Genomic DNA, 144179 nt, shown 5'->3' on the forward strand with positions numbered 1-144179 from the left:
TACTCACCTTATGTTTGACTAACCTTTTATACTATTCATTTTTTGTACTATTAATTTTTTTTTCTTTTCAAGATTACATCAACCTGCCATGGGACTACAGGTGGAAACTAGCCCTTGGGCTAAAACCTGGCATATTTACTGTACGGCTGTACTGTCCATTAATGTGCATTGTCCCATCTTCTAAATAAATGAATCTGAATCTGAATGTCTCGCCTATGGGCGTGCTCTGTACTTAGGGGGCGTACTCTGTACTTAGGGGGGGCGTGCTCTGTACTTAGGGGGCGTACTCTGTACTGTCCCCGAAGCTGGTCTGGAGCGTTAAGCTCTGGCTGAACGTAACTTGGCTTCGGGGCTTTTTAACATCCTTTATCTTGTCAACTGGACCAAAATTATTTGCCTGCAAACCTCGAAGTTTCAGTCCTGCTGGCAGCATTTGGAACTGTTTTGGGACCGACTGGCGATTTCACGATTCATGGTGAGTCACGACCATCGACATAAATAAATAGGGTCATGCACATTTCTGTTGTTGGGTACGTTCGGAAATTCAATCTGACGCTCTGCACGAAAATGAGAGTGCGGCTGTTCAAAGAGGCAGAGCGTGCTCTTTCTGTATTAAAACACATGCTACTGGCTAGCACTTAGCTATTGAAACCGCTACACATACAAACAGCTCCTCTCAGCTCCATTCCTCCGTTCTCTTCTCTTCCCCTGTGTTTTTACTACTTGCGCCAGCACATGGCCAACACACCGAGTCTGTCACTCAGCAGTCAGCAGTCATTATTGTCACGGAAAGGATGGTTATTTGGGGGGCGCTGGATGAGTTTCACTCTCGTTTCCTGAAGGGGCGGTGTGTTTCAATACGCTGGACACACACACACACACACACACACACACACTCTCCATGGCTGGCATGGAGAGGGAGAGAGAGACTAAAGCATTGTGCTGGCATGGAGAGAGAGCGACTAACTCGCCATTAGGGATGCATATTTTAAATAAATTTACTTAATTGATTAATTGGTCAGGTTAACGATTATATTAAAAACTGCTTTTGACATACAAAACAAATACAAAATGCAGGGTTTAACACCTGTCTGGCCGACCCAACAAGTTGATCAACCAACTAAATGTCCTGCATTAGCTGTCATTGTGCTTGTGGACGTGAGATATTTCAACATTGTATTATAATGTTTACAATGATTACTGTTGTCTTTTTGGGTGTAATTCTCCACCCTGGACTTTCTGTCTGCTAGCTTGGCTTTCTTCTTCCTCTGTATAAGCAGTGAAAGTTACATTTTGCCCTTGTGGTGTTAAATCATTTCAGCAAAGAAACGTCAAAGAGTTGACTCGTCAAACACAATCCAACCGTTCACTGCCAATGACGAGTTGACTCGTCAAATTTTTTTTTTTTTTTTTTTTGACGGTGCTACGTGGATCAATGCCCCCCACGTCTCCTATAAAAATATTGGAAGTATTGAATGTGTATAATCTATTTTACCGACCAACTAAGTGGCGACAGTGCTCTCCCGACAGAGAGAAAGCCAACCAAAAACAGCCGCGGGAGAAAGCCATTCTCAAGGAAATGGCTTGGCGATTTTACAGTCATCAGTCACCAGACTCGCCCGAGAGCGGCCGCGCCAGCAGCAGCACACCGAGAGCGGAGAGCGGTGCTGGCGTGGGGGATTGCAAATTTGCATAATAGATTAGGGTGAAACACACTTTGAAACACCCGCAGAAAGGCCAGAATCGCACGCATTCCGAAAACCCAGAAACGAACGAGCCTCATTCTCATACTGTAGGCGAAAACGCTTTCACGCTGCTGCACACGGGCGCACAACGGTGGGGGGTTCCAAAAATAGACTGGGTGGGCAGCATAAAGCCTAGAATCGCACAAAGCTTCATCAAAGCTCTCAACCGAAAATCCAAGAAACGATTGAGTCCCATCCACAGTCCACACTCGCCACACTCGCCGACGAGGGGCCGCCAGAGAGGGAGGCTGCTCACTGCTCAGACAGGCAGGAGAAACTGGCTTGTGACAAACGCCACCAGACACGCCCACGGAGGGAGGAGTTTGAAGGAGAGGGTGTTCAGAACTATATTGTTCAGATGTCTGATCTCTCACTGATGCCAAAAATAAATGGTTAAAGTGACTGTTCTGCCTGTTTGATTGAATTTCACAAAACTGCGATTATCTCAGCTTCCTGTCTCAGACGCTGAAACCATGCTGTACTCAACGGCTAATATCTACATAACTACTAACTCTACAAACTAACTCTTTTAGACAGAGAAAGCACACATTCTATTAGTACTTTTGTGAACTTCGTGTTCACAAAGTCCAAGCAGAAAATTATCCTCGGCTCTTGTAAAATGAGCCAGAATCCTCAAAAAACGGCTTGGCAGAAGCTACCTACAGTAAAAAAAAAAATGGCTGGCAGTGAATGTGTTAATGATCGATTCATCGATTGTCGATTAATCATTAACATCCCTAGTTCGATCCCCGGCTTCTCCAGTCCGCATGTCGAAGTGTCCTTGGGCAAGACGCTGAACCCCAAATTGCTCCCGACGGCTGTGCCAGCAGCACCCTGCGTGGCAGCTTGCCGCCTTCGGTGTGTGAATGTGTGTGAGGTGCGTCCTGGTGGCTCACCTGGTAGCACGCGTACCACGCGTACCACGGAGACTCAGTCCTTCGCGCGTCCCACGCAGGTTCGAATCCGACCCAAGGTCCTTTGCCACATGTCATCCCCTCTCTCTCCCCACCTTTCCTGTCTTCCTAGTACTGCCCTATCTAAATAAAGGCAAAAATGCCCAAAAAAGAATCTATCTTAAAAAAAAGATTGCTGTGAACTAACTGGGCATAGGGTGCACTTGTTTACACCGCCCGCGCGTCCCCCGCACATCACGGTTGAGTGGAGTTTGCCTTTTTTATTATTAAATCTGCAAACGTTTGATTGGAACAGGTAATTAATCACGATGGTCCAATAAGAAGGCTCAGAGGTCGATGGGGGTCGGCCCATCGCGATGGTCGATGCCATCGTGCCTTAATATACCTTAATACCCTAATATACTATATCCACATTATTGTGTTAAAAAGAGCAAAGGTGCCAGGCATCATGTTGTCTCCTAACTCCTTCCCTGACTTGTCTCCTAACCTGTCTCCTCTCTCCTCAGCACCATGGCGGACATCGCTGTGGAAAGTGGACCTGGTTGGGTTTGTGGTGCTGCAGAGCGCCGCCTCGCCGACATTCTGCATCCTGTTCACCTCACCGACGACAAAGACCTGAGTCTGATGGAGGGAGATGAGTCGGACTGGTACGACCACAAGTTACACTGTGTGTGTGTGTGTGTGTGTGTGTGTGTGTGTGTGTGTGTGTGTGTGTGTGTGTGTGTGTGTGTGTGTGTGTGTGTGTGTGTGTGTGTGTGTGTGTGTGTATTTATGTATGTGTATTTATGTACAGTATGCGTGTATATATATATAACACACACACACACTAAACAAACATGCAGGCAGAGAGACAGATAGGCAGATATAGTGGAACTCATGGCGCAAAGTGTCTGAATCTTATGGCTGCTTTTGAGGCCAATCCAGTCTTGATCTAAAGTGAAGGTTATTCACGAGTTTCCTGGTGAGACCGTGGGCGCTTCCATGACACCCTCCCTCCCTGTTTCCACCCAGGACCGTTCATAGCAAAAGAGACTGAAAATAATCATAATGATTGTTTCCACTGAGGAGAGGGTCTCCACTGAGGAGAGGGTTTCCAGTGAGGAGAGGGTCTCCAGTGAGGAGAGGGTCTCCACTGAGGAGAGAGTCTCTACTGAGGGGAGGGTCTCCACTGAGGAGAGTGTCTCCACTGAGGGGATGGTCTCCACTGAGGAGACGGTCTCCAGTGAGGAGAGGGTCTCCACTGAGGAGAGGGTCTCCACTGAGGAGTGGGACAAACATTGATTGTTGTTGAGGGGGTCCTACCGAATTGTACTGTTTTTCAACATTGTATTTCTATTTGTTGGTGATTTTATTGATAGTTTTTGTCTTTTCTTTTCTTTTCTTTTCTTTTCTTTTGTTCGTCTAACAATGTATTGTGTTTTAATGTTGTAGTGTTTATGTGTGATTAAATATTTTCATTTGTTTTACTAATTTATTTTATTATTTTCACAGTCTAGTTAATTTTTTTTTATTTAAATTTACATCAATGTTTGTTTGTTTTTTACACCTTTCGTCCTTTTTGGTTTTTGGTTTGAAATGTGTATTGAACCTGAAGCCTCGTACCTAAACGTCTCTGTATGAATATGAATACCGGTATTTGCATACAGTCGATAATGATTACCAAAGTGTGATTCTTGGCTGAACTGTCCCTTTAACAGTGATCTGGTCTGCAGTGCGGTGTTGTTGGAACAGACAGAGGAGGGTTCTCCCTGCATCCTGTTGCTCCGCTGTAGCCAAACCCCGCTCGCCATCAGCTGCCTGCTGGTGGTCAGCGAGGCGCGCACCATGGAGCTCTACAACCAGCAGGGGGAGTACTGTGCCACAGCCCGGGGGGAAAGGGACGACACTCACCCTGACAGGTACACACATACATACACACGTGTGCACTCACACACACACACACACACACACACACACATAATGCACGCTCTCTGTGACGTTTTAAACTCTTTTCCTGCTAACTATCACTTAGCATCCTGCAACTAAAAACACTCACTTCCTACTATGTCACCCACACAGGTTACCCATTAGGCCACATTCTTAAAGGGGCAAGGCCTGATAGAGCTATTAAAGTCATTTGGTGAAAATTCCTTTTTTTGTGATACATTTTTTTATTTACATTTTTAAGTAAAACAGAAAACAAACAAACAAAAACATGAAAACCACAAAATCATCTACAGAAAACAAAACAAACCCTAAGCATACACACGCACAAACAAACAAAATAAAATAACCCCCCTCCCCCCATCAACAAACACATTAAATCAGTGTTTCTCCTAGAAAACTTTTCAGGCCTGCAGGGATTTCGAAACATACCTCGTCCGCAACGGTGGGGGCCTTCGCTGGCGACGCTAAACTTTTAGCTAACCTGTTCACATCTATGTTCGCAATGGCATCCCAAGTATCATCATACTATTATGGGATGCGATGCGAACAGATGTATTATGGGATGTGCGTTTCCCAGGCAACGACACACGTTGACATGTTTTGGAACAGCGCCGCACGCTGGCACAATGCTCCTAAAAGCAAAATGCTTAATTGTTTTGAATGATTTGGCATCTTCTATTACTGTCAACACTGCCAACACCAGTATTACTGTATTCTAATAATATGCCATAAAGGTTTATTGAAAAAAAAAATCTTGCAATTATTTTTCTGGCCTGGCAGGGGCGGCATTGGCCTGGCGGGCCCGCCAGGCCTGTAGAATGGTAGGGGAAACACTGAAGATATATTATTAACAGTGTTGGGGGTAACGCGTTACTGTAATCACATTACTTTTGTCGGTAACGAGTAGTGTAAGGCACTACTGGGGGATAGATTTTAAAATGTTGCTGATTGCTTTTAAGTGCCTTAATGGCTTGGCCCCCATTTACCTCTCCAACCTGCTGGAACCCTATGCTCCTTCAAGGTCCCTCAGGTCCTCCGGTCAGCTTCTCCTGGCAGTCCCCAAATCCAGGCTGATTTGTCTCTGCATATTTGTCTCTGCTCACAGGGCAGACAGGGGGCCGTTCTACAGGAAGCAGCTGTTCCTGGATCCTCCCTCCTCCGGCTGTGAGCTGAAGGTCAGTTCAGGGTCACATCTTTTTCTTCCCTTTTTACCGAATAGTAAAGACATCAAAACTACAAAATAACACAAAAATAATGGAATTATGCTGTGACCAAAATAATCAAACAAATCAACGCGATCTTATATTTTACATGATTTAAAGTAGCCCTTTGCCCTGATGGAAAGTTAAATAAAGGCTTTGGAAAGAAATTCATAGGCAACAACTTCACTATTTATATTTGTCTAATTTCAAGTATTTAAGCATAAGCCCAGCATGTGTAGGCTTAGGGTTAGCTCCAGCATGGAGCCCTGAGGTCAAAATGGCTTTGAGAGAATGAAAAACAAAGTACATTCAAACAGTTCTGTCCAAACCTTTGAGTGGTAACGTCTCTCTCTCTACCCTCCTCTCCCTCTCGCTCGCCCAGCTCCTGTCCCTGTGTGGTAGAAGCAGTGTGTTGGTGTGTCGTGTGGTCCTGGGACTCCGCCCTCCGGGCCCTGCCCCCGCCCCCAGCCTGGGCGGAGGCGTGGACCTGATGCGGGTGCAGAGCCTGGTGGAGGTGGTGGGCTCCAGCCTCTCCCCCGGGGCCCAGAGCCTCATGGACATGCTGCAGGGCCCAAAGCAGGTAGGAGCCCAGAGTGAGAGGGCTGCATAAAGTACCGCAGGGATGACCTGTTTTTGTAGGCTTACTCGGAAGACCCTGCACTTCCTGGTTCGTAGGTGTAAAAGGCAATGGGATTTTTCTACGGGAATTTCGGTTAATTGCATGAAATAAGGTCTGTGGTTAACGAAAGTTTATGAAACAGTCAAGTTTGTGTTCAGCGGGATAATCCTCACAAATGAGGAACACATTTATGGCTTTTGAAGCGTAAATGCATTTTTTTAAACAAGATTTTCAGAAAATAAAGTCGATCGGTTCTCCAGATAAACCGCATTTTTTGTTCCTAGTGGGTGGGGCTATGCCGAATTGCACAAAAACAGGGCACTGCACTCGGTCAGGTCCCCCTTCGCGCACTCCCCAAGTTTGAAGTCGATCCAACCAACGGTTCTCGAGATACGCGAAGGACAGAGAGACAGACACTGCCGGCATTATAGTGTCGATTTCTTCTTTTTTCAATAGCTTCCATGTACAATGAATGTGACGCTGGACAAATAGGACACACCTGTTTTTATTTGATTTGAGTGCTTCTTGTATTTCATATTAATATTTTACAGAAAATGTATGTTTACTACAATAGATTCCATGTAATGTGATGGAGTGACTCTAAAGCAAGGGTCCCCAACCTTTTTTGCACCGCGGACCGGTTTAATACTGAGAATCTTGCTGCGGAATGCGGCCCGGTGGTTGGGGACCGCTGTTCTAAAGCACTAAAATCCAAAATAAAGAGCTGTCCTATTCATGATAATCTGTGGTATTGATTCAGAGTCACATGGAAATGCTCTTATGGATCGTTGAAAACTCCTGTGAAAGTTTTGAAATGTTATCCATGAAAAGGTGTGGGACCCCTAGGTAACAGATAGATGACATCATCAGGTCAGGTTTGTAACTGTCTTCTCTCCTCCAGCCTCCAGCCGGCTCCGGACCCAAACCCACCGGGTCAGACACCCAGAACACAGGTGAGGATCCTCTGCTCCCTCAGGTCCAGGAATGGTCTGGAAACTAAACTTGACTCTCACAGGTTTCCAGCTTATAGGTTTCCACCAGGTTTGGTTTCCTGGTTTCCCGAGTATGTTTGAAACCGATCCCTGTAATTTTTAGTTAAATCTTTGTAGAATATTGTATCTTATTTTGCATATTAACTGGATGCGGTGTTCTCCCATGTGTGATAGTTATATTTCTCTGTTTGTATCGCTTGTGTTTTGTTGTAACAAGGGAAACCCATTTCAAAGGGGTCCCTTGACCTCAGCTCAGTTTATCTGAATGAAAATGGGTTCAATGGTCGCATGCTATGGATATCGCTCAGCAAGTTAAAAGAATTAACCCTAAATTGAGACCCGCATTTATTTACAAAATATGTTCCAGACCCCGCGTCTATATTGACTCTGCTTTTAATTGAAGTTTTATGGTATTTTTCAATGAGTCAGGTCAGAGACCTTTAATATAGATAGAGGCAGTGAGGCACCCCAACGTCCAGTCACTTCCTGTATCTGTGCCATGGAGGTTTCACCACTGCCACGCCCCCTTAGGAGACTGGTCAGCCAATAAAGTTTCGTACCAATGGCAGACAGCCAATCACAAGCTGATGATGACCACGCCCATTTAGGAGACCGGAAGAATACCATTTCTTACAACTGGCGGAGCCTGGAGTGGGTTGTCTCTATCTAATATTAAAGATCTGTGGTCAGATATATGATGTGTTTGTGTCATGTGACAGTAAAAACCTCTCTCTCTCTGCCCCTAGTGAACAGCGAGCTGGCACAGATGATGTCACACTTACTGAAGGGACAGGGACATGGCCAGGCATTAAGCCCCGCCCCCCATCTTCTGCCCATGCTGCAGAGCCTCTGCGGTCAGGTGACGCAGCTGAGGCTCGACCACGCCGATGAGAGGAGGCGGAGCGACGGAGCGTGGTGAGTTGAGCTCAGAGCGTCCACCCACTTTTAGGGCTGTATGAAATCTGTTTTTTCCTTCTTTTTTTCTGATTTCCCCCCATTTTCTCCCCAATTGTACTTGGCCAATTTCCCCCTGCTCCACCCTCTGCTGATCTGGGGAGAGCCAGAGACTAGCACCTTGCTTCCTCCGACACATGCGCAGTTGCCAGCCGCTTCTTTTCACCCGACAGGGGGAGCTTTACCGGCAGGACGTAGCACGGGGGAGGATCACGCTATGCCCACCAGTTCCCTTCCGCCCCGAACAGGCGCCCTAACCAACCAGAGGAGGCGCTAGTGCAGCGACCAGGACACATACCCTTAATGCTTCCCACCCGCAGACACAGCCAATCGTGCCTGTATGGAGGCCTGACCAAGCCGGAGGTAATGGGTGTGCGAACCTGCGACCCTCGTGTTGGTAGGCAGGCAATCTACCGCTACACTACCCGGACCCCCCTTTTCCATTTTAACTTTAATCTACAGGTTGGGATATTTTTTATGCCTCCCCCGGCGATAGCCAGGCCGGAGGCATTGTGGATTCATGTTGTCCATACGTACGTCCGTCCGATGTTCGTTAACGCGTGATCTGAGGAACACCTTGACGGAGTTTCATCAAATTTGCCTCAAACGTCCACTTGGACTCAAGGATGAACAGATTAGATTTCGGTGGTCAAAGTTCAAGGTCACTGTGACTGCTCGTTTCATGCTTGTTAACGCGATATCTCAGGAACGCCTTGACGAAATGTCTTCCAATTTGGCTCAAACATCGACTTGGACTCAAGGATGAACTAATTACATTTTGGTGGTCAAACGACAAAGGTTAAAGTCAAACTGAACCCGTTCGTCGCATGTGTCGGAGTCCGTTTCAGACTGAAAGATGATGTCTGAGATGACAGGTTGAGATGCCGGTCATAGTATCGTGTCGATGATTTTATTTGTATCATTTCTCTAGGCCTATTTTGCAATTATGACATAATTTATGTTACTACAATAATTAGGTCGAGTTTTGATTTTGATCATTTGGTCCACTTTTCAATTTCAGCCAAATTATGGAAAATTCTGCAATATTCCATGTTTTACAGTTGATTCCATGTTTATTACCAAATTCCCTGATTTTGTCAATTTTTTCTGCATTGCGCAAATTATATGGCCCTCAAACCCCACACACACAAGCCGACAGTCGGTCTTCGGCCATGTCTGGGTGTCTGCCGCCTTAGTATTTGCGGGGTGTCCCGCACGGGCTGCACCGTTGGCTGGAGTCTGATTTGTTGCCGGCTTTTCTGGTCGATTCAACATGCGATTCAACGTGCACAAAACGCTCTGCTCATTTTCCAACTTCATCTCATCTGATAATTCCAAAACATGGATATTTTCCCGACGATGTTTCTTTGGGAAAGTCCCTTGTATTGAGCCTGTCGCTGCATGATATCACCCATTTAGTGCGGTTTCTCCAGATGTTTTCACCTCCCCTTCTTCCTTTCTTCTTCCACAAGCAAAAGACCAGACACGGGTTGACAACGGCAGCGCCATTTGCAACTTTTCATCAGACATATTCTCCATTAGATTAGAAGCAGCTAAATCACAAAAACGTTTCAGTGAGTGAAATGGCTGCTTTGTTTCATGAATCAGGTCTCACACAGGCGTGTTTGCGATGTGTTCAAGTGTGTTCAAGTGGCCCCGACACAAGAGACGAGAGACAAGAGAGTTTGCCACTTAGGCCTTTCTAGTCAATCAATCAATCAATCAATCAATCAATCAATCAATCATTTTGAATACATGTCCCAGAAGGGCACTTTGGTTTACATCAGGCAGTAGTGGTTATTAAAACATTATTACTAGTTTGAAAGTAATAAATGCAGTCCTCCCGGTTTGTCTGGAGCTTAAGACTGCGAGTGACAACTACAGTGAGCATGTTGACCATGGTCACATGGTGCAGGGTCACATGGTGCAGGGTCACATGGTGCAGGGTCACATGGTGCAGGGTCACATGGTGCATGGTCACATGGTGCGGACTGCGGAGCAGAGTGGAGCCAACAGAGACGTCTTTTGACTGCATGGGACAATAGAGGAGTGTGTCTCTCACACCAGAGCCACTCTCTCAAACGGTCATGTCATCGGATGCCCAAACAGCTCCCACGGCTTCACTGGGCTGCAGCTGCTCAAAATATAATAAACAATTACATGCAAATTACATACAAATTACATAAAAATTTGATCATTTAGAGTTACAATCCATTTACTGCTGGCTACATCTGGTGTGCATTTGCCCAGATCATTTAGCAATTAAAACCCTGCCAGGGTGGGTCGGACTGCTTCGTCACTGAGGCTCTCTGTCCAAACAGAGTTGAGCGCAGCAGTCTGGAGTCAGGACCGCAGCAGACTGGTACGTCTAAGTGAATTTTTGAAAAGTCGACATTCTTAAAACAGGGTTCCTACGCAGGTCTGGAAAGTCTGGAAAAGTATTGAAAATGAATTTGCTCATTTCCAGGCCTTGAATAGTTTGGATAGTTGAAAAGAAGTCTGGAAAATGTTGCGCTTTGATGTTGTTTTTGAACCACTTTGAGTCCACAGTTTGTGTTGATCATAATAATTAATGGCTGGTTAGCAGATGGCAACGGGACACATCTTTAATGGGCGGGTCCATTGGTGGGATGTTTGATGAAGCCAGCTGTTGGCGGATGGTTGTGATTTTGGTGGTGAAGAATTGCAGGAAGGCAGTGCAGTTATCAGAGGAGGTGTTTGGAGGGAGGGCTCTGTGGGGCTGGAGTTAGGTGGCTGACTGTGGAGAAAAGGGCTCTGCTGTTGCCTTTGCCAGTGTTGATGGGGTTGTTGGAGTAATGGGAGGATTTGGCAGTGGAGAGGGCATTCTTATAGTGGCGTAGGTGATCTGCGTAGATTTGGGTGTGGATTGACATTCCGGACATTGCAGGATAAATAAATTAAAATGATCTCCTTGGGGTTAGTCAGCAGGGGGCGCCCTTCTTCCATTTGATGGAGAGGATTGACCTGGAGGCCTGGGCACCCTTAATAAGCTGCCGTGCCAGAAGCCCCTCAGGCTTATCTCCCAATTCAAATGGCTTCTTTTTGTTTTTAGACAATACTTTTTTTTATTTTTCAAAATATAAGACATACACAACCATACAGAACTTTTCACAATACAAGACAAACTAGAAACAAATAAAAAGCAAAAATACATGTAAATACATTAAGAGATATAGTGAGGTATAGGATCATCTTCATAGTGCTAGAGTGGAGCGAGTAGAGAGATCATTCAAATCATAGTCATTCAATCAAATGAGATGGAAGGTCCTCCATATAATTAAGATGAATTAAGCTGCCAGCTTTGATAGAAAAGATTGATCTTCCTTAATGAGTAGGTGATCTTTTCCAAAGGTAAGCAGCTCTTCACTTCTGAGAGCCACATTCCAATTGGCACTGGGAGATCTGACTTCCATTTCATTGCAATACATTTTTTGGCAATGACCAGGAGGATTTCTGTAAGCTTGATAGAATGACTATGTGTAAGGTTAGAGTTTGAGAAATTGCCCAAAAGGCATATCTCAGGATCTATTGGAAAAGTTACATTATGAATTGTTGATATGACATCACAGACCCCCTGCCAAAAACCTCGTAACTTAATACAATGCCAGGTGGAATGAAGAAAAGTGCCCTCTTCTAGACCACATCTAAAACAGGGGTGGGAGATTAGAGTTGAACCCATGTAGTTTAGAGGGGGTGAAGAGAAAGATTTAAGGTCATTGTCAAGGGGGCATGATCAGAAATCAATATGTTGTGATATTTCATATTCGTGACATGGGAGATTAATTGAGAGTCTATTAGAAAGTAAACTATTCTGCTATAGGATTTGTGGACATGGGAGTAGAACGAGTAATCTTTGTCAGTGGGGTGTTGAACCCTCCAAATATCTACTATATTCCTAGATTTAATCAAATTGTTCAGGACAATGACAGAATGTATGACTATTTTGGTAATGGGTTTCAAACACTTTCTGCAATAAAACATCTAAAAACAAAGATGGGGTCCCTGTGACAAAATCTTATCAATTGGGGGTCCGTGGTCTAATTTGTGTTAGTTTAGGGGTCCTTGACGTGAGCAAGTTTGAGAACCACTGAATTTGATGTTAAGGTGTGGTCTAGGGGTGGGACAAAATATCGATACTCACGGTATCACGATATTTCCACTTGCGATACGTTATCGATACACTGGCACCAAGTATCGATATGTTTATTTATTATTATTATTATTTTTTAATAAACAGGCTAAAATATTATGCTGTGTGTGGTAGTTGAAACATAGTTTCAAGTTGACGTTTATTTATGTTTGTAGTGTAACAAAAACATAAATACTGTAGGCTACATGAATGGAAATGTTTGATCATTAATATCTACTTTTAGAAATTATATAGGTAGGTAGGTTATATAGGTTTTCTTGTTTTAATAATAATAATAAAAAGACTTAATGTGTAACTTTTCCTCCATGGTATCGAATATGGTATGAGTGAGTGAGTGAACTCTGAGAGAGTCAATTCTGCTAATAAATACATAATACCTGCTTCTTGCCTTTTAGGGGTATTTTTTTCTCTTCAGTTACACAGATATCGTAGGTTAAATTTCTTCCAATATATCGATTATTGCAGAATCGCTGTATCGTGATAATATCGTTATCGAGGGCCAAGTATCGTGACCGTATCGTGAGTTAATCCACGATTCCCACCCCTAGTGTGGTCGTATTTCTGATGAGCGGGATGTGGGTGGGTCAGGGTTAGGGATGTGGGTGGGTCAGGGTTAGGGATGTGGGTGGGTCAGGGTTAGGGTTCTGAAGATGTGGGTGGGTCAGGGTTAGGATGTGGGTGGGTCAGGGTTAGGGTTCTGAAGATGTGGGTGGGTCAGGGTTAGGATGTGGGTGGGTCAGGGTTAGGGTTCTGAAGATGTGGGTGGGTCAGGGTTAGGGTTCTGAACCCGACTCCCAAAATGTACATATCATAGCAGAATGGACTTGGCGGAGGTCTGCAATTTTAATTTCCAGTGTCCCCCACAGGGAGTTGGACTCTGCTATGGAGCGTCGTCTGGAGCAGATGGAGCAGAGACTGAAGGAGCACCTGGACCGCCGTCTGGACGCTCTGGAGGCGACCCTACTGAGCGCGCTCAGTCACGAAGCAGTGCCCGGCCCACTGAGCACGCTCAGTCAGGGAGCCACCGCTCCCGGCTCAAAGGTGGGCAGACTAGGGATGTTAATAATTAATCAACAATCGATTAATTGCTGTTAAGAATTTGACCGATCAAACTGGTCATAGGCTATGTGCTATTTTCTCATTTTTTGACGAGATGATTTAACACCACAAGGGCGATTTTTACTTTCACCGCTTATACAGAGGAAGAAGAAAACAAAGCAAGCAGGCAAAAAGTCCAGTGTGGGAGAATTGATTGATGATGTCGTCATCCTGCAATGAAATATGTTGGAAAAGTCTTATAGCATTTAGGTGATTGATCTAATTATCTATTAGAAAACATTCAGTTTAGTAAACGTAAACACACCTACAACTCGGCCTGCAGAGCCATAGCGAGTCCCCCGAACACCCCCCCCCCCCCCCCCCCCCCCCCCCCCCCCCCCCCGGAGTCCAGACTGCTTGGCTTTCTTCAGTGGCGCAAGGCACTCTGGGTATTATGGTGACATAGTTAGATTTAGTAGCTCCCAAGCTAACTCGCTAATGTTGCTAACGTTAGGGTAACATAGGCCAGTCAATCGGTAACATTACATTTAACGTGCAAAAATGGCCAACCTCCACTCAGCGTTCATCCTCAGACATCTGCAGTTATTCTTCTTTCTTTTGAATGGTGAATTAAACAGTCAATGTTTGCACCCAACATTTGCAGTTTGTTTTGCGTTTGTTATGTTAGCCTAGCCTGTAGCCTCAGTCTGAGAAGCCTGAGGCGCAGAGCTCCTATGTCATATCCCTCCCAGACGGAGATAGACAAATGGTTCGTCCAATCACCTGTCTAGTAGTTTGTTTTTTTACGTGACATTGCGTCCACGGAAGCATACCCAGATTGAGTGTGGTGTTGTGAAAACAATACCGCCCCTATCTGGCAGCGTCAGGTTAGGAAGTTTGGTTGGCTGATTACCTTGTTGAGTAGGCCTAAAGACAGGTGTAAAAACCCACATTTTGTATTTGCTATTTTCTATGCCAAAAGCTGTTTTTTATATAATGATTAATCGATGAATTGATTGTTAACATCACCCATCAATCGATTAAGGAGATTGATTAAAATTTGCATCCGCAGGGCGGAGCCTCAGAGGAGCCGGCACCCGCCGCCGAGACGCCCGTCCCACAGTGACATCATGAACCAGAAGGATCCAGAAAACTAAAAAGACTCAAACGTAACGTGTTTAACCCTCGCCCTGCTGGGACGCTGCAGACGGGCCGCTGACGGAGGAACAGCAGAAGAAGAGGCGGGACTAACATCACGGAAATGCTGCTAACTATGTCTGCTAACACGCTAAGTCACGTTAAACCAGACGTCTGTCAGCAGAGCCAAACCTCCAGCAGCTCGGAACATGGGATATGAGCTATATTCTACAGGAGGAACAATTCCTCCAACCCAACCCATAGATCCGTTTGTTCCTACCCTTCTACCACCTACAAGAGCGTTTCCAACGTTAATTTGAAAACATTGCGTAAATAAAACAACTTGGTTGAGGTTAGGTTTATGCGTTGGGTTAGCGTTGGGTTAGGGTTAGGTAACATAAATGTTAAATGTGACTTAGGGTTGAATTGTAGACTTTGTTAGATGCTGGGGATCAAACTCTGGTGTCTAAGGCAAGTGTTTACGCCCTCCTTCACTCCGACCACTGTCATTATTTACACGACCGCTAAGAGGTTGCTAAATTTATACAAAACAACCCCCGAAAACAACCCCTTTTCTGAGGGCAGGCTCTATGTTTTTCATCTTTTGATTTCCTGGTTTGATTTTCCAACTAAATCACATGTGAAAGCAACGCCGTTTAGCAGCCGCCTTGGAAGTCCCGGATGCCGGACTTTCCCTGCAGCACCTGAACGCAGCACGATAGTTGAGGCTAACGGTGGAAATCCCAGATCAAGATCAGCAGCGAAATCTGATCTACTGATCCTCACGCCGAAGAGAGAGACCTGTCCACCAGAACAGCATCTACACCAGAACAGCATCTAACAGTTAAGACTGTGGCTGTGTATGAAGAGAGAGACCTGTCCACCAGAACAACGTCTAACAGTTAAGACTGTGGCTGTGTATGAAGAGAGAGACCTGTCCACCAGAACAACGTCTAACAGTTAAGACTGTGGCTGTGTATGAAGAGAGAGACCTGTCCACCAGAACAACGTCCCCCCCCCCCCCATTATCCCATTTTTATCCCCATTAGTGCTAATTTTAATGTATTTATCCTGGTTGCTGCTCCACCCTCTGCCGATCTGGGGAGAGCCGAAACTGGCTCCATGCTTCCTCCGAGACATGGGCAGTTAGCCAGCCGCTTCTTTTCACCTGACAGAGGAAGCTTCACCGGTAGGACATAGCACGCGGGAGGTTCACGCTATTCCAACTAGTTCCCCTCCCTCTGAACAGGCGCCCTTAACGACCAGAGGAGGAACCACATCAGCAACCAGGATATTGCATGTTTTGGTGAAGGGGGTTCCTGCTATATGAAGGAAACCCCCGGGAGGCACGGAGAGAACATGCAAACTCCACACAGAAAGGCCCTTTTGACGACCCCACCCGGGCGGTGGGCACTCGAGGACATGCGGACGGGCACGCATTCCTTCAGCGTTCACAGCGTCCCAGGTGGGAATCGAACCCAGGACCTTCGAGCTGTGAGGCGACAGCGCTTACCACTGCACCACCGTACCCCCCTGATTGAAACACTGGACAATTTTATCCCCAAGTCATCTTTTAAGAACTTGATTGTGGACATTCTCGCTGATACACGCAGCTGTTTCTCGACCCACTGATATTCCTGATCCTTGGTTGTTTGTTTACTGTTTGTCACATGATTTGTTCTTGCCTCTCTTGCTGTGGTTGTCTTGCTTTTGCCTGTTTGTCTTGCTGCTTGTGTTGCTACTTTGCTGTCACACACAATACCTGTAAAGTAATGGATGTGTTGGATATGTTTAGATATGTGCTGTTGTCATTTAAAATAATTTATTTTAGTCCCTTCACCTTCAAGAGGCCTTGCCTTTTGCCATGTGCCATTGTAAATAATAATTTGTTCTTAATGACTGGTTAAAATAAAGGTAAAAAAAAATTAAGTTTGACAATTGGTGCGACAAATTAACCGGTTTGCTCTCCAATGTCACACAACTGCAAAGATAAAGTTTTCTTTTCACGTGAGGTAGGCTGCTCATCCCAGACACAGAAACGCCCAGCGTCTCTGCTGCCCTCTGTCATGTCGTGCCAAAAGGTGATTGCTGCTGTATTGCCAGGTTATGTAACGTTACATCTAATGTTACATCTAACATTACATCTGCTTTTATCTGCTTTTATTATCTGCTTTTATCTGCTAACAATCATAACGTGCAAACGCGCATCACTTTATGTCCGTGTTCATAGCAAAGGCATGTTCTGAGACTAGCATCTCTTGTATTATTAACTGAATAAGTTGTGGGCAATGAAGTGTTTGCAGTTATAGGCGTAATCGGCATTAACATTACATTTACATGATTACAGGCAATACTATACTATTGTTTCCTATGTTTATATGTGTTAGGTATGTCTAATATCCTTGTGTAGGCCTGTATTAGGAAGCTAGACTATAATAAACATCTGGGCTTTTATATAAAACTAGGGTGGCCTCACCTGCCCTATTGGCGCGCGTGGGTGTGTGTTGCTCACTACAATTGCATCAGTGATGTCACAATGCCTCCGTGTGTGTGTGTGTGCCCCATTATGATTATCACTGATGACATCATCAGTGTGTGTGTGTGTGTGTGTGTGCCCCCCTATGACATCACTGATCAGTCTTGTCAAATGCCTCCTTGTGTGTGTGACATCACTGATCAGTCTTGTCACAATGCCTCTGTGTGTGTGCGTGCCCTTATGACATCACATCATTAGCTAATTAGCCTAATTAAAAAATCCATCTCCATCAGGTCACCCGCATGGGTGCCCTTTACACACCCTGAAGCTTTCAGCCGGATCACACGTAAAACGGCATAGCTGTGGCTGAACACAGAACTTGAAACAGACAGAGCCCACATACCCAACTTTATATGCATACCATAGCTCACTTGGTCTTATGACATCACTGATCGTGACATCGTAATTAGGGCAATCACCGAATTAAGAAACCCGGCTCCGTCAGGTCACCCATAGCCTACAGCCCAGGGACGGAAGCCAGTCTCCGTCTGGCTCCTCCCGATTCTACCTACTTATACTCCCATCAATTATATAGCCTCACACACTGATGACATCATCACTGAACTATAGCCTCAGCATTGGGGCAAATAATCTGCCCTCATTACAAAATCCGGCTCCATCAGGTCACCCGCATGGGTGCCCTTGTCGCCGCCTAGCGGCCGACTCCAGAACATCACCCAACACATCACGTGTCAGTGAATGAAACAGTCCAAGACGTTCTGGGTTTTACTCATAACTTTTAGTGAGGTAATTAGGGTGCAGCAGCTCATCTTTTTCACCTAGCTCCACCAGGCTCCACCTCGCCCTCCTTCTCTCCTCACAACACCACTCTCCAACTCTCCTGCTATCTCCGCAGCGCCGTCTAGCGGCCGACTTCAGAACATCACCCAAACATAGAATCAGAATCAGAATCACTTTTATTGCCACAGTATGCAAGTTACATACGAGGAATTTGTCTTAGTGTTTGTATGCAGCGTAGCGGTCACATCAATATACAGAGATAAGAAGTAGGAAGATAACTAAAGACAATCGCAAAGTTGCAAGTGCAATCAAATCAAATATATAGCCTACAATATGTACATGAGTGGTGAAGTGTTCTGTGGATGATAAATATGAATTTACGTTGGATTTACATGAATTTACAGTCGGAGTTAAATAAGAGTTTACATTGAATGTACATGAAATTTACAGGCTAAGTTAACGCTAAATAGGCTGTGCCCTATGAACAGATGACCGTGTAATCGACGCTTGTGTGTGTGTCAGTGTGTGTGTGTGTGTGTGTGCGTGTGCGTGCGTGTGTGTGCAGTAGGTGGCGGTAATGCACAAATACGTTTGCCAACCGCCATAAACACGAAGAAGAAGAAGAAGTCTCGCGAGATTGACTCCAGTGACGAAGGGCGAGATTTGAGCGCTCTATGGTTTTCAGCTGTGTGATTGGTTCTCTGGTTCTGGTTTCAAAACTAGACCGCGGCGGAGGAAAGACTAGAGAGAAGACTAGTCTGCCGAAATCAAAAGAAGAAGAAAGAAGAGGCTGCTGGATGTTTTCCGTGTCACATGCATCTCTGCTGAATAAACACACAGTGAGTCAATAAACACGTCCGAAGCGTCCCTAAGCTGATTTAATTAGTTAGATCATTTTTATGTGGCTTATTTTTTTGTATATAAACGCTAAAACAAATCCGTGCGTCTGCAGCGCGCATAGCTCAGTGGTGGGGCAGCGCGCAGCAGGACAGTGAGCTTTAGCTGTTAGCTTATTTTGGCTAATACTAATGCTAACCAACAGTTTACAGTCGACTCAAACACATGTTTAGTTAGACCATTGAATTCAGTGGTAATGCGTGGTGTTATTAGTTAACGTCAGTTGCTTTCTGTGTGTGTGAATATGAAGAACAACATAATGGCGAAGCACGTCATAAGCCTGTTTACAGCTAACTTATCGTTAACACACACACACACACACACACACACACACACACACACACACACACACACACACACACACACACACACACACACACACACACACACACACACACACACACACACACACACACACACACACACACACACACAGATAGATCGATCGATCGATGGTGCAGAGAGACTAGTTTACTAGTTTACTCCACTGCCGAACGTTAACCACAGCAAAAATGGAGAAAGAATCACTTTTTGGGTGGCAATCGCTCCATGGCGATCACTATAAGTAGCTAACGTTAATCACTTGTTTGCAGTTAGTTAGCTGTTTTCACTTTGTGGCAGAACACCAGACGTCGTAATCAGTCGATTTGCGTTACTGTAACAGTAGGCATGTTTACATGGACCATAGTAATCGGCTTGAAATAGGTGTAAAAGCTCAAACCGATTAAAAATGCACCATATAAACTCCTCAATCGGCTTAAACCAGCCCAAACGGATTGAAATGTCAATCTTGCAGAGGGGTTAGTTAAGTTATCTTTTATTTATCCCCATGGGGAAATTCATCCTCTGCATTTGACCCATCTAGGAGCAGTGGGCAGCCACAGTGCAGCGCCCGGTGACCAACTCCAGTTATTTTGCCATTGCCTTGGTCAGGGGCACTGACATGAGTCTTCTTAACCTTTAACATACATGTCTTTTGGTGGTCGGAGGAAAGGAAACCCACACGAACACGGGGATAACATTACATGCCCATTGTGTGTGTGTGCGTGTGCGTGTGTGTGTGTGTGTGTGTGTGTGCGTGTGTGTGTGTGTGTGTGTGTGTGCGTGCGTGTGTGTGTAGATGATGGAGTCTTGTCTAGCCGGGGGGAAAGCGGAGAGAGTTGGGCCGGTGACTGTGGATGACATCAGGAGAGATCTGTTCTGTGACTTCTCGGCTCTCCCAACACAGGTCGGTCTGTCTGTCTATCAGCAGTCTTGTGCTAAGTGAGACTGCAGTTGGAAGCTTACGATGGTACATGATAATAATGGCAAATGGTGTTGTTTTTCTCATCGATTTTGTGACACAATCCCGATTTAGAAAAATAGTGATTTGGAGGAAATAATACTGTTGTCGTTTTCTCATCAGGAGAGCATTCAGGTGCAGACAGAGAACCTGCAGGTCTACCTGAGGATCCGACCATTTACGGCGAGCGAGCGCGACAGTGGAGAGCCACAGGTAACACACACACACCCCTGAGTTTGACCATTATAATCAATCAAAGTCTGACAAATTCAAATCTGCCGGTCACCAAGTCCGGTGAAAATAATCTCCTCTCCTCAGCACAATTTGAATTGTATTAAACTTGTCTCAAATTACATTTCCACGCAGCTCCTCCCATTAAATAGCATAAAGGATTATTTGTATGTGTAGGTTATAGGTTATACGCGCAGTCCGTGTGCCTGGGTCAGCGGCTCTCAACAGGTGGAGATTGTGGCAGAATCATGAATCAAACCTTACATTCTTTCTGAAACCAAGCGGGTCTGACGTCGATGACAACGATAATGTTCTTAAAAGCAAACTACAGTGCCGAGCTAAACTTAACAAGCACAGCTGAGAATATTTGCATAACTTTAAACGGGAAGAAAAGGTAAGAATACGTTATTGTTAACGCTAATTATCTGTAGCCTTCATCTGAGAAATGAATAATAGGTTACGTCGTGTTGAGCACTGCCACGTTTTCTTTTTCTTTTTCAGGCGGCGACTCTTTAGTTTTTCCTCACTCCTCGTCTCAAACAACACCCTGCACTGCGGGCTCTGGGGAATTTGGGGGCCATTTCTGAGACTCAGCATGCAAGGCAGCATGTATCAAAGCCAACGCTGCACACGGCACAGAGAAATTAATTAAAGATGCAATATGTAACCTTTAGTATTATTATTATATTATTATAGCATTACAATGTCTAAAAGTGAGTAGACCTGTGTTATATTTTCTTTAGTTATGCACTTACATGATCCCAAATGTTTTCAAAAGTGCTCAAAATCCATAAGTTTATTATATTATATCAATGACCCGGAGCGTTTGAGCGACTCGCTTTTTGTCGATGATGTCATCACAGAGCGCCAGCTGTTACTTGGGATGTCCGGTGAATTCTGGACTATTTTCTTACTTTTTCAAGACACATCACTATCATTTTTTAGATATTGGTCATTTTTAATTATATCTTTTGACTGGATGAAAGATTTTAGTCATCGGCGGTCTGGATCTTATCAGTTAACGTTAGTTACGTTAGAAGAACCAAGTAAACAGCTCGCCTTGCGAGTAAGGGCGGCGTTATCGAAGAACTCCACTCTGGGACCTGTTTTCGCCTTTCCCGTGTAAAACGAAGGCACGGACGCTAAAAAAGTTTGCCGTTTTATGCAGTGAGCGTTGCCGTGTAAACACGGCCTCAGTCATAAAAGAAACGCCCAGTATAGCGTTAGTTACACATTGTTACCTTACAGATGTGGCGACATAGCCCATGTTAAATAATCCAAAATAAAAATGAAAAAGTAGATGTGTTCTTCTGTAGGCTGTATTCAATAATATTATGATCAATTATTTTTGAAATTTTTAATTGCCATTAGATAGAATAGGCTGTCTTATTATCATAAAAAATGAAACGTTCAAATTATGGCTAATAAATAGATTATGACCCCTGGCGATTAGATCGGCTATCGGCGATCTTGAGTAGCCACGATTGGATGATATGAAAAGAGAAAAGATTGCCCAACTCAAGCTCATTAACTGACGCCTGGCGTAAGCTCTGATAGGCTGCACCAGCCTGGCGTAAGCTCTGATAGGCTGCACCAGAGTCATGTAGATAGAAGAGTTCCGACATCTCCATTCACTCCAATGGACCAGTTTTTTACTCTCAAGAGTTCCAGGAAGTAAGGTCCTGGATTAAGCAGCACTGTCGAGTTGCAGCAAAATAGACAGTTTGTGTTGTACTCTGAAAGGGTTTTTTCCCCCTTGAATCAAATTGTACATTATCAGCTTTATTTTAGCATGCAAAAGTAGCGCGAGACCCATTCCTGGCTGTTCATTGGCTAATGAGTCTCGCATTTTGGTCCTCCGCTCACGCCACTCTCTCTCTAGAGGACACTAGGCTGCACCAGCTTGGCGTAAGCTCTGATAGGCTGCACCAGCCTGGCGTAAACTCTGATAGGCTGCACCAGCCTGGCATAAGCTCTGATAGGCTGCATCGTAACACTGCTCACATGGAAAATGCAGATTATCCTACTGTAAACACACACACAATGACAGTGTGCGTGTCTCTGCAGGACTGTGTGACCATGGAGGGATCAGACACTGTAGTCCTGAAGGCTCCCAGGAGCTGTCAATCAAACCGACAGAGCGACAAGCCCCTCCCACAAACCGCACAGAAGTTCACCTTCACCCAGGTAACTGTCTGTCTGTCTGTCTGTCTCAGGGATGCAAACAAGTATTGTTGGCAAATGTCTTTTTCACATCAATTTTGTAGAGCCATATGAAATCCATTCTATTTCTTTCCAAATTCCATTTTATTTTTTCACAAATTATTATTTTTTCTGTTTCAATTGGTCTGAATTCTATGTTTTGCTTTTTACGCTAATTTTACCATCAGAAATAGTGTCTAATAAATGGGAATGAATAAATGCCTGGCTGGATTATAATGAAACGATGTAAAGATACAGGTGAAACTGGTAGCACAGACAGATTCAGAGGGGCAGAAAGACAGACTTCTCATAAAAAAAGAGCCTAATTTGTATTCTTCACCTTGCAGACAAAAGCAACAAACAGAACAGTATAGCACTGTCTGTTTATATTTGTAAGTTATGTAAGTTAAGTTATTTGTTTGACAAATGGAACTATTTAAAAGAGTGTAGATACTTTTTCAGCCATCCAGGTAATGTGATCCTTTCTGGATACTTGCTATTGCTGCCCGAGACGTTGAGTCTATCTTCAGAAAATGAATTGATTCTAGTTTTGGTTTGATTGTTTCAGTCATTTATACGTCAAATACCCAGCATGTCCCGCCTGCAGTCTTTCTCTTTCATCTCTGTTCAGTGACTGAATGACTGCTCACAGGAAGAGACCTGAACAATCACTTTCAACATCTGTCTTTATTTGAGACATTTGATAGAAGAACTCGTTGATAGTCATTGATGCTCAAAGTCATGTATTATTGAACTGTGGCAGGTGTTCGGTCCAGACTCCAGTCAGAGGAAGGTGTTTGAGGGCTCGGTGCGTGGTTTGGTCCGCAACGTTCTGGAAGGAGCAAACTGCCTGCTGTTTACATACGGAGTCACCAACGCCGGCAAGACCTTCACCTTCCTGGGTGAGAACCTGTCTGTCTGCTTCTAACCTAGTTGTTGTTGTTGTTATTAGGGGTTGGAAGGGGCTGGAAACCCGTAATTGCTACGTTTAATATTATTATTCCGTAAAACGGTAATATGCACGTCGGAAACCATAAGGCCCACAGCAGCCAAACTTTGCACATAGGTTGGAAATGCCATGCCTAATGTGAACTGGCATTTCTGACAGGCTATTATGCAATTTGACCAAAAGGGGGCGTGGCGGAGGCCCAAAGTGAACGTGGCCTAACACAATAACAGCCATAACTCAGCAGATCTTTTTAAAGGTATACATTGGGTCCGTTTCCTCACAACCACTGACACTTTTGGCCAAAGGTCAAATCCATTTGGGCAAGGCTTGAACCCCTGCTATTGCTGCTTGCGGCTATATTTATGCTTGTTGTTATTATTCCTATTGTTGTTATTGTTCGTGTTATTATTATTATTATTATTATCATTATTTTACATACCACACAAAATGTCAAATGTCCGAAGAGGATTAGGACCACCTGTGAAAAATGTATTTGAGTTCTGACAGGGTTCCCATTAAATCAGGGTTCCTTGAAATCCTTGAAAGTTTATAAAATGGAGAGAGAAAAATCCAAGGCCTTGAAAGTTTTTGAAAATAGACGTAATTGAAAGTGCTTGAATTTATATATTTTTTGCAAGAATCGAAATTGAAGCTATTTTGATTCCTTTGACACGAGTAAATTGGAAACGTACTGCCGAGAAATCAGCAGAGGTGTCGAGAGAGGGCAGAGCGAGCGTGCTATCATTTTGTTGTCACAGAAGTGACATTTGATCCGCGGCTCGTCTAACGCGTCCGGCCAGTCGTTTGAATGCATCAAAAGCAACGTTCCGCACCAACATAGATCGATTTGTGCAAACCAATACGGGATTATTCCTCCTTTTATAAATTAAAAATATGCGGGAATTCCCAATAAAGAATAAAGAAAAAAACATTGCATGGATGCATAACTGGGACGTATCCTCAGTGATGTACCCTGGGTCATAGGATGTTTCGGGTCTCGCAACATCATACACCCTCGCCCAGGTGACCCAGCCGGGGCTGGCCAAAAAACAAAGAATATCTGTGGTTCTGCTTTCTGCCAATCACCAGAAGTTTTCTTCGGTTTAATGCCACGTGTGATTCGCCCACTACCTCAGCAGCTCCAACCCATCACAGTCTGTGGTGGTGAAGGGGAGCGCGGTGTATGTGACGGAGGTGTATGTGACGGAGGTGTTGTGACGGAGGTGTATGTGACGGAGGTGTATGTGACGGAGGTGTATGTGATGGAGGTTTGTGTGACGGAGGTGTTGTGACGGAGGTGTATGTGACGGAGGTGTGTGTGACGGCGGTGTATGTGACGGAGGTGTATGTGACGGAGGTGTATGTGACGGAGGTGTATGTGACGGAGGTGTTGTGACGGAGGTGTTGTGACGGAGGTGTATGTGACGGAGGTGTGTGTGACGGAGGTGTGTGTGACGGAGGTGTATGTGACGGAGGTGTGTGTGACGGAGGTGTGTGTGACGGAGGTGTGTGTGACGGAGGTGTGTGTGACGGAGGTGTATGTGACGGAGGTGTATGTGACGGAGGTGTGTGTGACGGAGGTGTGTGTGACGGAGGTGTATGTGACGGAGGTGTGTGTGACGGAGGTGTATGTGACGGAGGTGTATGTGATGGAGGTGTGTGTGACGGAGGTGTTGTGACGGAGGTGTATGTGACGGAGGTGTATGTGACGGAGGTGTTGTGACGGAGGTGTATGTGACGGAGGTGTATGTGACGGAGGTGTATGTGATGGAGGTTTGTGTGACGGAGGTGTTGTGACGGAGGTGTATGTGACGGAGGTGTGTGTGACGGCGGTGTATGTGACGGAGGTGTATGTGACGGAGGTGTATGTGACGGAGGTGTATGTGACGGAGGTGTTGTGACGGAGGTGTTGTGACGGAGGTGTATGTGACGGAGGTGTGTGTGACGGAGGTGTGTGTGACGGAGGTGTATGTGACGGAGGTGTGTGTGACGGAGGTGTGTGTGACGGAGGTGTGTGTGACGGAGGTGTGTGTGACGGAGGTGTATGTGACGGAGGTGTATGTGACGGAGGTGTGTGTGACGGAGGTGTGTGTGACGGAGGTGTATGTGACGGAGGTGTGTGTGACGGAGGTGTATGTGACGGAGGTGTATGTGATGGAGGTGTGTGTGACGGAGGTGTTGTGACGGAGGTGTATGTGACGGAGGTGTGTGTGACGGAGGTGTATGTGACGGAGGTGTGTGTGACGGAGGTGTATGTGACGGAGGTGTATGTGACGGAGGTGTGTGTGACGGAGGTGTATGTGACGGAGGTGTATGTGACGGAGGTGTGTGTGACGGAGGTGTGTGTGACGGAGGTGTATGTGACGGAGGTGTATGTGACGGAGGTGTGTGTGACGGAGGTGTATGTGACGGAGGTGTGTGTGACGGAGGTGTATGTGACGGAGGTGTATGTGATGGAGGTGTGTGTGACGGAGGTGTTGTGACGGAGTTGGCAGCTCATGATGAATCACACGATGGGTTTGTGTCTCTCTCTCTCTCAGGTCCGGAGCACGACTCAGGTCTGTTGCCCAGGTCTCTGTCTGTGATCTTTAACAGTGTGGAGGGCCGTGTGTGCGGGGACGTGGCCCTGAAGCCCATGCGCTGCAGAGACTACAGCAGACTGACCCCAGAGCAGCAGAGAGAGGAGATCAGCAGCAAGAGCAAGCTGCTCCGGCTCCTCAAGGAGGTGAGAGGAGAGGAGAGGAGAGGAGAAAGAGACCTGTCTCCTGGGGCATCAGGACAGGTAGTGCAGCGGTACATTCCCTTTCTACAACACAAGGGTCGCAGGTTCGAGCCCCCATGTTACCTCCGGCTTGGGCAGGCGTCCCTACAATGTCTGCAGTTGGGAAGCCGTTTAGACCGAATCACAATGTTTGTTTACAATAACCTCCCGGTTAGGGATGTCAACGGTTAACCGCCAAGAACGTCTCTGACCGGTTAAGCATTTGTTTATTGATTGAAATTTTTCCAAAGCGATTTTTTCCTCCTTCGTGGGAAGCAATGTTAACCTAAGTATATTAAAACACGGCACAAGGGTTAAACTAGCATTATATAGGAATCAAAAGAAGCGACTAACTAACGTTAAGCAGGTATGCCATATTTATTGGTGTATAAACACACACTCCCTCCCTCTCTCTCTCCCTCTCTCTCCCCAGAGTGACAGTAGAGGTCTCTCTACCTGCAGATCAACATTGCTAGAAGGTTGGTGACTTGGTGATTTCATTCATCCTCAGCATCAGAGAAAAAACACCACATAACACATCTAATTCCCAACGTGTGTGTGTGCAGGCTCCTCCCTCAGCAGTGACAGCAGTGTGTGTGTGCAGGCTCCTCCCTCAGCAGTGACAGCAGTGTGTGTGTGTGTGCAGGCTCCTCCCTCAGCAGTGACAGCAGTGTGTGTGTGTGTGTGTGTGCAGGCTCCTCCCTCAGCAGTGACAGCAGTGGGTGTGTGTGTGTGCAGGCTCCTCCCTCAGCAGTGACAGCAGTGTGTCTGTGTGTGTGTGTGTGCAGGCTCCTCCCTCAGCAGTGACAGCAGTGTGTGTGTGTGTGTGCAGGCTCCTCCCTCAGCAGTGACAGCAGTGTGTGTGTGTGTGCGTGTGTGCAGGCTCCTCCCTCAGCAGTGACATCTGTGTGTGTGTGTGTGCAGGCTCCTCCCTCAGCAGTGACAGCAGTGTGGACAGTGTGTCAGATGATAGCTTCATTCTGGACGTGGACTCCACCACCCGCTTCTCCATCTGGGTCTCCTTCTGTGAGATCTACAACGACAACATCCATGACCTGCTGGAACAGGCCAGTACACACACATACATACACACACACGCACACACACAACTTGAGCTGACTTCGATATAGGCATGTTTTTTTTGTCCCCCCTCCCCCAAAGCCCCATCCCGTGTGTGTGTGTGTGGGCAAGTTTTTTTGTCTGGTAATAATCTTTTACATAGACCCCACTGTGATAATCCCACCCAAAAACATTCACTTTGGATTATATTTTGTGCAGAGATTGTGGAAATCTGAAAAAGCAGCAAGTGAAACTGTTTATAGTCAAGACAAACTGGCTTATAAAGGGTTACAATTCTGAAAATGAATAAATATTTTTGGTATGTATAGCTTCATCTGAAGGTATAATGTTTGAAAAAAAAAGAATAAATTTCACCATTTTTATCATTAGAAAAATAATTGACCAAAACTGGTCACAGGAAGGGGCGTAGACTTAGAGGAAGTAAGTATTAGTTAACATGTATAAGGGTTGTTTAATGATGCATGCGTGCAGGTTCCCAGTGGAAACCACAGGAGGACGGTGCTCAGGCTGTCACAGGACGTCAAGGGCAACTCCTTCATCAAAGGTAACGCTGTGTGTGTGTGTGTGTGTGTGTGTGTGAGTGTGAGTGAACATTATACAACAGTTGTTGGATATTGTTTGATATGGACAGAATGCACAAAAGTAGGTGTTCGTTTAGAAGGAATATTTGAACCTCATTTTAAACAGGTTTTACCTGTGTGTTTACCAGTGTGTGTGTTGTATTGCAGTGTGTATTGTATTGCAGTGTGTATTGTATTTCAGTGTGTGTTGTATTGCAGACCTGCGCTGGGTGCAAGTCAGCAGCTCAGAGGAGGCCTACAGGGTGATGAAGATCGGCAGGAAGAACCAGAGCTTCTGCTCCACCAGACTGAACCAGCTGTCCAGCAGGAGGTAAACTAACTCATAGATGAACTTCCTCTGTATAAAGCCCATGACACACCAATCAAACATTCTACAACAAACACAGATGTTTGTGACTGTCTGTCCTTGTTTGGAGATGTGGCCAGATTCCACATGTTCAATCCTAAGGAATCCTTGTGTAGGTGTGACATGTGGTGGTGTCTCTGTGTGGTGGTGTCTCTGTGTGGTGGTGTCTCTGTGTGACGTGTGGTGGTGTCTCTGTGTGACGTGTGGTGGTGTCTCTGTGTGACGTGTGGTGGTGTCTCTGTGTGACGTGTGGTGGTGTCTCTGTGTGACGTGTGGTGGTGTCTCTGTGTGATGTGTGGTGGTGTCTCTGTGTGGTGGTGTCTCTGTGTGGTGGTGTCTCTGTGTGGTGGTGTCTCTGTGGTGGTGTCTCTGTGTGATGTGTGGTGGTGTCTCTGTGTGACGTGTGGTGGTGTCTCTGTGTGACGTGTGGTGGTGTCTCTGTGTGATGTGTGGTGGTGTCTCTGTGTGGTGGTGTCTCTGTGTGGTGGTGTCTCTGTGTGGTGGTGTCTCTGTGTGATGTGTGGTGGTGTCTCTGTGTGATGTGTGCTGGTGTCTCTGTGTGACATGTGGTGGTGTCTCTGTGTGGTGGTGTCTCTGTGTGACGTGTGGTGGTGTCTCTGTGTGACATGTGGTGGTGTCTCTGTGTGGTGGTGTCTCTGTGTGGTGGTGTCTCTGTGTGGTGGTGTCTCTGTGTGACATGTGGTGGTGTCTCTGTGTGACGTGTGGTGGTGTCTCTGTGTGGTGGTGTCTCTGTGTGGTGGTGTCTCTGTGTGACGTGTGGTGGTGTCTCTGTGTGATGTGTGGTGGTGTCTCTGTGTGACGTGTGGTGGTGTCTCTGTGTGACGTGTGGTGGTGTCTCTGTGTGGTGGTGTCTCTGTGTGACGTGTGGTGGTGTCTCTGTGTGACGTGTGGTGGTGTCTCTGTGTGATGTGTGGTGGTGTCTCTGTGTGACGTGTGGTGGTGTCTCTGTGTGACGTGTGGTGGTGTCTCTGTGTGGTGGTGTCTCTGTGTGACGTGTGGTGGTGTCTCTGTGTGACATGTGGTGGTGTCTCTGTGTGGTGGTGTCTCTGTGTGGTGGTGTCTCTGTGTGGTGGTGTCTCTGTGTGGTGGTGTCTCTGTGTGACATGTGGTGGTGTCTCTGTGTGATGTGTGGTGGTGTCTCTGTGTGACATGTGGTGGTGTCTCTGTGTGGTGGTGTCTCTGTGTGGTGGTGTCTCTGTGTGATGTGTGGTGGTGTCTCTGTGTGATGTGTGGTGGTGTCTCTGTGTGGTGGTGTCTCTGTGTGATGTGTGGTGGTGTCTCTGTGTGATGTGTGGTGGTGTCTCTGTGTGGTGGTGTCTCTGTGTGATGTGTGGTGGTGTCTCTGTGATGTGTGCTGGTGTCTCTGTGTGATGTGTGGTGGTGTCTCTGTGTGATGTGTGGTGGTGTCTCTGTGTGATGTGTGGTGGTGTCTCTGTGTGATGTGTGGTGGTGTCTCTGTGTGACGTGTGGTGGTGTCTCTGTGATGTGTGCTGGTGTCTCTGTGTGGTGGTGTCTCTGTGTGACGTGTGGTGGTGTCTCTGTGTGACGTGTGGTGGTGTCTCTGTGTGGTGGTGTCTCTGTGACGTGTGGTGGTGTCTCTGTGTGACGTGTGGTGGTGTCTCTGTGTGGTGGTGTCTCTGTGATGTGTGCTGGTGTCTCTGTGTGATGTGTGCTGGTGTCTCTGTGTGGTGGTGTCTCTGTGTGGTGGTGTCTCTGTGTGATGTGTGGTGGTGTCTCTGTGTGACGTGTGGTGGTGTCTCTGTGATGTGTGCTGGTGTCTCTGTGTGATGTGTGCTGGTGTCTCTGTGTGGTGGTGTCTCTGTGTGGTGGTGTCTCTGTGTGGTGGTGTCTCTGTGTGATGTGTGCTGGTGTCTCTGTGTGATGTGTGGTGGTGTCTCTGTGTGGTGGTGTCTCTGTGTGGTGGTGTCTCTGTGTGACGTGTGCTGGTGTCTCTGTGTCTCTGCAGCCACAGCATCTTTTCCATCAGGATCCTGAGAGTGGAAGACGGACCCGTCCCCAAGGTCCTCGGCATCAGCGAGTAAGACATGCAGCTCAGACCCCGCCCACCACGCACCTGCAGCTCAGACCCCGCCCACCACGCACCTGCAGCTCAGACCCCGCCCACCACACACCTGCAGCTCAGACCCCGCCCACCACGCACCTGCAGCTCAGACCCCGCCCACCACACACCTGCAGCTCAGACCCCGCCCACCACGCACCTGCAGCTCAGACCCCGCCCACCACACACCTGTAGCTCAGACCCCGCCCACCACGCACCTGTAGCTCAGACCCCGCCCACCACGCACCTGCAGCTCAGACCCCGCCCACCACACACCTGCAGCTCAGACCCCGCCCACCACACACCTGCAGCTCAGACCCCGCCCACCACACACCTGCAGCTCAGACCCCGCCCACCACGCACCTGTTTCCAAGCTTTGTCTGAGGGGAGACCCACACTCTCAGACATTGAACAGCCCTATTCTAATGTTGTGTGTGCGTCTGTGTGCGTCTGTGTGTGTGTGTGTGTGTGTGTGTGTGTGTGTGTGTGTGTGTGCGTCTGTGTGTGTGTGTGTGTGTGTGTGTGTGTGTGTGTGTGTGTGTGTGCGTGTGTGTCTGTGTGTGTGTGTCTCAGGCTGGCCCTGTGTGACCTGGCTGGATCAGAACGTTGTTCGCGGACTCAGAACCGAGGCGAGCGTCTGAAGGAAGCAGGAAACATCAACAACTCCCTGCTGACGCTCGGAAAGTGCATCAACGCAATGAGACTCAAGCAGCACGCCAAGTACGTCCGACTGATGAAATGATAATAAAGGGGGGGCAGGTGCTTAAAGTGAAAAAAAGAGCACCTTTTGCGCCGCGTGTGACCGCCGGCCGCCTTATTCTAGTAGTGAGATTTAAAAATAAGTAACGTTACAATAGCACAGGTTCTCACGTGGTTTGTAGTGATGCATTTGGGTTCGCTTAGATTTTTCTCTGTGTGAAATGAAACCGAACCCAGGGGGAAAACTCTCACTTTTACAATCTCTCTCTCCCCCCTTTCTCTCTTTCTCTCTCTCTCTCTCTCCAGATTCCAGCACCATGTTCCCTTCAGGGAGTCCAAGCTGACTCACTTCCTGCAGTTCTTCTTTGGTGCTGGCCGGGTCTCCATGGTGGTCAACATCAACCAGAACTCCTCCTATTTCGACGAGACGCTCAACGTCCTGAAGTTCTCCGCCCTCGCTCAGAAGGTCCGCACGCGCACGCGCACACACACACACACACACACACACACACACACACACACACACACACACACACACACACACACACTAAACCAGCTATTCCCAAACTTAAGAATGCCAGGGCGCACTTTGAAATATGAAAATCTTCCGCCCAACCCTTTAATCACAACTCTGTTCAACACATGAGACTAAGATGATGTATTTCATAAACAGAACATGTGAACACAGCACGGCAGTGCAAATTAGTAGGCTAATCCATGCACATACAAAAATCTATATTATATAAGGGAGCACGTGGGCAATGTTGGTTTGTTCTCTGTTTAAATTGTTGTCCTACTGATGATGTCATAGGGGGCATTGTGTCATAAGACTGATGATGTCATAGGCACTGATGTAAACTTAAGGGAAACACACACACACAGCCGTGCGCATGTAAACTTTAAAGGGGCACTTACCCCCCCAGATTTCTGGCAAAACGGTATTCTACTTGATTTGAAAATTCTGCAGGCAAGATGGCCGCCTATAGTCCCTTGTACCCTGGCAGAATTCCTAGCCCATAAACTAATATTATTATAATTATATTATTAATATCAACTAACTACGGTAATAACTTGGCCAATAAGTATGTAACATACCAAATAAAACAAACTGCAATGTCTTAATTTGATGTAGAATGTAGAGGACAACTAGTTCGTTAAACTCGCATTCCAGGAATATTGTATTTACCGCACTGCTCCTAAAGTTAGCGTAACTGGCCTCAGTGAGACAGTTTTGTTAGAACTTCAATCTGGAGGTGGTTTTCCCTCAGTGCTGTCATTTCTTTAATTAATGAGCTGAGATTCCCGTCTTCCCTTTTAAACAGACGTTGATTCGGCGCTGATACTACCTCCATTGGCGGAGTGAAAGGCGTAACAAAATGACTCGCCATTCCGTCCCTGTGACGATCAGCGCTTTCGCAGGCTGTGTAAAAGAGTCCGAACAAATAAATGCCTTCAGTTCAGACAGACCTCTTTCATGCATTTGGTGTAGTCTGAAGTATGTTCTTCGCTTTCAGATGGTTTTCACTTTTGACCCTTTTCAAACTCTCCCTCTCACTCTCCCTCTCTCCCTCTCCCTCTCACTCTCCCTCTCCCTCACTCTCCCTCTCACTCTCCCTCACTCTCCCTCTCACTCTCCCTCTCACTCTCCCTCTCTCCTCTCACTCTCCCTCTCTCCTCTCCCTCTCTCCTCTCACTCTCCCTCTCCCTCTCCCTCTCTCCTCTCACTCTCCCTCTCTCTCTCTCTCTCTCACTCTCACTCTCCCTCTCCCCCTCTCCCTCTCCCTCCCTCTCTCTCTCTCTCTCCCTCTCCCTCTCCCTCTCCCCCTCTCCCTCTCACTCTCACTCTCACTCTCCCTCTCTCCCTCTCACTCTCACTCTCACTCTCCCTCTCCCCCTCTCCCTCTCACTCTCACTCTCCCTCTCCCTCTCTCTCTCCCTCCCTCTCCCCCTCTCTCCCTCTCTCTCTCCCTCTCTCTCTCTCTCTCCCTCTCCCTCTCTCTCCTCTCCCTCTCCCTCTCACTCTCCCTCTCTCCTCTCACTCTCCCTCTCTCCTCTCCCTCTCTCCTCTCACTCTCACTCTCCCTCTCTCCTCTCACTCTCCCTCTCCCTCTCCCTCTCTCCTCTCACTCTCCCTCTCTCTCTCTCTCTCTCCCTCTCACTCTCCCTCTCCCCCTCTCCCTCTCCCTCTCTCTCTCTCTCCCTCTCCCTCTCCCCCTCTCACTCTCACTCTCCCTCTCCCTCTCCCTCTCCCCCTCTCACTCTCACTCTCCCTCTCTCTCTCCCTCCCTCTCACTCTCCCTCTCCCTCTCCCCCTCTCTCCCTCTCACTCTCCCTCTCCCTCTCTCTCTCCCTCTCTCTCTCTCTCTCCCTCTCCCTCTCTCTCCTCTCCCTCTCACTCTCCCTCTCTCTCTCTCTCTCCCTCTCTCTCTCTCTCTCTCTCCCTCTCCCTCTCCCTCTCCCTCTCCCTCTCTCTCTCCCTCCTCTCCCTCTCTCTCTCTCCAGGTGGTCATATTGAACTCGAGGCCGGTCGTCCCCGCCGACGCCCACTGCAGGTCAGCCAGAGAAGTCTCCATGATCATCAACCAAGCAGAGCGGCGCCGCATGCTGGGTGAGCGGGGCCACAGGAGCTCACTGGTCGCCTGGGAAACCAGCCGGCTGGAGGACGTCCCCGAGGACGAGGACCCTGAGGAAGAGGAAGAGGAGGAGGACGAGGAGGAGGAGGAGGAGGAGAGTGTGATGGAGGGAACGGTGCTGGAAGCAGGAGGTGAAGAGGACAGGGAGAAGACAGCGATGGAGGAAGATCTGGAGAAGGTAGCTGTCTTTCTGTCTGTCTGTTGTCTCAATCTGTCTGTCATGTTATGTTTTGGCGATATCCAAAATTGAATGTTGTAGATTTTAAGGCTGGCTGGATTTTATTATGGAGTTACTTGGAACCCCCAACCCCCCGCTGTCCTCTATCTCTCTCCTGTAGTCCTGCAGGCAGGGCGGACGTATCTCCTGTCCTCTATCTCTCTCCTGTAGTCCTGCAGGCAGGGTGGACGTATCTCCTGTCCTCTATCTCTCTCCTGTAGTCCTGCAGGCAGGGCGGACGTATCTCCTGTCCTCTATCTCTCTCCTGTAGTCCTGCAGGCAGGGCGGACGTATCTCCTGTCCTCTATCTCTCTCCTGTAGTCCTGCAGGCAGGGCGGACGTATCTCCTGTCCTCTATCTCTCTCCTGTAGTCCTGCAGGCAGGGCGGACGTATCTCCTGTCCTCTATCTCTCTCCTGTAGTCCTGCAGGCAGGGCGGACGTATCTCCTGTCCTCTATCTCTCTCCTGTAGTCCTGCAGGCAGGGCGGACGTATCTCCTGTCCTCTATCTCTCTCCTGTAGTCCTGCAGGCAGGGCGGACGTATCTCCTGTCCTCTATCTCTCTCCTGTAGTCCTGCAGGCAGGGCGGACGTATCTCCTGTCCTCTATCTCTCTCCTGTAGTCCTGCAGGCAGGGCGGACGTATCTCCTGTCCTCTATCTCTCTCCTGTAGTCCTGCAGGCAGGGCAGACGTATCTCCTGTCCTCTATCTCTCTCCTGTAGTCCTGCAGGCAGGGCAGACGTATCTCCTGTCCTCTATCTCTCTCCTGTAGTCCTGCAGGCAGGGCGGACGTATCTCCACAACCGTAACTCACGAGTCATGGCAGCATTGGATTCGGGGTGAAAAAATACATTATAGTCCTTTAGAGGCATCGAGAGCTGACCTTCCGTTTCCCAGAAAATGTCAACATTTCTCTGATTGGATGAAAAGTAGGCATCGACCTCCCACTATCCAATCAATGTGTAGAAACATCTCAAATGTGAGGCACCCGAGCAAAATTTCAAGTGTCATAGTAAAGGATCTGATTCCTTTGTTAGTATCATATTTCAGTTCTTCTTCTTTTTAATAAATTAGCAAAATTTTTCTAAAGTTCAGTTTTTGCTTTGTCATTATGAGTGTAGAATGATGATGAGATTTTTTTCCTATTTTAGTATAAGGCTGCAACATAACAAAATGTACCAAAAGTAAAGGGGTCTGAATACTGTGTGTGTGTGTGTGTGTGTGTGTGTGTGTGTGTGTGTGTGTGTGTGTGTAGCGGTCAGACAGAGAGGCGGAGCTGCGCTTGCTGCTGGAGTCTCAGATCAGAGAGGAGGTCAGCGCTGAGTTCATGGAGCTCTTCACCCAGATGGAGAAAGACTACAGGTGACTCAGCAGTGTTTCCATTATCCGTTAATTGCCGGACTTTTAAAATGTCTCAGACACCAAGTCCGGTGAAATGATCTCGCTCTTCTACACACAATTTGAATTGTAATAGGCTCAAATTAAGGGTGCGTTTGGAAATAGCACTCCAAGCGCCCAGAGCGCACTCTGGTACAAACTGGACCGTTCGTAAATTGGTAGCGCTGTTGGAATAGCCCATTCTGTTGGAATAGCCCATTCTAGTCTGTTCTTAAATGAAAGCATGCCTTCTTTGTATGAATCAGCATGTTTCAACAACACGGTTCTGATTAGGGGTGGGAATCACCAGATGCCCACGATACGATACTAAAACGATACTTGAGTCATGATACGATAGTATTGCGTATTGCGATATATTGAATATTGCGATATTTCGATATATTGTCTAACTCCTTTTCCTACCTTTTCCTTGACCTCACCGGAAGTAAAACATGCAGTGTTTTTTTGTTTTGTTTTATTTTTGCCCCACATGTAGGCTACATTATTAAGCTTCTCTGGACTCAATACGCCACTGCAGGCGCGGACTGCAACATCGGGCACTTCGGGCAGATGCCCGGTGGCCTGGCATGGCATGGCCTGCAAAAATATATATATATATATATCAATACTTGGCGTCCAAATATCGATACAATATCGTCAGGCAAAATATCGCGATACTATGGTGTATCGATTCCCCCCCCACCCCTAGTTCTGATACATGACTGAAAGCGCTCAGGATGAAACGGTAAAATAGCAGATATCAAACCGAAACACAACGAAAAAAGTGAGAAACTAAACTAAAGCTACAAAAGAGCCTTCACAGCAGAAAGGAGGGTGAAGTGAGACCCTCCCACTCCGACGTACTACAGCCGCACTACACGCAGCGGCCACTGCGTGGCGCTGTGAGCTGCCTGAATGAGCCCAACTCTGTGTCTGTCTGCGATCAGTGATCGTCTGGAGAAGGAGAGAGAGCTCCTGGAGGAGAGGGCAGAGAAGAGACTGGAGATCCTGAAGAACCTGGTGAACAACCTGTCTATCATCAACACCGACGACAGAAAGGTCTGACTGTCTGCCTGCCGGCCTGTCTGTCTGACTCTCCATATGTCTGTCTGACTCTATCAGTCTGTCTGTCTCTGTCTGACTCTCCATATGTCTGACTGTCTGTCTGTGTGTGTGTGTGTGTGTGTGTGTGTGTGTGTGTTTTACAGGAACAGCGGTCGGCTCTTCTGGAGGGGATCCTCAGCTCCGTGACTGGTGACCTGCAGAAGATCAGAGAAGATGCTCAGACCGCACAGCACTATCTCACCGAACACACACACACACAAGGTACACACATTAGGGCTGTGAATCTTCACTGACCTCACGATTCGATTCGATTCGATTCGATTCGATTACGATTCATCTGTCTTCGATTCGATTCCACGATGCATCTCGATACAGCTCAAAGTATTGCAGTATCAAATCCTCAATTTTCTGTATTATTACTGCACATTGCTACCTTTTCATCAATTAATACAAGCAGTCAGATAAATATCAAGTCCCTTTTTTATTTAGAAAGTGCTTTAAAATCTGAATGTCAACAGAAATTTAAACAAACGATTCAACGATTCATCTGTCAACGATTCGATCCGATTCGATTCACACGTCCGCATCGCGATGCATCGATTATACGATTAATTCTGACACCCCTAACACACACGCTGCACAGCGCTGTCTCACCCAACACACACAGACACATGCAAGGTACACACACACCTAACACACACCCTGCACAGCGCTGTCTCACCCAACACACACAGACACATGCAAGGTACACACACACCTAACACACACCCTGCACAGCGCTGTCTCACCCAACACACACAGACACATGCAAGGTACACACACACCTAACACACACCCTGCACAGCGCTGTCTCACCCAACACACACAGACACATGCAAGGTACACACACACCTAACACACACCCTGCACAGCGCTGTCTCACCCAACACACACAGACACATGCAAGGTACACACACACCTAACACACACCCTGCACAGCGCTGTCTCACCCAACACACACAGACACATGCAAGGTACACACACACCTAACACACACCCTGCACAGCGCTGTCTCACCCAACACACACAGACACATGCAAGGTACACACACACCTAACACACACCCTGCACAGCGCTGTCTCACCCAACACACACAGACACATGCAAGGTACACACACACCTAACACACACCCTGCACAGCGCTGTCTCACCCAACACACACAGACACATGCAAGGTACACACACACCTAACACACACCCTGCACAGCGCTGTCTCACCCAACACACACAGACACATGCAAGGTACACACACACCGCACACTCCTAGACCTTATACAAATATGGACATGATGTCACGACCTGATAGACCAGACCGGCACATCCGGGTACTTCGCAAAACGTCAAGGCGCCGCCCCTTTTAGGGGGAAAACGCAAGACACTCGCTGTTGACTTCAATGTAAAATAACAGTACAAAAAAATCTATAGAAAAAGAACAGAATTCATTTAGTTTATAGATGACCCAAAGACACTATGACATGACGATTATATTTCAACTCGGCCGGCCATAGATACATCGACAATAGTACTTTATGTCTTATATGAACGCTGTATCCAGCCCACTGATGAGTTTCCACTAGGTTACATGCATCATCTATATTGACGGTGTCACCGCTACTCTGTAAAAGAAAATATATATATATATTTTTTTATCTGACGGACCGACTTCAAACTGCTGGGAGTGCACTGCTGGGAACCCGACAAAGTGCAGTGCCGAATTTCATGCAATTCAACATAGTGCCACCCACTGGTAACACAAAAAGCAGTTTATCTCGAGAACCATTCGTCCGATCGCCATCCTCGATCGATTAACTAGTCAACAATCTCCCCTCGCTCTACCCCTCCCGTACGTACCTGTTCCCCTCGCTCTACCCCTCCCGTACGTACCTGTTCCCCTCGCTCTACCCCTCCCGTACGTACCTGTTCCCCTCGCTCTACCCCTCCTGTACGTACCTGTTCCCCTCGCTCTACCCCTCCCGTACGTACCTGTTCCCCTCGCTCTACCCCTCCCGTACGTACCTGTTCCCCTCGCTCTACCCCTCCTGTACGTACCTGTTCCCCTCGCTCTACCCCTCCTGTACGTACCTGTTCCCCTCGCTCTACCCCTCCCGTACGTACCTGTTCCCCTCGCTCTACCCCTCCTGTACGTACCTGTTCCCCTCGCTCTACCCCTCCTGTACGTACCTGTTCCCCTCGCTCTACCCCTCCCGTACGTACCTGTTCCCCTCGCTCTACCCCTCCTGTACGTACCTGTTCCCCTCGCTCTACCCCTCCTGTACGTACCTGTTCCCCTCGCTCTACCCCTCCTGTACGTACCTGTTCCCCTCGCTCTACCCCTCCCGTACGTACCTGTTCCCCTCGCTCTACCCCTCCCGTACGTACCTGTTCCCCTCGCTCTACCCCTCCCGTACGTACCTGTTACCCTCGCTCTACCCCTCCCTCCCGTACGTACCTGTCTGTTCTGCTATCGGGAGAAGGGAGACACTTGACATTGTACTGGAGTTGACTATTGACCCTGTGCTGTGTCTCTTCCTGTGTCCAGAGCTGGAGGCGCTGCGATTGGAGAAGCAGCAGTCACATGACCAGCTGCAGGAAGCCAAGGAGGTACTGTATTATCAATATTTTCCTCTACTGGGACTAATAAGAGTACTGCAGGGCAGCGTTTCTGTTATTCGGTAATTGCCAGCGGTCCACTGGTGCACTCATCGATATGTATTTGGAATGGGTTGTTACAGTTTAAAGTTCTACATAGGTGCAAGCTGGCCAAGTTATACCCGGGTTTAGACCCAGAATGCATTCGGTGCAGTCGGGACCCAGCTAGCCTCAGTCATCCGTTTTGGCTGTGCCCCAAACTGAGTCCATTCTGGACAGATGCATTTAACACACGTTCATTAGGGCTGTGAATCTTCACTGGCCTCACGATTCGATTCGATTACGATTCATCTGTCAACGATTCGATTCGATTCGATTAAACGATGCATCACGATGCATCGCGATGCATTTTAAATCGATGCATCACTTTTTCCGCAATACATGATTTATTTTTTCTCACTTTCTTTTTTCTCACTGTGTGGCTACTTTTAAAATAAAAGTGCATTTGGAATTGCATTGTATTATGATCCATAATTAAAATAAACAACTGCATGTACTTACATTCTATTTTATTTGATTATAATTTTTTTTTTTTTTTTTTTTTTTTTTTTTTTATAATCAATTTTTGATATTTGTTAATCGATGCAGAATCGTGCACGTCCGCATCGCGATGCATCTTATAATCGATTATTTTTGACACCCCTAACGTTCATACATGTTATTGATACGGTTATTGATCCCCATCCATTGACCGCACTGTTTGGTGTAGTCCCACAGGAGACACCACTCTGCAAATAAGTTGAACAACAAAAGAAGCTAACCTCCACTCAAACACAGAGTCAACCACAACCACCCTACACACACCCTCATATCTGATAGTGTATAAAGCATCTTTGATTAAGTGCACACAGGCTAACAATAGCTTTAACTAGCTAACACACCATGCTAGACTTGATTGTGGTTTAGGAAAATGCCTTCTACTTAACAATCATTGTGTCATCGCGGTCACAGTTGGATTCCCTGTATTTGGGTGTTTTGAGCCTCTTTCTTGCTGAAACTGCTCCGCTTGACATCTATATTTAATTTACAACATTGAAAAAGAAACATTTAGCTTTGCAGTTGTCATAAACTCTGTCTAGTTTGGTCTGGTCATTTCCTTTGGCCTCGTTAGCCCTGCCCAAGTAGTAGAACCTCTACTTGATCACTACTTAAAATATGTGTAGTGTTGCTGTAGTGTTGTGACTACATATTCACTGTACGAGCAAGTAGTAGAACCTCTACGTGATTACTATTTAAATGCCTGTGTAGTGAAGCAGTAGTGTTTTAACGCCAAGTAGCAAAGTTCACTGCTTGATTACCACTGGAAACACTACTGTTTTGCTACAGAAGTCTACTGGTGTCATGAGTGGTGTATAAACTACACATTCACTTAGGGATGCACCGATGTGAAAATTTTGGCCGATACCGATAAACGATAACATTGGTGTTATGACCGATAACCGATATTTACCGATGTCGATATGATCTGTATAAAAACACATTTTTGTGATGATAAAATTGTGTACATACTGAAAAACACATGTAAACACTGAATTTGAAAGATTAATGTTTTTCTTTATTTCCAAAACATTTGGAAAAGCCCAGAAATCATAGATTTACTGCAATGTTTCCTCTCAATGTAAAAATTTTGGCTGATACCGACCGATAACCGATATTAACATTGCAACATTGGACTGATGCCGATATGTTAGAAAATGACTAACATCTGCCGATACCGATATGATTGCCGATATATCGTGCATCCCTACATTCACTGCACCATTCCTACATGTCACTACGTAGCCACTACTGCACAAATAGTTTTTTTTGTGTAGTGATTCAGTAGTACTTTTTCATGAGGGATGGTACTCTGTGTTCTGTTGCAGAGTATAGTGATTCAGTAGTACTTTTTCATGAGGGATGGTACTCTGTGTTCTGTTGCAGAGTATGTAGTGATTCAGTAGTACTTTTTCATGAGGGATGGTACTCTGTGTTCTGTTGCAGAGTATGTAGTGATTCAGTAGTACTTTTTCATGAGGGATGGTACTCTGTGTTCTGTTGCAGAGTATAGTGATTCAGTAGTACTTTTTCATGAGGGATGGTACTCTGTGTTCTGTTGCAGAGTATGTAGTGATTCAGTAGTACTTTTTCATGAGGGATGGTACTCTGTGTTCTGTTGCAGAGTATGGAGCAGCAGAGGCAGAAGCTGTCAGACCTGATGCACATCTGTCAGCAGAAAGATGACATCATCAGCAAACTGCAGTGTGCCATAGACAGAACTGTGGAGGATGCCACCAGAGACGTACGCTCACTGCACCACTTCAACCTTATTGATTAATTGAGTCTGCTGCTGTTTCTGTCCTGCTCAGTAATGGTAGCAGTTAACCTGACTCTACTGGCAGGTAGCAGTTAACCTGACTCTACTGGCAGTGTCAGGTTAGGTAGCAGTTAACCTGACTCTACTGGCAGTGTCAGGTTAGGTAGCAGTTAGCCTGACTCTACTGGCAGTGTCAGGTTAGGTAGAGGTTAACCTGACTCTACTGGCAGCGTCAGGTTAGCTAGCAGTTAACCTGACTCTACTGGCAGTGTCAGGTTAGGTAGCAGTTAACCTGACTCTACTGGCAGTGTCAGGTTAGGTAGCAGTTAACCTGACTCTACTGGCAGTGTCAGGTTAGGTAGCAGTTAACCTGACTCTACTGGCAGTGTCAGGTTAGGTAGCAGTTAACCTGACTCTACTGGCAGCGTCAGGTTAGGTAGCAGTTAACCTGACTCTACTGGCAGTGTCAGGTTAGGTAGAGGTTAACCTGACTCTACTGGCAGCGTCAGGTTAGCTAGCAGTTAACCTGACTCTACTGGCAGTGTCAGGTTAGGTAGCAGTTAACCTGACTCTACTGGCAGTGTCAGGTTAGGTAGCAGTTAACCTGACTCTACTGGCAGCGTCAGGTTAGGTAGCAGTTAACCTGACTCTACTGGCAGTGTCAGGTTAGGTAGCAGTTAACCTGACTCTACTGGCAGCGTCAGGTTAGGTAGCACTAGTGGTAGTAGAAATAATAATAAATATAGCTACAAGCGGCAATATTCGGGGTCCAAGCAGATTGTGAAGTCTCAAAATTTGACGTTTTAAAATTTAAACCATTGGAGCAAAGATGCAGATGAATTTAGAGATTAAAATGATCTCAGCCAAGCATTTTTTTTTTCTTTTTTTTTTAGAAAATTGCAAAAAATCAGTCTTGTGTGACCGGAACATTAACATAACAATGTTACACACCAATTTCACAAATGCAGACGTCTGCAACGTTACTTGCGGAATGCAGGGCAGCTCATTCACTGAATCACGTTAAACAACCCTGAAATACCCTGTTTGATAAGGCTGGCAATGCTATGTCATCAAAATAAAACGTCACCATGCCTGTGAATTACTGCTTGCACTAAGAGTGTATGTGTGACAGTGTTAGCATTACAATTATCTGTGTGCCTTGAAAATAAGGTGGTTCAAAATAAAGTGGTTAATTCCAAACTTTCTCTTCTTATGTTTTCTTTTATTAATAAAAACAGGTCATTAAAAAGTATCAATAATTATCGATATCGACTGATATGAAATATCTTTCGCCCAGCCCTAATCCGGGTTCAGCGCTGCTACGGCAGGCTTCAGCATATGTGAGAATCCTCGTATCGTAAAACCTGGGTTGTAGAACAACTCCAACCTTTAGTATTTGCAATACTATTACTGATAGTACTCTTGCTCTGTCTCTATCTCAGCGGGTTCTGGTGGAATCGATCAGGAAGGAGCTGGTGGAGCTGCAGCAGAGCTGTCGCTGCCTGCAGAGCAGAGGAGATCCGGTGGAGAAGGAGGGGAGGAAAAGACTGTGTGATGCTCTGGAGGATGAGGAGGGAGGACCGCCCAGGAAGAGAGGTGTGAAGAGGAGGGAGATTGAGACATTCAGAGCGAGAGAGAGAGACAGATGGAGAGATTCAGAGAGAGAGAGATGGAGAGAGAGATGATGGTAGGTTAATTTCTTCTGTTAAACCTCTGCTCCTCAGCGGTTCTGGAGGAGGAGATCTGGAGGCTGCAGGAGGAGAACGAGCGGAAGGAGGAGACCATCCTCCAGCTGAGGGCAGAGACTGAGAACAGTAGGAGCAGGCAGGAGGAGGTGGAGCAGCTGAAGAAGGAGCAGGTGGTGTTGGAGCAGAAGGTGGAGGAGCTGACAGGTAGCACCTGCTGCTCGCCACACACATCTCAACCCCTTGTCCTCTGTTGTGCAACGAGCCACAAAACAACATGGATTGTTCCTCTGAAGCCCCAATATGTCACTTCTTTACCTGAAAGGCCCCTCCAGTCAGTTTTTCTACCTGTGTAACATTTGTTGTTCCATGTCAACAACACATGAGCACACACTGTATAATCCCACATCATAATTTGCGCCAAAGAACTTAACATTGATAAGAACCGAATGCTAATAGCTTGTTCCACTGCAGCATAATGAGTGCAGCGTTGTTGGGGGTGGAGGGCGGTACTTTCCCCGACTTTAAATCTCCCTCTCTCTCCTGCAGCTGTCATGGCGGCTGCGTGTCCAGACTGACTTTAAATCTCCCTCTCTCTCCTGCAGCTGTCATGGCGGCTCCGTGTCCAGACTGTGAGTCTCTGGTGGGTTCATTGGAGTCGGAGCAGAGAGAGACAGCCAAACGGACCAAGGAGAACAAAGCTCTGATCAACGGAATGTTCCAGCTGCAGACCCAGGTCTTCTGCTACACCTCCACCATCTAAACATATTCTACACCTCCACCATCTAAACCTCTTCTCCTACACCTCCACCATCTAAACTTCTACACCTCCACCATCTAAACTTCTACACCTCCACCATCTAAACTTCTACACCTCCACCATCTAAACTTCTTCTTCTCCACCTCCACCATCTAAACATCTCCTACACCTCCACCATCTAAACATCTTCTTCTCCACCTCCACCATCTAAACATCTTCTTCTCCACCTCCACCATCTAAACTCCTACACCTCCACCATCTAAACTCCTACACCTCCACCATCTAAACTTCTACACCTCCACCATCTAAACTCCTACACCTCCACCATCTAAACTTATACACCTCCACCATCTAAACTTCTACACCTCCACCATCTAAACTTCTCCACCATCTAAACTTCTTCTTCTCCACCTCCACCATCTAAACATCTCCTACACCTCCACCATCTAAACATCTTCTTCTCCACCTCCACCATCTAAACATCTTCTTCTCCACCTCCACCATCTAAACTTCTACACCTCCACCATCTAAACATCTTCTCCTACACCTCCACCATCTAAACTTCTACACCTCCACCATCTAAACTTCTACACCTCCACCATCTAAACTTCTACACCTCCACCATCTAAACTTCTACACCTCCACCATCTAAACATCTTCTCCTACACCTCCACCATCTAAACTTCTACACCTCCACCATCTAAACTTCTACACCTCCACCATCTAAACTTCTACACCTCCACCATCTAAACTTCTACACCTCCACCATCTAAACATCTTCTCCTACATTTCCACCATCTAAACTTCTACACCTCCACCATCTAAACATCTTCTCCTACACCTCCACCATCTAAACTCTTTATTCTGCACATGTTTTAGGTGACCAGCCTGCAGCAGCAGCTCACAGAGCAGACTGACAGGGCTGATGGCCTATCACAGCAGCTGGACACCACCAAGTCCCGCCTCCAGAACCTGGAGAGTCAATCGGAGGAGAAGACCAAGGCCGTGGACAGTCTGACGCAGGAAGTGAAGCGTCTGATGCAGGAAGCCGATGGTCTAAGACAGGAAGTCAAGGTTCTGCTTTATTTATTGTATTCTCTTTACTGTTTCAGGAGGATCGATCAGTGTGTTGGTTGGTTGATTCATTCATTTGTGTATTTCAGGAGGATGAAGGTGTCGATTAGTTAAATGATTGATTGGTCGGTATGTTTCAGGAGGCAGGAGGGCACAGGAGCAATGTTTTGGTTAATGGATTGATTTGATTGGTCGTGTGTTTCAGAAGGAGGCGGGGCACAGCAACAGTGTTTTCCATGCTGCCATGGCGGAGCTGAGGAAGGAGAGCGAGGCGGCGCTGGAGAGATCGGCTCTGAAAACACAACAGATGGAGAACCTGCAGAGAGACAAAATCCAGCTGGAGAAAACACTGACAGACAGGTAGAGAGAGAGGGAGATTACAATAGTTCCAGTCGTACTATACAGAAAACAACTGTCTCAATAGTAATGATGTTGAGAATTATAATGATGTTAATAATAATGAGTCCTACAGTAACACCTGCCTAAGACCCGGTTGTTAGCACTTCCTGGTTCCCTCATCTCAAAGTCAATTGGATTTTTGTATGGGGATTTTCGTTAAAGGGTAACTAAAGCCTAAACTGCATTTTTTTCGGCTTTAAATCAATGATGGCTTCAGAGTTGTGTTGCTGAAGGATTCTGGGCAAAATCTCCACATTTGAGAGTAAAGTGTTATAATTCTGCACACACTTTATCATTTTCATGCAGCGAGAGTGCCCTCTAGGGGTTGAAACCTACTTTTGCAGGTAGGTCTTCCAATTAGCAGATCTTCAGTTCTGATGACATGACTAATCCCTGCTCCCCAGATGAATCTCAAGTTGAGACGACGTTTGGTCTGGTAGAATTCTGCGGGCTTAGTTCCCTTTTACATGCCTGAAATAGGTTCTGTGCTTCACAAACGTTTATGAAACTGTGACCTTTGTGTTCAGCAAAATAGTCTTCACTAGGGATGTCACAATATATCGTCCCACAATATATCGCGATATCAAAACGTGACAATATGTATCGTTGAGATGAAATCTCATATCGCGAGAAAAAGAAGCTGAACATGGTGGCACTGATCTGCATCTGATTGCATGCTCGCTCTCCTTTTCATTGCTTTGTTTGAACAGACGAGGGACGTTACAGACACGGAGGATGAAAATGGTGAAATTACTCAAATTAGCGTGGAGGATGCCCCCTCAACTTACAAATCGATCGCCAAAAATATTGTTCAAATATCGTATCGTTATCGTGAACCCAATATCGTGTATTGTATCGTATCGTGAACTGAGTGTATCGTGACACCCCTAGTCTTCACACATGACGACCACTTGTCTGACTTTTGAAGCATTTTGAGAAAAGGTGGTATTCTATACGTACAGAAGACTGACAAACTCCTCCTCTCCAGTGAGAGTGTGTGTTTACAGCTCAGAGAGGAGTTAGCCAATCAGAGAGCAGAGTTCTCCAGTCGGCTTCAGACCTGGCAGACGGACAGAGAGAGGCTGGAGGAGATGGAGAGAGCGGAGGAGGAGAAGAAGAGAGAGGCGGAGAGAGAGAAGGAGGGTAAGCATGTCAACAGGCTTTGGCCGATAATCAAATCGATAATATTGATTTGTGAAGTGTCAGTCAGCATTATCAAATGACCAGTGTTGTGCAAGTTCACACTTCCCAAGAGCTAGCTCAAAGTTCAGATCACACAGATTAAAATGAACTAGTTCATGTTCATAGTTCACAATTTAGAATTTGTAACTAAGTTCACAGTGCAAAAAAAAAGCAGTTCAGTTCATTCTCAGTTCATTTTATTTTTTTATTTTTTTCCTTGGCTCCTTTTTTCTGTCATTTAAAACATTCTGAGGAGACCAAATCCATTGAGTTTGCTTGTGTTGCAATAAGTGAGAAGTTGAACCCTATTTTTACTGGACTAGAATAGTTTTTGAGATATTAACGTTTGTTTGGCACAGCTTTTCAGCTGCATTTCATACTAGTAAAAAATGCAGAGATCTATAATATATGATGATTGGATTGGTGGATGGATATGGATTGGTGATATACTCTAGATCAGGGGTGGCCAAACTTTTTTGGTTGTGGGCCGCATACAGAAAAATATAAGGAGTCGTGGGCCAAACAATATTAAGCGTGGCAGTTTTCGCGGCAAAAAAAATTGGACCAGAAAACCCTTGTGCCATCAAAATCTTAATTCCTACCTAAATAAATATGACATAATGATGTGCTCACCTATTACAATGGGTATTTCTGTATGTTTTCAAATTTTCTTTTCCTGTGCCAACAGGTTAAGACAGAGATAATTGAACGTAACATTAGTATTAAACATTCATTCAGTATTAAAAATGTTTAAAAATAAATAGACCAGGTCAGGGTACTCAAGTATAACCCATTTTCAATGGTTTTAAATTGAAAAAACGATATGGGGAGTCAGTTTTTTTGTTTTCGTTCGTGTTTTCGTTTTCCGTTTTAAACTTTAAAACGGAAAAACGTTTTTAGCAAAAAAAAAAAAAAAAAAAAGTGGTGTTGCTAAATTCATGGCGGGCCAATTAAAAAAGGGCAGCGGGCCGCAGTTGGCCCGCGGGCCGTAGTTTGGCCAGCCCTGCTCTAGATTATTTCATACCAGTTTCTGCTGCAGTGGCACCCGGAAATACTTCTTTGTTGTTGTGATGTCCGGGACACCACATGAATGCAGGATTCTTTAGTTCAACTTCAGGCTGCGTTAAGTTAACCTGCAGCTTCCCTGACATTGTTCTCATTTTGACTTCACCTTCAAAATGTTTCCATCATTGCTTCCATGCGTCTGTCAGAGCTGGCGAGTCTGAAGGAGGCCGAGCTGCAGAGGAGCAGAGAGGAGGAGGAGCAGAGGAGGCTGGCTGTGGAGGAGGAGAAGGAGAAGAAGCTGCAGAGGAGCAGAGAGGAGGAGGAGCAGAGGAGGCTGGCTGTGGAGGAGGAGAAGGAGAAGAAGCTGCAGAGGAGCAGAGAGGAGGAGCAGAGGAGGGTGGCTGTGGAGGAGGAGAAGGAGATGCAGAGGAGCAGAGAGGAGGAGCAGAGGAGGGTGGCTGTGGAGGAGGAGAAGGAGCAGGAGATGCAGAGGAGCAGAGAGGAGGAGGAGCAGAGGAGGGTGGCTGTGGAGGAGGAGAAGGAGCAGGAGATGCAGAGGAGCAGAGAGGAGGAGGAGCAGAGGAGGGTGGCTGTGGTGGAGGAGCTGAAGCAGGAGATGCAGAGGCTGCAGGAGAGGAGAGAAAGGGAGGCCAGGAGCAGCCTGGGCAGCAGGCAGTACGAGGCTGTGAGGAGAGAGATGGACCGACTGAAAACACAACAAGAGCAACAGAACACACAGGTGAGTTCAACCTTCCCAGAACCCCCCCCCCCCCCAACTGTGTCTACTGGGAAAATTACCATTTCCCATAACTTTGGATTATTATTTCATCGTGTGGCGAGTACAGGAGTCACAACATGTACATGTGAGTGTTTCTGGTGCTGTTGGAATGTGTATTTTGGGTGACTGAATTGGGGTAGGCAGCTGTATCGTATACTGCCATTGTAGTGCTAAGCTAACTTGCAGTGAGGGGTGTACCGCACTTTGGACTGCACGCACAGTGAAGATAAAGGCATCTACATAATTCTACTTTTACTATCGGCGAACCTCCAAAAATGTTGGCGTATCCCGTTAACCGGCGAGAAAGTCTCTGACCGGTTAAGCATCTCGGTTAAACGCTTAATTTGCATGTTTACATAGAACAGTGTTGCCAATCTGGCGATTTTTTCCCGGCAGATGCTATTTGCACCCGGGTGTAAAATAGACAATGTGACTATTTGTACCCGGGTGTGACTAGGTTGTCAGTAAACAATGCCACAGCTTAACGTTAACACATCAAACTTGGCGACCGATACCACAGACTTTATAAGGGGTTTCGAGGGGGTTAGCCAAAAGCCCCTGTTTCAACATCACTGAAGCAGTTTTGCTGTTATTTTATTTTATTTTATTCGACAATAGAAAAAGCAACAGTACAATAAAATACGTCATAGCTTTAGCTAGCTAACGTTAGCATATCACGTAGTCAGCGGCTTGGCCAGATGCTGAAATGTGCGATTAAATCATTCTGTCTAAATCCAGCCCGGCTGACCAGATGAGGCGCTAGTGCAGCGACCCATACCCCCAATCCGGCTTCCCATCAGGCCAATTTGAAAAATATTTCTGGAGCTAGTAATAGTTACCAATATCTGTCATTGGGCCAAATATGATGTCTCTGTGATGGATCAACTCATTTTGATTTACCAGCTATTACTACATAGGCCTCACCCATTTTCACCAATTATGAGAAAACTTCAGATTTGGACTAGTACAGCCTCCTTGATACCAAGATCAGAGACAATGTGGAAATCACTGTCTAGTGTCTGAGCGAGAGGTGCTGCCTGGGCTGCTCCCGTCCATATACGGCAGTGATACTCAACTTGCTTTGCCCGGAGGCCACTTTTGTGAAATGATAGGAGGCCAGGGGCCAGTTAATAAACAAACAATATAAATCTTTCTGTAGCGGATTGTAGGTTTTTGGGGTGTCAGCCGGAGTTTAGTCTGACAATGTTGTGCACACCAGATAGTTTATTTAGTTTAGATTTGATTTGATTTCTTTTTTTTTGCTGATCCGAAAAATCCGTGATCCGTGGCTCAAAATCCGTCACGCGATCCGAACCGCGGGTTTTCTGATCCGTGCCAGCCCTATTGTACATGTAGTTATCTTTATAGGTATCTCTATAGTAGAGCCCGACCGATATATCGGTTCGCCGATATTGGCTGATCACCGATATATCGTATCGGCCGATATTGCCAAAAAAAAATAAAAACTTTTTTTTTAAGTTATAGACAGCATGTGTATATTTGATATTTCTTCTTAGCTATTTGTTCTATTTCTTGTGTTTTTGTATTTCTAGTTATTTATAATTATTAAATTCCCAGTTAAGTTTACTGTTTCATCATTTTGGAGAATAAAGTTTATTAATAAGCTGTAAAATATCCTGCCTACATTACATATTTCAATTCATGTCACCTCATATCTTTGTCAAGTGTTTGATATTTGAGGGATCATTGCAAAAAAATCGTGTAATATAATGTGTATATATAATGTAAGAATGTCGGCCGATGGAGGGTATGGTGGTGCAGTGGTAAGCGCTGTCGCCTCACAGCTCGAAGGTCCTGGGTTCGATTCCCACCTGGGACGCTGTGAACGCTGAAGGAATGCGTGCCCGTCCGCATGTCCTCGAGTGCCCACCGCACGGGTGGGGTCGTCAAAAGGGCCTTTCTGTGTGGAGTTTGCATGTTCTCCCCGTGCCTCCCGGGGGTTTCCTTCATATAGGAACTGTGATAGTAAATTAACATCCCCCAGACCTGTAGCTTTTAGCAGTAATTATCCTCTATGTTTTATCCCCAATTGTATAACATTATTCTAAATTTGACAGCTACTCAATTTGACATAAAATTGATCAACATTGCATTCAGTGTGTATTTGCCTCACCAGGTTCTGTAGATCACTGCGCTGGGCTACGTTCCTCCGCATGTTGCCCCTCCTCTCTTAGAACTAAGCGAGGTTTGGGGTCCCACTCTGGCAGGAGGTTATCACCAGTCGACATTTTACTATCACAGAACCCCTTCACCAAAACATGCAATATCCTGTTGTCCGGTTGCTGATGTGGTGCCTCCTCTGGTCGTTAAAGGCGCCTGTTCGGAGGGAGGGGAACTCGTTGGAATAGCGTGATCCTCCCACGTGCTATGTCCGACCGGTGAAGCTTCCCCTGTCAGGTGAAAAGAAGCGGCTGGCTAACTGCCCATGTCTCGGAGGAAGCATGGAGCCAGTTTTCGGCTCTCCCCAGATCGGCAGAGGGTGGAGCAGCAACCAGGATAAATAAATTAAAAATTAGCACTAATGGGGGATAAAAATTGGATAAAAAAGTCGAGGAAAAAAATAAATATCAGCCGATATATCGATATCGGAATTTTTTTACTCCCTAATATCGGTATCGGCATCCGCCTCAAAAATCCAGTATCGGTCGGGCTCTACTCTATAGTTATCTTTATAGTTCTGGTTCTAGATGGGAGCGGGTTTGGATAGCAGTCTGGAGTAGTAGAAGTAGGTAGGTCATAGTAGGTGATGTAGGAACTGAACCTTCTTCTTCTACTGTTGTAACGCAGGCTGCGTCCGGGCATGGTGGGCGTGTCCCTCATCCAGAACAGGAAGTGTCTGTCTCTCTGCAGTCAAACATGGCCGACCAGACCAGAATGACCAGGAGGAAGAGGAAGAGCAGCGATGTAGAGGTGTGTGTGTGTGTGTGTGTGTGTGTGTGTGTGTGTGTTGGGAAAGCATCTCTTGTTAACGGAAATGTCTGACAGGGGCTGGGCAATATGTAAGAAAAGAAAAAATATATACCTGAGCTACTCCTGCAACGTCGTTCACTGCGCCAGAAAATAGGACGAACCTTGGATACAAGTTAACAACCGGAGCTAATATAGAGTCTGTGCTCACCTTTTCTTTTATCTGCTGGTTTCAGTCTCTCAAGGTCAAACACAACAATGTACTAAGTAACAATGTACTAAGTAAGGTGATTCATGTCTGTAACAAAATGACTGGCACAACTCAGGTGTCACTGCAGGATCTTCACAACAAACAAACATGTAAGAAAGCTAAATCCATCCTGTCTGATTGTTCCCATCACTTAGACCAACACTTTCACTTCCTGCCATCTGGTTCCCTCCTCAGACTTCCACCAATCAAAACTAACAGATATGAGCACTCCTTTCCCTCTGCCGTCTGCCTCGCGTTATTATGGAACCACCTGGAGTTTTGGGCAGAACACGCCAACACTGTGCCCTGCGCCCGCCTACGCAGCAGGCGAGCGCTGGGATTGGCCAACACGGTGCCCTGCGCCCGCCTACGCAGCAGTCAAGCGCTGGGATTGGCCAACACGGTGCCCTGCGCCCGCCTACGCAGCAGTCAAGCGCTGGGATTGGCCAGGAGCGAGCCAATACGCTCCAGTCACATTTTCTGACCGCTCAGGCTCACACTAACCTCGCGTTACCAGACCCTCTCGAAGGAGAAGGTAGTGCAAAATAATCTCCCACACACTCTGCATCCACGCTTCATATAATCAATAAGTTATGGTCGCGTATGTTCCTTCGTGTAACATGCCAACGCTAACGTGGCTTCATTGGATCAATATCGCTCGACTGTAGCCCACCTGAAGCCACCTTTCCTTGGTTCAATAATGCAAACAAACCGAGTTCCTAAACCATGCGACCAATATTACAACACTTATGTTAAAGGGATACTTTAAGGGGGACTTTCGTCCATCTGCCATATCGCCCACACATAACCAAGATACTGTACACAATACCTTTACCGTCACTCTCCGTACAGTATACAGTTCCTCTGGTCGCTCGAGGCGCCTGGCCGCGGTGGAAGGGAACTGGTGGGAATAGTGTGATCCTCCCACGTGTTACGTCCTACTCCCCCTCCCTACTCTCTGAAGCTCCCCATGTCAGGTTAAAAGAAGCGACTGGCAACAACTGTGCATGTGTCGGAGGAAGCATGGTGCTAGTCTCGGCTCTCCCCAGATCGGCAGAGTGTGGAGCAGCGATCGGGGCAGCATGGGGATAAATTGGCCAAGTATAATTTGCGAGAAAATGGGGGAAAATCACAAACATAATAATAAATAAATAAATCTCATTGTGTGAAAATTTTGTGAAAGTACCAACAGATCGATATCGAGGTATTCGCTCAGAAATATTGTGATATTTGATTTTATCCATCGCCCAGCCCTACATCTCAGTTGACTTACATATTTAACATTTAGCCCACTTAGTAGAAAATACAGAGATATATCTCGTGTAACACCATACAGCCTAAAAATACAGAGATCTGATTTTTTGGTCCATAATGGTATTGCCCAGCCCAAGTTTGATGAGGCTAACCGCTGTGTGTGCGTGTGTGTGAGATAAACAACACCATCAGCTCATTTCATTTCACACGAGACCCATTGATTTTACATCAGAAAGTTGTTTTTTACACTTTTTTAATTAAATTAAAATTAAAATGTCAAACAAAGTAATTGATCAAGGATCAAGGATACTTTATTTGTCACTTGCACAGAAATACAGTGTAAAACATGCAGTGAAATGCAATGGGACTTAGTCTCTGCAATGTGCCAGAAAAGGTAGATATCAATAAAAACAGTAAAAACAATAAAAGACACAGAACATATAAGAGACATAAAGTGCTGATCGTAAAGTGCTATACAGTATCGTCATGTCCTGTCTTTAATTAAAATAGAAATAAAGTGCCATATTTTAAAAATTTAAAAATAAATATTGTGTGGTCCTAATGCTGCTAGTGGCTAGCATTGAGCATGCGAACAGCCTGGGGGAAGAAGCTTCTCTTGAGCCTTTCGGTTTTTGACTTCAGGCTACAAAGGCGTCTCCCTGACCTCAGCATGGTGAACAGGCCAAAGTTGGGATGTGTGGCGTCCTTCATTATTTTATGAGCTCTTGCTCTCACCCGCTTAGAATAGGTGTCATGCAGGGTGGGCAGAGACACTCTGGTGATACGCTCAGCTGAGCGCACCACCCTTTGTAGGGCTACCTGGTCCCTTTTAGTGCAGCTCCCATACCAGGCGGAGATGCACCCAGTGAGGACACTCTCGACGGCTGAGGAGTAGAAGGTCTTCAGGATGGATGGTGCGACCTTAAACTTCCTCAGCCGGCGGAGGAAGTATAGACGTTGTCTGGACTTCTTGAGCGTGTGCTCAGAGTGCAGACTCCAAGTGAGGTCCTCACTGAGGTACATGCCTAGGTACTTAAAACTGCTGACCCTCTCAGCAGTGATTGTCCCTATACAGTTTAAAGTAGTGATTGATAATATAATCTTGTGTGTGTGTGTGTGTGTGTTTTTTGCAGGACCTGTTGAACAGTGAGAATAAGAGGAACAGACTGAGAGGAAACAAACAGGTGAAGAACAGCAGAATCAAACCCTCAACCCACCACAGTCTTTACTGCTTTGACTTAACCTCTCTCTCTCTCTCTCTCTCTCTCTCTCTCTCTCTAGTCTTCTTCGGTGGTGAAGGAGAAGAAAGATGGAACTCTCCAGAAGATTGGAGATTTACTCCACAGCTCGCCTTCCATACTGAGCAGCAAAGGTGTGTGTGCGCATAGCGATTATTTAGGGACACTGTATACAGCAAAACTAAGGAATTCAAAGCATGTACTGTATTTATCTATTAGCATACAATATCACCATTGATTAAAGTAGATAAATAGATATTAGTAGTCATCTCCTTAATGTTAATGCACGCACAAAAAAACATTGTTCACAAGTCCCAAACCTCAAGTCCAAGTCTCAAGTCTTTGAGGACAAGTCTCAAGTCACTGTGTGCGCGACTCAAGTCCAAGTCCCCATCTCTGCTCGGTGTGACATGTGACTCTGTGTGTCATGTGACTCTGCAGCTAAGAGCATCATGGGTCTGGTCAGCGGGCATTCGGTGGAGAAGGTGGTTACCGTGGCGACCAAACCCAAACGAGGCCGGAGGAAACTTTACAAGGTGGACGTCAGCTGTCCACTCCTCGACTCTCCACACCTGGTGAGAGAGTGTGTGTGTCTGCCTTCACATCCACAAAATAAATACTGTGTGTGTGTGTGTGTGTGTGTGTGTGTGTGTGTGTGTGTGTGTGTGTGTGTATATAGATTTCTAGTTATTAGAAAAGTCCATTGAATATAAATTATTTGAGAAGTGGATGGATGTTGGTTTTCTCCCTATCCCTGCAGCTGATGGGAGGAGCAGAGGAGGAGAAGGAGAAGGAGAGCGATCACCTCATTATCAAGAGACAGCTGCGCTCCAGGACCTCCAGGAAGTGACATCACCAGCAGTGACATCATCAACTGCCCCAACATGGCCGTGCATTGCTGCAAAGCGGTTATTATGACAACTCGTTATTGTTTTTTGTTTTTTTTATATATTTTATTTTCATATTTTAAATTTGTATAGAACACAAACAAGACAAAACAGACAAACAGGCTCAGACACAGGGTTTCAAGTTTCAAGTTTATTTCACCATTTGCATTAAAATTGGCATCAAAATGCATTGGAATTCAGAGAGGACTCTGAGCAGCCGAAGATGGCGAGTTCTGCCTCCGGCTGAAGGGCCACCTCGTTATTGTATTATTAATAGAAGAATGTGATAGAATCACCGTGAACGAGGTTGCTTCTACCTCAAACGCAAACTTTGAGCTTGACACCTGTCATGGAGAGAGAGCCCCACTGCACGCGCTCAGAGGAAGCGGCTGTAATAACTTAATGGGACAGCTCACCCTAAAATCAAAAATACATATTTTTCCTCTCACCTGTAGAGCGATTTATCCATCTATATCGTTTTGGGATCGTTGCCTGACTTTTGGAGATATCGGCTGCAGAGATGTCTGCATTCTCTTCAATACAATGGAACTGGATGGCACTCGGCTTGTGGTGCTCGAAGCACCAAAGAAATACATTTGAAAAACTCAACAGCAATGTCTCCTTCCAGAAATCATGACCCCGTTACTCAAGATAATGCACAGACTTTCACTACAGGTGAGAGGGAATATATTTATTTGGGATTTTAGGGTGAGCTGTTCCTTTAAAACCACTCACTCTCCGGTCTTCTACTGTGCTCTGTTCGGCTCCCTCCAGTCAGCTGGTCTCTACGTGGCCCAGTGCTGCAGGTGGTCTCAGGCTCGGGCTCATCAGGCTCGGGCTCATATTCTTATCCCCCACCCCCCCAAAAACTAAAAGAATCATTGTAGTGAGGGGAGGATTTTTTTTTAAATCAGTTCCCTTCTCCCTGTGTGGGACTGAGAATATAATCTGAAGCATTGGAAATTTAAATACTTTTACAATTTTATTTGTATTTTTATCCTGCGTGTGCAGAGGAGCAGGAACTTTGTAAATATGTTAATTGCTGTGTGTTAATTATATGACGTTTTGTCTATTCCCTCAAGTATGATTGATTCTTTTGTAATAAAGATAAAAACAGCAGTGACTCTCCAGGTCAATAACCACTGGTATTGTCGAATATTGTCATCTGTTCATATGTTTGGGTAATGTTCTGGAGTCGGCCGCCAGACGGCGCTGCGGAGATAGCAGGAGAGTTGGAGAGGTGTTGTGAGGAGAGAAGAAGAAGGAGGGCGAGGTGGAGCCTGGTGGAGCTAGGTGAAAAAGATGAGCTGCTGCACCTAATTACCTCACTAAAAGTTATTAGTAAAACCCAGAACGTCTTGGACTGTTTTCACTGACACACACACACACACATGCACGCATGCACACGCACGCACACACGTCGCTTACACTGGTATTGTCGAATACTGTCTGTTCAGATAGATAGATGATGTGCTGGAGTCGGCCGCTAGGCGGCGCCAGAGATGGGCGAAAATACATCATAAAGTATTTTGATGCAAATTACAAATACTTGCTCAAAAAATGTATCACAATACAAATACAAAATACTGGTCTGAAAAAATATTCAGTATTTAAAATCCAAATACGTATTCGAAATCCAAATATGTATTTTGTATTTTGAAAATACATAAAAATGCATTTTATAAAAACTGATAAAGAGCTGCAACAATTAGTCAATCATCGATTAATTGCCAAATATTACATTAATTGCCTATCTTGATGATCTATTAATCATTTTTGAACCATTTCTGTAAGGAAAATGTTCTAATTCTCTAATTCCAGCTTCTGAAATGTGAAGTTTTCTGGTTTCTTTAAATGGTAAATCGTCTCTTTAGTCCTCTGTGACAGTATTCTCCTCTGTGTACCCTCTAACACACTACAGTTCTTCCATTTCTTCATGCTTGCCTACAATGACAATACAGTTATCTTAATCTTAATTTCAGTTTTAGCTGTTCAGTTTTTGTTGTTTTTCCCTCCAGCTGCAATAAAGAATTCAGCCCAACTTCAACTTCCCATGCTAGCTCTCCTAGGAACAGGCAATAAATATACATTATTTTAACAAATTAAGATGTAAAACGACAGGAAGTGCTGTACATCTTAATATAACATGTAATATAACAATATATATTTTTACATTCTAGCAAAACAATGATATTGCGAGATAATTTTGTTGGAAATAAACATGATTCTACACAGTCACATTTTGTTTAGAATCAGAATCAGAAAGACTTTAATGATCCCCAATGTGAAAGAAGGGTCCAGCTCCGGACGGAGGCAGTAGGCTACAGAGCACGCCCCCTAAGTACAGAGCACGCCCACTATCGTCTAGTTCACTTCAGCAGCCGTAGCGAGGGTCGGACCACGTGACTCGTGAGACGACGTGATGACATGTCTCGCAGTGTCCGCCGTACCTATCCGTCGCTAGAAGCTAGTGTGAGACCATGCGTGAGACTTATAATTGGAGATGAATGGGGAAGTTACTTCCGGGACCGGAAACATCACGAAAAGTCACGTGCCTGTTGAGCTCGTCTCTGACCAAACCAATCACGGGCGGGGTCGCTCCCACGTCACAGAAGCTGTTTTCCTCTTTCTTCCATCCACAAAGAAAAGCTGCAGCAGAGAGAGAGAGCTCAGAAGAGGTGAGTTCAGTTCATACCGTCCACACATCACATCACACACTACAGCTTAATAACTACTGGTAACTACACATGTTTACAGGTGTAGAGCTGTGTGTGTGTGTGTGTGTGCGCGCACGTCTGGTGCGTGCGTGTGTGTGGCTGTGCTGTATTCAGCACGAGACAAAATGTTCTCAAAATTAAGATGTTTGCTTAATTTGGCCGACAATTTGTGTAATAGGCTATTTCTATAATCCTCATATCGTTTTTTATATTGTAGCGGGTTAGAGTTTGTATGCTACTGTACCTGTTGATGTGGTCTACTGTGCATGTGGGTCTGTTTGTTGGGTTTTGTGGGACAGTGAACGCAGCTAATGTCCAGTGGGTTTAGCCATAGATCTATCGTTATGTCTATCTAACTGATGATGATGATTGATTGATTGATTGATTGATTGATTTCAATCAATTCAATTCAAACTTTATTCAAGACACACACAGAGGGGTCCATAGTGAAGAACACATAAAACATAAAAAACAAGACAAAAACAAAACAATAAATCAACAGGGCATATATAAACAAGGCAGGACTTTCAGCCTTATCTCTGCACATACAGGCTAGAGCGCCAGTGTCTCCATTGTCTCCAGTGTCTGATTGATAGATTATTAATGTAGTTTGTTCTCACTGATATATTCCAGTGTGCTACTGATGTGATGATAGTGGGTTTCTGTAGGATATGTAAAGTCAGATCTTTGTAACATCATGCAGTCTGTGTCATAAACTGATATTTAAACTATATAAACTGATATTTAAAGTCAGATGTTTGTAACATCATACAGTCTGTGTCATAAACTGATATTTAAACTATATAAACTGATATTTAAAGTCAGGTCTTTGTAACATGCAGTCTGTGTCATAAACTGATATTTAAACTATATAAACTGATATTTAAAGTCAGATCTTTGTAACATGCAGTCTGTGAACTGATATTTAAAGTCAGATCTTTGTAACATGCAGTCTGTGAACTGATATTTAAAGCCAGATCTTTGTAACATGCAGTCTGTGAACTGATATTTAAAGTCAGATATTTGTAACATGCAGTCTGTGAACTGATATTTAAAGTCAGATCTTTGTAACATGCAGTCTGTGAACTGATATTTAAAGTCAGATATTTGTAACATGCAGTCTGTGAACTGATATTTAAAGTCAGATCTTTGTAACATGCAGTCTGTGAACTGATATTTAAAGTCAGATATTTGTAACATGCAGTCTGTGAACTGATATTTAAAGTCAGATCTTTGTAACATGCAGTCTGTGAACTGATATTTAAAGTCAGATCTTTGTAACATGCAGTCTGTGAACTGATATTTAAAGTCAGATATTTGTAACATGCAGTCTGTGAACTGATATTTAAAGTCAGATATTTGTAACATGCAGTCTGAACTGATATTTAAAGTCAGATCTTTGTAACATGCAATCTGTGAACTGATATTTAAAGTCAGATATTTGTAACATGCAGTCTGTGAACTGATATTTACTGCATTTTCTATTTCTTTTTGGACTCTACTTTTTAGATTTTCAACTCCCTTCCCTGATCTTAGGATAATTTAAAAATTACATTTTTATATCCCTTCTGTTGGACTCTTTTTTTACATTTTCAATTTTCTGTTCTCTTGTACATTTTATTTCCATAATAAACCATTCACAGAGTTTCATTATCGGAAACTCTGTGTATGGTTTAGCCCGGCATCTCTCGGCCTGTCTCGGAGGGGAGTCCCCAGATGGGGGTCCGCTGCTGTGGCCTGGGTGGGCCCGTCCCCCGCGTGGCCTGCTCTCATGCTCTCAGTCACTATGCTGGTGGCTGGGGGCTGGGGGGGCGGGTCGCGTGGGGGCTGGGTCCGCCCGGGCCGCAGCAATTGGCCCCTAGCACAACGACCTCACAAGGTTCCTCCTCAGCCAAGTCACTGGGGCAATCCATGTGGCGATCCATGTGTGGATTGCCACCATATGGTGGACAGGTTTTCTTGCGTTCACTGGGGGTGAGGGGGTGCCGCTGTGTCCCGGCCTGGCCTTCCCTCCCACGCCTTATGTGGGCGGGGGCCGGGTCGGGGGGCATCGGTGCTCTTCATCACTGGTCGAGGGCTGCCGGTTGGTTTAGAACAGCTTAGGTAGGCGATAGATTAGCTACAGCCTAAGGCTGACCTGTTAGTGTTCAGGCTAAAATCAGACTAGAGCAGGGTAGGATAGGCCAGATTAGGCTGTAGATTAGCTAGATACTATGTCCCAGTTAGCTCTGGTTAATGCTTAGAGTAGTCAGTTGTCTGATCTTCTCCCCCCCCCCCTCTCTTTCCCCCTTCCCCCGCTTCTTCCCTTCTTCCCCCTTCTTGTTCTCCTCTCTTTCCATGCTCTTTCCTCCCCCACATCCCACCGCCCCCCCCTCCCTTCTCCTGCTCTCTCCTCATTCTCCCCCCTCTGCTCCTTCTCCTCTTCTCCCCTATTTTCCTGAATCCCTGCCACTTCCTGCTCTCCCTTCTCTCACATTCCCCCTGCTCTCCTTCCCCTGCACCCTCCCACCTCTCCTTCTCTGCCTCTCTGTCCTCCCCCCTCTCTCACATTCCCCCTGCTCTCCTTCCCCTGCACCCTCCTACCCCTCCTTCTCTGTTCTCTCCTCCTCCACATTTCCCATTTTCTCCCCACCCTCGCCCTAATCCGGGCCCGTATCCTACTCCCTCCCTCCACCCTAGACCCTACCTCTACTCTCTGTCCTCCCCCCTCTCTCACATTCCCCCTGCTCTCCTTCCCCTGCACCCTCCCACCTCTCCTTCTCTGTTCTCTCCTCCTCCACATTTCCCATTTTCTCCCCACCCTCGCCCTAATCCGGGCCCGTATCCTACTCCCTCCCTCCACCCTAGACCCTACCTCTACTCTACCTCCCCTGTACCCTTCCACCTCTCCTTCTCTGTTCTCTCCTCCTCTCTGTCCTCTCCCCTCTCTCACATTCCCGCTGCTCTCCTTCCCCTGCGCCCTCCCACCTCTCCTTCTCTGTTCTCTCCTCCTCTCTGCCCTCTCCTCCCTCTCACATTCCCCCTGCTCTCCCTCCCCTGCACCCTCTCCTTCTCTGTTCTCTCCTCCTCCACATTTCCCATTTCTCCCCACCCTCGCCCTAATCCGGGCCCGTATCCTACTCCCTCCCCTCCCCCAACCCTAGACCCTACCCCTACCCTGGCTCTCCCTCCCCTGCACCCTCATCTCTCCTCCTCTGTTCTCTCCCCCTCCACATTTCCTATTTTCTCCCCACCTCCCCCCTCTCCTCCCTCCTCCCTCTCCCTCCCTCCTCCACTCTCCTGCTTTCTTCAAATGTTCAAATGTTATCTTTATTCTGTATATTCTTGTTACTGTGTGTTAGCTAGAATCAGCTAGACATACTTTCTGTGAAGCCCTCTGAGACATGCTTGTGAATTAGGGCTATATAAATAAACTTGACTTGACTTGACTTAAAGTCAGATCTTTGTAACATGCAGTCTGTGAACTGATATTTAAAGTCAGATCTTTGTAACATGCAGTCTGTGAACTGATATTTAAAGTCAGATCTTTGTAACATGCAGTCTGTGAACTGATATTTAAAGCCAGATCTTTGTAACATGCAGTCTGTGAACTGATATTTAAAGTCAGATCTTTGTAACATGCAGTCTGTGAACTGATATTTAAAGTCAGATCTTTGTAACATGCAGTCTGTGAACTGATATTTAAAGTCAGATCTTTGTAACATGCAGTCTGTGAACTGATATTTAAAGTCAGATCTTTGTAACATGCAGTCTGTGAACTGATATTTAAAGTCAGATCTTTGTAACATGCAGTCTGTGAACTGATATTTAAAGTCAGATCTTTGTAACATGCAGTCTGTGAACTGATATTTAAAGTCAGATCTCTCATAAACTGCAGCAGGATTTTAAACAGCAGAAAGTTTGGTTTCCCGCCTCATCACCACTCTGACATGTGGTGGAGCCATGCCAAAACAACAGTCTCCTTTAGCCAATCACAACTGGGCTGTGTGTGTGTGTGTGTGTGTGTGTGTGTGTGTGTGTGTTGCAGGTGAACATGCTGTGTGTGTGTGTGTTGGCGCTCGCGGGACTCGTCCACGCCATGCCGAGTGACAGCGTCGCTGTCCTGAAACCACGTCCCGTCAGCCAATCAGGAGCCAGCCTGGACCCCGAGGTCGACATGAACATCGTGAGTACACACACGCACGCACGCACACGCACACACACACACACACACACACACACACACACACACACACACACAAGGGTCCCCGGCCTGAAAAACTGGTTTACTGTCTAACAAGGCAGATGGGAAGATGGTTTCTGTCAACGTTTATTTATTGAAGTTCCCTACAAGAACATAACAAGAAAAAACAGTAGAGTCAGTGAGGCACATCATTCAAACTCTAGATCCTCCATAACAGAGAATTGACCAGAGGAAATCATATAAATCACAAAAGCCAGTTTTAAATCTCAAATTTAAATTCAAGAAGACACAGGGACAGAACAGTGTGTTGAAATGACAGTGAGTGAATGTGAATGAGTTCAACACAACTTCCCTAAAGAGTTTCTGTCTGCGTCACATGACTGATCACATGACTGGGGAAGCTCTTTGGTTCAGAAGGAGCTGAGGAGGTTTCATGTGGGGGTGAAGGGAAGAGAGGGGGGGGGGGGGTCAACATCTGCCTTTAACAACTGTTTTCTGGTGTGTTTTCTAGATATATATATATAGCGCCAAATCATAACAAGAATTATTTGATCTCAAGGCACTTTACAAATAGAACAGGAAGAAGACCAGGCACTTTATTTTAGACCCAACAAGACCTTGGACTTAGTGATGGCGGCAAGGAAAGGGGAAGAAACCTTGAGCAGACCCGGCTCATATTTAATCCAATCTAGAAAGAACAGAATGGAAATTGTGAAATGTAAAAAATAAATAAATAATAATAATAAGAAAAATATAGCCGCAAGCGGCGATGGGCGGGGTTCAAGCCTTGCGCAGATGACAAAGCTTCTGATTCTGACTAGGACATCCTACTTGATATATCTGACAAGTTTCGCGATCATTGGACAAACAGGTGTGGAGTTACAGCCTTTTTTATGTTAAGCCACGCCCATTTCTGGCGTTTATGGCGCCCCCTTTTGGTCGAATTGCACAAAATTTGACACACATGGTCTAGGATGGTCTCCGAAGACCTCCTGCAAGTTTCGTGAAGATTCCTTAATCGGTCATGAAGTTATGACAATTTAGCTGATAGGCCACGCCCTCTCACAACTTTAACGATTAATATCTCCGAAACGAAAGGAGATTTCAAAGGTTTCAAAAAGCCAGTTTGTAGAGCTTGCTCCATAGATGTTGATCCATAAAAGTTTGAAAATCGGACCAACGGCGTGGAAGTTAAGGCCTTTAACGTAAAACCATTGATTATAGCGCCACCTTCAGGCCGATTCGAAAAATCTTTTTTGAGCACCTACCAGCCAACAATATCTGTCATTGGGCCAGGTTTCAGGTCTCTACCATTTACCAACTCACGGGAATTTGCGTTGGGGCAGATGAACAACAAGAATAATAATAAACCGGGTGAAAAACAATAGGGTTTCAGCCCCTTCAGGGCTTGAACCCCTAAAAATCTAAAATAGGGTCTTATGTGCATAATTTTAAGCATGTAAAAGTGGTAGTGGGCGGTGCTTAGGGCTCATTCTGCTCAAACCATATCACATAATACTGTATGTGTTAGTCAATCATATAACGTTATAACGTTAACGTTATAACTTGACCTGGCTCCCCTGCTGGCTGCACACCATAGCACAGGCTCTGGCTCCCCTGCTGGCTGCACACCATAGCACAGGCTAAGTGACCGACACCAAATATACTCTACATGTAACCTGAATGTTATGGCATAAAACGTGTTTTTATCTTTAAAAAAGTGGGTCAAGTAAAGTCTGTGGAGTGGACATCACAGTGTGACCGTCGATCAACAACTATTTCTCAACCAAATAAATGATCATTCGATTTTGGACAAGAAGGGAATTGATTAGAGCTCGATTACAACCATTTCGTTATCCTCGTGGAGATTCCCAGTGGTAAACTATTTTTCTCTGTATGATTGAAATGGGGTGATATTCTGGGCCAGATCTGACTAGTCATGATATGACTTGATTTGGACCTTATCGATACCTATTATTATGCAGATACGTGACGTTTTTCCGGTCAGAGCAAACAGCGGTCATGAGACTGTCACATGTGTGTGTGTGTGTGTGTGTGTCCCTCCACCCTTGCACCCTGCTAACCCTTGCACCCATATAAACCATGAGTGACAATCACAGCTCGCTGAGTCAGTCAGAGGTTAAAGGTCATGTGATGTCATGTAGTGATATTCTGTCACGTTTGCACACACCATGAATAGACTGGTGAAAAAGTGAATCATATGAACAGCAGCCAGCAACCAGATAACGTCACTTTTGGGTAAGACTTTAGATTAGAGAACACATATTATTAACTATGGGTTTCCCCTCAATAGTGTCCCTTGAGACTTCAGTTGGACTTGCAAAAATGACTTGTGAGCATCTCTGGTGTGAATACAGCAGCAGCCGACAGTGAGCTGCTAACACATCTGTCAGAATATCGGTTAGCTAGTTAGTACACACTAGCTAGCTAGCTAGTACACACTAGCTAGCTAGCTAGCGGCACTCTGCTAACTGGTGCAGCTAGCCTGTGTTGGCTAACATTAGCTGGATAGATACAGTATACCTGCGCTAATGCTCCAAATTGATGGATTGATGTCAGTAGCTGTGTTTCCATTACAGTTTTTCGCAAAATAATTGCGATATTTCTACAACTTCGACAATGTACAGTTGCGACTTGTAGGCGTTTCCATTGAAGTTGAGTTTGAGTGACGGCGCACACAGCTGAACGCAATTCCCCGTTGCAGCAGCTGCCACAGTGATTACGCATGGGGATCTGCCCCAAATCCCGTCCCCTGCATGCTCAAATCCAACCAATGGTCAATGCAAATCACCACATGAAGTTACAACGCATATAAACGAGCCTGATTATCAATTCAAAAGAAATGAGTGTCGTACCCTGCCCCAACATGTTGCTGGCTGCGGTGAATGCAGTGAGCGCGAGAGGCAGAGGAAAAAAGGTAGCCTACAACTGCGCGCACACAGACAGGCAGCCTGTCACCATGGACCGATTTCTGTCATTAAACATGATCTATTTTCCCCAGCTCCGCTTTTGCACAACACTCGTCTTTCTGCTAGGTTGCTGTGGAGGTTTTGCCACGGCTTATCGAACCCTTTCTCCCTCATTTTCCTTTCATTTTCCGCTCCTTTTCCAAAGGAGAAGATGGGTCACATGACATGCAAATGCGAAAAATGTGTTTCCATTACATTTTTGCGATAAACTGCTATATCGACACGTCTGAAAAACCACCTCATGAGAGCGCAAAAACTTTTTGCGATATTTGGGAGGTTTTTCGAAATTTACGTGTTTCCATTACCCACTTTCTATTGCGATATTTAGATTTTGCGCATTTCTGAGGGTAATGGAAACACGACTAGTGACTGTGTGTGTGTGTGTGTGTGTGTGTGTGTGTGTGTGTGTGTGTGTGTGTGTGTGTGTGTGTGTGTGTGTGTGTGTGTGTGCGTGTGCAGACAGAGATCGTGCGGAGGTGGGGGTACCCAGCAGAGGAGCACATGGTTCAGACGGAGGACGGGTACATCCTGACCGTCAACAGGATCCCACACGGACTAAAAAAACCCACAGGTGAGTGTGGGTACAGCTCTTTACTATCTCCAGCTAGGAAGCTGTCTGTCTGTCTGTCTGTCTGTCTGTCTGTCTGTGTGTCTGTCTGTGTGTCTGTCTGTCTGTCTGTCTGTGTGTCTGTCTGTCTGTCTGTCTGTCTGTCTGTCTGTCTGTCTGTGTGTCTGTCTGTCTGTTTGTCTGTCTGTCTGTCTGTATGTCTGTCTGTTTGTCTGTCTGTCTGCAGGATTAAAGAGGATCACTCTAGCAATTGTGATGTCAGCAGTGATACAAAGTTGAGCAATTGTGCAATATTGAACAATATTTCTATTTATATTATACTTGCGATTTTCGAGGAGCTGCACGCAGCCTGCTGCGCAGCCCTCGTCGCATTCGGCCTGGCTTTGACGCACAAGTATGTAAAGGCTTTATTCACCTTATGTAGCCCCGCCCACTTGACCCAGTTGTGTTATGACTTCCTGTTCAATCTAGTCACTAGTACTGTACTGTCACAGGAAGTGTAAACACAAGAGGAAGTAACTGGCTGTCATAAGGTGAATAACTTCCCAGCGGGGGAAGTGAGAACTTATGATTGCTCCACTGTTAGTATGCCTCTGTTGCTCTGTTGTCTCTGCTGTGTGTTTGTCCCTTTAGCCACACCTGTTTTACTCTTTTACTGTTTTACTATGTTTTACTATGTTTTACTATATGCACTCAGGCACTTTATGGTTTGACTCTTGCACAACAATCCACCAAGGTCTGCTATTTCTATTTATGCATTTATTTTCTTTATACATTTTTACGAGGTGTATTTGAATGTGTCGACTGTGTGTTTTTATTAACTGTATAAATAAGCTGCTGTAATAATAATAATAAGCTGCTGTAAGCTGCTGCTGGTACCTGAATTTCCTCCGGCATCAATAAAGTATCTACATACGTACTAGGGGTGGGAATCACCAGATGCCCACGATACGATACTAAAACGATACTTCAGTCACGATACGATAGTATTGCGATATCGCCGATATTGCGATATATTGAATATTGCGATATATTGAATATTGCGATATTTCGATATCTTGCGATTTCTTATTTTTTTAACTGCAAATGATGTCCCCAAAGGAAAACTTTGTCAACATCTGGTTTATATAAGAAAAAATTTCCAGTCTGTACATCTGACTTTTATCTGACCATTTTATTGCAGCAACATTGTCAAGTAGACAGACCAACAACTTTCATAAAGTCATGTCATAGTTGCATGCACCTGACAAACTGAACTGTTTGTTACAGTCTACTTACAGTCCACCTTAACTGGATGTGTGTGTGGACTACTGTACTTTAGTTTTTGAACAATGCAACTTCACTTCACTTGCACAAAACATCTTGTGCAGCCCATTCAGTAACTGGGGAATTTGTAACTTACTGTTATGACAAAACTGTTACTGTTAAAACAAAATGAAAATATGCTACCGTTTGTTTACTGCTGGCCTTGGAACAAAAGTTTATAGCAGCCCAGTGGCATGGCCTCCAATTTTTTTTTTTTTTTTTGCAACATCGATCTTGGCGTCCAAATATCGATACAATATCGTCAGGCAAAATATTGCGATACTATGGTGTATCGATTTTTCCCCCCACCCCTAATACCTACCTATACACACATGCTTGCACACACAAGAACGCCCCCACACACGCTTGGTGAGTCCAAGTCCCCATCTCCCGTCACAGGCTTGGACTTTAGCACTGGCATGTTTTCACCATAAATCCTGCTTGTTTCAGCTGGGAGGCCGGCGGTGTTGCTGCAGCACGGCCTGCTGGCCGCAGGCAGTAACTGGATCACCAACCTGCCTAACAGCAGTCTGGGCTACGTGCTCGCTGACGCGGGCTACGACGTGTGGCTGGCTAACAGCCGCGGCAACACCTGGTCCAGAGGCCACACCACGCTCACGCCTGACCACGAGGACTTCTGGAGGTTCAGGTACAGCTGTTGCTCCTCCTCTCGCTCTACGGAGCAGTTTCACACTGGTGACTGTTTGAATGAGAAAGCTTGAAAAGGACTCCATTACCCAGAAACCCCCACAGGGTTGGGTTAGGGACTCCATTACCCAGAAACCCCCACAGGGTTGGGTTAGGCTGCTACGACTCTCAGACGGTTGGATTAAAAAGTGAATGCAAGAGGACACTAGTGAACTTTTGAAAATGCACTGGGAAGGCGAGGAACTTCCGAACTGAGGGGACCCTTTTCCAGATTCAGATTCAGATTCAGATTCAGATTCAGATTCAGATTATTTTATTTTACACACTTGACAGGGTGATACAGTACATCATAAGTGTAGACAAATAAAGTGTGCAAAAAGGGGACCCTGAGGAAGCTTACAGAGCTTTTGGTGGAGACCCACAAAAAACATACATTGCAAGTATCCTGTGCAGGTATCCTGTGCAGGTATCCTGCATAAACAAACGATGCAGGACAAATACACAAACAAAACAGAGACAAACAAAAGGGGACTGGCCTAATACCCCTAACAGCGGATAGGTACGAGACGAGACATAACAGACAAGACAATATCCCAATCAACTAAATTAAACATAAGTGGCTAGTAGTTGCTTCTTAAGTATTTTTTTAAATGAGGAGATGGAGGGTGAACTTTTTGTATTTTCGTCGAGCTCGTTCCAGATCTGCGGGCCCCTACACGCAACACTAAGATTAGTACAATTCAGTTTCCTGGTTTTACCATGGTTAAGATGTTTCCTCCTGGTGTCGTGTGCGTGCAGAAGCACACAGATTGGAACGAGCTCACGTAGGCGGGGGTTTAAATTGTATGTAACCTGGTACATCAGACAAGCGTTCTGCAAATAATTGTATTCAGTAAGGCGTAGGAGATTATAATGATAAAATAAAGGAGCAGTTGGTGAGTTGAAATCAGCCCACGATAGTGCTCTGATTATTTTTTTCTGAAGCGTCTGAAGCTGTTTCAAATGTGTGGGGTAAGTGTTGCACCATATGACTTTGCAATAATTCAAGTGAGGCTCAAAGAGTGTTTTATATAAAGTCAGAAGGGCAGAAAGAGGAAGAAAATGTCGTAATTTAAAGAAGATGTGGGACTATTACCAAATGTAGATTGTTGTTCTGGTTTATTGTTGGATGTTAAACAGAGGAACGTTTTGGATTTGCACGCTGTGAGTTGGAAAACGATATGTGGATGTTGTGTTTGAGTTTGAAATAAAGATAAGTTGAATGGTAAAATAGACAGTTTGGAGGGGGAGACTTGGTGTCAGTGACACTGTGAAGCCAACTTGGAGAGTTTTTTTCTTTACAAACAACCTCTTAACAAGTGCTCAGGTGACTTACAGTTACAGTGGAGGATATTACATGGAGCTGTTATTCACAGTGGAGGATATTACATGGAGCTGTTAATCACAGTGGAGGATATTACATGGAGCTGTTAATCACAGTGGAGGATATTACATGGAGCTGTTAATCACAGTGGAGGATATTACATGGAGCTGTTAATCACAGTGGAGGATATTACATGGAGCTGTTAATCACAGTGGAGGATATTACATGGAGCTGTTATTCACAGTGTCTAATGCTCGTCCTTTCTGTGGGTTGGTGGAAACACATTTTCATTGTTTTCTAGATTGCAAGAGGCTTTTGGAACTTTGCAGTGTTTTGGAAACAGTCTGTTTGCTTCCTTTAATGAAGGTCTGAGAAGATGAATGCAATGTAGTGGCAATGTTTTAATCCCATTGTTGGTTAAGCCAAACTGTCTATATATATATTTTAAGGGAAACGAAATGAGAAGGAAAATTGTGTGGAGAGATAGTTCCTATGTTCATTTCTCTCGTAAAGGCAAGGCTACACGAGAATGAATATAATAATTATATATTTAATTATTATATTATATATATTATTATATAATATAATATAAAGGCTAGAGTCTTCATTGATTTTACGTTTCATAAATTGATGAACAGCATGGGTGTATTTGTATTGTGTATTAATGATGCCATTTGTTCAGTAGTGGACGATTAATTGACTTTGAGTATTGTGCTCATGTGAACAGTCCCACCCTGACTCTTTTAAATGTGTCTGTAATCCTGTAAACAAATGAGGTTTCATTAAAGTTGTTGTTTTTTAAGTAAAAAAAAGTCTCCCTCTCTCTCTCTGTCTGTCTCTATGTCTGTCTCTCACTCTCTCTCTCTCTGTCTGTCTCTATGTCTGTCTCTCTCGCTCTCTGTCTCTCTCTGTCTGTCTCTATGTCTGTCTCTCTCACTCTCTCTCTCTCTCTGTCTCTCTCTGTCTGTCTCTATGTCTGTCTCTCTCGCTCTCTGTCTCTCTCTGTCTGTCTCTATGTCTGTCTCTCACTCTCTCTCTCTCTGTCTGTCTCTATGTCTGTCTCTCTCGCTCTCTGTCTCTCTCTGTCTGTCTCTATGTCTGTCTCTCTCACTCTCTCTCTCTCTGTCTGTCTCTATGTCTGTCTGTCTCTCTCTCTCTCTCTCTGTCTGTCTCTATGTCTCTCTGTCTCTCTCTCTCAGTTATGATGAGATGGCTCTGAAGGATCTGCCGGCTGTAGTGGACCACATCCTGAAGGTCAGTGGTCAGGAGCAGATCTTCTACATCGGACACTCCCAGGGAACCACTATAGGTACACACACACACACACACACACACACACACACACACACACACACACACACACACACACACACACACACACACACACACACACACACACACACACACACACACACACACATTCACACACACATTCACACACACACACACACACACACACACACACACACACACACACACACACACACACACACACATTCACAAATTACTTTAATACATTTCTAATGAATACGTTTATACATTAACTACCCTGCACGTTGTGGGAGTTCTATAGAAGTCTATTGGACTACCCTGTATGTTGTGGGAGTTCTATAGAAGTCTATTGGACTACCCTGCACGTTGTGGGAGTTCTATAGAAGTCTATTGGACTACCCTGCATGTTGTGGGAGTTCTATAGAAGTCTATTGGACTACCCTGCATGTTGTGGGAGTTCTATAGAAGTCTATTGGACTACCCTGCATGTTGTGGGAGTTCTATAGAAGTCTATTGGACTACCCTGCACGTTGTGGGAGTTCTATAGAAGTCTATTGGACTACCCTGCACGTTGTGGGAGTTCTATAGAAGTCTATTGGACTACCCTGCACGTTGTGGGAGTTCTATAGAAGTCTATTGGACTACCCTGCACGTTGTGGGAGTTCTATAGAAGTCTATTGGACTACCCTGCACATTGTGGGAGTTCTATAGAAGTCTATTGGACTACCCTGCACGTTGTGGGAGTTCTATAGAAGTCTATTGGACTACCCTGCATGTTGTGGGAGTTCTATAGAAGTCTATTGGACTACCCTGCACTCCCCCTTCCTGCAAAGTTCTTCTGTTATGATCCTCTCCAGTGATTTCATTACTTTAGAGGTTAGATATATAGTAGTGGTTTGCTTACATCTAGTAGGGCTGAATATCAAATTTAGTGCCTCTAATAATATCATATTATACTATGTAACCACTCTCTCTCTCTCTCTCCCCCCTCTTCCTCTCTCTCTCTATGTCTCTCTCTCTCTTTCTCTCTCCGTCAGCCTTCATAGCGTTCTCTTCTCTTCCGGAACTTGCCAGTAAGATCCGCTTGTTTGTTGGCTTGGCTCCGGTTGCCACGGTAGCGTTCACCAGCAGCCCCATGACCAAGCTGTCCGTCCTGCCCGACTTCCTCATATGGGTGAGAAGAGCCAATCAGCTGCTGATGAGTCATAGAATGACCACATGACCGGCCGGAGCTGCTCCATGTCTGATGCGCAGTGTTGGCAGGGTTACTTTGAAAATGTATTGCACTACAGCATACTGAATACATGCCCTCAAATGTGTTGCAATACTTTTAGAATATTTACATATTACATCATTGTCATTTAGCAGACACTTTTATCCAAAGCAACTTACAATAGTACATTTTGTCGACAGTAGTGTCCGTCAGCCACTGCTGAAAATAAGGTGAGGGGGACTTCCACTCTTTCAGAATGAGTCCCCTGCATCAGAGACTGTTGCACAGCCGTAGGGAGGAGCAGAGAGGATTCTGAGCAGCCGAAGATGGCGAGTTTCCGCCTCAGGCTGGGGGGTTATTTTATAGGCCTTAAGGTCCTTACACATCCAGAGCGTTTTTTTTCGTTGATTGATTGATTGATTGATTGATTGACTTTATTAATGGATATAGAGACAACAACAAGATCCAAGGGATAGCATGTAAAAGTGTAAACACTTATTTCCAACATGGTCCCCGATGTTCTAAAAACAGGACAGACAATAACACAAAACATATAGTCGTCTAAAAAACTGTATCAAAAATCCCCATCACGATTAATTCGCACGTCAATATTTTATTTATTTTATTTTTTTGAACCACGGTTGATTTTTCAGAAATTCGTTCCCGATGTGTACACATCTGTGGCTGTGATTGACAGGTGGGTCAAAACTCGCATCACAATTCCGTGCCGTATATTCGCATCGCTCTTGATGTGTAAGGACCTTAAGAGCACCAATCAAATATTTTGTCCCAGAATCCAGAAAGTGAAGGGTAAAACCAAAAAGCATGGGACAGTGTACCCTCTAACACCTGACACCTATCACATAGTGTTGAGATGGAAGGGTAGATCTTGTGCAACTTAGACTTGGAATAATGAAGACGATGAGTGACTTTAAATTGGATCAGCTGGTGTCTGCTGTTAATTGAGCAGAGTTGGACCACAGACAGACTCCTGTCCCATATAATTTTTTATAAGTCAACACCAAGTTGATTGACTGCACTATTGACTGATATGTACAGTATTGATGTATTGACATATTGATAGATTGACTGCCATGTCGATGGTCCCGTCCCTGCAGGACCTGTTTGGGAGGCGGGACTTCATGCCTCAAAATGACATCATCAAGTGGTTTGCGGAGCACTTCTGCAGTAAGCAGCTGCTCAGCGAGCTTTGTGGGAACCTCTTCTTCGTCCTCTGTGGCTTCGACGAGAAAAACCTCAACATGGTGGGTGTTCAGACTGTGTGTGTGTGTGTGTGTGTGTGTGTGTGTGTGTGTGTGTGTGTGTGGTGTGTGTGTGCGTGTGCGTGTGTGTGTGTGTGCGTGTGCGCGTGTGTGTGTGTGTGTGTGCGTGTGACTGGTTCTCACTTCTCACAAATTTTTCAACATGCAGGGTAGTCCAATAGACTTCTATAGAACTCCCACAACGTGCAGAACTCCCACAACGTGCAGGGTAGTCCAATAGACTTCTATAGAACTCCCACAACGTGCAGGGTAGTCCAATATACTTCTATAGAACTCCCACAACGTGCAGGGTAGTCCAATATACTTCTATAGATCTCCCACAACGTGAAGGGTAGTCCAATAGACTTCTATAGAACTCCCACAACGTGCAGGGTAGTCCAATATACTTCTATAGAACTCCCACAACGTGAAGGGTAGTCCAATAGACTTCTATAGAACTCCCACAACGTGCAGGGTAGTCCAATATACTTCTATAGATCTCCCACAACGTGAAGGGTAGTCCAATAGACTTCTATAGAACTCCCACAACGTGCAGGGTAGTCCAATATACTTCTATAGAACTCCCACAACGTGCAGGATAGTCCAATAGACTTCTATAGAACTCCCACAACGAATGTCCTCATTGCCTGCACCATCATAACACCCCAACCATAGAGTCACTGTCACATATTCTGAATGGCTGCCATGTATACAAAGGTATGTATATTTCCAGACATGACAGGATTGTTGACTTACTGGTTAAGGACATGCTTCTATACATCCCACCTTCTTCTGTTGAAGTTTATACTCACACAAGGGTTTCATCTGACATGTTCATACTATGCAATAACGAAACTGAGATCTTTTCAAATGTGACAGCCAATACACCAGATGTTGTTGTTGTTGTTGACGAAGAAAGCAGAGAAGTCACCATCTTAGAAGTAGGCTGTACGTTTGACTATAGTCTGGAGGAGACATTCCTTGCTAAGGTTTTAAAATACCAACCTCTCAAAAATGAGATTGAACAACTCGGGTACAAGTGCAAACTACTTGTGTTTATACTTGGAAGCCTTGGCAACGTCCACAGACTAGTTGTAAGGGGTTTGCAGATGGCAGGAATTCCAAAGCCAAAAGCTAAAGCATTAGCAAAATTCTGCTCAATATCTGTGATAATAGGCAGCCGCCACATATGGAGGAGACGCTGCTTCCTGTATCCATAGACAGATCAGACATGGCAATGAGATTCTGAGCTTGTATGTGCATCTACCACTATTTGTGTTCAAGAATTTCTCTTGTAAAATGTGAACATAAATAAATATATTAAATGTGTGCGTGCGCGCGCGTGCGTGCGTGTCACCGGTTCTCACTTCCAGCTCATCAAATCCTGACTTTGGTCAGGGCCCCTTTTTCCAAATTTTTCAACATGCAGGGTAGTCCAATAGACTTCTATAGAACTCCCACAACGTGCAGGGTAGTCCAATAGACTTCTATAGAACTCCCACAACGTGCAGGGTAGTCCAATATACTTCTATAGAACTCCCACAACGTGCAGGGTAGTCCAATATACTTCTATAGATCTCCCACAACATGAAGGGTAGTCCAATAGACTTCTATATAACTCCCACAACATGCAGGGTAGTCCAATATACTTCTATAGAACTCCCACAATGTGCAGGATAGTCCAATAGACTTCTATAGAACTCCCACAACGTGCAGGGTAGTCCAATAGACTTCTATAGAACTCCCACAACATGCAGGGTAGTCTAATAGACTCCTATAGAACTCCCACAACGTGCAGGGTAGTCCAATAGACTTCTATAGAACTCCCACAATGTGCAGGGTAGTCCAATAGACTTCTATAGAACTCCCACAACGTGCAGGGTAGTCCAATAGACTTCTATAGAACTCCCACAACGTGCAGGGTAGTCCAATAGACTTCTATAGAACTCCCACAACGTGCAGGGTAGTCCAATAGACTTCTATAGAACTCCCACAACATGCAGGGTAGTCCAATAGACTTCTATAGAACTCCCACAACGTGCAGGGTAGTCCAATAGACTTCTATAGAACTCCCACAACATGCAGGGTAGTCCAATAGACTTCTATAGAACTCACACAACATGCAGGGTAGTCCAATAGACTTCTATAGAACTCCCACAACGTGCAGGGTAGTCCAATATACTTCTATAGAACTCATACAATGTGCAGGGTAGTCCAATAGACTTCTATAGAACTCCCACAACGTGCAGGGTAGTCCAATAGACTTCTATAGAACTCCCACAACATGCAGGGTAGTCCAATAGCCTTATATAGAACACCCACAACGTGCAGGGTAGTCCAATAGCCTTATATAGAACTCCCACAACATGAAGGGTAGTCCAATATACTTCTATAGAACTCCCACAACATACAGGGTAGTCCAATATACTTCTATAGAACTCTCACAACATGCAGGGTAGTCCAATATACTTCTATAGAACTTCCACAACGTGCAGGGTAGTTAATGTATAAACGTATTCATTAGAAATGTATTCAAGTAATTTGTTTGTGTGCGTGTGCGCGTGTGCGCGCGTGTGTGTGTGTGTGTGCGTGCCTGCGTGCGTGTGTGTGTGTGTGTGTGTGTGTGTGCGTGTGTGTGCATGCGTGCGTGTGTGCGTGCCTCCAGACCCGGACTCCAGTCTACACCACACACTGTCCTGCTGGAACCTCGGTACAGAACATGGTCCACTGGGCGCAGGTAACACACACACTAAGGTTGTTAAACGTATTGATAGTATCGATATATATTTTTTAAATGGATACAATACTTAGGGTTAGTCTCTCTCTCCTGGCCAATCTAGACCCGTCTCTCTCTCTCTCTCTCTCTCTCTCTCTCTCTCTCAAAAAGCACGACTGTATATCTGTTCTTCACAATGAAAATCCTCTGGTTAGTTAGTGAATGAAAGAGCCTGCCTGCCTCAGGGTTAGGGCCTCAGCACTCGGCAGACATGTTTCAACCAGTTTCAACATGCTCCATACGAGTGAAAGTGATGAGCATGAAATAGCAGATATCAAACAAAAACTAAAGTAAAAAGGGAGAAATTAAACTAAAGCTACAAAATATCCTAATATCCTTTTAAAAATGTATTTTCCTGGTTCGCTCGCACACATGCTTGTTTTGAAGGGGAGAAGGCAGAAAGGGGGGGTGAAGTGAGATCCGCCAGCCGGTATGAGTATCCTGCTGATACTTATGCTTAAATTAACCCACTCATATTCTGGTTTATTTCTAGAAAAACATTTTGGCTAGTGAAAATTTTAATTGGCTGGTAACTTTAAAATCTAGCAGCCATATTGGCAGGTGGTCAAAAAAGTTAATTTCAAGCCCTGCAGGGAGAGCAAGTGGTGACGTGGGAGTGAGTGAGAAAAGGATCAAATATTGGTGTTTAAGACTGAATAACGACATCACAACTGTCAATTTAAAATGAGTTATTCCTCTAAACCTGACTTCAAATGCCCTAAATCTTTCGCGCCAGCGCCGTTCGGCCCCCAGCCCTCAGCAAAATCTGGCCCTCTGATAGCGAGGACATTTTTGTGTGGCCCTCTCTCTCTGTCATCAAAGTTGCCTCCCTGCTCTGGACACACATGGAGGTCGACGCCCATTTGTTGGCGGAGGCATATATCCGCGGTGCGCCGGTGCGGTCATTGTAGTTTATTTGTATGCCTCTTGATGTGTTGTCTCTGTGCTTATTTCAGGGAGTGCACGGTGGGAAGCTGATGGCATACGACTACGGCAGAACAGGAAACATGGCACACTACAACCAGGTAAACAAAGTACGGCAGAACAGGAAACATGGCACACTACAACCAGGTAAACAAAGTACATGGATAAGAAGTGACACTCAATTGATCGCTCCATTGCAACATCAGCGCGCAGCAGCAGAGCTCCACCTCCGCCATTTTGACCCATAGAGAGACTAGTGAAACCTGTCTGCCTATATGTTAAAAACAGCATCCAGTAAAACATCCCGCTGTACAAATGTGTCTCTGCCAGTTGAACAATGAAGAAATATAATAAATATTATTTATTCATTCAATCTTTGAAAGAATCAAAGCAGAAACACGTAGGCTAAATCATGGGTTCAGATTTTCAAATCCAATTGATCTATTTATTTAGTTTTAAAGAAAACATACATTTATTGATGAAAGTTCAGCTCCAAGTGTCCTTAGGGTGCTTTCTCACTGGGAATGATTGCTTTCGTTCCGTTCCATGCCGCACCCGGGAACGATTGCCCCCCCTCCCCTCTCCCCCGCTGGCCACCTTTCACATTACAACATTTCTTCCTAACCCTGATCCCTAACCCTAACCCGCTGAAAGATGCAGGGCCAGCGAAGAGTCGCTGAGGAGCATTCCAGCGACCGTTGTAAGACGCCAACCGGCTGTAACACCTGTTGAGCGATGATAGCAGGATGCTGGGATTTCTCTAGTCAAGATGAGATGAAGTTTGTAAATGTGCAAAAAGCATTTTGTGTGTCTCCTGCACTGCTTCGCTACCAGCTGACCAGCGCGATTTCTCTCGTCTCACCGACGACCCGATGCTGATGATGAATCAGCCGACTAGAGCCAGTGGACACCCAGACATGTCCGACGGCGATTCATTCATTCATTCATCGTCTGTATGTGTCTCGAGGTTTAACAAGACACATGACCAGAATATAAATGAATTAATCGTGATGTTATATTTCACTCTTTTGTCTTCTCCCTCTGTCCTTATTTCTTCTCTCTCTCTCTCTCTCTCTCTCTCTCTCTCTCTCTCTCTCTCTCTCTCTCTCTCTCTCTCTCTCTCTCTCTCTCTCTCTCTCTCTCTCTCTCTCTCTCTCTCTCTCTCTCTCTCTCTCTCTCTCTCTCCTCCATGTATCACCATCCCAGTCCACTCCTCCTGAGTACTATGTTAAGGACATGAAGGTTCCCACCGCTCTGTTTTCGGGAGGAAAGGATACGCTGGCGGACCCCAAGGATGTTGCTGTCCTTCTCACCCAGGTCAGTCCTCCTCGGGGCCATACAGAAACTTCCTAACTGCAAATCCTATCATAACTGTTTGGTAACCTAACCATGCTAATTAGGGTTAGCGCAAGATAGCCTAGGTAAACCCATCCCCCACGTGACCTGCTCTCTCAGTTCCCAGTCACTAGGTGACTGAGAGCAGGTCACGTGGGGGATGGGTTTACCCAGGCTAAGCGCAAGATGCCTGCAGGCTACGGTTTATACCACAGCGTTGGAAATTAGACCAGAACCAATGATTTATAATGAACATTAAAAATAATCACAGTCACATTACTTTACTCATTGTATAGAGCAGGGCATTACAATACAATAGTTCTGTGTTATTTTCTAATATGGATCATATTTAAATTCCTACATGCATTTTTTGCTACGTTCACCAACGCAAACTTTTGCAAGGTACTGCTGCAGCAAATCACACAGATAGCTTAATCCCTCACTGGAGAAGCGATACCTCTCGTATCAAGTCTTCTGTATGATTAAATGGGTCTTGTCGGTCGCAAAAGACTCTTTCTCTCCTGAGAGCCCCCCTCACTATCCGTGCACCTTCCTTGATGGGCAACTCTTCCAGAAAAGGGTTTGCCATTTCCAAATTGCTGATTTCATTGGTTTGTGGGCGGTGCCTTTTAAGGTTTAAACTTTAATATTATCCTTGCAATTTAATCTGCTCTGGACCAGATTAGCTGTGAAGCATAAGTTGCCATGGAAATATATCTTGGTAAGAAGTGAACTAGCGTTGTAGCATGGCAAACCCAGGGTTAAACCTGAAGTTAGCTCGCTAAGCCACTAATCTTGCTTCGTGGTATAGGCCTCTGGTCGCGACTCGCGTGTATCCTTTTCCCAACGGGGTTTAGATGAAACCATGAACCATCCGAACTCACTTGATTGGTCGGCCCCCTCATCGCTGTCCTCCGCCATGCCTGACAACAAACTACCGTGAACCGCAACTGATATAAAGGACATTCTAAATTATATTACATTATAGCACATAAATCAGCCTTTCAGTTTTCATGTTAATTTAATTTAATTTAATGTATTGCGTGAGATCATGTTGCAAAGCTTGTCTGTCTGTCTGTCTGTCTGTCTGTATCTAGGTGCCTAATCTGGTCTTCCATAAGCACATTGAGCACTGGGAGCATCTGGACTTCATCTGGGGTATGGACGCACCCCAGGAAATGTTCCCCGCCATCCTGAAGCTGCTGCAGCAGCACCCCTAGGGGGTGTGTGTGTGCGTGCGTGTGTGTGTGTGTGTGTGTGTGTGTGTGTGCCGTGTGTGTGTGCGTAGGTGTGTATGTGCATGCATATGCTTTCATTCGTGGTTTTTAAGATTAACATTTTAAACTTTGATTTTCTTCACCAGACACGCTAACATTGAAACACAGCGAGAAACCTCGTTAGCACTGTTAGCATGCGGGACTCGGCAGCAACACCACTAGTGTGTGTGTGTGTGTGTGCATACAGAGATAGCTTGAGGTTTTAAAACGTATTTTTCTTCATCAGACATGCTACCATAGAAAGGCCTGTTAGGGTTGTGAGCATTCCTCAAGCGTGTCACATGCTAATGAGCTAGCTTGTGGCTAGCCGTACCTGTTGATCTGGGTGACGAAAGCTAACAAGTTTTTCTTTTGGCCAAGAAAGACCAAGATATTATCTGTCTGTGTGAAGGGTTTTATATGTCTGTTGTTTTAAACTTGAATCATTTTCTACACCACACGTCCATACAAATGGCATGTTGGCAGTATTAGCATTCTTCACTCAAAACAATAATATGCTAATGAGATAGCTTGCAGCTAGATTAATTTGAACAATGGTTATGATGATTTTTCCTCATCCACGACACCCGACAGCAAGAGACTGGTGGAGAACAAGAGAAACAACATGGTGTGTGTCTGTGTGCCCACCCGCCTTGTCAAATTGTTTGTACTGTAGCAGTGAAGAGCCTGGAGTTCATAAGACTTGAATGACGGTCAGTGTTAAACATGCGTTCAGTAGCCTACTGTATTCTTTTTTTTTGAACTTAATTATTTTATTTCACAAATAAGACAAACAGTTTGAGTTGCATACATGTAGGCTAATCCTTGACATTTGTTATCCACTGTATCATTTGTCTAAACATGTTCTGATTTAACCATAATCATCATTATATGTTTATAAATAAAAGAAAAATGTGCAGAAAAGAAAAGTACTGTATTCTGCTCTGTGTTCACGTCAAACCCTGGAGAGATCTGAATTTGTTGTGTTCTGTTTTTTTTGGTCAGATGTTCTGATGGTTTCTTGTGGGTTTTTTTTTTTTTTTTGCCAGACGTTCTGATGCGTTCTGATGGTTTCTTACCGTTTGTTTTTTGTTTGATGGGTGTGCCACTTGTCAAGGCTTTAAGTGTAACCAGCAGTCCCTCAGTTTAGCACATGGTCTTTATACCCTTGGCAGTAGACATGGATCAGAGGAATCTGCAGCAAGATGAGAAACTGATAATGAGATCTAAACTGGAGCCAAACCTATCAGAGTAAAAACAGCTGACCGCTCACAGATGGAACAGAGCTTTTCTCGTTATGCCCTCTGAACAATGGCCTGTTCACCACACACACCCATGATCCACTCCCGGACTTGAGGAAACCCGTTTGGTGGCCTCACACAGGTCAATCAGCATCCAGATCTACTGGATCCCAGCCGATTTAGTACCCGGAAAGATCTGGTCCAGGTGACATATCAAAGACTACAGGATACCATGCGTCCTGGTGACGCACCTGGTCGCATACGATGAAGTCTCAGGTCTGAATCTGACCCGAGGTCCTTTACCGCATGTCATGTCCTCTCTCTATCCTCACCTTTCCTGTCCTATCTAAATAAAGGCAGAAATGCCCCCCCAAAAAAATCATCTTAAACAAAAAGACTGCAGGATATTTACTGAAGATTTCCAGGCTCTTAAGTCCGGTAAAGAACTTCCTAATTGTGAAGCGCAACTTTCTTTTTGACTCACTCATATTCGTCTCTTATCTCCTTCTTGTCAGACCTACTTCAACAGTCACAGATCAAGGGTTAAAGCTACAATATGAAAACATTGCAAGAGGAAGTGGGCTATAGCTCACTCAGATGAACATGTGGATGTTGTGTGATGTCAAAGGTTGTTTATTCAATTCCTGCATCAGGCAGGACCCGTGATGCTATTTTTTATCATCAGTAGTTTGAACACTGATAGAAATAAGCTGATGTAGAGTCTAGTCGGTCAGATAAACAACTTCTCTCTCGTTCAATTCCAACCTATCTCACTCTTTATGCTCTGTGTTGTCAGTCTGAACACACTGTGTAGAATTCAGAAAGTGAACTCCAAGCAGCTCATAGCTCAGCAGGTTGAGTCCATGTGTCTGTGTCCCTAACCAACAGGTGGATTATTGATTTGATTCCCGATGGAGGAGACATATTACAGCACGTCACCAGCTGTTTACGCCTAGCGCCCCACTTTGATATACTCAAATTAATTAGAAGTGTAATAAAAACTAAAAGAAGATTGTTATGCCTATTTCCACTTTTATTCAAATACAAATAACTTTGCACAGATGAAAGTTCATTCTGTGCACATCCCAGGTTAGAACTCACAACCTCTCCCTCTGAAGGCAGCTGACATACACAGTGAACCACAAAGGCACTGCCACTGATGCTGTATTTCTCTCTGTATGATGGCAGAAGGGAGCAGATGGTCCTTTGGAATCTGTACATATTAATTCTGAAGTGTGCCTTTATTACTACTCTCAAACTAGTAATGATGTTGTAATAACCACTACTGCCTGATGTTAACCAAAGTGCCCTTCTGGGACATGTATTAAACTGATTGATTGATTGATTGTATTTCTCTCTGTATGACTTTTGAAGTGCCTGGCTATAGGTCAAAATCTGGAAATGGCTACTTTATATTTGAGCTTTTAGTCAATTTAGAAATAGGTAAGTAGACTCGATGGAGGAGACATTACAGCACTGCCCTTAATATCCTCAAATTACTGTATTATGTTTACCATTAACAATTTTCAGAGACTTCACAAACAGACTGTTTTAACAGTTCAGAAAGCAGCTGAAATGTAATGTTTATGAATGTGATGAAAGCACCTGACTTTAGTGTAAATATAATTTAATTTATTATGTAGTGTTATTATATTATTATACTATGTATGCCCGTTTTTTCGGATGATGGCGAAGGCTGATGATGGCCAATCTCTGCCTGTGATTGGCCTAGCGTCAATGCTCACGTTTGATCTTCTGGCTCGCCCGGAAAGAAGGTGGCAGCAGCCGAGTACAGTCAGCCAATCAGAGGCAGAGGGGCGGGTCATGCCTGCGCCTAGCCTTCGCCATCATGGGAAAGAAAATATTGCGTCCAGCGAACAGCATTTACCCATTTGGCCATTTAGATACTGAGAAGAATGTTCTCAATGTTATTAAAAGTTATTGTTATACAGAAACGTAATTTGTATTGTATAGCTTCGTTTAAATGCTTAGTTTATTGTTTTAATATGCACATTTATCATTTTCCAATGGCTTCTGTGTGCTCTACGTTTGTGCAAAATTCTTCTTTTACTCTGAAAGATGTCACCGGAAGTGCTTATTGTTGCTCGTCTTATTGTTGCTCACGCAACAGAGGTCGGATAGCTTTCGTCTTGTTCTTCGCGTTGATCCAGCTTCATCTCGTCTGTCCCTCACCATGGACTGTAAATATAAGGTCCCTCCAGAAGAACAGAACATGGCCCTGTGGAGCGAGGCGGCTGAGGAGCAGCTGGTCAGCATGATCCAGGAGAGGCCGGCTCTGTACGACACGTCCGAGAAACGCTACTCCAGCCGCGGGCTGAGGACACAGCTGTGGCGTGAGATGGAGAACACGCTGAGTATATCAGGTAATTAACGCTAGTAAGAGTTCCTTTATCTAATGAGCGCTTAGCACAAACTGTTAGTGATTGTGTTATAGTTCGCTTAGCGCACACAGTAAATATCTGTTCTTTGAACATCGAGTTGTGTGTTGTTGTTACTGCCTCATTGCATTTTCTATGAGAAAGTTGTGTGGCAGTCCTCCTTGCTAAGTGAGAAGAGACAAACTTCCTGGCTAGCTCGCATGTCACACGGCACTATAGGTTCCAATCAGTGGCGTCATTTCAGCAAAAGCCAAGGTATGGCAAGGTACGCGGTGTGGAGGGGGCTTCACGGAAACAATTAAGTGCCTTTTAAACATGAAGTCTGGATCATGTCAGGCTAGAGAGAGCAGGATATTTTCAGGTTTTGCCTGTGTGAAATCAGTTGTGCACTAGTGAACTAGTACATTTTGGTGAGTTGTTTCTATGCAATTCAGTTATATGACATGTTTTTTATTCCAGTGAATGACATGTAGTGTTAAATCTTTTCTTTTCTTTTTTAGCGATAAGCACAGCTGCACAGGACCTCACAGGCTGTGCATAAAACGAATGCTGTACAAGGAGCTTATTATGACCCGATGAAGTGCCTTAGTTTTTTTCTTATTGATGTAGCTTCCCCCTGAGCCTTGTATTGTAGCGGTTGTCTTTGTGTCTTTTATATGTTTGTATGATGGTCTTTAATAAAATGTAAAAGAAAGAAAGAAACAAACGGATACACATTTTTATTGTTCCCCCGTTAAAACGCCGATTCGAGTTTTGTAGGCTAACTAGACTAGAGCTAGCCCCAAAGTGACCCTACTACTGTACTTCGTGTATATTATATATACACTCGTGCAGTATTAGGGTCACATAGCGTTCCAATAGGCAATAGGGGGGAACGGCTGTTCAAAACGCTCTCCTACCCGTCTCCGACGTCCGATTGCAGATCCGAAGATATGATAGTCCTCCTACGGATGCCAGTAATTTAGCCGGGGTGGTTAAAATTATACTGCTGTGTGAAACAACCATTTAAAAGCACTCTTTCCACAGCCTGTACCGTATTTAGGAGAGGAGAAGCTTCCTAGTGCCGACAGGAACCTTGGGAGTTTGAGTATTTCATGACATGTTTTGCTTCCCAGGTGCGCTGGATTTGATGATTTGAATGATCACTGAGCCGCCGTCTCCGTGTGACTGCATGTGTTGTTTGCTCGCCGCCTGCAAGCGGTGCACCATGATAGTGAGATCAAACACACCCTGCTGTAAATTCAGCACAGGCTGTGGAAAGACTGCTTTTAAACGGTTGTTTCATGCAGTTGGGTTCTATACGCTGGACGTCTCGGCCCTCTGCATGGCACAGGCAGTCTTGAGACACAGTCATTCAATGCTGATTATTTATTGTATTCTTTTGTAATTGTTTTTATATGTGTAAATAAACAACAACAACAACAACAACAGTCACCATCATAGCTGGCTAACTAGTGTCTTGATTCTGTCCTGTCCCAACAAGAAGAGTATTAGCTAACCTTTGTTGGCACTGCCTATAGACATGAATTGGACATGCTAACGAGGCACTAGGCTGAAAAGTTGTCTTTGTGATTCAGAGAAAGAGCTGAAGAGGAGGTGGGACTCTCTGCGGACCCAGTATACGCGCTACCTGAAGCTGACTCCCTCAGGAAGCTGTGGAGCACAGAAGACTGGCAGGCAACAGTGGATCTTGACCCGACTGCAGTTTTTAGAGCCCCACACAAAAAGGAAGGAGACCACTTCCAACCTTAATATCAAGGTAACTCTTTTATTTGTTGAGTGAAAAGCCCACATTTCAGGGTATTGTGACGTGGTTGAACTTTGTTTTCTAACCGTTCATTTTTTAAAGTAAATTTGACGTGTGAGAGAGATAGAGCATGACCCTAGGCCAGTGTTTCCGAAACTGAGGTACACGTACTGCTAGGGGTACGTGGAGGTACTACAGGGGGAGAAACAGGGGGAGAACTTGGGAGAAAAGGGAAAATGGAAAAATGTCAGAATAAATAAATGAAATTATAAAATAAATCTGCACAGGAGGCATTAATTGCAACTCTTTCACCTCATTTTGTTAATTTGTAATATGTTATATTCTTCAAGCGGTGGGTTATCACTCACACCAGGCCCTTCACCCGAGAAGCTGGTGAATTTGATCACGTTTTCAACGCAGATGATTGAGAAAAATAAGCTGCATCATAGGCAGCCATGGATGAAACAGATGTGTGGTTTATATGGTTGGCTCAATACAGTTGATACAACAGGTGCATGCAGCTCTCGTCTGTGCAGCATTTGAACGTTACGCACAGGAGACAGAATGACTACCTTGAGGGCGAAGGGGGGGATATTTCTGACTGAGCATTCACCTGAAAATAAAGTGAGTTATTTACAGTTAGTCTGTCAGTAAAAGGTTTGACGAATAAATCAATCAAAAACACACAATCTACTTCCAACACACGTTTAGATTCATTGGATTGCGTGGAAGGAAAAGAGATGCCAAATTCAGTAAAACATTTTGACAGTTTAAGGTCGCCCTGGGAATCAGCAAATGAACACGCATCATAAAATTGGACTCGTGACCCTTAGTCGGTCTTCAATCGGCATACATTCAATACATCTAGCACATGATCTCGACCTTAACAGCAGTTTTGCCTGCAATTTTCTTGCCTGCAAGTGGTAATCACACAGACCCCCCCCCCCCCAACCCCGCGTGCGAGTACCCGGTTACTTGTTCATAATCGACGGAGAGTACTCGAGTATTTTAATTGCTTAAAATGCCCCTCCCTATTGATTACCTGCACTCCCTGCCCAGAACAGACACAAACTGGTCCATGATGCCACAGGGCACGCCCGCATGACTGTGCTCTGCCTGCTGACACGCCACTGCCTTCGCCACCTTGTCTCCATCATCTGTGGAAAAGGGCAAGAAAAAAAGGTACAAAGATATCAAAGTTCCAGGCTGATATTCATGTAAACAAAACCATTCTAGAGGTTATACAACTAAAGTACTGGTGATCAACAGCAGCAAACCACCTACTGTATCTACTGATATCAAGCAATATCAGTATTTATGTAAAGTTTCGACCAATATATTGAATCAATACTGGTATTCCTCCAATCTAACATCAAGCAATATCAGTATTTATGTAAAGTTTCGACCAATATATTGAATCAATACTGGTATTCCTCCTCCCCCGATTTCCCCCCCGTTTTCTCCCCAATTGTACTTTGCCAATTCCCCCTGCCAAGCTGTCCCCGGTCGTTGCTCCGCCCCCTCTGCCGATCTGGGGAGAGTTGTAGACTAGCACATGCTTCCTCCGATACACGTGCAGTCGCCAGTCGCTTCTTTTCATCTGACAGCGAGGGGCTTCACTGGCAGCACGTAGCACGTGGATCAGCTATTCCCCCCCAGTTCCCTCCCCCCCCCCTGAACAGGTGCCCCAACCGAACAAAGAAGGCGTTAGTCATTTATCTCCAAACTGAAATATTGTGTCAAACAGATGAGCGGCTGGTGCAGTGAGGAGGAGGTGGAGAGCCAGCTGAGCCCAGACGTCAGCCACTGTGCCCTGGTTCCTGCCACCAGCCCTCCCTGCTCTGTCCCAGCAGAGCCTGCTGCCCCCACTGCATCCCAGCGGCCTGGCCCATCCAGGAGGCTCGTACGGGGGGCAAAGCGTGGACGCCCTCTGCCAGCAGACCCCTCTTCGTTCCAGCAGGGAGTGCTGGATCACCTCAACAAAGATGTTGGCGAGGAGGAACATTTTCTGTTGAGTCTGGTACCGGCTCTTAAAAGACTGGATAATAGAAAGAAAGCCCTTGTCCGGATCAAGTTCCAGCAGTTTTTGTATGATGTGGAATTTTCCGATGATTAGTTTTATTCGTAGCTATCACCCCACACACGTCCAGTCAGTTCAGTTCGTTAAAACAGGGTTCCCACAGTCATGGAAAACCTGGAAAAGTCATGGAATTTCAATATCACATTTTTCCGGCCCGGAAAAGTAATTATACACATATATATATATATATATATATATATATATATATATATATATATATATATATATATATATATGAAGAGTTCATTTGCAAAAACAGGTATCTCCGTTTGGATTTTTTATAATTTTATTTTATATATTGATGTATTTATACTGTAATTAATTTATTTTTGGGAAATTTGTATTATCAATCATAACTAAAACCTATTCATCTGATAATTTTCACATAAATCACCTCAATAATGTTTTCTTTGTGCACTCCAGGGAGTATCAAACAGATGTTTGTTCATTTTACGAATGGCGTTTACCTGTTTTTGCAAATGAACTCTTCATATATATATATATATATATATATATATATATATATATATATATATATATATACAGATCCTTTCCAAAAAATTTGAGTATCATGGAAACGTTTTTTTTTCATAATTTCTTTCAAAAAGGGTAACTTTCATAGATTATAGATTCATTACACACAAAGTGAAATATTTCTAGCCTTTATTCGTTTCATTTTTCATAATTTTGGCCTACAGCTCCAGAAAACCCCAAAAACAGTATTTCAAGAAATTAGATTAGTGTGAAGAAAATCAGCAGTTACTTCTCAGTTATGACTGACTCCAGCCTCAGTCTACTCCCTCTGAATCTCTGCCAAATGTTTGAATCGTCTTTGCTTGACAATCTGCTGAAGCCCACGGTCATCCATGGTATTTCCATGATATTCAAATTTTTTGGAAAGGATCTGTGTAGGTAAAGTCCCACAATGTGTGAAATTTGTTCTCCGCATTTGACCCCAGCGGCAGCAGCGCCGCGCTCGGGAATCATATGGTGATCTAACCCCCCAATTCCAACCCTTTGATGCTGAGTGCCAAGCAGGGAGGCAAATGGGTCCCATTTTTTATAGTCTTTGGTATGACTCGGCCGGGGATCGAACTCACAACCTCCCAGTCTCAGGGTGGACACTCAGACCACAAGGCCACTGAGCTGGTACACCGTATATATATATATCTGATGCGAACAGCGCAAGTATATATAATATAGATGGGCAGATAACAGGAAAGAGTGAAAGCTATTACCAAGTCTGCACTACATCAGTGATACTCAACCCGAGGCTCTAAGCTATACGTTAATAATTCAATTGATTTAATTGTCCAATAATCATTGCAATACTAATTTATGATGTTCTCTCACTTCCCAATGTGAATTATCATCCAGTCTCCTGACAAACTTTAGCTTTTACTTTGAAGGAGAATTCGTTTGTCCGGTCCTATTCTCCTTAACTCTCGCTAGATGCATGCAGTTGCTTAGAAACCATGGTCAAAATCCCCTTCCTCTCATTGGCTGTTGCATAGTGGCAAATAGGGGCTTCATTCAAATCAAGCTATAATAGCAATGCAAGCTATTAGCCTAACCAATGAGCCATCAGGCTGCATGCCACAATATTTTCATGTTTTAATTGCAAATTTTGACTGACTGAAATGAATTAGAAAAATCAAATATCATAAATTGAATATAGAGTAGGCCTATACTAGAAATACATACCGTAATCTAATTTGTGTCAGTTTAGGAGTCCTTGATGTGAAAACGTTTGAGAACCATAGGCTTACACAAAAGTTAAAAGTGAAGGATCCAACTGCGCTTCAGCTGTAGGAACTGGCAGGTCCGGTGCATCACAGGAGGGACACAATAATGAATAAGTCTGGAGCAGCTCGGATCCAATGATGCCTTTTATTTAAGGTGCAAAATAATCAGACAACGTTTCGACGTGCATACGTCTTCACAAAGACACAAAAGTTATGTTGCACAAAGTCATGAAAAAAATCTTTATTAAAAGGTAGACAACAGACTTGTTGACAAAAAAATGTAAAAAAAAAAATGTTAAAATGACTTTAATGTCAGACATAAAATACAAAATAAAATACAGGCATCAGCTCATGAGCTCATGAGAGCTGCAGGGTTCTTGTCCTCTGCTGGAAAAACGGTCGATGCCACGCAGTTCTCTGCTAACAAGAAGGAACAGAGACACATCATACTTAATAATAATAATAAAACTTCAGCTGCAGGCAGAACATTAGAATATCATCAGCTGCTCAGAGTCCTCTCTGAACTTCCCTTGTGCAACAGTCTCTGACACAGTGGACAACTGTTGCAAAACTGTTCCTCATTTTGAAGGAATGGAAGTCCTCTTCTTCACCTTCTTTCCAACTGTGGTTGACGGACATGACCTCTGTTATATGGATGGAGAAACTTGGGTTCCTGAGGACCAATTCACTTAAAAAGTTTTCAACCATTTGGGACCCGTTTCTAGCCGACCTCGCCGGGTGACTCGCCCGGCTGGTTTCTCATGGGCCCCTTGCGTGGGATCCCAGGCACTATCTCTCACAAGCACATAAGCACCTTTTGCGGCTGTAATCACATTGTAATATCGAATGTCGATAATATATGTATGTTTTCTTTTCTTTTCCTGTGTCTGAGCGTGTTCGTTTGTCTTGTCTGGGCATTGTTCAGAAAAATTGAAAATAAAATATAATTTTTTTTTAAATAATAATTAAACTCATAATAATTCAACTGATCTGGAAAATCATTCACCTCTTTAATGGAGTCCTGTCTATCTCCTGGCCAACCGTCTTGGAACTGGCCAACAAACCATTCACAGGGCTTGAACCTTGACCTATAAAGGATTCCATGAATGTGCTGTAGTAGCAACATGGTATTCTGTGAAGGTTAAATTAACCATCCCACACAATCTACTTCTCACTTAACATCATCTTTGGCTGTGCAAGGCGGGCAAGACCTGAACAGCAGGACACTGGGGAAGGTCTCCAGGCCGAGGCTCCTCCTTTTTAGAGAGCGTGCAGCCGTAAAAATAATTGGCCTTATTTGAAAGCATTTGAATAAATCACGTCTCATTTTTTCCCCCTGCTGGTCGTTTTCATTCAAACATTATGTTCCTCGTGTCCTTATGTTAATTATGTTGGGTCTCATAGATTACTACTTTAATCTTTATTGTAAAAACCTAACTTTATACCGCTTTTATCTCGAAGGCAAAATCACTAAACCGGAAGTGAAAATGTAAAAACATTGTTGCTCACTTCACGGCAGCGTGTTTACATCATCGGGAGGTCATCACTCTGCAAACTCAACCCGGATAAACGTAGCATACGATGCAAAACGTTTAACAGATTGAACACACCCCAGGCAGAGTCGTCCCGATGTGTCATGTGACGCTTATCCACCAATCAGAGTCAGTCGCAGCACGCTCCAAGCAGAGCAATCTAGAGAGTGACGCCAGCGGAGGTCCAAAATGCGTGACATGTGGTCACATCAGATCTATGGTCACATCTACACATATTTATAAGTAGCTAGCTAGTAGGCTACATGTCATGACCTTTACAAAGGACTGCTACTACTGACTACTGAGGAATAAGTGGATCAGCACCGCAATTATTTTCAATTTAAACGGTTATGTTGATTATTTTAATTCTACGTTTCTCGTCTATGGGCGTGCTCTGTACTGGCTCCAGAACCTCTCGCCGACAGTCGTAGAATGGACATATATATCGTGAATGGGAGCACTATGGGTGATGTGTGATGATACATGATGAACACTGTAAATAGATTCCAATATAAAGAAGACATCAAACTCCAGTAGGTGGCGGTAATGCACAAAAAGTTGTTTGCCAACCGCCATAAAACATCAATAGAAGAAGAAGAAGAAGAAGAAGAAGAAGAAGGCTCCAGAACCTTACTTCCGGGAACTTTTGTGAGGTAAAAAAACAAACAACTGGTCCACTGGAGTGAATAGAGATGTCGCAACTCTATTAGGCTCCAAGCAGGAAGTAAATCACCTGACAAAAGTAATGAAAAAGCTATGTTTCTTCGGATTCCTCAACACTTAGCGTTAGCATTTTTTTTGTTGTCTCTTTCCATCTGGCTGTTAGATAATTCGGAGACAAATCTGGCACGCACGTTTCTCTCGACTGACACTGACACTGACAGATACTACTTTCTGTTTGAACGACCGTGTTTGAATTTGTAGCACGTTATCTGTCTCACGTTAAATGGCCAGCCACATTCCGAGCGTGTCTTGTCTTGTTGCGGAGGCTCGGCGTGTGTACGAGCAGCTGTTCGGGGGAGAGGCTCCTCAGTTTGCGGCGTGTGCCCCTGGAAGAGTCAACCTGATAGGCGAGCACACTGACTACAACGATGGCTTCGTGCTACCAATGGTACTGTAACAGCACATGAGCACACTGCCTGTCTGCCTCAGTGCCTCTGAGCATCAGTTAGCTACCCTAGTAAAACCTAACCCCACGTTCTCAAGTGTTCACACCAAACTTCTTAAACAATCTGGCAGTTTTAGTTGCTTACTTTGCTTATCACTAAATGTACGTTTCTCATAAACATGACTTCAGACAGTTTCCATTCCAAACCTTTTAAGTTTAGGAGACAGTGTATCAACAAACAAAAACTATTGACTATTGAAATGAAGTGCTGCTTGGCAGGTCACTTGCATGAATTTAAAAGAAGAGCCTAAGGATTTGTACAAGGAGTACTTGAATGCTCTCTGATGGTGTGAAATTCTCTCCAAGGTTGGCCTAGCTGAATGTGTGTCTGTTGTTATGTGTGTCAGGCGCTGCCCCTGGTGACAGTGGTGTTGGGGAGTCGAACCTCTGGCCAGGACGTGACCATAGTAACAGCAGCTAAGGATGTGGAGGAGCCCAGGAGGGTGGACTTTAACCTGGCCAGCGATGGCTCACCTCTGTCTCCAGGGGCACCCAGCTGGGCAAACTATGTGAAAGGTGTTGTGCAACATTACAGGGGTAAGCAAAAATACAACATCACCTTATCCATTGCACTATAAAAACATGATTATACATTTTGGAGACAATTTTATGACATGCTGTGGATTTGGGTGTTGACGGGAATATTTTCATGATTCCCGTCTACCATTTCTAATGTTTTACTCAGGTTCTGGTCAAAGTAATGCCGAACTTGAAATCATTTCATTCCACAGCATGTTTTTTCTGTAAGGATTCAAAGCTCTGGAATGCCCCCTTGTGGATAAATGTATAATAATTAGTAAGGCCTTTTGAAATCAATTTCTTCAACCTATCTGATCATTTTATTTTCATTCAATTTCCATTTCCATCTCTAACACACACTCAGCACTTGCAAGCTGGTTGCCAACCGCTAATCAAAACAAAATAAGATGATGAAGAAGAACACACTCATACAAACAGCTCTGTTGTTCACACTCTGCTTTAGCAACTTTATGAACTAATAAAAAAAAATAAGTGCCCCCCAAAATGTTGTAAACCAATGTCCATATTCTTTAGACAGTGGGTGCAAAAGTTGCCCCCAAAATATATTTTTAATTTCATATAGAAATAGAAGCTTGTTGATCTCAAAGATACTATGTGATGCAGTACATTAATAGAGTCCAGCGCGTTTCAGCCAGGTTTGGAATAAAAGGGTCCTGGTGCTCAACAGTGAAGGACAATATGCATAAAGTAATGTTTTACCTGAGCACTTCACACACAGACTACCCGAAGTAAAGACACCGGAGCACTCTTTTCCCCTTCTATTAAAACGTGCAGACGGAAAAGAGTGCTCCGGTGTCTTTACTTCGGGTAGTCTGTGTGTGAAGTGCCCAGGTAAAACATTACTTTATACTACGTGATGCATTTGTAAGTAACACATCCTTGGTTGGACACCACAGCGATAGTAGGTTAATTTGGTGCATTTTCTCTGTCTCTCTTGTCCTACAGCGCCCCCTGTCCCCGGGTTCAGGGCGGTGATAGCCAGCACTGTCCCCCTGGGAGGAGGTCTGTCCAGCTCAGCCTCTCTAGAGGTGGCTTTCTACACCTTCCTACAGCAGCTCAACCCAGGTCAGAAACTAGGCTTCGACACTACTGATGTCTCATTTTCTATAAAAGGCCAATATTGGGGCGCTCGGGTAGATTCCCTGCCTGCCAACACGAGGGTCGCGGGTTCGAGCCCCCGCGTTAACTCCGGCTTGGTCGGGTGTCAGACACAACCGGCATACAGACACAATTGGCAGTGTCTGCGACTGAAAAGCCGGATTAAGGGTATGTCTCCTGGTCGCTGCACTAGCGCCTCCTCTGGTCGGTCAGAGTGCCTGTTCGGGGGGGGGGACTGGGGTGAATAGCGTGATCCTCCCATGCGATACGTCCTGCCAGTGAAGCACCTCGCTGTCAGATGAAAAGAAGCGACTGGCGAATGCACGTGTATCGGAGGAAGCATGTGCTAGTCTACAACTCTCCCCAGATCGGCAGGGGGAATTGGCAAAGTACAATTGGGGAGAAATCGGGGGGAGGAATACCAGTAACCCCACCCTAACCCGGGGGGAGGAATACCAGTATTGATCTGATATATTGGTCGAAACTTTACATAAATACTGATGTTGCTTGATGTTAGATTGGTGGTTTGCTGCTGTTGAGCGCGAGTACTTTAGTTGGATAACCTCTATAATGGTTTTGTTTACATGAATATCAGCCTGGAACTTTGATATCTTTGTACCTTTTTTTCTTGCCCTTTTCCACAGATGATGGAGACAAGGTGGCGAAGGCAGTGGCGTGTCAGCAGGCAGAGCACAGTCACGCCGGCGTGCCCTGTGGCATCATGGACCAGTTTGTGTCTGTTCTGGGCAGGGAGGCTTGTGCTTTGCTCATCGACTGCAGGTAATCGATAGGTCAACAGTGAGCCTCTTAGAAAGCATCAGAACCGCTACTTCACCAGCTGGGGGCGATGTTTAGCCTTGGCATGTATAGAGTACCGCAGGGATGACGTGTTTTTGTAGTTGGAAGGCGGAAGTCCCAGACTTCCTGGATCTTACGGGGGAAAAGTCAATGGGGTTTTAGAATGGGGATTTCACTTAAAAGCGGGTAACAAAGGTTTATGGGAGTGGGAATTTGGGTTCAGCAGGATAATAATCTTCACGAACGTGAATCACTGTTATGTCTTTTGCATAGACTGTAAAATAATAGGTCTTCTGAAGCGTTCTAAAAATCACGTCTTTAAAAAAATAATGTACGTTTCAAAAGTCATAAAAGTGATTCACGTTTGTGAAGATAATCCTGCTGAACCCTGCACTCCGTCAGGTCCCCCTTAGCAGACTCCCCAAGTTTGAAGTCCATCCGACCAAGGGTTCACGAGATACTCGAAGGACAGAGAGAGAGAGAGAGAGAGAGAGACAGTACTGGCATTATAGTGTAGATATAAGATTGATAGTACCGTATATATAATATATATATATACATACACACACACACACACACACACACACACACACACACACACACACACACACACACACACACTGTATATAATAGCTTATCATTTACTTATTTTATTTGTCATTTACTCAGGTCCCTGGAGGCGACTCCAGTTCCGCTGGCAGACCCGGGCCTGGTCATCCTCATCACCAACTCAAACGTCAAGCACAGTCTGACGGGCAGCGAGTACCCCGCCAGACGCAGACAGTGTGAGGAGGCCGCCGCCATCTTGGGAAAGGCTAGTCTCAGGGATGCTACCATGAAGGACCTAGACGGTATGAAGAACTCATCAGCCCTGTTCCAAAACGGTCCCTATTACAGAAATAGTGGACTCTATGTGCGTTCGCCATTTTTTACTAGTCTCCAAATTCTCATCTGTTAATTTTATGCACTATATAATCCACTATAAAATACCCACAATGCACTGCAATTTTGTTTTCAGACGGCAAACAAAATCATTAGAGTACAATTGTATTGTATGTTTTTTTTTATAACCCGATAACCCGAGAAGCAGCTGGCCCCCCAGGTATTTTCACATGATCTAATCTGGCCCCCATTCAAAAAGGTTTGGACACCCCTGGCTTACAGGAAGAACACTCATATTAACACTAGATAGTTGGTGATTGCCCCTAATCAAATCAGTCTAACACTACTGGGACAGCTCCATGGTGCTGAAAGAGCGCACAGACTCCCAATACCATATTTAATGATTTAAAAAAAAACGAGAAAGCGGTCTTTGTTATATCAAGATAACAGAATAATAAGTCGTTATCACGATAAAACGGTAATAAAATAATAGATAAACACGTGGCCGTTCTCGGCTTCCATAGTAAACCTTGTTTTGTATACACAGTGTCTTGTTTGTTTACAATCATGTGGATAAAAATAATAAAAACAAAAACAAATTTTAATTGAACTGTATGAAATAAAAAGACAGACTTTTCTTCAATGAAATAAAAAGGTAGATTTCTCTTGGGGGAGAAAAAAAAGGAAAGCTAACTTAGTGTTTTGCCCCTTCTCTCAGAGGCAAGGCCCCGGCTGGACGAGGTGACCTATCGTAGAGCTCGTCACGTGATTGAAGAGATAGAAAGAACGGTCCAAGCTGCAGAGGCCCTGAGGAGAGGCGCCTACAAAGAGTTTGGCAAACTCATGATGGAGAGCCACAACTCCCTCAGGTAGGGTTGTGATTAGGGCTGGGCAATATATCCATATTATATGGATATTGTGATACGAGACTAGTTATGGTCTCAGATTTTGGATATCGGAATATGGTGACATGGCATAAGTGTTGTCTTTTCCTGCCTGCATTACAGTCAAGTGAATTGAACTTAACAGACTGTTCTAGTTGTTCTATTTGCCTTACCCACTTAGTCATTATATCCATATTACTGATGATTATTGATCAAAAATCTAATTGTGTGGGGCATCCGGGTACTGCAGCAGTAGATTCCCTGCCTACCAACACGAGGGTCGCAGGTTCGAGCCCCCGTGTTGCCTCCGGCTTGGTCAGGCGTCCATACAGGCACAATCGGCCGTGTCTGTGGGTGGGAAGCCGAATTAAGGATAATGTGTCCTGGTCGCTGCACTAGTGCCTCCTCTGGTCGATCAGGGTGCCTGTTCTGGGGGGAGGGGAACTGGGGCAATAGCCTAGAGATCCTGCGACTGCACATGTATCGGAGGAAGCATGTGCTAGTCTACAACTCTGCCCAGATCAGCACAGGGGCTGGAGCAAAGACCAGGACAGCAGGGGGAAGTACAATTCGGGAGAAAATTTGAAAAAACAAAACCGTACTACTCCTCACTGTCAGGAATCTCCTTGTAAAAGCACCAGATATCAGAGTGTTTGGTTAAAAATATTGTGATATTTGATTTTGTTCATATCACCCCCCCCTACAGTACATGGGGCTTTGACTTACAACTGAACATTTAGCCCACAGTAGAAAATACAGAGATATAATGTATATTGTGTATTGTCATTCAGCCTAAAAATCCAGAGATATGATTTTTGAGTTGTTGTCCCGGTCAGAGATTTGTACGAGGTGAGCTGCCGGGAGCTGGATGAGCTGGTCTCTGCAGCCATGGAGGTGGAGGGGGTGTTCGGTAGCAGGATGACCGGTGGAGGATTCGGTGGATGCACTGTTACCTTGCTGCAGGCAGACGCCATTGATAGGACGATACTCCACATACAGGTTAGTATCCACACGCGCACAGTCGCACACATGCACACACACACACACCATAAAGTTTATGTTGCATAAGGATGACCGTGAAGGTCCAAAAATGTACTAATCAAAGAAAAGGCTGCTCCTATTAAATATTTGAAAGGAGAACTTCACCGAAAAACAAAGACAATTTATTTTGCACATGATCTCACACAAAGCCTGTAGACAGTTTTGCAGGAATTAATTTAGTTTGTCAGTTATTGAGAGTTGATTTGAATGACATCACTGGTCCACAACTTAACTCAAGTCGACTCTCAATAACTGTCAAACTAAATGAATGCCTGCAAAACGGTTTACAGTTTTCGGATATACACTACTGATTTTGTAATGATAGAAAGCTGGTTGAAAATCGGTGGAGTGTGTCTAAGGCCAAAAGAGGGCGCCAAAGAGTATGGGTCATATACATATACATACAGTTTAGGTTACATACCAAAGAATGTGAACCTAATGGCAATACGTGACATGAATAATGCAGTGATGTATATACTGAAAAGAAAGAAACAACCCCAGTGAATATCAAGGTTCCAAATTAGATGCTGAGGGTACACAAAGCCTATGAAGCAGACTACATATCCCCGCTGTCGTTAAATTCAATTCATTTCGAAGAAAATGTTATATCAAAGGAAAGATTAGATACATATACAAAACAAAACAAATGCAGTGTACCAACTACACTGCACTGGGGCGGCTGTGGCTCAGGAGGTAGAGCGCGTCGTCCACCAACCAGAAGGTCGGTGGTTCGATCCCCGGCTCCTCGAAGTGTCCTTGGGCAAGACACTGAACCCCAAATTGCTCCCGATGGCTGTGCCAGCAGCACCCTGCGTGGCAGCTGACCGCCCTCTGTGTGAATGGGTGAATGTAGACACATTGTAAAGAGCTTTGGATAAAAGCGCTATATAAATGCAGTCCATTTACCATTTACCATCTTACCAACTACCAAAAATGAAGGTTCTAGGTCTAGTATGTGGCTCAGTAGTAGGCCAGATAAGCAGAATTCAAAATACCGTAAATTCCGGACTATAAGGCGCACCGGTGTATAAGCCGCACCTGCAGAGTTGACTGTTTTTTACATATATAAGCCGCACCGGTCTATAAGCCGCGGGTGTTTTGATGTTTAATTACCATATGTAAGGCTTCGTGCACAGAGGGGATTGTCGGGAAAGAGATGGCTGTTTGGGGAAGCTCCCATTTATTAACATTTCAACAAAACAAAAGTCAGGTCACTAATCCCCAGACAAAATCACACATTGTGAGATGCTTAAAAATCACCATCGGCGGGAGCTTTACTCCAGATGCTGTGCAGCCAAGAACACAAGTGAAATTCGTTCTCTCGTGACCTGTGGTTCTCAACGTGATGGACGATTCACCTTTCTTGTTAACAGTCCTAGTGAGAGGCAGGTCGAACGTCAAAGGCACTTCATCCATATTTATGATCTGCTCCGGTCCGATGGAATATTCCTTGATCTTTCTTTGTGTGAATTCGCCGAAGTTTGTAATTTTCTCCTGGTAGTCGGGAGGGAGTTGCTGACACAGTCGTCCGCGCCCTGACGGACAGTCCCTTTCGTCTCGGGTTTGTGCATGATCCTTTGCTGCTGCTGCTGTTGTTGTTCCTGTCTCGCTACTGTCTCAGACATGGCTTTCAGGCTCAATCGCCGCATCGTCGTAACACAGCCAGTTCTCCATCTTTTGAAGCATGATGTTAGATTACAACGAGCTAGTTGTGTGGCTTAGCCTTCCAAAATGTTGCTGTTAGTTTTTTAGAATGTAATACATAGAATTGGGAATGTTACATTCAATTTCATTCAGACTGTCTTTCAGGCTCAATCGCTGCCTTTTTCCCCCCGGAGCGAGGGAGGAGGGAGGGTGTTTTACCGTAGTGGCTGAGAGAGAGTAGTGGCACAGTGCTCCAATCAGGTCGCGAGGCACATTTTTTGCAACATCATCCAATCAGGGTCTCGCTCTCATAATGTCTGTCTTGCTCTCGTTCTGCCTCATACCAACATCCATAGATTTTGGAGGTTCCCGAGTGGCCGTTTGCTGGAAAAATCCATAGATAAGCCGCACCGTTATATAAGCCGCAGGGGGCAAAAAAGGCCAAAAAACGGGAAAAAAGCCGCGGCTTATAGTCCGGAATTTACGGTAGTAATTATTTAGTCACCTGTACAGTGACAAAATAGAGCAAGCAAGCATAACCAAAATATATAGGATTAAATTGCAATGTGCTCAAGGCAGAACCAGTAAACTGTACATAGATGTATATATACCTTTTTATAAAAATAGTTTCACCCTTGTTTTTCATTTCAGGCCCCAAGGCAATAAAAGTTGAGAATCTAAAAGTGTGTGTAGACCTGTGATATCCACCAGTGTTGTTCCAGCCTGAGCTTTTCTCATCCTCCTTTGCATGATACAGATATACTGATAAAAGGGATAAAAAGCACTTTTCATTGCTCTGGCTGTCACTTTAAGGGGGGGCATTTCACTTTAACTCATTCATGGCCAGTTTAGGACTGCCAATATTTAGCACAGGCCAAAGATTTTCATAATTGTTGGTCATCTTTCAAGACCCACAGTAAATTATCTATTAGCACCAAAGTGATTTGCAATACCTCAAAATGAAGATGTACGTCTCTGGGTTCACCAGGGAAAAAAAAGTGAGCTTTTAGCATGTTCTGTACTCTACTTATAGCCATTTATATACACCCTGTTTTCACCAAAAAGGTCTCTCTGAGAAGATAAATTGCAGAAAATGGCATTTTTGTAAATCACACAATCTCAGGCAGAACTCGCTCTCAATTCTTTTATTTTGAACTGTATTGACATCAGACATGTAAATATTATTCGTTATGACACAAATGAAAAAAAAAAAAATATATATATATATATATATACATGAAGTGCTTTTTTTTACATTCAACAATACAGTTTACTCAGTGTGAGTGAGTGTGATCATAGAATAGAATGCAGAGATCAGTGTAGTCTCTCTCACACACACACACACACACACACACACACACACACTCCTTACCGCGAGATCATCCGGGTCCTGTCGCATTGGAATCCAGTCTTCCTCGCCCTCGACAGGAAAGTGGCCGTGCTGCTTCGCTCTGTGTGAAAGCCATTTCTGTGGCGAGGCTGCTGTTCTCCTCCAACTCACACAGTTGTGACTCCGTCTCGTCTCTTTCGGGCTGGGACACAGGAACGGGGTCGAGGGACCAGGATCGATCATGTTGGTCACGGGTTTGACTACCGCGAACGATCGATGTCCGCTGCCCTGCAACAAGCCGATCAGCTCGTGCAGCGCGCCGAGGGGCGTTTCAATGGCGTTTCTCCTCTCTGCACAACTTCACAAGGAAGCGCGTTTCTCTGTTTTCTGTTTTTCCTCCTGCTCATTTCAAAACAACAGCTGCGGTATGTGTTTGATCGCGTGTTGTCGGCTTGCCTTTGTGGCTAGGGACCTGATAACATGTCACAGGCTGGGGAAGTGTTTGAACTACGCGCTGCACTAATAAAAACAAAAACACGTCAAACACGTCATTGGCCCTGAGGGCTATTCCTGATAACACGTCAAAGACGTCTTTGGCCATGAATGAGTTAAGGGGGGGCATTTCACTTTAAGGGGGGGCATATTTCACTTTAAGGGGGGGGGCATTTCACTTTAGGGGGGGGCATTTCACTTTAAGGGGGGTTATTTCACTTTAAGGGGGGACATTTTACTTTAAGGAGGGGCATTTCACTTTAAGGGGGGTTATTTCACTTTAAGAAGGGGGCATTTCAGACAAATTGCCCAGTCCCCTGTGTCTTGCCCAGACAGCCCCAGAGTGTGTGTGTGTGTGTGTGTGTGTGTGTGTGTGTGTGTGTGTGTGTGTGTGTGTGTGTGTGTGTGTGTGAGAGAGAGAGAGAGAGAGAGAGAGAGAGAGAGAGAGAGAGAGAGAGAGAGAGAGAGAGAGAGAGAGAGAGAGAGAGAGAGAGAGAGAGAGAGAGAGAGAGAGAGAGAGAGAGAGAGAGAGAGAGAGAAGGAGATCAGGGAGGTATGGGCTGACAATAAAAGCAAGCTCCATAGAGACTGAGCCAGAAGTGTCCCATCATTAGCATGCTGGTGTGGTCACTGTGGCCCTGGTCAGACTGGGCTTATGCAAGAGGCCAGCTGTTGGCTAGCAGCACTGACAACACCATCCACAGTCCCGCGGCAGAGAGGCAAAGGAAACCCAAAGGAATTGCTGAGATGATCAGTGTTCTTTCAAGCAGTAGAGAAGAGCAACAGAACAGAGGCCTATATGGGTTTGGAACAGGTTTGATCAATCTTGAGCTTTGGAAGCCGACTTGGCAAGATCTCCTTGTATGTTTCTGTATCCCGGCTACTGCTTTCGCCCCGTCGACTGTCAAAGGAAGAGTCTTTCTCGGAAACAAAAGAAACCCTTGAAACTTCCACGTCCCTCCGTCCACCACATTCCTGACCAGCGCAGAAGGATCCTTGTCCTCAACTCCACAGCAGAGACCAGGCACCGAGCAGCAGAGACGAGATGCTGAACCTCAACTCGCCAGACGGCAACAGCAACTGTCTCCAGGACCCGGTGTCGCTGAACGTAGGCGGAGAAATCTACACCACAACCCGCGACACCCTGACGCGCTGCCGCGACTCCATGCTAGGTGCCATGTTCACCGGACAGGTTCCCCCCGCGCTCCGAGACGAGCGGGGAAACGTTTTCATCGACCGCGACGGCAAAGTGTTCAGGCACATTCTGAATTACCTGCGCTCCAGCTCCCTGGATTTGCCGGACAGCTTTTCAGAGCTCGCGCTGCTGCGGAGAGAGGTGGATTTCTTCCAGATACGCCCCCTGCTGGAGGAGATCCGCCGCTTTGAGGCGTCGGCGCCGCTCAGCCTGAGAGGAGGGCCGCTACGAGCCATGCTGATGGTGGACGTTGACTGCAAGGTGTGTGTGTGTGCACGAGGGTTAGATCAACATATCAATCTGATGTATTGTGACGATATTGGTCTTTTATTTTTAAAAAAAATCAGGTATAGAGGGTATGCACACCCACTGGAACACGCCCCCTCAATCAGGAATGAGTGTCAAATTGAGTGTCAAGTTCCTCCCTGAGCAGCAGGTGTCAGTTATCTAGGCTGATTACTGCATTCAAGCTCAGTCTTGCTGTGACTCAGTGGGCGTGACCCCACAGTGACTTCTGCCTCTGTGACATCACATGCATACCCTCTATTGGTTAGTGGGTTTAGTTACCTGATGTGATGCAGCTTGTATTGGTTAGTGGGTTTAGTCACCTGATGTGATGCAGCTTGTATTGGTTAGTGGGTTTAGTCACCTGATGTGATGCAGCTTGTCGGATTACATTTAGTTGAAGAATTGTTGATACTACACTGGTTGTATGTGAAAAAGACCTGCTGTTTAAAAGGCTTCTGCACTGTGAGAAGAATGACATTGTCTGGCGCAAAAAGTGAATACTTGGAAATTTCTGAATTTTTGCAGGACATGAACTTGCCAAGTTTAAAGCTATTGAATACTGGCACAAAGATGCCCGGGAGCCTGTTGGCGTAGTGTGGTTGATGCGCCACTTATAAGCAGAGAAAGATATCATTTGAGTTATTGCTTTTGCAAATCAAGTCCGTATTTTTCATGCAAAATTGTCGGATGTTTAAAGATAAATACGACCTCATGTTGTGTCACTCACATTTACACACTTGACTCTGAAACCTTTGTCCGTCATTAACGTTTTCAGAACAGGTTTGATTTTCTGCCTTTTTCATATCGGTCAAGAAGAGGCTTTTGCGAGCTGTTTGACGCGTGTGTCGTCGTTACTCGTTACTTGCGTACTAGCAAGATAAGTATAGAGAGAAAGGTGTAGGAGTGTCTGCCTGCAGCCCCCGGGCCCTCTCTGCTGCCTCTCCCCGGGGCGCGGCGCACCACAGCCGCCTTGCAAATGTGAAGGCAAGCACGGAGCCCCTGTCCAGTGTGATACGGCTACCATTCCCCGACCTGCTGCCACCATGATCTGCCTTCTCCAGTCCACATCACCGCTGCTGCAGATCAGCCACTGCTGCCCGTCACCTGTCATATTGTAATGTAGATACAGGAGAGGACGACGATTTGTCTCATTGCGAATAGAAGGACAAAGATAATAATGAAACGCATCGCACTCAGTCTGCAAGGTTTCTGTGCACAGTGATTTCCCCCCCGAATGGGCGGATTGAAAAAACCGGACTGTTTGGGAAGACCTTTAGTGTGTATATGTGGAAAGCTATAAAGTGCAAATTCATGGACATGGAGGAGATATTCTGTTTGTGTACACCCTGCAAAACATGTGGTCAGCATGTTGTACCGTCTCGTTCCAGGTCCGCGTCCTTCACTTTAACTTGCGCCGTGGGCCGGAGAATCACGAGCTCCGCACATGCTCCGTGCGGGTCTTCACTGCAGACCTCTTTTGTACCTGGAGGGCCTTCCTGGCTCTGCTTTGTGAGCGCTTCTCCTACCGGACTCCCCAGGGTCCCGCTGCCCCACACCTCTGCGATCCGATGCGGAACCGGCTCAAACTGGAGTGGGTGCCCCGGCCCGACGAGCTGCCGCAAGACCAGTACGACAAGCAGCGCTACCGGGGGCTGACCGTCTCCGAGCCCGAGGTCACGTGGGCTCGTGCCGACGAAGTCATCGGCACGCACCGCGACCCCTGCGAAGTCTCAGACATGCAGCGCTTCGTGGAGGAGCTGCTGACGGCATCGCTGGCCGAAGGGTTCAAAGTTGACTCAGTGACCCCCGACCCCGCGGACATTCTTCACTGCACCTCACTCCGGCTGGTCAAAGGCCGCGGCCAAGAAAACAAACTACAACACTAGAACATAACGAGTTGACAACTATGGACGGTTGCTCATCGCCCCAGCTTTAGCCAATTACCTTTAGGACTTCAGTTCATTAAATAATGTCATTTTTTAACAAAGAATATACAACCTGATAACTTAACTCACACAGAGGTGTCTGGGTAGTGTAGAGGTAAAATCAATCACCTACCACGCCAGAGACTTCAGGCTTGGTCAGACATTCCTACAGACACAATTGGCTGTGTCTGCGGGTGGGAAGCCGGTGGAGTATGTGTCCTGGTCGCTGCACTAGTGCCTCCTCTGGTTGGTCGGGGCGCCTGTTTTGGCGGAGGGGAACTGGAATAGCTAGTACATTTGAATTGGCCAAGTACATTTGGGGAGAAAATGGGAGAAAATCTGGAAAAACTATTAAAAAAGAAAATGTAATATGGAAATGAAAAGGATTAGAGAAAATGAATGAAGTAAATCCTTAAAGAGGAATTTTCTTCCTGCCGCGATGTCTGTCCATCTGTCTCGGATTGTTTAGGAGAAGGCGCTTACGTTAGTAGTTAGTCGTCGTTACTTGAGAAGGAATTAAGAAATAAATACGCTTCTATAAAGTTATTTCACTTTAGTTTGATTACATTTATTTAGCTGAATATCAATAATTATAATACAAACTAAATTAATTGTCATACTTTTTGAACAGGTTAGATTGGCCAATAATATCACTTATTATATAAGGTAAGACTGCAGTAACTTGACTTGAAAAAAATGACTTGACTTGCACAAAGCAAAATGACTTGGGACTTGCTTGAGACTTGGACCAAAGTGACTTGGTCCCATGTTTGAAATGAATCATGAATCATGAATCCTATAAACAGCATTACAGTATTTTTCCTCTACGTCCTTTTGTGGTTTTAAATGAGATAGTGTGGCGGAGGTGAAGTCAGATGAGTTGGCGGAGGTGAAGTCAGATGAGTTGGCGGAGGTGAAGTCAGATGAGTTGGCGGAGGTGAAGTCAGATGAGTTGGCGGAGGTGAAGTCAGATGAGGTGGCGGAGGTGAAGTCAGATGAGGTGGCGGAGGTGAAGTCAGATATATATATATATTGAACTTTATTGAAGGAAAACCCCTTGAGATGAATCATCTCGTTTTAGAGGGGGACCTAAAAAAAGATGAGTTCTGCGTGCTGTATTTAATTTGAGAAAGCAGGAAGTGGTAGTACAGGAAGTGTGTGAGAGGAAAAGGAAAGGCAGCTGGTTTGGAAAACAAACCCTTCCTGGCCGTTGAAGAGATGAGCACAAACAGCTCTGCAATGGACAGTCTCCTAATGTGTACACTCATAATGAAACATCAGCACAGTCAGGCCTAGCCCACCACACATACTGTACACGGGTATTTTTGAAAACGTGTTTTTTTCCCCTCCATAACTGCGTCCACACAGGCACTGCTTTAGAACATTCTGTTATGCCCAGCTATCACCAGCTAGCGAGCAAGCTAGCTAACTTTGGTACGTCCTCTGATAACGTCGTGTGCGTAAAACGGGCAGTAAAACATCATGGGACACACTTAACCCCCCTGATTCATTTGCACGAAAATAGCATTGTTCCCCTTGGTCAAACATTTGTTCAAATAACACTGCTCCAACCACAATGGTCACAGAGAAAGTAGACATTCTGTTGAAGAAAAGACTGTAGACAGATACACAATGTTGCCAAGGCAACAGGCTGTTGTACACTGGAAATAGCAGCGCACACTAGTGACATCACACACCAAAATCTCAGCACACACTTGTCACAACTCCAAAAGTCCGGTTATCCTATCCACACAATAGACCACGGAGACAGTGACCTTAAACAGCGTTTTTGCGTGTGGACGGGAGGCCAGAACACAAGGAAAGGCTCCGTTTAAAAAAATACCAGGGTACAGTACGTGTGGACAGCCCCTCAGATAAAGGTATAACACTAATACTGCTACATGAAGGTAAAAAAATTCGTTTTGCAGGTATTTTGAGTTACGGTATTTGGTTACTTTCATCTCTAGTACATCACAGTGGATAATTATTTTCAGAAAACAAGGAATAATTATTTGTATGATTTTGGTGGAATGCTACTGTAGAAAATATGTTGTGGAATGTTTAAACCCGTTTTTTGCACGTTTTACTTTTAGACACATAACAGATTAAAATACTCATAACTTTTGATCAGAGAAAGCTATCTGTCATTCAGAAGGTTATATATATGGGAGAGTTTATAATTTGTGGAAAGTTTTTTCAGGCCACCACACATATGTTCTTCAGTATAAATGTGTTTTATGCACTCACTGGCAATGTGTTGTTTTTTCCTAAACAGGAGCGATACAGTGGAAGCCCGACTTTCTATGTCACGGTTCCTTCAGAGGGAGCTCGGGTTCTCAGTCTGTCTTGAGCTGGAATACTGCTGCCACCACCAAGGAGATGCATTCCTCTCCACAGGCTTTTTTTCTCTCTCAGCCTTTTTAAATTGAAATGATCACTGTGTGAAATGAAAGTAACATCTTAAAATGATTTGCTCTGATGCAGACTTACTTACGCAAGTTTCTTAGGACAGTGGTTCTCAAACTTTTTCACGTCAAGGACCCCTAAACTGACACAAATTAGACCAGGGACCCCCATTTGATAAGATTTTGTCCCAGGGTCCCCCATCTGGTAATATTTGAGCTTTTGTGATGACCCTCCCACTCCCCTGGCCCTGTCTTGCAGGAGCCTGGTGGCTGGGGTCGTTAGGCTGATTGGGTGCACCCAAAGACTTGTGAATGAATGAATGAAACTATTTCGAACATTAAAAAGAAATATACATGTATATACACATGTATCCACACATAAAAAACTAACTAACCAATTAAAATTGGCATTTCAATTTCAATATCTTGTTCTAAAGGAGTAGGAGGAAGCAGATGCTTGTCTAGTCCTACCCCTATTTTCTAATAATACATAAACTCAAAAGATACACATTAATCTAACAACTCTGTCAGTGTTCATCATCGACATTGCAATAACACAGCTACTCTAATCAATGACCTTGTTCATTCAAGAATATGAAAGAAAAGAACAAAAATAGGAAAAGCCGACAACAATACCGCTATTGAGCATTGCATTCCTTTTCCTCATTTCAATATTTCCCAAAAATGGTGTTTCTGTACCTATTTTTAATCTCTGCAATATTTTCACTCATTTTAATTTCGTCATCCAAACTGTTCCAGAAAGTCACCCTTTTTACTTTGGTGTATGAGTCCCCTCATTTGTTACTTCCTTGGCCCAGGATGTAACAAATTAAGGGAGTCATACAACAATAATTTATCAACTCAAACTAAGGGAAAATAAACGGGACAAAATGTGCAGTGGTGAAGAGGGAGAGAGACTGAATGGTCTGAAGGTCTTATGCCCAATAAGTGCACCCAATGACCCCAACACCAGGCTCCTATAAGACACCGGGTGACCAGATCCCAGCAAACCAAATGGGGGACAAAGAGTATGTTTGTGTGGGACATGTTACCAATGCTGAGTAGGGCTGCAACTAACAGTTATTTTCATTGTTGATTAATCTGTCGATTATTTCAGACTAATCGATGAATCGTTTAGTCTATAAAATGTCACCAAATGGTGAAAAACGGCGATCATTTCCCCCCCAAAAGCCCAAGATGACATCCTCAAATGTCGTCTTCTATCCTGACCAACAGTAGCCTGATATCCAGCCCCATATGAATCACAGTTATCAGCACTCTTCATATGAAGGATTCATTTATGGCTGGCTACCAGGCTAGCCAATATATAGCCAAACTCTCTCTCCTGGCTACCAGGCTAGACCAACAGTCCACAACCCAAAGAGACAGTAGTCTGTTATAGAATAGAAGAGAGTGGGAGCCCCTGGGAGGGTCGTCACACTTTTAGATGTTTTATTACAGAAAGTGTATGAAACCCATGACCAAAATAGTCATACATTCTGTCATTGTGTTACTTATGGTTATGGTTCTAGTGAAAATAAATTATTACCATTTTTGCCGGGAATTCCCCCCACCCCCCGCAACCCCCTCAAGGACCCCACTTTGAGAACCACTGGCTTAGGGTAGACTGTATGAAAAGTGCCTTGATAAACACATGAATCAAGCTCTATTTTTTTCTTTTTCTTCCATTCCTCAATGTCTTAATAAAGCAAACTATTGTATAAGTTTGATGTATTGTTAAATTGTAGGCTCTAACAAACGTCTACTGATTAAATAACTTATTTTTGAAATACTGTTGTAGCACATCCCCTTTGACAATGGGGAATATTTGGCGAAATAAATGTTTTTGTTAAACTTCCTCTTGGATTTCAAGGGAATTCATCCTGCTTAGGGGTGCTGCCTTCTAATGCAATCAGGAATAATGGAATTCTCAATTTACCTACCCAACACCTACCCTACACACATTGTTCCCTCAATTAAGCGTTAGCAGGCAGGCACCAATTTGAAATGTTAAATCTGTACTGAAATTAAGTCTGTGCTGGTGATATTATTTTTTCCGGGTTAGAGCCCAGCTGTCACAGTGCTCAACAGTACCACTCTGGTCGAGCTTTCTAACCCCGACGTCGAGAAGCTATGAACCCTTCTTCTCAAGTCTGTGGCTTTGAAATGTTTCCGTTGTGGTGACCACAATGGTCTGCTAGCAGACTCTAGCAGACTCACCTGCTCTAAGCACTTGAGGTTTATGTCCCCAGTCTGCTAGAGTCTGCTAGCAGACCATTGTGGTCACCACACCGTGACACTTGTAAATATGTCTGTATCGCTGATTTAGACAGCTTGGGAGCCAGAGTTGCAGGCAAGTCTATGTACGGAGACGGGACTCTTGTATTGTAGGGTAGCATAGTCTACTACTACACCACACGTGTCAAACTCAAGGCCCGGGGGCCAAATCCGGCCCGGCAACTCATTTTATGTGGCCCGCGAGAGCTAGCGAAGAATACAATTTGCGCAATACAATTCTAATTAGTTCTAGTAGTTGTAGGCTACTAGTTGTCTGCCATTATTTTTCATATAATTCTGCTTTCAGAGCTAGTTATTAATTACTATGTTATTACTAAACCCAATAATAATAGAATCAGAGGCAATTGTGTAACAAGTAGGCTAGGTACATTTATATTGTGTTACAATTACAATTGGCTCTTTGAGGGCTACCATGATGCTGATGTGGATGAAATTGGGTTTGGACACCCCTGGTCTACACATTTATTATATAGTCTATGGCATGGGTGTCAAACATGCGGCCCGGGGGCCAGATCCGGCCCCCCAAAGGGTCCAATGTGGCCCAAAGGATGACTTTGCAAAGTGTGAAAATTGCGCTGAGAAGTCCTTCAATCCAATGTGATGCACTTGTGAAGGCTAAGATGGAGCAGGTTTCAGGAGCAAGTTCAATATTAAGTCACCTATTCATGTTATCTGTATTATTAATCACTAAATGGTCAGCTATTTTCATTACCTTTGCTTGACTATAGAGAATTGCACAGTTGCCATCAATTGTAATCAGGGGTGTAGTGATAAATACAGAGGTGGGTAAACTATCCAAGCTGAGTAGTTTACCCACCTTGTTTGCCCTCATTGATTAATACAGTTGATCTGAAATAGACGAGTAAATTATCTGCCTCATTTCAAAGGGGTGGGTAAATTGCGTTTACCCTCGACTACACCCCTGATTGTAATGCACAGTACAGACAGCAGATAATGTGCTTGATGGTATCTGAGATAACCATTAGTGGTGTAGTGATTAGTGTTGTAGGGTTGTACCTGTCATTCTTTACACTAAGATAAACGGGAACATTTTGAGGTTTTGTCATTTATAGGTTATTATTATTGATTATTGATTGTCATTGTCTGGCCCACTTGACACCAAACTGGGTCGCATGTGGCCCGTGGACTAAAATGAGTTTGACACCCCTGGCTATGGTCTACACACGGAAAGAGGAGAAAAGGAGGTAGGAGCTTACGAGGTGCACCTGAAGGCAGCATAAGGGAGGAGTTTGTAAAACAGTCAGTCAAGTTTGCCAAGCAGGAAACAGCGACGCTGCCCTAAAACTGCCGTAAACCAAACAGAAGAACGGCGACGCTGCCGCAGCGGTGGGAGCGAGAGTTCGGCAGACTTTGTTAAGAGATTTGAGCAGTAATAGACGTGGCTGGCTGTTTTCTCTGGGTTTTGGACAAGCAGAGCAGTCCTAGCCGATACTGACCGGAGGTCTAAACCTAACCAGCGGCTGTGGAAACGTTGGCATCGGCCAAGCAACGGCCGTTTCTAGTCAGGTGAGTTGGGAGGAGGGCAAACACACACAGGCGCGCGCACACTCTCACTCACACACACACACACACACACACACACACACACACACACACACACACACACACACGCACACACACACACACACACACACACACACACACACACACACACACAGCACGCAAGATACCGAGGCGAGAGCTGTCGCCCACAGGTGTGTGAGTGTGAAACCGTGAAACTAGCCTGTGTGTCCCTGTGTGTTTGTGTCTGAACATGAAGCTGAAGCTAGTTGATTAGCTAATAGCTAGCCTGGTCGCTGGCGAAGTGGCTAAACTTTAGCACCGACATCCATTCAGAATCTGGCAATTTACTTTTGACATACAGTATCGATACTATCGACAAAAGTGCACACACGACTAAATAATATCTGGTGCGAATAGGATTCTCTCTTGAATTCGGCATACAGCTAGGTTAATCCACCAAGCAACACTTATTTCAATAGCTAACGCTAGTAATAACTTCGCGTTAAATGATTGGTCGTTGAGGCTATGTGAAGCTATTAACAGTTGATATTGTATTGAAGTGCTTATAACACTGGCATATGACACTATAATCTACCATAATCATAGACCATAATACCATTGTAAAAGGTTGCAGGTGGCGTTCTACGAGCTGTGTGTGTGTTGATAAACAAGTCCACATCAAAGTGACTTTGGGCAGGACTAATCGCCAAGAATGTAACGAATGTGTCTAGCTTAGCTAGCTAGCTTGACGTTTACCAGTAGCGTTAAATCAACAGTAAAGCGAGCCAGCTAACCTTAACTATCTTAGCATTAGCCCGCCTGCTAAGCTCGCTTGGCAGCGTGGAAGCTGTTTAAAGCCATTCATTTAGACAATGGTTTCACAACAACAAAGTGATTGTGAGTCTGAAGTAGTTAGTGCCATGAAAACCGTGGCTTTTCCAGTCAAGTCAGACCTGTGGCCATGTCAGTAAGTACTTATGCCTGCTGTGCTATTGCATCATTACAGAAAGGTACGTTCAGCAGCAAGGTGTGTCTCCTCTGCTCCTGTGTTGCTCACTTGCCTTTTGAGGCAGTGGGCTGCTTTCATCCTGAGTCATTGTGTTTGGGGAGGGGGTGTGGGTATGGTGTGTGGTGAAGGACTGTCACACTGGTTTGTCCAGTTTCAGGGAGATTCACAACCCGGAAGACAACAGTCTGACCCAAACCTTCACAAAATAACAATAGTAATGTGAGTTCGAGACTTCAACTTACACGGCCTGTATTCGCTTCACTCTACCTGTAGTTTTGAACAGTGAAGTGAGTCAGTTGTTTTGTCACCTTCTGTGTGACGCATGCTATTGTATCATATCAACCCCCTTCCAATATGACCTCATCCCCAGCCGCTTACAATATTACCACTGTTGGCTTTGAGAGAGCAAACCTGTACGAGTAGGCCGACACGACAGACTGTTTATGTCTCCTGATGTGGTCTGTCTGTTGAAGGACAGTCAGCCAGTGTCCTTCCAGCTCCTACCTGCATCAGTGCAAGGCTGGGCAAACAAAAAGCCTTTGTTCCCTGCAGACCTACAGGCCATTCCACCTGCATGGTAAAAATCCACCCGAAACTACTATGTAGGCAAAATAAATGCCCCTCCCAAATGTAGGGGAAGCCAGAGAAGAAGCCTTTAGCCTACCTGCTGGCTTTACCATATGTCTTAAGATGAATAGCCTGGGGGGGGTTTACACTTACTTTAAATGTAGAAACAATGTGGTGAGAAAAGCAAACCTTGCTTTTGGGTAAGCGCTTGTTTCCAAAGACTTGCTCTGTGAGCATTCAAAGACTTGCTATGTCTGTAACATTGGAATGTTGATGATGATATATGTATATTTTTGTTTTTGTTTTGTTCTGTTTTGTCTGAGCTTGTTTGTGTTTCCCAAGTTCTGAAAAAAAATAATACTTGCTATGTCTGAGCATTTGGAAGGTTCAAAGGCTTTTCTCACATGGCTTTCACTTTGAACAGGAAAGGTGATTTATCCAACCTGTCCCAAGAGGCACGCCTCGCTTGTAAACTGCTCAAACAGAAAGCTCCGGCTCAGACTGTCATGCTGTTTAGCGCTGTTAACTGTTAACTGTTAACTTGAGTCCTGCTGGAACTCTGTGCCAATGTAGAATACATTATCAAGCTGGACAAGAAGCTCTGTCTGTGGTTTACTAATGAGGCAGGATAGGAAGTAGAGATGCAGTCAAACTGACTCTTTCCCCAAAGTGGAACTCTTCTTTGGCTCTGCTGCACCAGAATGCAGGACAACCCACCAGAACCTTTACTATCCAGAGCCATGTGTCTGGAGCCACAACACATATTTGATCCTTATAATGAAGGTAGCAGCATATCAAGTATAAATTAGCCTATTTACTATATAGATATAAATGAGAATAACTCATCACTGGCAAGTCTATGCTCGAGCTGCATTGATGTGCTCGATTTTCTGCCTGGTGATGTTTGTGACAGTCTTTGAGGAGAGGGGTATATCCTAATTTTCTGAAGTATCATAGTTTTGTTTTTGAAGTCTGAGAATAGATGCTCTGATATTTTAATGAATGATTCTTTCATGTATTCACAATCTGTGAACGGCTTTCAATGCCTGGCTTAAGGGCAGTTTAGAGTCCAGCGATTTATCATAGCCCCACGGGCATCGCTCAACGTGACGTCCGTTCCAGTGTCGCTCAACGCTGATTTTGGACGCTGTCGCTCGTAAAAAGTATGAACACCTAGGCGATAGGAGAACACATCGCAGAGGCGCAGAGCAGGATGTCTTGTGATATTTTCACATGGATTATTGCCAGGACGGACAGACAGAGAAGCTAGCCAGTCAAGGTATAACGTTAGCGTTTTGATTGCAACATTGCAAAACTGTCTTATCTGCTTGCTAACATGCTGTATGATTATCCATGCTAACGATGTGTTAGCTGTGACTTACCGTCTGTGTGTTGAGAATGTCTGTTATAGCTTTCCAGGCATTTGCCTTTTTAACCGCATCTTTATAATCTGCCCGGTCGTTAGCCCAAAAGGCACGGGAACCGTGTCCTTGTGTTTATGAAGTTTTCGACAAATATGTGATCTTCTTCCATTGTTAATTTTTGTCTCAGCGTTTCTGCATGGCACTCTGACTCACACACGGCAATATATCAATATTATATCAACTTGTGATAGGAGACTATATCGTCTTAGATGTTCTTATGGTAATATCCAGATATTGCATTTGTGTTGTCTTTTCCTATTTAATGTATATATACTGTGTATTTACGGTCTATCAGACATCAGAACATTATTGTGTCTGACATCACCTGTTTTTAGCAACAGCTTATCTCTTTAATGTTGTGAACAAAATGAGAATCTTATATAAGCACATGGGCAGTTTTTACCTTCACTATACGTTTTCCACACGGAGAAATATCCTTAATTTGTCCCGCTTGCAGAAACTCCGCCCCCGCCAGCTGCAAGTCATTAATGCTCTCGATGTGATTCGTGGAGGTGCGCACATTGAAATAAAAAATAACAAGAACAATATCAGGAAGCCAAATCGATAGCCCTCGGAGCAGATCCCGCGTCTCGAGCACAGCTTCCGCAGTACCGTTGTGACACTTTGTGACGTAAAACGCGTCACAGCGGAGCATTTTGCCAGAGGATGGAATGATAGCGCTCCGTGTGGAAAACGTATAGCGAAGGTAAACATTGCCCATCTGCTTATATTAACCACATTATAATGATAGAAAGCGGATTGATAATCGGCAAAGCCATCCTTTAACTGTCGTTTTGGTCATGTGTGCATGTTGCACATTCCAAGGTTGTGATTGGTCACTCACACAATGGAAGACCGGGAATTGCATATATGACAAACTCTTCAATATCGCTAAATTATGTGCATGTTTAATCATGGGAACAGAAACCATGAGATACAATGATGTAGGGTATACTTGCTGCAGCACAGGTTGCCCTATTTTTCAGTCAATAATATTTACTCAAATTTGATATGATGACGAATCAGTGTTTCCCCTACCATTCTACAGGCCTGGCGGGCCCGCCAGGCCAACGGCGCCCCCGACCAGGCCAGAAAAAAATTGCACCAAAAAAATGAATATACGGTAGCCTTCATTTACCCACTATCAGTGAGGAGCTGACTGGCCAGTGTAAACGTTGTGCTCCTGGACTCCCTCCTCTCACTCTGTCAGTGTAAACGTTGTGCTCCTGGACTCCCTCCTCTCACTCTGTCAGTGTAAACGTTGTGCTCCTGGACTCCCTCCTCTCACTCTGTCAGTGTAAACGTTGTGCTCCTGGACTCCCTCCTCTCACTCTGTCAGTGTAAACGTTGTGCTCCTGGACTCCCTCCCTCTCACAGTGTAAACGTTGTGCTCTGGACTCCCTCCCTCTCACTCTGTCAGTGTAAACGTTGTGCTCCTGGACTCCCTCCTCTCACTCTGTCAGTGTAAACGTTGTGCTCCTGGACTCCCTCCCTCTCACTCTGTCAGTGTAAACGTTGTGCTCCTGGACTCCCTCCATCTCACAGTGTAAACGTTGTGCTCCTGGACTCCCTCCCTCTCACTCTGTCAGTGTAAACGTTGTGCTCCTGGACTCCCTCCTCTCACTCTGTCAGTGTAAACGTTGTGCTCCTGGACTCCCTCCCTCGCACTCTGTCAGTGTAAACGTTGTGCTCCTGGACTCCCTCCCTCTCACTCTGTCAGTGTAAACTTTGTGCTCCTAAACTCCCTCCTCTCACTCTGTCAGTGTAAACGTTGTGCTCCTGGACTCCCTCCCTCTCACAGTGTAAACGTTGTGCTCCTGGACTCCCTCCTCTCACTCTGTCAGTGTAAACGTTGTGCTCCTGGACTCCCTCCCTCTCACTCTGTCAGTGTAAACGTTGTGCTCCTGGACTCCCTCCCTCTCACAGTGTAAACGTTGTGCTCCTGGACTCCCTCCCTCTCACAGTGTAAACGTTGTGCTCCTGGACTCCCTCCTCTCACTCTGTCAGTGTAAACGTTGTGCTCCTGGACTCCCTCCTCTCACTCTGTCAGTGTAAACGTTGTGCTCCTGGACTCCCTCCCTCTCACAGTGTAAACGTTGTGCTCCTGGACTCCCTCCCTCTCACTCTGTCAGTGTAAACGTTGTGCTCCTGGACTCCCTCCTCTCACTCTGTCAGTGTAAACGTTGTGCTCCTGGACTCCCTCCTCTCACTCTGTCAGTGTAAACGTTGTGCTCCTGGACTCCCTCCCTCTCACAGTGTAAACGTTGTGCTCCTGGACTCCCTCCCTCTGTCAGTGTAAACGTTGTGCTCCTGGACTCCCTCCTCTCACTCTGTCAGTGTAAACGTTGTGCTCCTGGACTCCCTCCCTCTCACAGTGTAAACGTTGTGCTCCTGGACTCCCTCCTCTCACTCTGTCAGTGTAAACGTTGTGCTCCTGGACTCCCTCCTCTCACTCTGTCAGTGTAAACGTTGTGCTCCTGGACTCCCTCCTCTCACTCTGTCAGTGTAAACGTTGTGCTCCTGGACTCCCTCCCTCTGTCAGTGTAAACGTTGTGCTCCTGGACTCCCTCTCACTCTGTCAGTGTAAACGTTGTGCTCCTGGACTCCCTCCTCTCACTCTGTCAGTGTAAACGTTGTGCTCCTGGACTCCCTCCCTCTCACAGTGTAAACGTTGTGCTCCTGGACTCCCTCCTCTCACTCTGTCAGTGTAAACGTTGTGCTCCTGGACTCCCTCCTCTCACTCTGTCAGTGTAAACGTTGTGCTCCTGGACTCCCTCCTCTCACTCTGTCAGTGTAAACGTTGTGCTCCTGGACTCCCTCCCTCTCACAGTGTAAACGTTGTGCTCCTGGACTCCCTCCCTCTGTCAGTGTAAACGTTGTGCTCCTGGACTCCCTCCTCTCACTCTGTCAGTGTAAACGTTGTGCTCCTGGACTCCCTCCCTCTCACAGTGTAAACGTTGTGCTCCTGGACTCCCTCCTCTCACTCTGTCAGTGTAAACGTTGTGCTCCTGGACTCCCTCCTCTCACTCTGTCAGTGTAAACGTTGTGCTCCTGGACTCCCTCCTCTCACTCTGTCAGTGTAAACGTTGTGCTCCTGGACTCCCTCCCTCTCACAGTGTAAACGTTGTGCTCCTGGACTCCCTCCTCTCACTCTGTCAGTGTAAACGTTGTGCTCCTGGACTCCCTCCTCTCACTCTGTCAGTGTAAACGTTGTGCTCCTGGACTCCCTCCCTCTGTCAGTGTAAACGTTGTGCTCCTGGACTCCCTCTCACTCTGTCAGTGTAAACGTTGTGCTCCTGGACTCCCTCCCTCTCACAGTGTAAACGTTGTGCTCCTGGACTCCCTCCTCTCACTCTGTCTGGATGTGATGACAGGAAACAGGGGGTGAGTTGGTGGGACACCACATCCTGCCAGCCACAACATCACATCCTGCCCACCACACCCAAAGCTGATAAGATCTCATTTGTGTTGTGGTCGGGAGTCAGGAGGACAGTGCAGAAGTAGGAACTTCTCTGTGATGTAGTTTTGTAGTGGTCATGACTCCTCCTTTTGGGCTTTCTTATTGGCTGCATTCTTTAGTCTGAAATCACAGGAAAGTCATTTCTGTGCAAGCTCATCTTTTTCATTTGAAGCTGGTCTTGAATGCTGAAAAAACCAAAGTAATGGTCTTTTCTAACTCTAAGAAGATAGAGTCAAATCTGAGTATTGCTACTTTTCAAGGTCAACAAATTGAGGCAGTGTCCACCTACAAATATCTAGGTTTTTTAATTGATGACCACCTTTCTTTTAAGCATCATATACAGCATATGGTGAAAAAGTTGAAATTAAAGTTAGGTTTTTATTTTAGGAACAAATCGTGTTTTTCTCTTCATGTCAGACAGAGATTGGTAGAAGCAACATTTCTGCCTGTTCTTGATTATGGTGACGTGCTGTACATGAATGCCTCAGCTCACTGTCTTCATATGTTGGATACTGTGTATCATGGTGCTTTGAGGTTCAGCCCTCACTCATCACTATTGAGTGATGAGTACTCAATGTACTCAATGTACTCATGTACTCAATGGTCACTTGGCCTGCTCTGTCGACTCGCCGGCTTAGTCACTGGTATGTTTTTATTTATAAGGCCATTCTCGGTAGACTTCCTGAGTATTTATCAGTCTTTCTGTCCTAAAAGCACTGTACTTATGGCTTACGGTCTCAGGACGTTTTGCTCATGACTGTCCCTAAAGCTCGGACGGAGATGGGCAAAAAGGCCTTTATGTTTTCTGCACCATCCTCTTGGAATACCCTGCAGAATGGGCTTAAACTATGGGACCTAGTTACCCTTAGTGAATTTAAAGGCATTGTAAAGTCCCAGGAATTTGATTCTATTAACTGTAAATGTTTTAATTGATGATTCAAATGTATTTTTTCCTGCACCCGTACTGTATTGCACTCTCGAGCTTGTTTGTTTTCTTGTTTGTTGTCTTGTTGTAAGTTTTACTGTTTGTTGTGTCTGAAACTATGTAGCTACTGCAGCCATTCTTGGCCAGGTCTCTCTTGTAAAAGAGATGTTAATCTCAATGAGACATGCCTGGTTAAATAAAGGTTAAATAAAAATAAATAAATAAAAATTCAAGCGTGCAGCACGCTGCACCCTGTAGCGGTCTGGCTCAGTGCCGGGGTGCCAGTCAGGTTTAGGCCTGACAATATATATTGTCATATATATTAGACTGAGTAAAATCAGTCAGAGTCAAACCTCCCACAAAGGATTCACAAAACCCACTTTAGGCTACGCCATAGTTATGTGTAAGGAGGGGATTGGACGAAAGCAGGTGAGGGAGATGTCAACTTGTGATTGGGTGGATAGGAGATGCGTGTCAAGGGGTGTGTGTCTCCATTGAGAAATACATAGTATCGGAGGGGGGGGGGGGGGGGGGGTGAGAGAGAGGAATGAATGGAGTGATGTTTTGAAATGGCAGATCGCCACAACCCGAGCTGCCAGGCATGAAGTCAATGCAGCAGTAAAACTGTCGCATGCACGTGTGTGTGTGTGTGTGTGTGTGTGTGTGTGTGAGAGAGAGAGAGAGAGAGAGAGAAAGAAAGAGAGAGAGAGAGAGAGTTTGCACACCTTGGAGAGCTCTGTGGCAGTCCTCCTGAGCCCGGTGACATATTACATTAAATTGACCGTTGGGTCGGGCATTTTCAGATATTTTAACGGGCCTGGCGGTGCGGACTGGCTCCGACGACGGGTTGGGTTGGTGCAGGCCTTAAAAAAACTAGGGATGCAACCGATATGAACATTTTGGCCGATACTGATATTTGACTGATACTGATATTTGATACTGATAAATGATATTAACATTGCTGTTATGGCCGATAACCGATATTTACAGATGTCGATATGATCTGTATAAAACACATTTCTATGATAATCACATTTTGTACATAGTACTGAAAAACACATGTAAACACTGTGAATTTGAAAAAGTCATACATTTCTTTATTTCCAAACATTGGGAAAAGCCCATAAATCATAGATTTACCTCATTGTTTCCTCTCAATGTGAACATTGTGGCTGATACTGATAACCGTTATTAACATTGTAACATCGGACCGATGCCGATATGTTAAAAAAATGACTGACATCGTGATATATCGTGCATCCCTAAAAATAAACGGACCTGCACTGTGCAGTTATTGCAGAAATGGACTTCCGAGGGGATTTGAATTAGGCTGGATCTGATGTTGATTGGCTGAAGGACTGGATTTGGCTACGCTGATTGGCTGAAGGTTTTGTCTGTCAAGGCAAGTACTCTGTGTACTCCATGTCTGCAAACTGCAAGCCCATTTTCTGTGTCTGCAGTAGTCATCAAAGAGGGCCTTCTTCTTTGACACCATGAACTTCAGTTGAGTTTGTCTTGACATTATTATAGGAGGGAGGGGCTGATTAGTGCTGACATAGCTGCCGGTTGCATAAGACCAAGTCGAATATTTTGGATGCCAGGCATTTCCTGGCCACTCATAACTTATAAAGGAGTATGTTAGCTGTGTTAGCCGCTCTGCTCGGCTACATTCTTGCTCTTCTTCACATTGTTGTTGTCGTGTCCAGGCATGTTTATGCAGATGCTTTTTCCCCCCACTGACTCTCCTCAACTTAGATGGCTTGCTTGATATGCTGGGAATTTGATGACATCAGGAAACTGTGGTAGAAGGAAAAAAGACGAGAATCAATTTCAAGTGAGCGTTGTGTATATACAACTGTGGGGAGGAGCTCACTGTTGGCAGTAGAGTTGTTGTCACAATAGTAGGATTTCTCTTTTTGATACAGATACACAGGAAGAGGCCCACTGGGATGCAATGCATACTTTTCACCTTTCGGCGAAAATCGCCGTTTTGAATCCAAAATAGGTCATTTGTGTGATTTGTGTAGATCCTGAGTTTTTGAAAGGGGTGCTAGGCAGTGTTTCCCACAGGATTTGGACTCCAAACTTTTGAGTTGTTGTGGTGGATCGATCGATCTATCTATCTATCTATCTATCTATCCATCTATCCATCTATCTATCTATCTATCTATCTATCTATCTATCTATCTATCTATCTATCTATCTATCTATCTATCTATCTGTCACAGACTGATGCGGGTGATTATGCAGAACTAGTGCACGTTTAAGTGTACAGCAGGACGTAATGAGCCGCTGTGATGAAGAATATAGCGACATTAACCAGAAGCACCTCTATGCTCCTAGCCAGCCAGTCAGCCTGCACACGACGCCTTCAGGGTCTGCACGTAAAGTCTGCACGTAACTCGCTCTATAAAGAAAAAGTCACGTGAGTGTGGCGTTTAAGGCCATCTGACTGTAATCTGTCACTACAAAATAAAGAAACTGCGTGTGTATTACTCATTGTATTACTGGACAGACATGTAACTATCTTTGCAGTCTGAGCCATCTTACACAGCCTATGTGCTGTAACACAGTGCTGCAGTTTATAATATAATAATATATTATATAATATTTATATTATATATATTTTTGAGACCGGCAAATGTCTCAAACATAGACTGATATCACAGGATGTTGTGAAGAGTACATGTCATGACTATAACATTTTATTATAAAAAAAATATGTGCTGTATTCTGTTCATAAAATGTTTTATATTTTTTTAAAGAATTGTATTAACACGTTCACTGCCGTTGACGAGATATCTCGTCTTAAAAAAAAACGGTTGACTGCCGTTGACGAGATATCTCGTCTTTAAAAAAAAAAAAAAATTTGACGGTGGGACGTCGATCAACCCCTTTTACATCTCATATTAAAATATGGGAGGTATTGAATGTGTATAATCTATTTTACCGACCCACTAAGTGGCGACAGTGCTCTCCAGACGAGAGAAAGCCAAGCAAAAACAGCCGCGTGAGGAAGCCATTCTCATGAAAATGGATTGGCGAAAACGCTTTCGCTTTCGCGCAGGGAGCTGGCGGTGGGGGATTGCAAATTTGCATAATAGATTACGGGTGGAACACACTTTGAAACACGCAGCATAAATAAGACCAGAATCGCAAAAGCTTCATCAAAGCTCTCAACCGAAACCCCAAGAAACGAGCGAGCCCATCCAGACTCGCCCAAAGAGCGGCCGCCAGCAGACAGACAGCAGCAGCAGCAGCAACTCGCTTGTGACACGCCCGCTGCAGAGCCAGGGAGGCAGGAGGAGAACACACACGGAGGGAGGAGTTTGAAGGAGAGGGGGGTTTCCTGCTGTTATGGAGGAAATTACTGTTCAAAACTATTGTTTAGATGTCTGACGTCTTACTGATGCCAAAAATGAATGGTTAAAGTGACTGTTCTATCGAATTTCACAAAAAGGCATTTTTCTCAGCTTAAATTTTCAGACGCTGAAACCATGCTGTATTCAAGTGCTAATGCCTACATAACTACTAACTCTACAAACTAACTCTTTTAGACAGAGAAAGCACACATTCTATTAGTTCTTTTGAGATATTTTGTGTTCACAAAATCTTAGCAGAAAATAATCCTCGGCTGTTGAAAGATGAGCCAGAATCCTCAAAAAAAAAACCTTGGCAGAAGCTACCTACAGTAAAAAAAAAAAACGGCTGGCAGTGAATGTGTTAAAAAAAAAATACATTTAAAATTTTAATATATTTCATGTAGCTATTTTAGTCTGTGATACCGTGAAACAGTGGTGAAATTTTTGTTTTATTATATCACAATCGCAAATCGCAATATTGTCCACAATAATCGCAAATTGCACCTTTTCCCAAATCGTGCAGCACTAATTTAAATTAGGGATGGGCATCGAATTTCGAATTTTCGAATAATCGTTGTTATTATCAAGGTCGACTTTTATTATTGAAATTCGAAATTCGTTTTTTTTTTTTTTTTTTTTTTTTTTTTTTTTTTTTGTGAGTGAAATGTTGCATTGTCTCCCCTGATTCTAAGAATAGTCGAATCGCTTGGTTTGAGCAAGTAAAACAATTTTTATAAGCAACCTCTCCCTCTTCATGGGATTTCATCCGCCATTCATTTTTCCATAAACCTTGCTTAAAATGCTTATAAAAATTGTTTTACTTGCTCAAACCAAGCGATTCGACTATACTTAGAATCAGGGGAGACAATGCAACATTTCACTCGCATAATTTTTTTTTTTTTTTTTTTACATTTTATTATTATTTTCGAATTTCGATTAAAAGTCGACTTTGGCCAGCGAATTTCGAATAGTGTTTTTGCTAGAAATGCCCATCCCTAATTTAAATATATTGATGTTCTTCCCAGAGACCTTAACGTCTAGGGTTAGGGTTTAACGTTAGGTTAGGGTTTAACGTTAGGTTAGGGTTTAACGTCTAGGGTTAGGGTTTAATGTTAAGTTAGGGTGACCACTAGGGTTAGGGTTTAACGTCTAGGGTTAGGGTTTAATGTTAAGTTAGGGTGACCACTAGGGTTAGGGTTTAACGTTAGGTTAGGGTTTAATGTTAGGTTAGGGTGACCACTAATTTTGACTGGCAGCTTTTGGGCGATGTAACAAGCGCTCACTTTTTGGCACATTGCCACTCCATGTTATCGCCTGAATAATGCATTGAAGGGTTTTCATGGAGTGGAGAATTGCTTTCTCAAATATATCTCAAAAATGTCATCAAAAGTCTGTCTCGCATAAACACCGTGATTCCTGGCTCCTGCAGACTTTGGTGTGCAACACGTCTCCACCTCCACACCCCCCCCCCCCCCCCCCCCCCTCCACCCCCCTGGAAGGGTAACTCCGGGAAATACCAACACCTGATTTAGGAGGCGTGGTCCAGACTTCATGTTTGCAAATGGCTATATTGTCACCAAAACACACATTGGATCATAAATTAAACCTACTGATGTGATTAATCAGTGGTTCTGGTTCACATATGACATATGTTGACAACATCTTCACAAATGATGTGGCCATGCTGTGTGTGATGGCTCTGGCTCATACGCTCAGTCTAAAGGCAGAACTATGTCTGGGTTTGGACTGAGACAAATAGACGGAAAATAGTGACTCATAGCTCTGGCTTTTGTCATGGACTTGTGACATTATGGATCACATGATATGTCTGCCTGTAGTTGTGATTCCCCCCCCCCCATGTTCTCCTCTGTCAGATTCCCCCCTCATCACTGCTTAGTTTGTGGAAATCCCGATGGTTTGATTTTCAATACCGTAAAACCGTTTTCTATCTTTTTGTTGTTGAGCCAAAGGTTTTTTGCCTGTGCTGGGCTTAGTCTAAATTATTTGTATTCATTTATTTTATTTGCCATTTGTAGTCTACTTTTCTTTTGTTTACCTTATTAATGGGCAATATGTACTATATATATATAGATAGATATATCAGGGGTTTTCAGGGGGAAATGTTTGAATATCTCCCAAAAGCATATTCGTTTTTGTTGTTTATTAACTATATATATATATATATATATATATATATATATATATATATATATATATATGTGTATGTATATGTTATAAGCAACACTATATTGTTTAAGACCACTTTATACTGAACATGTTACAGGCTTGCCCATAACAGTCCATTCCATTCATTTAATTGTCATTCTCCATTGAGGACACATTTGATGAGCATTGTGCATGTAAATACATGTAAATACATGTAAATGCAGTTTTCTGAAACATACAAGTTGCTACTTTTTTTTTAATTGATCAACATGAATAAAAAAAAACAGGAACTTAGCCAACAGAATAATTATTTTGAGGTAGAAAAGAAACACTATTGGCTGGTTACTTGCTTAGTGGGTCTGGACAGCCTCCAGCTGTTGGCTTAGCTGTTTGTAGGGGGAGGGTGTTAAACGTCATCTTTTCAAACACTGAATGCGGTGAAGGATCACAATTTATTTCCATTTGTTGAGTCCTTAGCCTTACTTAGGCGTAAAGATAAACGAAAGAATGCAAGGGAGGAAAATCCTTCCCCCTTTTCTTCTTTCTTTCTGAAGTGGCCTCTATGGAAACTGCCTTGTTGTGTGACAGGTGTTTTCATCAGTTGGCGTGTGCACTCCTTGCCATGTTGACCCTGGCTGACTCTGTGTGTTTGTGCGTGCGCGCGTGGTGGCCAAGCAATGCTTCCTCAGTTGTGCCCTGACTGACCTTTAACCCCGATCTCTTGTCTGAACTGAAGGGGGAGCCCCGCCCACTCAGCCATGGAAGGGACTGTGTGTGTGTGACTGTGTGTGTGTGTGTGTGTGTGTGTGTGTGTGTGTGACTGTGTGTGTGACTGTGTGTGTGACTGTGTGTGTGTGACTGTGTGTGTGACTGTGTGTGTGTGTGACTGTGTGCCAGTGGGCGGGGCTCTGAGCTTTTCCCATGAAGACTCTGAAATCATCCTGAAACTGAAAGCTGTAGTTCTGAATAGTTCCAATGGCCACTTGAGGCAGGACTCAGAAGTCCCGTCGTTCCCGTTCACCCCCATGTTAAAATGCCCCACTTTGTAACAGCGATTAAAAATCTTTACAGCCTGGTCCAAAACACGCTTTTGGTTTATATAGCTCATTTCACCTTTTCATAGCAACTGTAGAGGAAGTCATTTTTTATATAACTCCCCCGTTTTGGAGTAAAATAAACTATCCACCTTATTTTTGAATGCCCCACTGTAAAAAATAATTGTGCGTACAAGGTCCGGTTTAACGTGACTTATTGTTGCAGCTTGCCATTTCCTAATGTATTCTACTTGATTTGAAAAGATGGCCACCTACACTCAGTCTCTTGTACCCTGGCTGAATTGAACATAACTTGGTCAATAAGTATGTAACATACAAAATAAAACAACCCGTAATATCTTAATTTTATGTAGACTGCAGAGGACATGTAACTGTTTAGTTAAACTTGCATTCCAGGAATATTGTGCTCTTAAGATGACGTTAGTGGCTCGAGTCTGTTTCGTCCTGAAACCCACATAGGTTGCGCCAGGCGTAACCTATGTGCGATTCGAAATAACGCATCCGAGATAGAAAACGTTATGAATATAGCCACGTTATAAACAACAAACTAACGCTGGTGATCCGTATGGAATTCATCAGTATTATGGGCGACATCGCCATCGGCTCTGGGAAGCCCCCGTCTCACGTGAGCTGTGTAAGAACGCCAAAAAGTAGTGGATGGCTTTTTTATTTAGGTCAGTCAGTGTGCATGTTCACAGATGACAAGTGATGAAGGACCAGACTGTACCTGTAGAATTCCTCTCTCTCTCTCTCTCTCACACACACACACACACACACACACACACATGCACACATTTGAATTCTTTATTTGCTTCCACAAATTATATTAAAATTACAGGGAATCAAATATAACGGGTTTGACATTTCATGGGACATACATTTCACATAGCACCTTCTCCTCCACACAGCAAGGCTGCCTATGACAGCTGAAACAGAGCAGTATTTAGCAAGCTGTTTGGCTTTAGGGTTAGGGTTAGGGTTAGACATGCCAGCAATGTTCAGACCACTAATGGTACATTTATGTACATGGCCCAGGCTTCCGAATATGATATGAGCACACAGAATCTACATCTGTACCCAAAGTTGGTTATAATTTCAAGTAGTGGTTGATACTTGGAATATTTATCTTGGAAAGCCTGGTCCATGTACAGATCAAAAACACAGCCTACCTCTAGAATCAGGACCTCCTTGTGACTAGTGTCAACATAGACAACATCGGGTGTATTGGGGATGCAGGTAAATACATCACAAGTATGGTTGAACCATTTTGGTAACACTCTTGAATGTTTATGCATTGCCGCACTAGATGGTAGGATATTTTGTACTGCATCAGACACAATGTCAACAATACGGTTGTGGCGAGCAATGTACATGTTTTTATATGCATTACATCCATTTGTAATATGTGTAATGGATTCCAGATGTTGCACAGAATCATGATGGTTTAACCCATTGATACCTGATGCAGCATTTGTGTGTGTATCCCTTTGAGACCGCGAACCGCGTTAACGCGGTTCGTGGTCTTAAAGGGATATACACACAAATGAGGGATATACACGCAAATGCTGCATCAGGTATCAATGAACAGAATGGATTATGAGTGTTGGGATACCAGGTTGACAAATTAATACTTAGTTGGTAATACCTGCAGTCTTGCTTTGATGGTAAATTTTAATACATCCTCACCAATAGCAGCATTCTTATACATTGAATGTGAGACAGAGTGGTCAGCAAAATCAACACAGGCTAACTTTCCCTGCAGTCGAAGTCCACACCAATGTTGTTTGGTCTCGGTCTGCTTCATGCTGAGCAGAACTCTTGTTGAAGTGTCTTTCTGTAGTTTAGTGTCTGCCCCCTGCTGGGCGATAGTAGCCTCTACAGCCACACAGGGGTCGGTAATTAATCCATCAGCTTGTGAGTTGGTTTTTGCCCATCTTAACTGAACTCCTGTTCTGTTGCAGAGGTCTGATTGAGATCTGGCCAATCAGACCAGACCCCAAAGCCCTTGGCTTGTGAGTCTAATTTCCCAGAATCTTTCCTCCTGAAGCCCAGGAAGTTGTTCTGATTTGCGGGGGCCAGGAGGGGGATCTTCCTCCTCTAGTCTAGGTCTAGTAGGAGAGAAGCCCTGGCCATTTCTCTGACAGTAACGTGGTCATTGTTCAGCATGTGGAGCAGGTGGGTTAGCCTGGTTGCTGTGTAAATCCACTCTACATTTGGAACCCCCGGCCCTCCTTCACCACCGTAGGGTAGGAAAATGATGTCTGGTGTTGAGTGTGTGTTTAGGCCTGCCCATTTTCTGACCAGCTGGACGGTTTTATTTGTCATTTCTCTCAATACGTTTTGTGGGATGTGTACGTTGTTGGCAAAGAGATGTTGTACCTTAACCAAGGCCACCTCTCTCACAGCCTGGAGCTTCATGACTATAGGCAGGGGAGACAGGTTGAGACGATGGAGAAACTCTTTAGTGAGCTCCTCGACTTGCTCCCCCCACTCACCAGCGATGTTAAACGTATGGCCCAAACATGGGTAGGTCTCATTACGGGAATACACCCTGATGGGTTCGCACACACAGACACACACACACACACACACACACAGACACAGACACACACACACACACACACACACACACACACACACAGACACACACACACACACACACACACACAGACAGTACCTCAGCTTGGTTTCCATGGATTCTAGGCATTCTTCCTTCTTTCCTTTGCTGCTGATTTTATTGGTTTGGTCAGATTTGGACTTTGCTGCTCATATTGTTGCTGTTCCAGGAACTCAACTTAGTGTTTATTTTTAGTGGCAGTTGTCTGTCATGCTCTGTCATCCATCTTATTTCTGTCTCCTTCCTGTTTCCCACAAGTTGTCATCTAAAATTAATAAAGACAATGACTGGTTCTTGCCTCCATAATCAGACGGTTCATTTTTTCTTTATATAATTTATTTGTTTTAGGACTGGGTGATATGGACAAAAAAAATCATATCTGTATTTTTAGCCTGAATTTTCAATATCGATACTGATGAATTTTGAATTTTCGAATACTTGTTTTTATTATCAAGATGGACTTTTATTATTGAAAGTAGGATGCACATTTTTATCAACTTCCTCAATCGATTAATTTGTCAGGTTAATGATCAATTAATCGATTAATCATTAATCATCGCTGCAGCTCTCAAGTGACAGCCTATGTGAGAGCAGCGCTTATAGGAAGCTAGCCGCCGTTAGCTTTCTCTTTATCGTTCCTGTTGTGTTAGGATGGTGGCCTGTGTCTACTTAGCTGCTTCTGTGGCTTCCCTAGGATCTTGGAGGCCATATTCACTATTCTCTGCAGCTTGACGTCACAGTGCTTAAAGGAACACTCCGCCCATTTTCAACCAGCTTTGTATCATTAGAACATCAGTAGTATATCAGAAAACTGTAAACAGTTTTGAAGTCTGTCATTTAATTTGACAGTTATTGAGTGTTAAAGTGTGGACCAGTGACATCACTGGTCCACACTAACTCAAATTAATAACTCATTAACTCAAATCAACTCTCAATAACTGTCAAACTATTCATCATTCATCTAGTTTGACAGTTATTGAGAGTTGATTTGAGTTAATGAGTTATTCATTTGAGTTAGTGTGGACCAGTGATGTCACTGGTCCACACTTTAACACTCAATAACTGTCAAATTAAATGACAGACTTCAAAACAGTTTACAGTTTTCTGATATACGTACTACTGATGTTCTGATGATACAAAGCTGGTTGAAAATGGGCGGAGTGTTCCTTTAAGGAGAAAGACATCAAAGTACTTTGCCACACGGTTCAGTTGACAAGTGATCTCTGGGAGGTTGACCGCAGGCATAGCAATCACCATGGCAACAAACATGGAGACAACATTTAAAACATGATGACCACTTTAACTCCTCCCCCCTCCCCGTTCTTGTCCCTCCCCTCCAGGCTGTGTGTGTGTGTGTGTGTGCGTGTGTGTGTGTGCGTGTGCTCGTGTGTGTGTGTGTGTGTGTGTGGGGGGGGCCCTAGAGGCTCCAGGCTGTGTGAGCACGCGTGCTCGTGTGTGTGTGTGTGTGTGTGTGTGTGTGTGTGTGTGTGTGTGGGGGCCCCTGAAGCCTCCAGGCTGCTGGTGAGAGAGGATGAAGAGGTTCAGGCGACATGGCCAGGAGTCCCAGAGAGAGCGACTCAAACAGGAACTCTTTCAGTTCAACAAGGTAAGAGAGACACACAATTATGGGCTGGATATGAAACGCCAGGAATCTACGTATATATAGGTAGCATTTCTACTGAGGGGGAAGGGAGAAGCCATGTTCGTAGATGCCAATGTTAGATTTGATGTCTCTTCCACCACTGAAATTAGAATATCTTTATCTGGTCTGCTCCACACTCATTTTTAGAGCTGGGTATTGGTTCAAATTTCAAGGATTGATTCGATTCCGATTCACAAGGTTGGGAATCGATTAATCCCGATTCGATTAGATTTCGATTCAATTAATTTCAATATCGATTTGGTTAGTGATACCAAAACGTGTTTTTTGAGCTGTAACCTGAATTACATGACTGTCCAGTTATGTAACACAGGGGTTCCCAACCTTTTTTGCGCCAAGTAGATACATGGGGGAAAAAAGTTGCGTACCGGTTGTCAATTTTTAGTTACACATATATTCTCAGTCTTAATCCGTTTCACTACTGTAAGACTGAGAATATTACTATTTAAATCTTTTCATAACGTTAGGTGGTGCTGTTGGAAGCCTTGCATCGGAGAGCCAATCATGAGTGTTGTGGGCGGGCCTGCTTTCTGGGGGCAGTGACGCTCATGCAGAACCGGTGCTGTCGCGTTTGCGGAGAAACATATTAATCACTTAGAAACAAACATAACCTGTTAATAGGACGTGTTTCATCCGGCCCCGGCGGCTAGAGGTCTTTCCCCCAGCGATATACCCGACTCCCGAGGCTAACGTTACAGAGCCTGCTGTCTGATCATGACTTCACAGCGCTTCACAGTAGCAAGCGGGCCACTTCCGGGTAGGACAAATTATTGTAAAATAAACAACAGGTATAAACCACTTCCGGGTAGGACAAATTATTGTAAAATAAACAACAGGTATAAACTCTCTTTGCAGCACATCAGTGTCTTGCTCTATATTGGAACTATGAAACATTGCATTGCCGCTACCAAATAAAATTCTAATAATAAATGTAGGCGTGTCTGCTGCCGGCCGTTCTCGATGTTTATCCGTTCACCTGCGTCGCGTTGAAGCACTTTTTACAGACTGGCTTCGTTTGATGTGTCCAGGGGGCTTGCCTTCGCTGTCAGCAACGTAAGCAAAATGCTTCCACATTTCGCTTCGTGCATCTGCTTACAAGCGTTGGGCGGCTTGCAAGACTCTCAGAACAAGCCGCTGCCATTTTCGCTGTCTGTGTCCCTGTCGGGCTGCTGACTGAGGAGGACTGAAGGACTCTGGCCAGAGTGCGAGCAGAGAGGGGAGGGGGGGGGGGGGAGCACGCCCACACATGAAGCAGCCATACCGCTCTTATGACAACCTAGGAACTGGTGAAATGTCCGCAATGACGGGGTCGCGCTTATACCAGAAAACAGCTTTCACACTCCAAGGCATTACACCGCTTTCTGGTCATTTCCCGGTATAAAGCGCATGTGGGAAAATGGCTTATGGCTAACATTACTCTCATCAGAAACCGCTTCGATGTGCGTAGTTTAAATGAGTTTGCAGCCTAGGGATAATTCGAAAACATTTTATTGATCTATCAGACGAAGCCAGTAACAAACAAAACAAAGTCAGAAATACACGGCCTGATTTTGGCCAAAATCGGCTCCGATACGGAGTATCGGATCGACCCATCCCTAGTCTTAATGGACCTTATTCGACTGACGTAACTCGCGTACGGGCACGCCCACCACTGCCATATTGTTGACATTCCGCAGCGCGCTGTTTAAAAGTGACTAACAGCTGTCATAACTTATGACGCTAGCCAACGTTACTTACTAGCCTATTTAATGCCGTTTTTACTGTGACAGGACCTATTTCACAACAGCAATAGTGTGCTGTGTAATAATACACGGCTGTAGTAATAGCAGCAATAAAAGCCCGGGTGTTAGCTACTGGCCACAAACGTGAAGGGAAAGAGACTAGAGGCTAACGTTAGTAGCAAACATTGGGCACATTGGGCTCATGCAAGCAAGCGTCAGATCATATCAAACAAACATTTAACGTTATGGTTATTTACCTTTGCTGTCACGACGATGTTTGATGATGATGATGACGATGATGTCGTTGGTGGCACAAAAGTAAAAATGTCAGAACAATTGCCACAGATGAAATGGTTATAACGCTAGGACTCAAGGGATTTGAAAGCCTTCAGCTCCTGTATATACTGTATTCACAAGGTAGTTATAAATCTTGTCCGGTACGTTATACCTGGCAATATAAATGAGTTATATTTACTCTAAGACAGTTTTTATGGGGGTCCGCACCTCCGACCAAACTTATTTTTTCATCACTTCTCTTTGAGGAAGCCATAACTGTTTTGCTATACGCTCGGCCAGACTACATTACGGCTGCGGTTGATCAACAATATGGCGCCGTCCGGGGTTATCGAATAAGGTCTATTGGAAACGGTTAAATTCAGAAAAACTACAAATTTGAAAATCCAACTGGAATATGCTGTTTCATGACCCTTATCATATTCAGAATATTGTCATTTTCAGAATAGTGGAATATTGTGTGTATGTAAACATAGTCGTTGTCTCTGCTCTGATGGCTTGAATCTCACCCACCTCCCTGTGTTCTACAGACAGTGGAACATGGCTTTCCCCACCAGCCCAGCGCTCTGGGCTACAGTCCCTCCCTGCAGCTGCTGGCCATAGGCTCTCGCTCTGGAGCCATTAAACTGTATCCTTCTCTCTACCTACCTGTTGGTTTGTTTGTTAGACATACAACGTGGACTGATGCACTATTGAACAAAACATTGAACCTAAAACCTTCAATAGTTAAGCAGTGATAGGTGCTGCCACAGGGTGATGTAGTGAGCAGGGAGTCTGTCCTTCAACTACAGCACCCGCGTTGAATCCCTGCTGAGGTGTCGTTGAGCAAGACACTCGACCCCTACCAGCAGGAAGGCCATTCTGTAACCTGACCTCTGACTGACTGTGCCGGGGGGCGGGGTCCATAAAGCATCATGGTGCCTGTGTCCACCTAGCGTCTTTTTCCCACTGTTAAACGCTGGAAGTGCGCTGGGGAGCGCTGATCCCAGCGCACAATATACAAGGAAGCAGTCTGAAACTAACGTTAGTTCAGTGCGGTAGTAGCTTGATAGCTGACAGCTAACATTAGCAAACAACACACATACAGTGATTTAGCTCAACACTCACCAGAAATATCAAGTGTCTAGCCGATCTGCTCCCACAATTGAGCCTTTCTGTCTCTGTTGCGATAGTTTCTCCATGATTAAGTTGCCAGAAAAGCAGCACCCGACACCAGCGTCTTTCTGAAAAGTTAAAATATTTTCAGCTGGAAGCACTGGGAGTCGAGCGCACAAAAACGACGGAGCGCTGTGAAAATAGACGCTGGGCGCAGCGCACTTTCTCTACACGTCCGTGTGCGCTCGCATACGCTCTCCCCCCATTGGAAACAACTGAAAAAAGAGGCTGGAGCTGATGAAAAGACGCTAGGTGGACACAGGCCCTAAGGCTGCATATGAGAAGAACATAATCTGGCCTGTTCTTTGTGACTTAGCCTGGAACATCTTTCACTTGTGCTCAGAATATAGAGACTTTCCTTTATTTGTGCCCTGGCTTGCGATGTTTTATGCAGGAACAGTCTCTGCTATTGTATGAATAGATGAGTCTAGTGAGAGATGGCTCCAGGGTTATCAAAACCTGTGTGTGTGTTTTCTGTGTGAATGGGAGGAGTGTACAGACTGGCTCCACTGCACTGTCAATGAGCATCATTGTGTGACTACACATACAGTGTCTCAGAGCAGAGACACAGACTACAGTGTCTCAGAGCAGAGACACAGACTACAGTGTCTCAGAGCAGAGACACAGACTACAGTGTCTCAGAGCAGAGACACAGACTACAGTGTCTCAGAGCAGAGACACAGACTACAGTGTCTCAGAGCAGAGACACAGACTACAGTGTCTCAGCGCAGAGAGAGACACAGACTACAGTGTCTCAGAGCAGAGACACACAGACTACAGTGTCTCAGAGCAGAGAGAGACACAGACTACAGTGTCTCAGAGCAGAGACACACAGACTACAGTGTCTCAGAGCAGAGAGAGACACAGACTACAGTGTCTCAGAGCAGAGACACAGACTACAGTGTCTCAGAGCAGAGACACACACTACAGTATCTCAGAGCAGAGACACAGACTACAGTGTCTCAGAGCAGAGACACAGACTACAGTGTCTCAGAGCAGAGACACAGACTACAGTGTCTCAGAGCAGAGACACAGACTACAGTGTCTCAGAGCAGAGACACAGACTACAGTGTCTCAGAGCAGAGACCAGAGACACAGACTACAGTGTCTCAGAGCAGAGACACAGAGTACAGTGTCTCTGCTCTGAGATACTGTAGTCTGTGTCTCTGCTCTGAGAGCATGTATCGCATGTATCGTAAACTTTGATTGCCAGTCATTTTCATCAAATTAGTAGTATAATTGGGAGTGATGGTGTTACAGTAGGCTACTGGTGGAAGTGCAGGGTCACAATCTGGCCCTCAGGTAGCGAGGAATTTTTTGTGGCCCCCTCTATCAAAGTTGCCCATCCCTGGCCTACATTGTCAACAATCGGTTAATATATGTTTGATCGATCACATTCTTAGCGGCGATTAAGCGATTGTCGATTAATCATTAATATCCCTAATGTCCAGTCAGTCCTTGACTATGGTTCAGGTATGGAGCTCCAGGTGTGGAGTTCATGGGTCTACATGATGAGAATGCTGCGGTCACACAGGTGCACTTCCTCCCACACCAGGTAAGACAATACACGCACAATGCACACCAGGTAAGACAATACAATCACAACAACACACAATAACAGTTCAGGTTTCTAAACTCAGCTTTAGTTGTATGTATTCATCGAGCAGAAAAATCAGTCGCGGTAGAGTACTTTGCTTGGAAATGTATTCAATGGTAGCTATTAACAGTATTACGTTTTTGTATGTCATTTTTTGCAGCTTTTTGGATGTTTTCTACAGATTCTGTTAATTAGTTTTGTGGCCATTTTTCACCTATTGACATGATTGTGTATCTGAATCTTAGGTTGAACTGGTGACTCTGCTTGACGACAACAGTCTGCACATGTGGACTCTGAGAGCCCACAAGGGACTTTCTGAACTTTTGGAGGTTGGGCGTTTCACACTCACTGGACCACCTGGGTAAAACACACACACACACACACCTGTGTACCTGACCCAGTTTCCTAGTCATACAGCCGAAGTTGACAATGCCTTGTACAAACAATAGTTACTTAGGTACTTTTTTCCACAATGAATAATTTTCATGCAATCAGGTAAACACTAGTAGCGCATACAAAATACAATTACAGATACATAGAAGGAAAATTTAAAAACAGATGTGGAGAAGAAGAAAAAAACAGGACACACAAAACATAATGATATATAGATATATAATATAGATATATAGATATAGATATATCAGGGGGGGGAATTTGAATATCTCCCAAAAGCATATGAGTGGAAAATTTTGTTTATGGATAATAAATAGGGGTGTCACAATATATCGTCCCACGAAATTTCGCGATAGTAAAACGTCACGATATGTATCGTTGAGATGAAATCTCATATCGTGATTTTTTTTTTTTTTTTTTTTTTTTTTTTCCAAAAATAGTCAAAGAAACGTCTTTGTTTGTTGAAGTTCAATGTGTGGAAAGTAGTTCAGTTGAACAAGTCTCTGAAGAGACACATGAGAAGTTATACAGGAGAGAAACCATTCAATTGAGTTTCTGGCAAAACTGTTTATTGACAGGAAAAACTGAAGATGCATAAAAAATAGACTAAGAAAAGTCTTGTTGTTTGAGTTTGAAGAAAAACTGAAGATGCATAATGAGAATTTATACTGCTGAGAAACCTTTTAGTTCAAAGTAAATCTAAGTGACGGTGTAACTCATTCTATTTCAAGATAAGCCTTATCTCCAATCTCATGTTTTTTCTAGTTGTTATTGTAATAACAATTTCCCACAACAGCATGTTTTGTATTTGTGCATTTCAAATAAAATACTACTTTTCCAGTCATATATTGTCATTATTCAAGTTTAAAAAAATATTGTTAAAATCGTATCGTATCGTATCGTTATCGTGAACCCAGTATCGTGATACGTATCGTATCGTGAACTGAGTGTATCGTGACACCCCTAATAATAAAACAAACTTTGGATAAATGACAATGGAATGAATGAGAAACTCAAGAGCCCCATCATCTGGATATGTATAGTAACATAATATTTCAAACAGAGGAGTAGACAAAATTGGCAACTTAAAAAAATAGAAGCTAAAACTTTACTAATATTTCACAATCAAAAAATAAGTGAGAATTTGTTTATGCATTGTGTTTGCAAAGGGTACAAGAAATATCAAAGTCTGTATACTCGGGCAAAAAGGGAGGCAATATCTGATGTAAGATTCAATAGCTACTTTTTTAAAGCCATCATGTCCTCTGTGAGTGGCTGAAAGGCTTCATCTCCCCCCTCTTCTCCTCAACAGCGCCCCCCCCAGTGTGACCAGAGTAACAGCAGTGCTGGCCCACTCCTCAGGAGAGCTGCTGCTGCTGGGGACAGAGGGAGGCCACGTGTTCGTAGTGGAGGTCCCCGGCTTCAGAGAGCTGGAGGAGAGGAACATCAGTCTAGACCAAGTCGCCAACAGGTGGGGCAGCGCCAGCGCATGAACAATCCAAATAAGTGGTCGGGCGTTCTGTCTCACCTGAGACATCTGAAAGCAGAGGTTTTTCTTTGACAGGAAACACATTTACTAGGGCTGGCACGTACGGATCAGCCCCCACGGTTCGGAGCGTCAATGGTCCGCGGACCCCCCCCCCCCTTTCATTTCATTTAACGTTAGTGTATGAGAACGCCTGCAGCGCAGCCAGACACAGACAGGCATCATCATGGCAAGCACAAGTGAGCTTCCTCATCCCTTGTCGCCGCTGTAAAGTCTCTCTGAAGGCTGTGGCTAGTGGCTACTAAAGACAGCGTCACACAAACTTATTTCAACACCTCTGAAAAAGCACAGGAATGCGATCAGCGTGTTGCGGGCTGCACAAGATAACGAGAGCCACAACACACACACACGCGCGCGCACTTTTCACAAACACATTATCACCGGACGGTGAAATGTTGCCTTAGGACACATAACAGGGGGAGGGGAGGGGGAATCACGAGTGGGGCGCGTGCTAAACCCACCGTGACGTCAGGATGTACCAAATATTCCATTCATTTGAGGGCACAAAAAAAAGCAGGTTTGAACCCATAGAGGGAACTTATGCTGCTGAAAATGATACAAATTGTACAATGGCAACAGTTTGGTCTCAAATGTGGAAATTTTGACCAGAATTCTTCACACACCACCCCCAAAGTCATATATATTGGTTAAAAGCTGAAAAAAAGTGTTTTGGGAGTAAGTTACACTTTAAATACTCAGTCTTAAGAGACTCTTATGTCTTGTCTTTGATCTATTATGTGTTTTTATGTCCTGAAATGTGACCTGTGATATGTAATCTATTTTCTATAATGTATTTTCTTGTGTAAATTCTGCTTTTATTCAGTGAATACTGTGAGCGAGAATCAATAAACTCAAACTTGTACATAAACCCTAAAATAAATAGGTAATTTAAATAAGCTGAATATGCCCCTAATTCATTTATACAACAGTTTCAGGAAGAAAAGAGAGTTCATGTCTTTACTCGTTCTTCTGTTTCCTTTGTTTATCCTTTTCTCTCTCTGTCTCTGTCTCTCCTCCAGTGCACCAGATGACTATGTAGGCCGGAGGAACCTGGAACATGTGGAGGCCTTACAGGAGAACCCAGTCAACCCAAACCAGGTTGTTATTGGCTACGGACGAGGCCTCATGGTCATCTGGGATCTGGAGATGCAACACGCCGTCCAGCACATCCCTGCTACACAGGTGTGCCTCTCAGCAGCAGGATCATACCTGCCATCATTTGAGGGGGGGGGGGGGGTGTCAGTGGTAGGGACGCACACACACACACACACACACACACACACACACACACACACACACACAAATCCGGTAACAATGTCATTCTCGACTGTGGCAATGACGCTTTGTAGTAGTTCAAATATCGGCCCGGTGGTTGGCTATGAAAGAACACCAGCCAGTGTTAACTGAGGTTATAAAGTGCACAGGAGCCGCCCCTTTTGAATCTTGATGTATGCTATGTATGTTTTCCCTGTATCCATGTTTCCATAGCAACTGTATCCATGTTTCCATAGCAACTGTATCCATGTTTCCATAGCAACTGGAAAGTGTGTGGTGGACGGAGGACGGTGGCCATATTCTCAGTTCGCACAGCGACGGCAGCTACTGTCGATGGACAGTGGGCGGGGAGGACACAAAGGACGAGGAGGAGAAGTCAGATATTCCTTACGGTGAGGATGAAACGATGTCCATTATAATAGAGATGAAACGCCAGTTACCGTAAGGCTTACAGTTAATTCTCATTATCATTCAAACCCGATTACCGTGTTAGCATGACTACCGTGATTACAGCGCTTTGAAAAACGGTAAGTACTGTCCATCAACCAAAGTTAGCAACAGTCTCCCAGATGCAGTCATGCAGCCTTGGTGAAATTATTTCAATGTGTATCAGTACCTTTTGGGTCCGAGGTTTCAATATAAAACTTGGCGAAATGATTTCAGGGAGTGTATCGATACTTTTTTTTTTTGCATGTTTTTTTAGCGAGAGGTTCCTATCCTGAAGAAACCCCAGGGCAGCACGGGGACAACATGCAAACTCCACACAGAAAGGCCCTTTTTTGATGACCCCACCTGGGCCGTAGGCACTGAGGACATGGGAATGTGGGGACACACCTTCAGCATCCACAGTGTCCCAGGGAGGAATCGAACCCAGCACTTTCTTGCTGTGAGGCTCCACTGTGCCCCCTTTTTTTGTGTATCAGTACTTTTTGAACATTTTCAGCACATTTGAACAGTACCGTGATAATACTGATAACCATGATCATTTTGGTCACTATAATCATGATATGAAATGGTCATCGTTTCATCTCTCATCTCTCACTGTGTGCTTTACTATCGGGCTGAAAAAGAGTTTTACTTGAGGCTGATCTGTTTTGCGTTTGTTGTTTGCAGGACATTTCCCTTGCAAGGCCATTTCTAAAATTGTTCAGCTACCTACAGGAGAAGGGTAAGTTCTATTTATTCATACATTGCATTATGTTACATTACATTATTTAGCAGACGGTTTTATCCAAAGTGACTTACAATATCGCATTTTGTCAACAGTAGAGAAATCAACTACACAACAGTCTATGACAGCTAATGCCTATGATACACTAGACGACTTTGAAAATGTGAACAGATGAAAAGACTGGGGAGTAGTATAGACTACTACACGACTGCCTCAGACGAGGGACCATAGACTACACGACTTGTCAACTGAACCCAGCAAACTTACATGAAAAAAATGAGCTCTCACGGCTACTAACCATACAGAAGCTAGATGATTTTACTTTCAAGATAAAACATTAATTGATTACTGCATGACTCATTAAAATTGACTTTTTTAGGCACATTATATTAATTTAAAACAGGTTTCTCTGCAAATGTTTTCTTTGTTTCCTCTTTGGTTTGGTACTTGGGGTATTTTGGATCACACACACACACACAAAAAAACACGTTGCAATGGTACTATGGTACAATGGAAAGTTGTAACGGAATGTTTCAGTTTTATTCTGGCTGACTTGAAACTGTGAGCAAACGGCTTTAGTGTGTTGTCTTTGATGTTGCAATTGAGTCTTCCACTTGTCCCTGTATTATTCACGTGTACCTTGTAGGGGTGGGAATCACCAGATGCCCACGATACGATACTAAAACGATACTTGAGTCACGATACGATAGTATTGCGATATTGCGATATGCTAGTATTGCGATATATTGAATATTGCGATATTTCGATATATTGTCTAACACCTTTTCCTACCTTTTCCTTGACCTCACTGGAAGTAAAACATGCAGTGTTTTTTTGTTTTGTTTTGGCCCCACATGTAGGCTACATTATTAAGCTTCTCTGGGCTCAATACGCCACTGCAGGCGCGGACTGCAACATCGGGCGCTTCGGGCAGATGCCAGGTGGCCTGGCATGGCATGGCCTGCAAAAAAAAAAAAAAAAAAAAAAATATCGATACAATATCGTCAGGGAAAATATCGCGATACTATGGTGTATCGATTTTTCCCCCACCCCTAGTACCTTGGTATCAGGAATATGTATTGTATGAAGAATGACTCGCTACTTGACTGCTTTTGCCTCATTGCCTCATAGTTTTTCATTGGATATTGACGGGATCCTACAGTATGCATGTGAGTTGTTGATGGTTGTCGATGAGTTTACACTACGCGACTGTGTCCAGAATCGGCTTGAAAATTCAAACACGTTTGATATAATCGTTGTGGCTCCGACTGGCGTCGGGAGGCAGTAGTAGTATACACTTGACTATTGGAATCTGTACCCCAGTATACATGAACAGATTTTCTATTGTGCCGTCACAATGATAACCACGCCATCACAGATTGTGATACCACAAACCTCACCGTTCTGTTTCACTTGATTTCACACGACTGTTTTGTCTCCAACTGTTACACATTAATCTCTGAGCAAATAAGAGCTTGAAGTTACGTGTGTGTGTGTGTGTGTGTGTGTGTGTGTGTGTGTGTGTGTGTGTGTGTGTGTGTGTGTGTGTGTGTGTGTGTGTGTGTGTGTGTGTGTGTGTGTGTGTGTGTGTGTGTGTGTGTGTGTGTGTGTGTGTGTGTGTGTGCAGGCCTCCGTTCCTGCTGTTCAGCGGAGGTATGCCCAGGGCCAGCTACGGGGACAGACACTGTATCAGTGTGATCCACAGCAAAACGCACGTGGCTCTGGATTTCACCTCTAGGATCATTGACTTCTTCGCCATCAGAGCGGGACCACAGCACACAGGTACATACTGCACACAAACCAAATGACCAACACACTCATGGTGAAATGCACAATCTTAAAGGTATACTATGCAACTATTTCATATATACCGTATTTCCTCTAATAGTAACCGGGGCCTTTATTTACTGAGCCGCAGAGAGCCCCCGTCCTATATTAGAGCAGAGGCCTGTATTCGAGTAAGGCCTTTATTTCTTAATATTAAACTCTCATGGATATACTCCTTTATTTTCATGACTTTTATTGCAAAATATTGCATAAAACCAAACAACGCAAATAAATATTGGTGGTCACTCACTCACTCAGTATCCTCCTCCTCCTCATCTAGTATGTCGGTATCCTCCGCGTCCTCATCATTCAGAGCAACAAGTTCATTGTTGACCAGTTCCTCTTCATCTTCCTCATCCTCGGCTGCCTGTCTGTTCTCCTGGTCCCGCTAACGCAGCTGGGCGAGAGCCTCAGCGGCGCAGGGCTGTCCCTGCTTGAAGCAGTGGATGAGGTTGTCTTGACTCCCATCAGTTTTCACAGACTGTCCACAAACTTGGAAGGACTTTTTGATCAGATCCTTGTCCAGCTTGTCCCAGGCGGCGATCACCCAGTCCACAAGCAGGCGTCAAGCAGGCGCTTTTAGGTTTCCACCTCCAGCTGTGTACTGCTTATCTGCGTCCCCAGCTATCCACTCGTCGTAGGCATCGTGCAGGCTCTGCTTGAAGGGCTGATTCCACATCACACTGTACCAAATGTTCCGCTGCATACCGTATTGCACAACGCTCTCTTTAAACTTAACGTCAAACTTTCGTCTGGTTCGTTTGGTCTCTGCGTTACGCCGGTTACGTCACACGGTAGATGCGTTGTGTTATGGGAAATTTACAGTACCGTATTCACCGTAGTTTTTGCTCCTTTTTTTTTGACCCGGCCTGTATTGAGGGAGGGGCCTTTATTTGTCCGCGCAGGCGGAATAATAAATATTATTATTGGTACTCGGGCTACAAAATAACCCTCCAGCTAGAAGCAGAAGTCGCCATCCTCAGCTGCTCGGAGTTCTCTCTGAAATTCCCTACAGCCTGGACAACAGTCTCTAACACAGGGGACAACTGTTGCCAAAAAACTCATTCTGAAGGAATGGAAGTCCCCCTCTTTTCAATTGTGGTTGACGGACATGACCTCTGTTATACGGATGGAGAGACTTAGGTTCCTGAGGACCAACTCACTTAAGAAGTTTTCGGCTGTCCGGGATCCGTTTCTAGCCTCCTACCTCGATGAGGTTAGTTTCTAGCCTCCTACCTCGATGAGGTTAGTTTCTAGCCTCCTACCTCGATGAGGTTGGGGGCGACAGGTGACTCGCCTGGCTGGTTTCTCATTGACCCCTTGTGTGGGATCCCATGCATAATATCCCTTACAAGCACATAAACACCTTATGTGGCTCGTAGCACCACGTTGTAATATTGAATGTCGAATATGTATCAATTGTTTTGTTTTTGTTCTTTTCTTTTCCGCTGTCTGAGCCTGTTCTGTCCTGTTTGTGTATGGTTAGAAAAATACATAAATAAATAAAATATTGGAAAAAAACAAGTAACAACAATTATGCAAGTACTGGAGTAAGCAACAGCAGTGTTTCTCTGCGGAAAATATGTTTTCGCCGCTCTCCCGTGTGGATTTGGATTTGACTGGATGCAACTCTGATTGGCTGAAGGAGTTGTCTGTCAAGGCAAGTACACCCGCCCAACTTCTGCCCACTGCAAACACTGGGTGAGAGCTTCAGGCCAGACGGTCTGGTAGAAGGAAATGAAATGTGAGTTCACGTGACCAGCTGCTTTACCAGGCTATGTGTAGTCTTGTTTGTAATAGGATTATTACCGTAGGTGTGGCTGTCTTTGAATAAAGGTGTGCTGTACAAGGTTTGTCTATTTGTTTATTTGTATTTACATGTGATTTATTTAAAGCTGCATTCAGCAATGTTTTTGTGTAAAATTTGTGTTAAATGGCTCTATATTCTGACAGCAATCACTGAAATAGAGTGTTTGGTCAGTAACGTGGAACCCCCAACCCCCCGCTGTCCTCTATCTCTCTCCTGTAGTCCTGCATGCAGGGCAGACGTATCTCCACAACCGTAACGTAGAGACTCAGAGATGGCGGCGTTGGATTCGGAGTGAAAAAATACATATAGTCATTTTATATGCATCACGATCCGACCTTCTGTTTCCCAGAAAATGTAAACTTTTCTCTGATTGGATAAAAATTGTCGGCGACCTCAAACAATCCTATTATTATTATTATTATTATTATTATTATCTTTATCTTGAGTGATACATGCCAGTATGCTCTCATCCAGAGACCACTCTCCGAATGAAGAGCGAAGCGCATCGGCCAGATATTCTTTTGTGTGACTTTCAGGTGTGAAAACTGTCTCCCAGCACTTGGATTTCAGTTCCCTTAGTTGGGGTCATCATCAACCCCTAAATAAAACTGGAAAAACTGGAATTTGGAAAAAAATTAAAAATAAAATGGATTTCATATGGCCTGACATCTCTGTCCCATCCATTTCCAGGGGATCCCTGTGCGCTGGTGGTGCTGGTGGAGGAGGAGCTGGTGGTGATAGATCTACAGACAGATGGCTGGCCAGTCATCCAGACGCCCTACCTGGTTCCCTTGCACAGCTCGGCCATCACCTGCTCCCACCACGTCTCTGCCATCCCCCTCAAACTGTGGGAGAGGGTCCTCGCTGCCGGGCAGCTGCAAAGCACACACTACTCTGACAAGGTAGGCTGGCCAGAGAGCACACACTACTCCAACAAGGTAGGCTGGCCAGAGAGCACACACTACTCTGACAAGATAGGCTGGCCAGAGAGCACACACTACTCTGACAAGGTAGGCTGGCCAGAGAGCACACACTACTCCAACAAGGTAGGCTGGCCAGAGAGCACACACTACTCCAACAAGGTAGGCTGGCCAGAGAGCACACACTACTCCAACAAGGTAGGCTGGCCAGACCTCCCCACAAGTTACTGTGGCAGTGCGGGGTGCAGGAGTCTATGAAACTGTTTATTAAAAAACTTTTTTGTCTAAGTAGGCTATATTTATTTTTGGTTAATTACATTTTGAAGTTTATCTTTGTTCGCTCACTAGCTCCCAATAAAGCTAAATTATCCTTATAAGCTAATGATGCTAGCATTGGCTTGCTAAAGCTTAATTTATACTTATTAGAAAGTGTCGCTCAGCACATGGTCGCAGACGAAAAATAAAGTGTCGCTCATGGTGTTGCATTTATACTTCAGTGAATGTTCGCCTCGGTTCAACGGTCACGTGACACTCGAACGCTATAAGCAGACAGCCAAGAGAAGAGGAACGCACAGTGAAACCACCTCGGAGGCAAGATGTAATGTACTTGGCTGCAGCCGCATATAAACGACACACAACTCACCTGCTCTCTCGTTCTTTGTGATTTTCACGAAGTCATACATCAAGGACAGGCTGATAAAAATTGCGGGAACACGTTCATTAATTTCAGTCGAGTGAAAACCAAAACAAGGAAGTCAAGCGAGTGCCGTCTATATAGTCAGTCAGACTTGCACGATACTATGACGTAGTCAGCGACACTAGACATTTCACTAGGTAGCAGATACTGCTCACAGACACTTGAAAGTGTCGACTCAAGTCCTCATTTCTGTCGGCGACCGTTTCAAAAGTGTCGGCAGACAAAGCATAAATTGGGCTTTAGTATTGCAGCATTGTCTGACTATTATACTCCCGTCTCATCACTTTCGTAAGCAAATACAGCATTCAGCTTATTACATATTGATTGTCTGATCGGATCTGCTCCAAAATGTAATGTGTTCTTCGTTGGCCCATGCTACACCCTTCCGCAAAGTTTCATGAAAATTGGCCCCGTCGTTTTCTAGAAACCTGCTAACAGATGAGACAAATGTACAAACGGCACGAAAACACATTAACCTCCTTGGTGGAGGTAAATATCAAATGTTTCACACGTTGCCTCTCTATTCAGTACTGTTTGATGAGTAGTACCATGTGTTAGAATTCACATGCATCCAGTTCTTGACTTTGTTTTTGAAAACTACATCAACCAGAAAAAAATAGTTTTAACCCCCAGTTAACACATCACAGCACCCGGAATAAAAAACAACCCTTTGTGTGTGTGTGTGGGCCCCCTAAGCATAATCAATATATACACTGTTGATCTGTCCACTTGACACTGATATGGAGTCATATGTTTAGGCATTTGCACAGACATTTAAACACAACCAAAAAGCTGTGTATGACTGAACCCACTCTTAAGCTCTTCATCATATATGGTATGCTGCTATATCCTAAACAGAGACACATTCTTCCACTTGTTGTTGATCAAACAGGATTAAGTTGGTATTATGTTCAGACTTTCATTTCCCCTCTCTCACTGCAGCCATGGCCAATAACAGGAGGGCAGAACATGGCCCCGGACCCTCCACAGAGAGACCTGCTGCTCACCGGGTCAGTCCAACTCGTGTCTGTCTGCTGTTGGATTATGCTTCTTCTGGTGTTTGGGGCTTCCGTGGAACACTCAGGCTGTGACACTGTGCATCTCAGAGCCATCCGTTAGTTTCTAAGAGTTCATAAACTCATTAGTGGTGATATAGGATGGGAACCCCCCAAGCATCAGACACAAGGGTGAAATGCTTTGACTTTGGAATAGACTGGTGAGAATGTCTGATCAGAGACTCACCAAAAAGATATTTAATTGGGACATCGCCCATAGTCATCTCTGGGCAAATTAATTGAAATCATTATTTTATTTGAACGATTTGTCTTTTATCTTTCATAACAGGCTACTTTGTGACACCCGAGAGACTATGAGTAATATGTTCAGTTTGTATCAAGATAAATGGTCTCTTGATTTATGGTATAAACCCAAATTAAGAACTTATCGTCTCATAAAAGATAGTTACTGTGTAAGATAGTTACTGTGTAGAACCCTATGTGAAGTTTGATTTGAACAGACAAAAAAGATCTCTGTGCGCTCAGTTGTGCTCGGGAACTCTTCCCTTAGCACTAGAGACTGGCAGGTTTAATGCTACCCCTGAAGATGCTGGACTCTGTTTACGATGTGAATTATGCGAAATTGAAAGCGAAATTCATTTCTTGTCCTATTGTAATACTTACGATGATGCAAGAGATGTGCTCTTTAGTAAAATGTCCTCTATTTATGTGGAACCTTCCCCACAGCAAATTTGATTTGTCAGGCATGGGAGCAAAGACAGAACTCTTAATTGTTCTGTATTGCTGTCTTGAGTAGTATGCTGACCTGTGACTTGTGTTACTTTAAATGTACGATCGTAGCAATGTTGTATTGTTGTATTTTATGTGTCTTGGAAACCCATGAGGGTTGGTCACGATGTGTGCATGACACTTTAATCAATCAATCATAATCAGTTCAGCTCAGTCTTTTAAGTACAGCTCATTGGGGTATGTTTTCTCAAGTGTCTGTCAACCATTGAAACAATAGTGTGTGTCTTTGTGTCTGTAGGCACGAAGACGGGACGGTGCGTTTCTGGGACGCATCGGGAGTGTGTCTCTATCCCATGTATAAGCTAAGTACAGCTGGCGTGTTCCACACAGACACCGACCCCAACGACAACATGAACCAAGGCACTGAAGGGGAGTGGCCACCATTCAGAAAGGTGTGTGTGTGTTTGCAATACACAGAACCTTCCGAAAAGTGCATGTTTGTCCAATAACACAGAAAAGGGCATTGAGACAGAGTTGCGTCCTTGATGCAACACCGCACACAACTGAACGTTAAAAATGTTGTGATCAACATAGCAAAGTCATACAAGTATGCTTGTATCATTTTGATACAAGTATCATTGTATCATTCATCATATCATTCATCATCATCATTCATCATATCATTGTAAGTATCATTGTATAATTTTGATACAATGATACAAGTATGCTTGTATTGTCCCATCTCTCCTCCAGGTTGGCTGTTTTGATCCCTACAGTGATGACCCGAGGCTGGGCATTCAGAAGATCCACCTCTGTAAATACAGTGGCTATCTGATTGTAGCAGGCACTGCTGGACAGGTGAGATGACCATTAAACAGTTCATCACTGAAATGTAACACAGTGGAAAGTAATTTGTG

The 144179-nt window shown here is 44.6% G+C and overlaps 7 protein-coding genes across 9 annotated transcripts in view; all 7 read left to right on the forward strand.

Annotated features, from left to right (window-relative positions):
- Nucleotides 1-3169: 3169 nt before the first annotated feature.
- On the forward strand, nucleotides 3170-16850 carry cUnh10orf88 (chromosome Un C10orf88 homolog; the record flags this gene model as incomplete). Its single annotated transcript, XM_083635079.1, has 8 exons — nucleotides 3170-3306; nucleotides 4372-4557; nucleotides 5691-5760; nucleotides 6170-6367; nucleotides 7308-7359; nucleotides 8145-8313; nucleotides 13390-13564; nucleotides 14634-16850. 8 exons carry the CDS (start codon nucleotides 3170-3172, stop codon nucleotides 14685-14687), a joined length of 1041 nt encoding a protein of 346 aa, XP_083491205.1. The 3' UTR covers nucleotides 14688-16850.
- A 1943-nt stretch (nucleotides 16851-18793) lies between these two features.
- LOC310775003 (kinesin-like protein KIF20B) lies at nucleotides 18794-55863 on the forward strand. The gene is made up of 32 exons (XM_083635080.1): nucleotides 18794-18814; nucleotides 19993-20100; nucleotides 20278-20367; nucleotides 22453-22572; nucleotides 23351-23489; nucleotides 26077-26261; nucleotides 26731-26776; nucleotides 27222-27364; nucleotides 27849-27921; nucleotides 28157-28268; nucleotides 30292-30363; nucleotides 30958-31104; nucleotides 31390-31549; nucleotides 33586-33894; nucleotides 35188-35294; nucleotides 36257-36368; nucleotides 36518-36635; nucleotides 38953-39014; nucleotides 41224-41343; nucleotides 42801-42954; nucleotides 43083-43250; nucleotides 43649-43779; nucleotides 44683-44877; nucleotides 45083-45237; nucleotides 46265-46419; nucleotides 47670-47782; nucleotides 48029-48202; nucleotides 51050-51172; nucleotides 53807-53857; nucleotides 53955-54045; nucleotides 54353-54486; nucleotides 54672-55863. Exons 2-32 carry the CDS (start codon nucleotides 19993-19995, stop codon nucleotides 54759-54761), a joined length of 3957 nt encoding a protein of 1318 aa, XP_083491206.1. The 5' UTR covers nucleotides 18794-18814; the 3' UTR covers nucleotides 54762-55863.
- A 1581-nt stretch (nucleotides 55864-57444) lies between these two features.
- On the forward strand, nucleotides 57445-79484 carry lipf (lipase, gastric). The gene is made up of 11 exons (XM_083636127.1): nucleotides 57445-57476; nucleotides 61543-61680; nucleotides 65148-65259; nucleotides 67012-67210; nucleotides 69772-69881; nucleotides 70882-71018; nucleotides 72176-72322; nucleotides 74985-75056; nucleotides 76052-76120; nucleotides 77226-77336; nucleotides 78452-79484. Exons 2-11 carry the CDS (start codon nucleotides 61549-61551, stop codon nucleotides 78572-78574), a joined length of 1212 nt encoding a protein of 403 aa, XP_083492253.1. The 5' UTR covers nucleotides 57445-57476; nucleotides 61543-61548; the 3' UTR covers nucleotides 78575-79484.
- A 2539-nt stretch (nucleotides 79485-82023) lies between these two features.
- LOC310775004 (uncharacterized protein) lies at nucleotides 82024-86113 on the forward strand (the record flags this gene model as incomplete). The annotated part of the gene is made up of 3 exons (XM_083635081.1): nucleotides 82024-82235; nucleotides 83828-84009; nucleotides 85745-86113. The coding sequence occupies exons 1-3, from the start codon at nucleotides 82046-82048 to the stop codon at nucleotides 86111-86113; spliced, it is 741 nt and encodes a 246-aa protein (XP_083491207.1). The 5' UTR covers nucleotides 82024-82045.
- Nucleotides 86114-90106: 3993 nt separating this feature from the next.
- On the forward strand, nucleotides 90107-106846 carry galk1 (galactokinase 1). Its single transcript, XM_083636129.1, has 8 exons — nucleotides 90107-90465; nucleotides 90870-91059; nucleotides 92008-92127; nucleotides 92805-92940; nucleotides 93628-93809; nucleotides 94559-94709; nucleotides 95561-95723; nucleotides 104915-106846. Exons 1-8 carry the CDS (start codon nucleotides 90301-90303, stop codon nucleotides 104987-104989), a joined length of 1182 nt encoding a protein of 393 aa, XP_083492255.1. The 5' UTR covers nucleotides 90107-90300; the 3' UTR covers nucleotides 104990-106846.
- LOC310774851 (BTB/POZ domain-containing protein KCTD21-like) lies at nucleotides 100277-102600 on the forward strand (the record flags this gene model as incomplete). Its single annotated transcript, XM_083634985.1, has 2 exons — nucleotides 100277-100687; nucleotides 102103-102600. The coding sequence occupies 2 exons, from the start codon at nucleotides 100277-100279 to the stop codon at nucleotides 102598-102600; spliced, it is 909 nt and encodes a 302-aa protein (XP_083491111.1).
- Nucleotides 106847-108686: 1840 nt separating the features above from the next.
- Nucleotides 108687-144179, forward strand: part of llgl2 (LLGL scribble cell polarity complex component 2) — a 58175-nt gene continuing 22682 nt past the window's right edge. For all 3 annotated transcript variants that reach the window (XM_083636117.1, XM_083636119.1, XM_083636118.1), the window contains exons 1-14: nucleotides 108687-108869; nucleotides 126792-127057; nucleotides 129657-129754; nucleotides 131755-131836; nucleotides 132124-132239; nucleotides 133584-133742; nucleotides 134837-134999; nucleotides 135352-135484; nucleotides 136206-136260; nucleotides 137891-138045; nucleotides 140591-140802; nucleotides 142460-142527; nucleotides 143561-143714; nucleotides 144016-144120. In XM_083636117.1, coding sequence (XP_083492243.1) covers nucleotides 126983-127057; nucleotides 129657-129754; nucleotides 131755-131836; nucleotides 132124-132239; nucleotides 133584-133742; nucleotides 134837-134999; nucleotides 135352-135484; nucleotides 136206-136260; nucleotides 137891-138045; nucleotides 140591-140802; nucleotides 142460-142527; nucleotides 143561-143714; nucleotides 144016-144120 — 1575 coding nt within the window. In that variant the 5' untranslated portion in view covers nucleotides 108687-108869; nucleotides 126792-126982. The remainder of the gene's footprint in view (nucleotides 108870-126791; nucleotides 127058-129656; nucleotides 129755-131754; nucleotides 131837-132123; nucleotides 132240-133583; nucleotides 133743-134836; nucleotides 135000-135351; nucleotides 135485-136205; nucleotides 136261-137890; nucleotides 138046-140590; nucleotides 140803-142459; nucleotides 142528-143560; nucleotides 143715-144015; nucleotides 144121-144179) is intronic.

The sequence above is a fragment of the Poromitra crassiceps genome, assembly GCF_964638095.1.
Source record: "Poromitra crassiceps genome assembly, chromosome: 4".
Lineage (NCBI taxonomy): Eukaryota > Metazoa > Chordata > Actinopteri > Beryciformes > Melamphaidae > Poromitra > Poromitra crassiceps.

Bases quoted from the DNA above. Each gene is read 5' to 3' on its own strand.
- galk1 (XM_083636129.1), top strand. From the start codon at position 90,301: ATGGCCAGCCACATTCCGAGCGTGTCTTGTCTTGTTGCGGAGGCTCGG. The intron at 90,466-90,869 runs GTACTGTAACAG...TATGTGTGTCAG, and splicing joins ATGGCTTCGTGCTACCAATG to GCGCTGCCCCTGGTGACAGT. The intron at 92,941-93,627 runs GTAATCGATAGG...TCATTTACTCAG, and splicing joins GCTTTGCTCATCGACTGCAG to GTCCCTGGAGGCGACTCCAG.
- lipf (XM_083636127.1), top strand. From the start codon at position 61,549: ATGCTGTGTGTGTGTGTGTTGGCGCTCGCGGGACTCGTCCACGCCATG. The intron at 61,681-65,147 runs GTGAGTACACAC...GTGCGTGTGCAG, and splicing joins CCGAGGTCGACATGAACATC to ACAGAGATCGTGCGGAGGTG. The intron at 72,323-74,984 runs GTGGGTGTTCAG...GCGTGCCTCCAG, and splicing joins ACGAGAAAAACCTCAACATG to ACCCGGACTCCAGTCTACAC.
- LOC310775003 (XM_083635080.1), top strand. From the start codon at position 19,993: ATGATGGAGTCTTGTCTAGCCGGGGGGAAAGCGGAGAGAGTTGGGCCG. The intron at 28,269-30,291 runs GTAAACTAACTC...GTGTCTCTGCAG, and splicing joins AACCAGCTGTCCAGCAGGAG to CCACAGCATCTTTTCCATCA. The intron at 30,364-30,957 runs GTAAGACATGCA...TGTGTGTCTCAG, and splicing joins AAGGTCCTCGGCATCAGCGA to GCTGGCCCTGTGTGACCTGG.